The sequence below is a fragment of the Scyliorhinus canicula genome, chromosome 13, assembly GCF_902713615.1.
Source record: "Scyliorhinus canicula chromosome 13, sScyCan1.1, whole genome shotgun sequence".
Taxonomy (NCBI): Eukaryota; Metazoa; Chordata; class Chondrichthyes; order Carcharhiniformes; family Scyliorhinidae; genus Scyliorhinus; species Scyliorhinus canicula.
Window position 1 is genome coordinate 156106931 of NC_052158.1, and position 144179 is coordinate 156251109.

General features: G+C 51.5%; 3 protein-coding genes across 3 annotated transcripts; all 3 read left to right on the top strand.

Annotated features, from left to right (window-relative positions):
- Positions 1-468: 468 nt before the first annotated feature.
- LOC119976563 (tumor necrosis factor ligand superfamily member 10-like) lies at positions 469-49805 on the top strand. The gene is given in 6 exon segments (XM_038817152.1): positions 469-735; positions 30857-31033; positions 31262-31307; positions 43397-43516; positions 49216-49631; positions 49633-49805. Coding segments are annotated over 6 exon segments (909 nt in total). The 5' UTR covers positions 469-612; the 3' UTR covers positions 49660-49805.
- Positions 49806-76336: 26531 nt separating this feature from the next.
- Positions 76337-114031, top strand: ghsra (growth hormone secretagogue receptor a). The gene is made up of 2 exons (XM_038816278.1): positions 76337-77117; positions 113403-114031. The coding sequence occupies exons 1-2, from the start codon at positions 76337-76339 to the stop codon at positions 113705-113707; spliced, it is 1086 nt and encodes a 361-aa protein (XP_038672206.1). The 3' UTR covers positions 113708-114031.
- Positions 114032-114327: 296 nt separating this feature from the next.
- Positions 114328-116846, top strand: LOC119975670 (extensin-like). Its single transcript, XM_038815452.1, has 2 exons — positions 114328-114352; positions 116119-116846. Exons 1-2 carry the CDS (start codon positions 114328-114330, stop codon positions 116844-116846), a joined length of 753 nt encoding a protein of 250 aa, XP_038671380.1.
- Positions 116847-144179: the final 27333 nt, after the last annotated feature.

Below are 144179 nucleotides of genomic sequence, written 5' to 3' on the forward strand. Positions count from 1 at the left end.
ATATATAGCAACAAGCTTTTTCCCAGAGTGGGGGGCTCATTTACTAGGGGTCACGAGTTCAAGGTGAGAGGGGAAAAGTTTAAGGGAGATATATGGGGAAAGTTCTTTACCCAGAGGGTGGTGGGTGCGTGGAACGCATTGCCGTCGGAGGTAGTAGAGGCGGGCACGATAGCGTCATTTAAGATGCATCTAGACAGATACGTAAATGGGCAGGGAGCAGAGGGATACAGATCCTTAGAAAAGAGGTGACAGTTTTAGACAGAGGATCTGGATCGGCGCAGGCTGGGAGGGCCGAAGGGCCTGTTCCTGTGCTATAATTATTCTTTGCTCTTCTTTGATTGGCCAGTGTTGAATTCAATAGTAATATTTGACTATGTCTATTGAGGTTTGAAATGCGAACTCCTGATCCGAGGCTCCACTGATAAACTGCTTCAACAGACCAACTCATAGCGAAACTGAAAGGGGAGGTTTGTTTTTCTCCGGTTAGAAAATCAAAAGGGATTTTTTTTTTACAGTTCGCTGTAACTCCTCCTCCGCATTCTGCAGCTCAACAAAAACTCCGCTCCTCAGCTCAAAACATTTGCCTTAAACTTACAGCGAGCGTCATTCAGGATGGGGACCAGCAGCAATTCGATTACTGCCCAGAGATTGGGCTTTGCCCTGAGCTCTGTCCTCCTGCTACAGTGTGTGTGCATGACCCTGACCTTCTTGTACTTTCACAGCGAGTTAAAACAGGTAGGCTGCAGACAGGTTTCTATTCCTCCCCCTCTGGTGGGTTCAGTGCAAAATTGGGGGTGGGGGAGCAATTCAGCTGGGCGTCTATTTAATCTCAGTGTCATGAATTGCAGTGCACGAATAAATACATCGCTGCAGTTTTATTGCACGAGGGCTTCAGATTCGAAATGCAAAAACAAAATAATAATTGTGCACAGGCTTTGCCACTGCAAACTGAACCAAAAAAAACATTTTGCAAACTTCATGAGAAAATGGGAAACTGTGATTGAGAATGGAATGTGTGATTGTAACTCTGCCTTGCGTTGTCGGTGTTGAGAGGAAATGTCAGTGCATGGCTATTAAACATCTCTGTGTGCATTTCAGAAGTTGTGCGGGGCATTTAAGGGGTTAAATAAAACTCGGACAAAGTTGTTGACTCTGAGCCATAAATGGCTCAGTTCCCCGCCCTTCAGATTTAAAAGAAAAACAAGCCCATCGCCAAAATCTTACATGAAATAAAAATCGCTTATTGTCACAAGTAGGCTTCAAATGAAGTTACTGTGAAAAGCCCCTAGTTGCCACATTCCGGCGCCTGTTTGGGGAGGCTGGTAGGGAATTGAACCGTGCTGCAGGCCTGCCTTGGTCTGCTTTCAAAGCCAGCGATTTAGCCCAGTGTGCTAAACCGGTCACATTGTTACTTGAAAAGAGGCCAACTATTTTTCAAACAAAACACAGCAGGCAGGGCATCTTTTTTTTATACCATTTTGCTCTGGTTGATCCAGTTTTCGAACAACAAAACAAATTGATTCTCAGGGCATCAGAGCACACTGCCAGTTTAATACCCGTCAGGAGGAGCAGCTTGTTTTTTTTGGAAGCCTATGAATAGATTTTCCCTGCAGTCAGGGACGTCTCTTTCTGTTGGATTAAGTTTTGTTTTGAGTATTTGTGGAGGTAGGCTCTGTGCCAGGTAGGCTCTGTGCCAAGTAGGCTCTGGGCCAGGTAAGCTCTTGGGCCAGGTAAGCTCTGGGCCAGGTAAGCTCTTGGGCCAGGTATGCTCTGGGCCAGGTAGGCTCTTGGCCAGGTAAGCTCTTGGCCAGGTAAGCTCTGTGCCAGATAAACTCTTGGCCAGGTAAGCTTGGGCCAGGTAAACTCTGGGCCAGGTAAGCTCTGGGCCAGGTAAGCTCTAGGCCAGGTACGCTCTTGGGCCAGGTAAGCTCTTGGGCTAGGTAAGCTCTTGGCCAGGTAAGCTCTGTGCCAGATAAGCTCTTGTCCAGGTAAGCTCTTGGGCCAGGTAAGCTATTGGGCTAGGTAAGCTCTTGGCCAGGTAAGCTCTGTACCAGATAAGCTCTTGGCCAGGTAAGCTCTGGGCCAGGTAAGCTCTGAGCCAGGTAAACTCTGGGCCAGGTAAACTCTGGGCCAGATAATCTCTGGGCCAGATAATCTCTGGGCCAGGTAAACTCTGGGCCAGGTAAGCTCTGGGCCAGGTAAACTCTTGGCCAGGTAAACTCTGGGCCAGGTAAGCTCTGGGCCAGGTAAGCTCTTGGCCAGGTAAGCTCTGGGCCAGGTACGCTCTTGGGCCAGGTAAGCTCTTGGGCCAGGTAAGCTCTTGGGCCAGGTAAGCTCTGGGCCAGGTAAGGTCTTTGGTAGGTGCTTTGTCTACTGTTAACTTGCTTGTGCAACATCTCACGAAGGGGGGTGCAAGTGTCAACAGCTCTTGATGCCAGGTGGAGAACTGCCGGTCACGCCGTTCACCACCTCAGCCGAGCTCTGAACTAAGGAAGTACCTAGCCAGCCAATTGGTGCACAGTAAGATCCCACAAGTAGCGCTGGAGTAAGGGCCAGATAATATTCTGTTTTTGTGAGGTCGCATGAGGGATAAATATTGGCCAACATCACCGAGGGTAAGCTGAAGTCAAGTGCCGACAGCGAAAGGACAGCGTAGCACCCCAGGTACCCCACCCACCTGCCACTCCAACCATCCTCTGCCCCACCTGTGGCAGGGGCTGCAGATCACGCGGTCGTCTGAGAACCCATTTTTTAGTGTGGACTTTGTAAGAAGAGAGAAGAAATATCGGCCAGACGCTGGGGGAGAACTCCCAAGTTCTTTTTCAAAACACGACCATGCCACCTTTCACGTCATCCCAGCAGGCAGATGGGAGGGGCTCATTTCATCTGAAGGATGACATCTGACAGTGCAGCACTCCCTCAACACTGACCCTCTGACAGTGCGGCACTCCCTCAACACTGACCCTCTGACAGTGCAGCGCTCCCTCAGTACTGACCCTCTGACAGTGCGGCACTCCCTCAGTACTGACCCTCTGACAGTGCGGCACTCCCTCAGTACACCCTCTGACAGTGCAGCACTCCCTCAGTACTGACCCTCTGACAGTGCGGCACTCCCTCAGTACTGACCCTCTGACAGTGCAGCACTCCCTCAGTACTGACCCTCTGACAGTGCGGCACTCCCTCAGAACTGACCCTCTGACAGTGCAGCACTCCCTCAGTACTGACCCTCTGACAGTGCAGCGCTCCCTCAGTACTGACCCTCTGACAGTGCAGCACTCCCTCAGTACTGACCCTCTGACAGTGCAGCACTCTCTCAGTACTGACCTCTGACAGTGCAGCACTCCCTCAGTACTGACCCTCTGACAGTGCGGCACTCCCTCAGTACTGACCCTCTGACAGTGCAGCACTCTCTCAGTACTGACCCTCTGACAGTGCAGCACTCCCTGAGCACTGACCCTGTGACAGTGCTGCACTCCCCAGTACTGACCCTCTGACAGTGCAGCACTCCCTGAGCACTGACCCTGTGACAGTGCTGCACTCCCCCAGTACTGACCCTCTGACAGTGCAGCACTCCCTCAGTACTGACCCTCTGACAGTGCAGCACTCCCTGAGCACTGACCCTGTGACAGTGCTGCACTCCCCCAGTACTGCGCTGGAGTGCCAGTCTTTACTTTTGTGCTCAAGTCCTGGGGTGCGCCTTGAGCCCAGAATCTTGTCACTCTGCTGCATAATGAGTTACTTGGTCATTATTTGCCTGCGAGATCCCGGTGTGTGCAGATTGGATGTTGTATTTTCTGACAATAGAACAGTGATCTACACTTCAAACCATTGGCTGGAACGAGTTTTTGAATGGCATGAGGATGTGAAAGGTGCTTCGTAAATGCAGGTTAATTTGCTTTTTGTGAGCACCAGGGTTCAGCGGATAGAAGCAACGACCTGGTTCTTTAACCTGTTTAGCATTTGTTTTGTCCAGGTTTGATCTGGTTAATAGGTGTGGAGTCTTCGCGTGGGAATAACTACAAAGGTATTTGGCAACCAGGGAGTGCTGTTCACTGCAGGGGGTCAGTTGGAGAGTTTCTCTCCATGTTTTCTTTAATTCCCTCCCTAAACCTCTCCGTCTCTCTTTCTTTGCCTTGTACAATGGTGTAAACAGCTGCAAAGTGCAGGGAAAAAAACTTGAATTCTGGCCAACTTATTCTAATGACAAGGAAAGGCAGTAAACTTTTTACATCCTGCTCTCATTTAAGGAGCCGGGTTGACTGAAGGTCAGAGATCTCCTCTGACCTCTGACCTTATTCAGCTGGGGCTGTCCACAGCAGGGAAACCCAAATTTGATTGGAAACTGGGACCCCCAATTATAGGAATTTTCAGGACACCGCTGCTGTGATCAAATCCCGGAAAAATAAAAGCCAGAAGGGCTTCAAAAGAAATGTTTTCTTTTCATTGTGTATGAACACTTTCCTTTGTTCAGTTTGACAAAGGTGTCAGATTTGAGCAAAGGGCAGTTTGACTGAGTCATCGATCACTCGATTGGATAACAGAGTCTATTCACTTCCCAATTGGTCGGGTAGGCAGGGGACTGTCTCGATTGGCCTGTCGAGTGACCAATGGCGAGAGAGGGGGATCACTTCAAGGTGCGAGGCCTTGTGATGACTGCTCCAGCAATGTGTTCAACCAAGGTTGACAACAGTACTTGGGCTATGGAGGGCAACATTGACAAGGGTTTCCACTTTGCCTTGTTACTGAATTGTCCTTATTCTCAGAGTGCCCATGTGTAAATCAGACTGAGGGCAGGATTGTGGTTCGATTAATTTACACCCCCCGCAGTTACAATGCTTTACACTCGCTGGCAAAATTGGCTATTTGGACGAGTCACTGGAGGCTGGGGTGGGAATGTGGGGGAGAAAATTTAATAAATGATAGCCTCTGGGAAGGGATCAGGGATGGGAATCCAGGCTGATCTTAGCCCTGAGACCCAGACTCATGGAGGTGAATCACACTATCAATCTCACTGCCATGGGAATTCCAGAAAGAACCTCGGAATTCACAAAGGGACCATTAAGAGTGATCGATGAGTGTCTTTTATTTACTTTGATCTTGGTATCTGAACGTTGTCTCGGGGCTGGCAATTCTTTTTGGCCATTCCGACCTGCCCTTTGAGCAGATGGTTATCAATGTTCCCATCTCTTAACCTGCACTGTGCGTAGCCCATTTGTTGCACTTCCAGTCACTTTAAGATTGTCGCCTTATCGCAGCGCATCTTTAAAGGGACCACGTCTTGTGCACGGCCTGTTCTGGACTGTTGAGTGGCTGTGTACCTCAGGCAACCCAGGGGCAACATTAATGCTGAGCTGCCTTCTTGAACCGCTACGGCCCATCTGGTGTAAGTACACCTTTGACGCTGACACAGCAGCAGAAATGACCGCTACAGACAGAGAGGGACTGACACATGGCCTGGAGCATTTCAGATATGAGGAGAGGCTGGCTAGGATGAGGCTGTTTTCTTTGGAGCAGAGAAGGACAAGGGGGACTGGGCTGAGGTGTATGAAATGATGGGGGGTGGGGGGGGGGGGGGTGCGTAGATGGGGTAGATAGGCAGAAACTGGTATTCTTTGTAAAGGGGTCAATAACCAGGGGACATAGATTTAAGGTAAGGAAAAGGAGATTTAGTGGAGTTTTGAGGAAAATCCTTTTCACCCAGATGGTGGTGGGAATCTGGAACTCGCTGCCTGAAGGGGAGGAAGAGGCGGGAACGTTCACAGCATTTCAGAAGCAATGAGATGAACACTTGAAATACCACGGACCAAGAGCTGGGAAACGGGTTCAGAATAGTTAGGGAGTTGATGGCTGGCACAGACACGATGGCCCGAATGACCTCTTTCTGTGCTGTAAAACCCTGTGACTCTTAAGATCACTGACCTGCACGTTTTAATAATAATAATCTTTAGTGTCACAAGTAGGCTGACATTATCACTGCAATGAAGTTACTGTGAAAAGCCCCTAGTCACCACACTCCGGCACCTGTTCGGGTACACAGAGGGAGAATTCAGAATGTCCAATTCACCTAACAGCACGTCTTTTGGGACTTGTGGGAAGAAACCGGAGCGCCCGGAGGAAACCCACGCAGACACGGGGAGACCGTGCAGACTCCGCACAGACAGTGACCCAAGCCGGGGAATCGAACCCGGGACCCTGGCGCTATGAAGCGACAGTGCTAACCACGGTGCTACCGTTCCACTCCAACTCACAGAGCAGCCTGATCACAGCAGGGGGTTAGTTGATGGGCTGTGTCTTCTTTTAGTTCTATTCCTCAGCCTCTCTGTTTTTCGCTTTTAACTACCTTGTACAAGGAAATAAACAATGGCGAAGTGAAGAAATAAAACTTGAATGCAGGCCAATTCATTCACACGAAATGGAAAGGCAGTAAAGGTTTTATAGCCTGCCCTCCTTTAAGGAGCCAATTTGACTGATTGTCAGAAACACTCACCTGGTTGTTCACTCAATGAGGAAACAAGCCTGCACTCGTTCGAAGTCAGGATGGTGTGTGGTTTGGTGGGGTTACCATGTGTCTGCAGCTCTTGTTCTTCTAGGTGGTAGAGATCATGGGCAGGATTCTCAGTGAGCTGGCGGGGCGGGCAACTCCGGCGCAAAGAAGTGGCATGAACCACTCCAGCGTGGGCTGCCCTGAAGGTGTGGAATCCTCTGCACCTTCAGGGGCTAGGCCGGCGCCGGAGTGGTTTGCGCGCGCCAGCCGGCGCCGAAGGGGCTTGGCACCACGCCAACCGGCTCCGAAGGGCCTCCGCCGGCTGGCGCGAGTTGGCGCATGTGTGGGAGCACCAGCGTGTGCTGGCGTCATCCCAGCGCATGCACAGGGGGGTTCATAGCCACGTCGGCCATCGCGGACTGCTACAGCGGCCGACGCGGACGAATAGATCGCGGGCCAGGCCACCGTGGGGGCACGTCCCGGGGCCAGATCCCCCTGCGCCCCCCCCAAGAACCCCGGAGGTCGCCCGCCGAGCCAGGTCCCCCCGGTAAGTACCTGTTGTAATTTACGCCGGCGGGACCGGCCGTAAACGGGCCCCGGCCGGTGCGGCGCGATTCCCGCCCCCGCCAAATCCCTGGTGCCGGTGAATTTGGCAGCCGCCGGGGACGGGATTCACGCCGCCCTCCGGCCATTCTATAGTGTGGGTATTGATAGCTTTTCGTCCCAATTTCTTTCATCCTCTCGTTTGGCAGCGTGTTTACCAACCGCAGGGAAATGGGTATTTGAACAGGCCATGGGCATTCACAGTGAGAGAGTAAAGCATTGCCAATGTTGGCAAGAATTGGTCAGAATAAGTGACATCAGCTGCCAGGGTACTCAAAAGAAAGATTGGTGTCAGGAAGTAGGACGTGAAATGAAAATGCAATGAAAATCGCTTATTGTCACGAGTAGGCTTCAATGAAGTTACTGTGAAAAGCCCCTAGTCGCCACATTCCGCCGCCTGTCCGGGGAGGCTGGTACGGGAATTGAACCCGCGCTGCTGGCCTGCTTTCAAAGCCAGCTTTTAGCCCTGTGCTAAACCAGCCCCTAAGTTGACTTCATTTTGGCATGTAAATCTGTCCCGGGTCCCTTACTGCGAGTGTGAACCCTTAGTTAAGTTTGGACCAGTTACTAACCAATAACAACGTCCTAATTAGCACCTTTAATGTTCTAAACTAACCCAAGGGATTTTAGAGGAGAGATTGGCAGAAAACCAGGATACTAGGTCAGGTGATTTGAAAAGCTTGATCAGGGAGGTAGGTTTTAATGAGCATCTGAAATGGGGAGAGAGTTGTGGAGAAGTTTAGGGATAAAATTCTAGGGTTCAAGGCCCAAGCAGCTGAAGACATGGCCACCCACTGGGGCGATGAAACTTGAGGATCCGCGAGTGGCCGGGAGCGGACGATTGCAGATACCTCAATGGGATCTGGAGGAGATTACAGAGATGGGAAGGTCAAAGGCCATGGAAGTGTTTGAAAACAAGAATGAGAATTTTAAAATGGAAGTGTGACTGGACTAGGCGCTAATGAAGGTCAGGGAGCTCAGGGGGTGATGGGTGAACCAGGCTTGGCCTGAGTTAGGCCACCTGCAGCAGAGCTTTGAACAAGCTGAAGGTTATGGACAGTATGAGGTGGGCGCATGGCCAGGGGAGTGTTGGAAAAAATGGCACACTACCACAAGAAATGTGGAACAGAAAGTTAAATCTGCTTTCGTGAATTTGCATAGCCATGAATAGACCCTGTAACAGCTGGAAAGCTGCGATTGACTTCCTCGAACAGTTTCGTGCACAGTGGATTTTTCAGTTTTGAGCATGTTTGACGGGGTTAACCATTAGCTCATCATCTGGGTTCTCTACGCAAATTTGGACTTTGATCATTGTTCCCTATAAAGTCTGCAAACGTTGTTAGTAGGTACAAAGATTGGACAGATTTTAAGAGCCAGCAGGCAGAAAGCAGGAAATCAGACTTTAAATGAGTTGGATGAAAGGACCGAACATGAAGTTTGCCGATGACATCAAGCCAGGTAGGAAAGTAAGTTGTGAAGAGGAGGTAGAGAGTCTGTAAAGGGATATAGAGAGGTTATGTGAGTAGGCAAAAAATTGACAGATATAGGACATAGAACATACAGTGCAGAAGGAGGCCATTCAGCCCATCGAGTCTGCACCGACCCACTTTAGCCCTCACTTCCCCCCTCTCCCCGTAATCCAATAACCCCTCCTGACCTTTTCGGTCACTAAAGGCAATTTAGCATGGCCAATCCACCTAACCTGCACGTCTTTGGACTGTGGGAGGAAACCGGAGCACCCGGAGGAAACCCATACAGACAGGGGGAGAACGTGCAGACTCCGCACAGACAGTGACCCAGCGGGGAATCGAACCTGGGACCCAGGAGCTGTGAAGCCACAGTGCTATCCACTTGTGCTACCGTGCTGTCCAAATTAGATGAAGTAAAATTTGAGAAACGGTGAACTTGTCCATTTTGGCAGGAAGAATAAAGAAGCAGAACATGACTTAAATAGAAGGTCATGGAGAGCAGACAGGAAAGTGGAACAGAGACCAGAACAGCAATGAACTTATTCAATGGTGGAGCAGGGTTGAAGGGCCAAATGGCCACTGCTCCCATGTCCCTGTGTACAGAGTCTCCAGATGGGCCAAACGCTCAGCAGAAGGTTGAATGTTCCATCCTTATTCCTTGTTTGTTCACCAGGGCTGTTGAACCCAGTGTTTGTATGCAGTGATGTAAATCTGACTGTCGTGCAAACTCCTACTCATCAATCAAAATCCTTCAGCTGCTAAGGTGCCTTGCACAACCCCAGGATAGCCCAAAGCATTTCACGCTGCTACACGTCTGAAAGACATCACGGTTACAACTTAGGAAAATAGGCTCCCAAAATATGAAAGTTGCCATCGGCTGTTTTCCCCTCTGACAGAGAGCTGACTGGCGGTGGGGCGTGATCTACCGACCGTGTCCAGCCGGACCTGGAGCAGGACGGGGCAGGTTGATCCCAGGAGAGGCCCCCCCCCCCCCCAGGGTTCCCGCCGCCGTTACACCTCGTAAGATTGAACCCGATCTTGGAAAACGTCGCGATCTGGGTCCCACTCACAATGGGCAGGACCCAGCCTTGCACGGCTAAGTGAATTTAAGAACCCATTTAGCATTGCTGCTGCCGATCGAACGGCATCGACCGGCCTCGCTGAGGAGGCCCCAGCCAGGCGCCCTTCACTACTGGTCCCCACAAACAGGAACCACGTGGAACGGTACCTGGGGAGTTCTCAGCTACCAGGGGATCGGAGGCTCCTGGGTGGTTGGCCTCCCAGCAGGGTGGCACCGCATGCTGGCAATGCCATCTTGGCACACTGGCAGTGCCACCTGGGTGCCAGGCTGGCATGTTGCCAGCGCCAAGATCGAGTGTGGGGGTGCCCTTGTGTGGGGTGGGATGAGGGGGGGGGGGGGGGGAGCTTGGGGATGCTGCCAAAAGTGAGTTGGGTGTTGGAGGGGGGTGGGTCCACGGATCGCATCGGGGGGGGGGGGGGGGGGGGGTGGTTCAAGAGAATGGGGCGCTATTTAAAAATGGCGTCCTGATCTCTTTCTGCATGGAGGAGCTCCACTTGTCGAAGCCCCTCTGCGCTGGAAATGCCGCTGAGTGTGGCTTTGGGGGGGCATTCCCCATCGGGCCCCCCAAAAAACCCAGAGTGCTGTTAAATAGTGGGGTTGTTCCTAATGCTGGATGGACTCCATTGTTTCCCTAGTTTGATCACGTCCGTGGTGGGGCCTTCATGTATAATCTCGGCTGGTACAGGAATTGAACTCACGCTGTTGCCGTCGCTCCACATCACAAGCCAGCCCTCCAACGAACCGAGCTAAACCGACCCAGTGTGATAAATGAGCAGATAATCATTTTTTTTGTGATGTTTTGTTATGCTCTTGACGTAGCATAAGCTGCTTCCTTGATGTACACTCTGACAAAGGGAGGTTCAGACTTGGAGATAGCTTTAACACATTTATTAAACTGTTAACGATTCTCCTACTTGGATTCGACTTTCCTGTTAATCCTGCTGTAGCTACTCAGACTGACTAACCAGCCTGCTACAATCCATGTGATGGGTGTGATGTGTTTCAGTCAACCCTGTGTACTCACTGAGTGTCTCCACTGGAAAGAGGAAGATCATGTGTGCTGTGTCCTTTTATATGGGTTGGTGTAATTCCTTCGGGTGGTAGCGTCACCTCTGTGTGTGTCTTGAATGCCCATTGGTCGTGTCCTATCTTACTGACCAATTGGTTGAATGTCTGTGTGCCATGTCTCTGGTGCTCCCTCTAGTGTCTAGCTAGTCTACGTGTATTTACATTAACCCCTTGTGTATTTACAGTGAAGCATATCACCACAGTTGGCTGAGGGATAAATAGGACACTGGGAGGCGGCTTCTGGTGCTTTTCAGAATAGTAGCAATGGGGTCTTTTTCTTGGGAGACTTGGCCTCAGTTCAATGCCTCACCTGAAAGAGATGAAGAGTATCGGCCTGGATTTTGTGTTCCAGTCTCCGGAGTGGGACTTGAACTCCCGACTTACTGCCTTGTTATTCAGAGAACATCCAACTCCCTCGCACTGTACAAATGACAGACAATCTGTTGTATGGATGAATCTGAGATACCTCCCTTCAGAGAACAGAAACATTCCTGCTGAATAGACTGAAGAAAGTGTGTTACTGATTGAAGCTATTCTTTATTTCCCAGCAGCACAATAGAGGGAAGTTTTATGCCCATATCATTTACGCTTTCTTACAACTTATATTTTCAACCCTGGAATTATGTTAACTTTTGTGTTGGTGGTACAAAAGGACAGCCTGTTCCAAATACATTTGTGACTGATTAGTACCTCAAATTTCAGAGAAAGTTTTGGGCTGAGGATGGGCAGACTGGGATTGCACGGTGGAGCAACAAAGCAGCGACAAGATGTGATGCAGCAAAGTCACCAGGGCACCTTCCACAGCACCTTCCAAAACCTGAGACCTCTCTGCCATCTATAAAAACAAAGGCAGCAGAGGCATGGGAACACGGTCCTTGTTCAAATTCCCCTCCAAGCCGCGCACCGTCCTGACTTGGAAATATGTCGTTGTTCCTTCACTGTCACTTCATCAAAAATCCAGGGACTCCCTCCCTAACAGCACTGGGGGTGTACCCACGCCGCATGGGGTGCAGTGGCTCGAGAAGGAAGCTCACCATCGTCCATGTTAACCATGGGGTAATTAATAAATGCAGAAAGGGTATATTGACCTTGATGGGGTCATTGTAAATTCACCAGAATAGTACTGGAGCTAAAAGGGTTCGAACACGAGGGCAAGTTCCATAGGCAAGGCAGGTATACCTGGCTGATCTAATCAAGGTGTTTTAAATGATACAGTGATTTGATTGGCTAGGTGAAGAGGAAGAGGGGTGAATTCAGAACAAGGGGCACATTCCTAAAGTTAGAGCCAGGCTGTTCAGAGATGCTCTCAGGAAGCTCTCCTTACACAAAGGGAGTGGAGAAAAAACGTTTTCACCCAAAGGGCGGTTCAAGCCTGGAAGGAGCGGCCTGGAAGTGTGGAGGAGGCAAGTTCAACCGAGGCATTCAAGAGGGCGTTAGATGTTTGCTAAGCAATGTGCAGGGCAACGGGGGCAAAAGGCAGGGGAATTGCACTCATGATGTTCATTTGGAGAGCCGGTGCAGACACGATGGGCCGAATGGTCTCCTTTTGCACCGTAACAAATTCTGTGAAGTTTGGGACTCTTTCCCCAAAATGCTGTTCAGACTGGGGAGGGAGGGGGGCAACTGTAACTTTCAGGGGGAGGGTATCGAGGGATATGGAGTAAAGGAGGGTAAATGGAATTGAGGTGCAGGCGGACCATCATCAAACCGAATCACGAGCAGGCTAAAAGGGCTGAATGGCCTCCTTCTGCCCCTGTGGAAACAGGTGGACGCAGGGATTTGAACCTGAAGCATTGACAGGCAGCTGGGCTTGGCGACAGCGCTGTGGGGCTGCCCTTATCCAGATGCACAGCTGCGCGCTTGTGGCTTCAAAGAACTGAAGCTACAGACTGGTGGGAGTACACAAGCATGTTATTGCAACATGAAGCTGATGTGGCCAGACGGTGCAGAGGGTGGGAGGAGGCGGCAGGGTATGTGTCTCAATGGGACGCAGCTGGGGAAAAGTTGTCTCCATTTGAGGGGAAGACTTGGCAACATTCAATCCTTGTGGTTGAACGTTGTTGGAATCTGACGAGTCCGCGATTGAATGTGTTGCTTCAGACTGCATTCCATTCTCAAACATTATGGATCAACATGAGGATTTGGGCAGCATAATGGTTAGGTTATGGCGTTAGTGATCTGGATTGATACCCTTGAGACGCGACTTCAGACCCCCACCAGGGCTGCTGGACAGCTTTGATTGAATTATCCCAATAAATCAATCAGAATTTAAAAGCTGTCGTCAGTAACGGTGTCCATGAAACTACTGAATAATTATTAAAAACCCATATCGTTCACTAATGACCCTCAGAGAAGGAAATCTGCCACCTTTACCTGGCCAGGCCTACATGTGACTCCAGACCCCCAGTGAAATAACCCAGCAAACCACTCAACTGTATTCAAGAAGTCGGTGCACCATCACCATCTCCAGGAATCAGGGAGTGCACAATCCAATGCTGCCCCGCCTAGCGGGCACTGACACAGGGCTGCGCTGTTGGAAGCGACATCGTTAAACCGAGACCCGATGTTTCCAAATGATCTTGTAGCAATTATTTGAATTAAAACAGAGGAGATACCTACTCACCCTACCCACCCCCACCCAATCTCTGCCCCATGCCCTCCCCACTCCCTCCCCCCACTCTTAAACCCCGTGCCCTCCCCACCCCACTCCCTCCCCACGCCCTCACCATGCCCTCACCATTCCCTCCCCATTCCCTCTCCCACTCCCTCCTCATTCCCTCCCTATGACCTCCCCACCCTTCCCCCACTCCCTCCCCCGCGCCCTCCCCATTCCCTCCCCATTCCCTCCCCATGCCCTCTCCCACCCTCCACATGCCCTCCCCATACCCTCCCGCACTCCCTCCCCCACTCCCTCCTCCGCTCCCTCCCTCGCTCCCTTCCCATGCCCTCCACTGCTCCCTCCACCGCTCCATCCCAACGCCCCCATTCCCTCCCGCACTCCCTCCCCTACTCCCTCCCCCACTCCCTCCCCCACTCCCTCCCCACTCCCTCCCCCACTCCCTCCCCACTCCCTCCCCCACTCCCTCCCCACTCCCTCCCCCATTCCCGCCACCCCTCCCTCATTCCCTCCCCCACTCCCTCCCCACTCCCTCCCCTACTCCCTCCCCCACTCCATCCCTCCCACTCCTTCCCCCTCTCCCTCCCCACTCCATCCCTCCCTCCCTCCCCCTCTCCCTCCCCTCTCCCTCCCCCACTCCCTCCCCATTCCCTCCCCCACCCCCTCTCCACTCCCTCCCCCAGTCCCTCCCCACTCCATCCCTCCCCATTCCATCCCTCCCTCCTTCCCAAATCCCTCCCCCACTCCCTCCCCATTCCCTCCCCCACCCCCTCCCCACTCCCCCCACGCCCTCCCCACTCCCTCCCCCACTCCCTCACACTCCCTCCCCCTCCCCACTCCCTTCCTCTCCCTCCCCCACTCTTTCCCACACTCCCTCCCCCACTCCCTCCCCCAATCCCTCCCCCACTCCCTCCCCACTCCCTCCCCATTCCCTCCCCCACTCCCTCCCCACTCCTCCCCCATTCCCTCCCCACCCCCTCTCCACTCCCTCCCCATTCCCTCCCCCACCCCCTCTCCACTCCCTCCCCCACACCATCCCTCCCCACTCCCTCCCTCTCCCTCCCCCACTCCCTCCCCCTCTCCCTCTCCCTCCCCCACCCTTCCCCCATACCCTCCCCATTCCCTCCCCATTCCCTCCCCCATTCCCTCCCCCACTCCCTCCCCCACTCCCTTCCCCACTCCCTCCCCCATTCCCTCCCCCATACCCTCCCCATTTCCTCCCCATTCCCTCCCCCATTCCCTCCCCCACTCCCTCCCCTACTCCCTCCTCCATTCCCTCCTCCATTCTCTCCCCCTCTCCCTCCCCACTCCCTCCCCTCCCCCTCTCCCTCCCCCACCCTTCCCCACTCCCTCCCCCACTCCCTCCCCACTCCCTCCCCCATTCCCCCCTCTCCCAACTCACTCCCTCCCCCACCCTTCCCCCACTCCCTCCCCACTCCCTCCCCCTCCCCCTCTCCCACACCTTCCCCCACTCCCTCCCCACTCCCTCACACTCCCTCCCCCACTCCCTCCCTCCCTCTCCCTCCCCCACTCCTTGCCCCACTCCCTCCCCCACTCCTTCCCCCTCTCCCTCCCCCACTCCTTCCCCCTCTCCCTCCCCCACTCCCTCCCCCTCTCCCTCCCCCACTCCCTCCCCATTCCTTCCCCCACTCCCTCCCCCACTCCCTCCTCCTCTCCCTCCCCCACCCTTCCCCACTCCCTCCCCCACTCCCTCCCCCTCTCCCTCCCCCACCCTTCCCCACTCCCTCCCCCATTCCCTCCCCCACTCCCTCCCCCACTCCCTCCCCCACTCCCTCCCCCATTCCCAGATCCCTCTGTATCTCAGTGCTCTGCAATCTCTCATCATTTTCTATTCTACCTTGCCGAAATGGACAGTTTCACATTTTCCGCATTATACTCCATTTTCCAGATCTTTGCCACTCACTTACCCTTCTATATCTCATGTTGCCTCCTTGTGTCCTCGTCACAATTTACTTTGCTCCCTATCTTTATGTCATCAGAACATTTGGCAACTATCCCTCCAACCCCCTCATCCAAGTCGTTTATCTAATCTCTGTAGCACACCATTTCTTACAGCTTGTCAACCTGAAAAAGGCCTATTTATGCCTCCTCTATACTTCCTGTCAGTCAGCCAATCTTCTACCCATGTTCTAGCCATGCCAATATGTTACCCGCTACACCATGAGCTTTTATTTCCCGCAATAACCTTTGATGTGGCACTTTAGCAAATATCGTATGGAAATCTGAATACAGTACATCCACCAGTTCCCCTTTATCCATTGCGTAGGTTCCTTCCTCAACGAACTTCAATAAGTTGGTTAAACATGATTTCCCTTTCACAAAACCATGTTGACTCTGCCTGATTACCTTGAACTTATCGAAGAGTGCTGCTATAAATTATTTTACAATAGCTTCTAACGATTTCCCCATGACCGTGCTAACAGACCAGTAGTTTCCTGCTTTCTGTCTCCCTTCTGGTCATATTACTGTTGGGATCTTGCTGTGTGAAAATTATCTGTGGCATTTCCTATGTTACAACAGTGACATTTCCAAAAGTACGCCATTGGATGCGGTGCACTTTGGGATGCCCTGAAGTCGTGACAGGCGCTATATAAATGCAAGTCTTTACTTTCCCCCCTCCCAACGTTGTCTTCTGTTCTGTAAATACCCAGGCACTTTTCATTGTGGGAAAGCAATATTTAAATGCCGCCTTGTAAAAGAATCTGCTCGGCCATATTCGGGGTGTGGGACCAGCCGGGGTTGGAAACGGGTGCGGAGGCAGATGTTGTAGCCTTCGCCTCGTTGATCGCCCGAAGGTGGATCCTGATGGGATGGAGACCAACCTCACCACCCTGTGCCCTGGCGTGGTGGGGGGGACCTGTTGGAATACTTGACTCTTGAGAAGGTTAAGTTTGAACTGAGGGGAAGGATGGAGGGGTTCTACAATTCATGGGCATTACTCATTATGCATTTTCAAGAACTGGATAACATTGAACATTAGTTGGGAGGGGTGGGTGGGTGAGAGGGTTGGGGGGAGGAGGTGTTAATGGTGACGATGGGTGATTCCTGATTCCTTTTTGTTATTTGTTTATGTGAACATGCGGGCTAATGTTTGGGGTTTGGTGGGAGGATGGGATCGTTGTTATTGATATGAGGATTGATATATTTGTTACTGATTATCGCGTGTTGTTGGTGGGTGTAAATTTGGGAGAAATTGTGAAAAAGAAGAATAAAAATATTTTTTTTTTTTAAATGTGGTCATTGTTTTCGATATTCCTCTGAGAGTTGGGTTATAGTCTTGTGCCAAGATGGTAAAGAAAAACAGCCTTTCAAATCCAGCTATTTGTTCTGTAAGCCATTGTTTGGAATGTTGTGAGAATCTGTCTGCCGGGTGAGGTTTGAAGAGGCAAGTTTGTTCTGCTAATTGAGTCTGAGTTTTCGGTTGCTTGCTGTTGCTCCAGTCCAGAGGGTCGGAGGTTTTTTGTAGAGCCGACACTTATTGTCAAAAATGTTAGCCAGGCATCAGAGCTGAGTGTTATTCGGAGGGTCCTTCCTCAGATCCCCTGTGCTGTTTAATTAGATTTTTTAAAGTGGAGGGATGGACTGTAATGGCCAGGAAGCGGAGTGGGAACGGGATTGGGCGACAGCCAACTTGCTCTGCCATTCAATAATGAACTTCTGCATCAACTCCGCATTCCCACCCTATCCTCAAGTGGGGCGGCATGGTAGCATAGTTGTTAGCTCTGCTGCCTCACAGTGTCAAGGACCCAGGTTTAATTCCAGCCTTGGGTGACTGTGTGGAGTTTGCACGTTCTCCCCGTGGGTTTCCTCCAGGTGCTCCGGTTTCCTTCCACAGTCCAAAGATGTGCCGGTTAGTTGGAGTTATGTAGACAGGGCAGGGCAATGAGCCTGGGTTGGGTGCTCTTTCAGAGGTTGGTGCAGACTCAATGGGCCACATGGCCTCCTTCTGCATCGTAGGGATTCTATACCTGTAACTCAGTGTAGCAGGACAGGCTCCGATTGAAGGGTTAATGAACCAATAAAGACTTGAAAAGAAAGTCTTACATTTCTGTAGAATTTACAGTGCAGAAGGAGGCTATTCGGCCCATCAAGTCTGCACCGGCTCCTGGAACGAGCACCCTACCCAAGGTTAACACCTCCACCCTATCCCCATAACCCGGTAACCCCACCCAACACTAAGGGCAATTTTGGATACTAAGGACAATTTATCATGGCCAATCCACCTAACCTGCACATCTTTGGACTGTGGGAGGAAACCGGAGCACCCGGAGGAAACCCACACACACACGGGGAGGATGTGCAGACTCCGCACAGACAGTGACCCAAGCCGGAATCGAACCTGGGACCCTGGAGCTGTGAAGCAATTGTGCTAACCACTGTGTTGCCAATCTGCCCTTCGGCCATCCCAAAGTTCATTCGAGCCACTGAAGTCCTCTTGAAATGTAACACCATATTAACGTGGGAAAAGCACCAGCCACGCTTTGCATAGCTCGATCCTGCAAACCAACAATGTGATAACAACCCAATAATTCATTTCAGTGATGTTGATGGATAAATATTAGCCATGACACCGGGGAGAACTCTCCTGCCCTTCTTCAAAATAATGCCATGAGATATTTTACCCTCACTTTCATAGAATGTACAGTGCAGAAGGAGGCCATTCAGCCCATCGAGTCTGTACCGGCTCTTGGAAAGAGCACTCTACCCAACCGCACACCTCCACCCTATCCCCATAACCCAGTAACCCCACCCACCACTAAGGGCAATTTTGGACACTAAGGGCAATTTATCATGGCCAATCCACCTAACCTGCACATCTTTGGACTGTGGGAGGAAACCGGAGCACCCGGAGGAAACCCACGCAGACACGGGGAGAACGTACAGACTCCGCACAGGCAGTGACCCAAGCCGGAAATCGAACCTGGGACTGTGTCTCAAAGAACAAGCGCTGTGAAGCAATTGTGCTAATCACTATGCTACCGTGCTGCCCTGCCACTTGAGAGGGTAGATTAGGCCTGATCCGAAAAGCAGCACCAATGGCAGTATTTCCTTGCTGTTGCTTATGTTCAAGCTTGAGTGGGACCCAGAACCACTTGAGTGAAAGGTAAGACCTCTGCCAACTGTACAATGGCTAACAAATCATGAAGGTTAGGGAAAGTTAACAGCAGGATGGGCTTTTTTGTCTTTAACCTGTCTTTTATATTATTTTGTAAAGGACATTCCTGTATATTACACACCAAATGAGGCACAGACTTGTGTGCGATCCCAGACATTTGAATATTGCCTGTAGCAAAAGCAGCCCCACCCTGTTCTGTTGAAAAGGACAGTAAGAAGTTTTACAACACCAGGTTAAAGTCCAACAGGTTTGTTTCAAACACGAGCTTTCGGAGCGCGGCTCCTTCCTCAGGTGAATGGCGAGGTATACCTCGCCATTCACCTGAGGAAGGAGCCGCGCTCCGAAAGCTCGTGTTTGAAACAAACCTGTTGGACTTTAACCTGGTGTTGTAAGACTTCTTACTGTGCTCACCCCAGTCCAACGCCGGCATCTCCACATTATTGAAAAGGAAATTAGGCTGTTCAAATGTTGATCAGGTTTGGTCTCGAGCCTGTAAACGCCCTTGGAACAGAACTGTTGCCTGGGGTCATACTGCCTCATTTAACATCATCGGTGTGGCTCCAGCAGTGTGCGATTTGAAAGATTCTGGTTTGCATGTACATATGGTCGGGGTTTCTAATTTGTCCGACACCTCATTCAGGCCTGCCTGGAAATGGAGGTAGGATAACAGTCTGCAGGAAATGTGCGTTATATTTAATTCAGCAGAAATAAAAAAAAGCTCACAGGAGCTCGGAGCAAGGAAATGAAGTTTACATCAACAAAACCCTCCCTGCTTCTTGCTTTGATAGTGCTTGTTGATGTGGAATAATTAATCTAAATGGATAATCTCCACGGTAATTATTTCATTGTTTAGATTCATAGAATTTACCGTGCAGAAGGAGGCCCAGCACGTCTGCACCAGTCCTTGTAAAGAGCACCCCACTTAAGCCCACGCCTTCACCCCATCCCCGTAAACCAGTAACCCCACCTGACCTTTAGACACTAAGGGTAATTGATCATGGTCAATCCACCTAACCTGCACATCTTTGGACTGTGGGAGGAAACCGGAGCACCCGGAGGAAACTCACGCAGACACGGGGAGAACGTGCAGGCTCCGCACAGACAGTGACCCAAGCCGGGAATCGAACCTGGGACCCTGGAGCTGTGAAGCAATTGTGCTAACCGCTGTGATGCACAAGTGTTGTCATTCTTAATGTCATTCTTGTGCTTTCATCTTGCTTCGTTGGGTTTCAAAGTGTTAAACTGTAGACTTGCTGCACAGGGAGTATAGAATATTAAGAGGTGGTATGGTTGAGAGGTTTTGGGTGATAAAAGGAATTGATGGAGTTGCTCGAATGAAACTATTTCCTCTGATGGGGGAAACCCAGAACACGGGGGCAAAACTTTAAAATTATAATAATAATCGTTATTATTGTTACAAGCAGGCTTACATTAACACTGCAATGAAGTTACTGTGAAAAGCCCCTAGTCGCCACATTCCGGCGCCTGTTTGGGTACACAGAGGGAGAATTCAGAAGGTCCAATTCACCTAGCAGGCACGCCTTTCTGGATTTGTGGGAGGAAACCGGAGCACCCGGGGGAAATCCACGCAGACACGGGGGGAACGTACAGACTCCACACAGACTGTGACCCAAGCCGGGAATCGAACCCGGGACCCTGGCGCTCTAAAGCAGCAGTGCTAACCGCTCTGCTACCGTGCCGCCCTATTTAAGTGTTAATTAGTGCAAGGCCATTCTGGGGTGGTTTCAGGAAGCAGAGGAGGCAGTGGCTTGGTGTTATTGTGACTGGACTAGTAATCCAGGGCAAGATCTGGGGGGACCCGAGTTCGGATCCCACTACGGCAGGTGGCAAAATTTGAATTCAACAAAAATCTGGAATTAAAATGTCTAACGGTCGTCATAAAAATGTCTTTAGTTCGCTGATGCCTATGTGTGTGACTCCAGACCCACAGCAAATGGGTGGACTTCCTCTGAGGGCAATAAATGCTGTCCCAGCCGACAACGGCCACATCCTGAAAAAGGAATTGACAAACACAAATGGGAGTCAAAATCTGGAAATCTGTCACCCCCCCCCCCCCCCCCCCCCCCCCCCCCCCGCCCCCACCCCCGCCCAAATAAAACCCTTGAGGTTGGAGATCAAAGGTGAAAGAGGTGGGTAAAAAGATATGGATTTTAAAAAATTAATTCATGGGATTTGATAATTGCGGACTGCTGGACCAAAATCTATCGCTCGTCCGCTGAACTGAGTGGTTTGCCATTTCCGACGGTACATTTCCTCCCCTGAAGGATATTAATGGACCAGATGGGTTTTCATGACAATCTGGCAATAGGTGCGTGGCCATCATTAGACTTTTAATTCTATATTTCTATTGAATTCAAATTGCACCATCTGCCGTGTTGGGATTCGAACCTGCGCCCCCAGAGCATTACCCTGGGCCGCTGGATTACTGGTCCAGCGATATTGCCACTCTGTCACCGCCTCACCCGAAGCTTAAGGAACAGAATAGTCTGCTGTTGTTGTTGGAAAGTTCAGGGGTGTGGGGTGGTGTGTTTCAGCTCACTCCCATTTCCGCGCATGTTGCTGTCAGGAGCTATGGGTAGCGATGGGAGAGATGCCAACATTCTTTCCATCACACGGATGATGTATCGGCTATCCTTGGCTTGTTTTGGAAGGATTTTCAGGTTGACGCACTCAGCCTGACTGACTGCGTTATTAACGCCTTCCTTCGTCATCAAGTCCGGGGGTGGGATTCGAACACAGAACGTCCCGCTCAGAGGCAGGATCGCTGCACAATGCCCCACAGGACTTCTACAATTGGGGCCGTGATATTTCGAGATTGGATTTCGAGGTTGCTATGGCCACGATTTTGAAGAGGCGCTGGGAAAAATGCAAGCCTTTCCTTTTTTTTTAAATGTATTTTATTCCAAAAAGAATATTGATGCACAATCAATGGACCCGAAATGAAGGAGTAGTCCGAAGCGAATGCTTTAATCAGCAAGAAGTGTGCCCAGCAGCAGGAGTACAGAAATGACCTGGCTGCTGGGGAACACGGGTTCTTATACCCCGCCTCGTAGGCGGAGTTACCTTCCTCTCAACCAATAAGAATACAGAGGACACGATTCTTGGGCCAATGGGCAGTGAGCCCTCTGCACCAATGGCAGCAGACTCCCAGGTACGGTAATACCCCTAGTCATACTACCACAAATATAAAAGGTTATAAACCATAAACAATTCAGGGAACAAACACACCAACACACAACTATACAGTTTGTATAAATTTTCCCTTATTTCACTCCCCCCCCCACTATCCTTGTTAGCGCCTTGAACACTCCCGCCCAAAACTTTTCGCAGCGCCAGAACATATGAACATGATTGGCTGGTCCTCGCCCATACTTCTCACACTTGTCTGTCACTCCCTGGAAGAACCCACTCATTCTTCCCCGAGACATGTATACCCTGTGCACGACCTTGAACTGTATCAGGCTCATCCTTGCGCACGAGGAGGTCGCATTTACCCTTCGTAGTGGGTCACTCCATAATCCTGTTTATCTCCTCTCCCAGCTTCCCTCCCACTTCTCCTTAATCTTTACCATCTGCTCACCCCCATGCTCTCCCAGCCACCCATATATGTTTCCAATTCTGCCCTCCCCTTCCACATCCGGAAGCAGCAGTCGCTCCAGCAAGGTGTACCTCGGCAACCTGGGGAAATCTTTCCAAACCTTCAGTGCAAAGTCCATTACCTGCAGGTACGTAAACTCACTTCCACTCGGGAGCTCTACCCTCTCCTTCAGTTCCTCTATACTAGTAAACCCTTCTTCCAGGTACAAATCCCTCACCTTAACCAGCCCCATTTCTCTCCACTTCCTACACGTGCCACCCGTCATCTCCGGCTCAAAACCGTGGTTTTCGCACAATGGCATTAATACCAACATCCCCGCTATCCTAAAGTGCCTCCTCAGCTGCTTCCAGACTTTCACCGTGGAGTTCACCACAGGGCACTCCGAGTGTTTCCTTGATGCAATTGGCAATGTCGCCGTCACCATAGCCCTCAAGCTGGACCCCCTACTGGGTTCTTCCTCCATGCTAAATTATTATGCCCCTTCTCCTTCCCACCATCGCCCCACCTCCACATTCGCCGGCCAGTAATAATGTAGCAGCTTCGGCAACGCCAATCCTCCCTTCTGCCTCTGTCTCTGTAACAGGGTCCTCTTAACCGTATTTGTCCCCGCCCATACAAAATCTGAAATAATCTGATCCAGTTTTTTTGCAAAGAGGGCCTTTGGTACAAAGATCGTGAGTGTCTGGAATATAAACAGGAACCTCAGCAGCACGTCCCACCTCTTCAGATCCTCCCTCACTTCCTCCACCAGCTTTGTTAAATTCCATTTGTGCGAATTTGCCCAATCCCGCGCTACGTGAATCCTCAGGTATCTAAACCTGTCTCTGGCCACCTTAAATGGCAACCCCCCCCCCACACACACACACGCGCAGATTGGCTCGCTGACCCAGCTCGTTCCCCGGGAACACTTCCCTTGTGAGTGATGACCCATCACATTGCCTCCCAGCACGGTGGCATTACGCCAGCACAGATGATTGATGGGGAAAAGTCCAAATTATATCAGTGATGATGATCCCACAGTGAGCAGGAAGTTAGAAACTGGGTGACTGATGCACTATCGATGACCACAAAGACGAGAGTAGTGGAATAATCGAGGCTTTATTGAGCAAAGATGTTGTGCGACATCTGTAGCTGGAACCAGAATGGCTGCAGCATAGGAGAGCGCACACATTTATACTCCGCCTACTGGGCGGAGCCAGCAGGCAGGGATTTACCCTTGTACCTCTACTATACGGGCAGTGCAGTAATACATGTAATATATTACTAGTGGTGACTACCACAGTGACCTCACCCAGTGAGTTTCCTTATTACAGTTACAGTGTTGACTGGGAGGGAAGATGAAGTAGGCATCAGCTGGAGAATATGTCAGCTTGTTATCTGCTTCAGTGAGCTCAGCTCCAAAGCCCTGGTTTGCAGTGGTTTAATTTCACAACAGCTCAGCGGCCAGAGGACCAAGTCAGGACCAGACAAGTTAATTCTGCTCTCAGTCATTGTGGTGATATGCATCACTGTAAATACACAAGGGGTTAATGTAGATACACGAGGAATGAGTAAACACTAGAGGGAGCACCAGAGACATCATAACACACAGACATTCAACCAATAGGTCAGTAAGATAGGACACGACCAATGGGCAGTCAAGACACCCAGAGGTGACACTACCACAAGGGGGCTACCCATATAAAAGGACACGGCACACATGCTCTTTCTCTTTCCATAGATGACACTCAGAGAGAAGGGCAGGGGCAGATCAGGGAGGCATCACACCCACCGCATGGCTTAGAGCAGACTGGTTAGTTAGACTGAGTTACTATAGCAAGATCAGCTGGAGAGTCGAACCCAAGTAGGAGAATTGTTAACTGTTCAATAAATATGTTAAACCTATCTCCAAGTCTGAACCTTCTTCTGTCAGAGCATACGTCAAGGAAGTAGCTTATGCTACATGAAGAGGCATAACACAACAGTCATCAACAAATCCCTCCTACATCACTGCAGGTTGTGCAGAGGCCTGTGAGAGACAGGACTCCGATTGAAAGCACATTGCCAACTTGCTGAACAGTGTGGTTATTTTGACAAACAAAACACTGTTGGATGTTTATCACATTTTAAGGATGAGTCACTGACAAAGCACGACTGCCCTTAATCATAACCACAAATCCATTCCTGTTTGCCACAGGGAATCTCTGGACTGGTTAATTTAGGAGGACAGGGATTGGGATGAAATCAAAGACAAGGGGCTGGATTTTCCCGAAAATTAGCAAAGGCCGATGGTGGGCGGAAAGCGGCATTGAGGCCGGGGACAGCAACAGTGGCTTTCTCCACCACATAATCCCGGGTTTCGGAAACAAACAGCGAGGGTCAGGCCCCACGACATGTTGCTTGCGGTGCGGCCTCTGATTCACCCGCCATGCCAGCAACATGGTCTCCCGGGGATCGGGCCTCCATTTTTAGAGGCTGCTTCAGCGCAAAAGAGTTCACCCTGGAACTCCCCCCCCCCCCCCCCCCCCCCCCGGTCACGGAACTCCCCCCCCCCTCATGGAACCCGCCCCCATCACGGAATTCCTCCCCGAGACGGAACGCCCCCCCCCCCCAGAACCCGCCCCCATCACGGAACTCCCCCCCCCCCCCTCATGGAACCCGCCCCCATCGCGGAATTCCTCCCCGAGACGGAACTCCACCCCCTCACAGAACCTGCCCCCATCACGGAACTCCCCCCCCCCCCCCCCCCCCCCCCCCGGTCACGGAACTCACTCCCACCCCCGACACGGAACCCACCCCCATCACCGGTCCCGTCCCCATCACTGATACTGCCCCCGCCACCCAGCCCGCCCGACACGATTGGGAGCAACCATCCCGACCAAAGGGCGGCTGTTCAGCTGGGTAGTATCGATACACCCTTTTCAATGGCCTCAAGGATTTGCCTGTGTCCCTGACTCACCTCCTCCCTTTACCGAGATGGTTATCGCACTGTAAACACACATTACTGTCCTTCCCTACTGGGGTAAATGTCATGATTTATACTTTAGCACATGATGGAATCACAGGTATGTTGGCAAACAACCGTCACCTTCATCGCTATTGGCCGACAGAGCCATTCTCAGGCATGCACAGTGATTGGTCCAGATTTGACTCATACCCGAGGTGGAGGGGGGGGAGGGGGTGACACATCCAAACTCTAGATCTGAGGTCCCTATCCCCAGACACTGAGCTGGATGCTGGAAACACCACAGCAAGCAAGACTTGTGGTTAAGGCAAATGGGCTTGTTTTTAGATTTAGAGAGAGTGGTGAGGGAGAGAGAGAGGGAGAGAGTGCAGAGGGAGAGAGTGCAGGGGGAGAGTGTGCAGCGGGAGAGTGTGCAGCGGGAGAGTGTGCAGGGGAAGAGTGTGCAGGGGTAGAGTGTGCAGGGGAAGAGTGTGCAGGGGGAGAGTGTGCAGGGGGAGAGTGTGCAGGGGAAGAGAGTGCAGGGGGAGAGTGCGCAGGGGGAGAGTGCGCAGGGGGAGAGTGCGCAGGGGGAGAGTGCGCAGGGGGAGAGGGTGCAGGGGGAGAGGGTGCAGGGGGAGAGTGCAGGGGGAGAGTGCGCAGGGGGAGAGTGTGCACGGAGAGTGCAGAGGGAGAGTGTGCAGGGGGAGAGGGTGCAGGGGAAGAGAGTGCAGGGGGAGAGAGTGAAGAGGTTTAGGGTAGCACCTCATTCTCTATAAAGCACTTTGAGACATCCTAAAAGTGCTGAATAAATTCCCCTTTTATATTTTCTTGATTTCTCCATTGCAAAGCTTGATATGAAATCTGATCTCTGGTGTACATCCCCTGTTGGGACCTGCTCAGCCAGTCTCACTTGAAAATTGACATTACTGCTGTTCAAGGTTGGCAGTCACAATAACAGCTAAAAGGCAGGCGAGAACTTGCATTTCTATCGACCTTTCGCAATCTCATCACACTCCAGAACCTTCATAGCCAATTAATTGTTGTCACTATTGTAATGAATTTGAATCTTAGATTGGGGTTAGAGCTCAGAAAGAGGCCATTCGGCCCATTGCGTCTGTGCTGGTTCTCTGAAAGAACAATTCAACGGGCGGCCAATGCTCTTTCTGTATACTCTGAAAATTCTCTCCTTCCCCAGAGTTCAACCGTGTTTCTGTGACAGAACGCGATCGGAGTGACGGGGCACTGCGGGTGGCTCAGCTCCACAAGGGGGGGGGGGGGGGGGGGGGTGGAATAAGAGTGGAAACACATTAGTGGTAGGAGGCACGATAGTGCGGGGTGCAGACAGGGGTTTTTGCAGCTGTAGACGTGACTCCAGTGTGGGTGTTGCCTCCCTGGTGCCGGGGTCAAGGACATCACTGAATGGCTGCAGAGTATTCTGAAGGGAGAGGGTGAACAGTCAGAGGTCGTGGTTCACATTGGTACCAATGACATTGGGGGAAAGGGGGGTGAGGTCCTGCAGCAGGAGTTCAGGGAGGGAGGTGGCAGATTGGAAAGGAGTACCTCAATGGCTTTACTCCCCGTGTCACGTGCCAGTGAGTACGGGGAGAGGAGGGGAGAGCAGATTAATGCTGAAGAGATGATGCAGGAGGGAGGGCTTTAGATTCCAGGGCCAGGATTCTCCTCTACCCGGCGGGGCAGGGGGGGTCCCGGCGTAGCGGAGTGGCGCCAACCACTCCGGCGTCGGGCCTCCCCAAAGGTACGGATCCGCACCTTTAGGGGCAAGGCCCGTGCCGGAGTGGTTTCCGCTCCACCGATGGCGCGAAAACCGGCGCCAATGGCCTTTGGTGCTGCGCCGGCCGGCGTCGGGGCTGGCCAAAAGGCCTTTGCCGGTCTGCGCATGCGCTGGTGCCCGCGATGGCCCGAAGTCCCGCCCGCCAATTGGTGGGCCCTGATCGCGGGCCAGGCCACCGTGGGGGCACCCCCCGGGGTCCGATCGGCCCGCGCCCCCCTCAGGACCCCGGGGGCCCTCTCGCGCTGCCAATCCCGCCGGCACCAGAGGTGGTTTAAACCACGTCGGCGGGATTGGCCTCTCAGCGGCGGGATCGCTGAGTTCGGCCCATCGCGGGCCGGAGAATCTCCGCGGGGGGCCCGCCGATCGCCGGGGCGTGATTCCCGCTCCCGCCGATTCTCGGGTGGTGGAGAATTCCGGCCATGGCGGGGGCGGGATTTGCGCCGGACCCGGGCGATTCTCCGACCCTGCCGGGGGGGCCGGGGGGGTCCCAGATCACTGAACCAGAATAGGACCAACATCCTCGTGGGGAGTTTTGCTGTTGGGGGAGAGGGGGGGGGGGGGGTTAAACTAATTTGGCGTTTAACTAATGTATTCATCAAGGTCCCGCTTTCTCAACCTTGCCCCTTGCCTGAGGTGTGGGGACCCACAGGTTAAATCACCACCAGTCAGCTCTCTCCCCTCAAAGGGGAAAGCAGCCTGTGGTCATCTGGGACTGTGGTAACTTTTTAAACTAATTTAGCAGGGGTGTGGGTCACAGTGCTGCGATACAGTGGGAGGGGGGGGGGGGGGGGGTGGGAGAGGGAGGGGGGGGGGGTGATGCACAGCTGAATATAGAAGAAGGCAGAGCAACCTGTTAAGGAACAGGGAATATGGCCAGACTGAATGGCATTTACTTTAACGATGTGGAGATGCCGGCGTTGGACTGGGGTGGGCTCAGTAAGAAGTCTGACAACACCAGGTTAAAGTCCGACAGGTTTGTTTCGAATCACTAGCTTTCGGAGCACAGCTCCTTCCTCAGGTGAATTATTTTTAATGCTAGGGTAAGAGTTGAGGGTGTTGTTTAACACATGGGAGTGTGATATTGTTGCTATCGCAGCGACTCAGCCAAGAGAGAGGGGCAGGGCTGACAGCTCAGTATTCCGGGGTATAGAGTCTTCGGGCGAGACGGGGCTGTGTAAAAGAAGGAGAGGGTGTCACAATATTGATCGAGGAGCCAATTACTGCAGTGGGGGGGGGGGGTGATATCTTAGCCGGCTCCTTAACTGAGGCTGAAAAAAAGGGGCAATCACATTGCTGGGAGTTTGCTACCGGCCTCCAAACAGTCAGGAAGAGATAGAAGAGCAGATATGTAGATAAATCTCAGGCAAGTGTAAAAATAATACGGTAATAATAGCGGAGGATTCTAATTCCCCCAATATTAATTTGGATAGGAAACGGGAATGGCTCAGAAGGGGCAGAATTCTTAAAATACATTCAGGAGAGCTTCTTGAACCAGCACGCAGAAAGTCCCACAAGAGGGGGGGCAGTAATTAATCTAATTTTAGGGAATGAAACTGGGCAGGTGGCAGCAGTGTCAGTGGGGGAGCATTTCGGTGATAGTGACCATAACTCGGTAAGATTTAAGGTAGTGATAGAAAAGGGGCAAAGATGGACTGGAAACTAGGGCCGGGATTCTCCCCCAACCGAATCCTCCGCACTTCTGGGGCTAGGTCAGCGCTGGAGCGGTTGGCGCCGTGCCAACTGGCACTGAAGGGCCTCCGCCGGCAGTGCGGGTTGGCGCATGCTCGGGAGCGGCAGCGTGTTCTGGCAGAACCGCTGGCGTGATCCCTGCGCAGGCGGAGGGGGTTTCTTCGCCGTGCTGGCCGTGGCGGAGCTTTAGACAGGCTGGCGCGGAGGAAGAGAGTGCCCCCACAGCACAGGCCCACCCGCAGATTGATGGGCCCCGATCGCGGCCAGGCTACCGTGGGGGGTCTCACCCCCTGGGGCTGGATCCCCGCGCCACCTCGAGGACTCCGCAGGCCGCCCTCAGAGCCAGGTACTGCCGGTATGGACCATGTCCATTTCACGCCAGCGGGACCAGCCGAAAATGGGCGGCCGCTCGGCCCATCGGGGCCGGAGAATCGCCGGGGGAGGGGGAACACGGCCAACGGCCCCCGACCGACTCGACGCGATCCCCCCCGCCATAAAAACGGGGCCCAGAGAATTCGGGCAGACGGTCGGAGTGGCGGGGCGGGATTCACGCCGCTCCCCGTCGATTCTCCGACCCGGCGGTGGGTCGGAGAATCCCGCCCTAGGTTTCTGAACCAGGGCAAGCCGGCTTTGATGGACGTTTACAGCATGGAAACAGGCCCTTCAGCCCAGATTGTCCATGCCGTGGGATAAGACAGGATCTGGCCAAAGACAACTGGGAGCAGCTACTTGTGGGAAGATCCTGATCAGAGCAGTGGGAGTTATTCTAAAAGGAAACAGAGAGATTACAGGGCCAATATGTTCCTGTAAGGGTAAAAGGTGGAACTAACAAATCCGGAGAACGTGTGATGTCAAAGGATATACAGCATTGGATAAGGAAAAAAGGGAGAATTATTGCAGATTCAGGGGGTTGAAAACAGTGGATACCCTCAAGGAGAGTAGAAACTGCCGGGGGGGGTTACTGAGAAAAGAAAGTCGGGGAGCGAAGAGGGAGCATGAACAAACACTGGTGGGTAAAATAAAGGCAAATCCAAAGGTGTTTTATAAATACATTAAGGGCAAGAGGGTAACCAGGAAAAGAGTACGGCCCATTAGGGGTCAAAGTGGTAACCTCTGTGTGGAGCTGAAAGACAATGGTGAGGTATTACATGAGTATTTAGCATCTGTGTTCACTATGGAGAAGGATGGTGTAGGTGTAGAAAGCAGGGAGGGTGGGGGGGGGTGGGTGGGTGCTGCACTCCAGTGTTAGTCTGGGTTTTGTGCTCAAATATCTGGGGTGGGATTTGAACCCACAACCTTCTGACTCCGGGAAGAGTGCTACCCAACAGAGCGAAAGCTGACACACTGTGGGAAGTGTGGCAGCCAATGGGGGCACAGGAAGCTCTCACAGGCAGCAATACCTGATCAGGTCACAGATGTTGGTTCAGGGATAAAATTGGATTGCACCGGGTGGGAGAATCGCTTTGCTCTCTCCGGCCTATCAAATATTCTAATCGTCTGAAACACCGCAATTAGACCATCTCTTAATCTTCTCTCCCTCTTGAGGCTGAGCAGCATGCCTTCATCATTTAACCCTTTCAGCCACCCTCCAGGTGGCGGTGTTCCCGTACGCCTGCTGCTTTTGTCCTCGTCGGTGGTAGAGGTCCTGGGCTTTGGAAGGCTGTTGGAAGGAGCCTTGATGAGTTGCTTCAGTGCATCCTGTAGACGGTACAGCTGCCACTGTGTACTTGTGGTGGAGGGAGTGAATGTTTAAACTGAAATGAAAATGAAATGAAAATGGCTTATTGTCACGAGTAGACTTCAATGAAGTTACTGTGAAAAGCCCCTAGTCGCCACATTCCGACGCCTGTTCGGGGAGGCTGTTACGGGGATGGTGGATGGGGTGCCAATCAAGCAGGTTGCTTTGCCCTGGATGGGCGTTGACGTATTGGCCTGCGATAAAGGCCGCAGTGGGGCCTATAGAACATCAGTCCCAGCCTGGACTACCGACCATGACGGTCCCAATCTGGGCCGGCTTTGTTAGGCCTCTGCCCCTCAGCGGGGGAGTTTGTATTCCACCAGCCCCATGAGGAGGTTCATTGGGCCATTCTCATGGGTTTTGGTGAGGGTTATTACAAACCCGTTTCAGCCTGTTCCTCTTTAGATTCGCACAGGTGAGTCCTCAGTTCACAGCTGGCATCTGTATCTAATGGATGCACAATGAACAGAACACACGGACATGTGAGATGATTGAAATCTAAAACATTGCTCGTTATAAGGAGCGGCTTGATAACCCCTGTGAGGAAGAAGTAATTGGATGGATATGGGCGATGGGAAGAGGTCATTAGATGCACAATACCCTACTTCACCGTGTGTTTTTCGTGCCGCATTCCAGGTACAGGAGTCCTTCTCCAAGAACAACATGGCCTGCCTGACGGAGGACATTCTGCATCTTCACGCTGGCCCCAAGGGAGATGAGGAATTCTACGTCGATCCCACCGGGGAGAAAACGGAAAGGAATGAGGATCTCTGCTGGAAATTCCGAGCACAGATCCAGCAGCTGATAGAAAAGGTACATCAACTGCATTAACCTCCATTTGTATAGTGCCTTTAAGGTTGAAAATCGTCCCAAGGGGCTTCATAAGACGGTTATCAAACTCTGTCCGAGGGCAGGTGACCAGAAGCTTGGTCAGTGAGGTTCCTCCTGAGAAATGTATTAAATGTGGAGAGAGAGGTGACGAGATTATTTTGGAAAAATGTATATTTTTAAACTTATTTTTGTTGTTAAATCCTTTTGCAGACTATTTCCAATCAATATGAACAGGACATGTCTGTAATTGTAAAAGGTAAGTACATTTTGACTGTCTGGATTGATATCTTCTCAAAGAAATGTTTTAGATTTGATAGATTTGCTTGCGTTTTAATGGGTGAATTTGAAAGTAGGTTTTATCTGTCAAGACAGACAGAGGCTCCAGTCCTTGTCCGTGTTCGAGAAGAGGTTCGGAGCCAGGAGTCAATCAGGTACAGCAGGGGTGGGCAAATGGGGGGGGGGGGGGGGGGGCTGTTGGGTTACTTACTGGTATAGGGTGCATACGTTGACTTGAGTAGGGTGATCATTGCTCGGCAAAACATTGAGGGCCGAAGGGCCTGTTCTGTGCTGTACTGTTCTATGTTCTATATGAGGCGCCCAGAATCATAACCGGGTGAAGTAATTATTTTACTTAATATACTATGCGGCCCTTTAAAATTGTGAATTTCTGAATGTGGCCCTTGCACGGAAAAGTTTGCCCACCCCTGAGGTACAGGTTTATCTGCCAGCAGTGTCTCATTGGGGAGCATTCCTTCCTCTGAGGTTCGAAGACCATGGGGGCGATCTACCCCTCAGCCCCTCGACCAGAAAGCATCGCGCTGCGGCAGAACGTGGCTGGGGAATGACGGGAGACACCGCTCCCGGGATCTCCCCGGCTCGCCGCGCCTCGCCAGACCTGACGCATTTTCGCGAGATGTCAACCGATGTGAAGCCTGCCCATTGTGGGCGGGATCTCTTGTTTGGCAATTCTGCATATTGAAGCGAAACAGCGAGTCTCACTTTAATAAGCAGCGAGGTAACCGAGACGTTGGGATCTTTCCGCTTTGCCTTGGAGACCTCGGGCGAGAGTCATTCAGTGCTGCTCTCCACAAAGGGGAACCAGACGGAACGCCACTGATGGGGGTCTCCCAGGAGATTGGAGGCCCCCAGGTGCATGCCCCGTGGTCAGAGCGGTACTCTGGCACTCTTAGACTGGCACCCTGGCAGTGCCACTTAGGTTCCAGTCTGGCATTGCTAAGGTGCCCAGGAGGCACTACCAAGGTGCAAAGCTGGCAATTCTGGCGTAGTGGTGATCAGGCGGGGTGCGGGGGGGGGGGGGGGGGGGGCTGGGGGCTGCCCTGTATGGATGTGTGGGGAAGGATGTGGAGGGACCTGGGGTCCTCCTTACAGTGAGTTGGTGTGGGGGCGATTCGAGGGTCGCATTGGGGGTTTGAGAGATTAGGATGCCATTTGCAAATGGCGTCCCGATCGCTGCCTGCACTGAGGGGCTTCGGAGAGCAGGGATCGCAGTGCAGGAAACGGGGCTAAGTGCAGTCTCGGCCATGCGCTCCCTGCTGAGGCCCCGTATCCAACCCGAGTCAAGTTAGATAGCATTGTGTCTCTTGGCGCTGTGAGTGCCGGGGAACAGGCAGTCGACGAACTTGCTATGGGACATTCTTTCTGTTTGCTTAAATTGCGGCCCGTGTCTTCAAAACCCACTCTCAGAAACCTGAGCAATCGGTCCAGGCTGACACCTCTAACGGAGAACCGAGAGAGTGCGGCACTGCCAGAGTTATCCCAACGGAGAACCGAGAGAGTGCGGCACTGCCAGGGATATCCCATCGGAGTACCGAGAGAGTGCGGCACTGCCAGAGATATCCCAACGGAATACCGAGAGAGTGCGGCACTGCCAGAGATATCCCATTGGAGTACCGAGAGAGGGCGGCACTGCCAGGTATATCCCAACGGAGAACCGAGACAGTGCGGCACTGCCAGAGATATCCCAATGGAATACCGAGAGAGTGCGGCACTGCCAGAGATATCCCAATGGAATACCGAGAGAGTGCGGCACTGCCAGAGATATCCCAACGGAATACCGAGAGAGTGCGGCACTGCCAGAGATATCCCAATGGAATACCGAGAGAGTGCGGCACTGCCAGAGATATCCCAATGGAATACCGAGAGAGTGCGGCACTGCCAGATATATCCCAATAGAATACCGAGAGAGTGCGGCGCTGCCAGAGATATCCCAATGGAATACCGAGAGAGTGCGGCACTGCCAGATATATCCCAATGGAATACCGAGAGAGTGCGGCACTGCCAGATATATCCCAAAGGAATACCGAGAGAGTGCGGCACTGCCAGAGATATCCCAATGGAATACCGAGAGAGTGCGGCACTGCCAGATATATCCCAATGGAATACCGAGAGAGTGCGGCACTGCCAGATATATCCCAATAGAATACCGAGACAGTGTGGCACTGCCAGAGATATCCCAATGGAATACCGAGAGAGTGCGGCACTGCCAGGGATATCCCAACGGAGAACCGAGAGAGTGCGGCACTGCCAGAGATATCCCAATGGAATACCGAGAGAGTGCGGCACTGCCAGAGATATCCCAATGGAATACCGAGAGAGTGCGGCACTGCCAGATATATCCCAATAGAATACCGAGAGAGTGCGGCGCTGCCAGAGATATCCCAATGGAATACCGAGAGAGTGCGGCACTGCCAGATATATCCCAATGGAATACCGAGAGAGTGCGGCACTGCCAGATATATCCCAATGGAATACCGAGAGAGTGCGGCACTGCCAGAGATATCCCAATGGAATACCGAGAGAGTGCGGCACTGCCAGAGATATCCCAACGGAATACCGAGAGAGTGCGGCACTGCCAGGGATATCCCAACGGAGAACCGAGAGAGTGCGGCACTGCCAGAGTTATCCCAACGGAGAACCGAGAGAGTGCGGCACTGCCAGAGTTATCCCAACGGAGAACCGAGAGAGTGCGGCACTGCCAGAGATATCCCAATGGAATACCGAGAGAGTGCGGCACTGCCAGATATATCCCAATGGAGTACTGAGAGAGTGCGGCACTGCCAGAGATATCCCAACGGAATACCAAGAGAGTGTAGCACTGCCAGATATATCCCAACGGAATACCGAGAGAGTGCGGCACTGCCAGAGATATCCCAACGGTATACCGAGACAGTGTGGCACTGCCAGAGATATCCCATTGGAGTACCGAGACAGTGTGGCACTGCCAGAGATATCCCAATGGAATACCGAGAGAGTGCGGCACTGCCAGAGATATCCCAACGGAATACCGAGAGAGTGCGGCCTGCCAGAGATATCCCAACGGAATACCGAGACAGTGTGGCACTGCCAGAGATATCCCAATGGAATACCGAGAGAGTGCGGCACTGCCAGAGATATCCCAACGGAATACCGAGACAGTGCAGCACTGCCAGATATATCCCATTGGAGTACCGAGAGAGTGCGGCACTGCCAGAGATATCCCATCGGAGTACCGAGAGAGTGCGGCACTGCCAGAGATATCCCATCGGAATACCGAGCGAGTGCGGCACTGCCACAGATATCCCAATGGAATACCGAGAGAGTGCGGCACTGCCAGAGATATCCCAACGGAATACCGAGACAGTGCGGCACTGCCAGAGATATCCCAACGGAATACCGAGAGAGTGCGGCACTGCCAGAGATATCCCAACGGTATACCGAGAGAGTGCGGCACTGCCAGAGATATCCCAATGGAGTACCGAGACAGTGCGGCACTGCCAGAGATATCCCAAAGGAATACCGAGACAGTGCAGCACTGCCAGATATATCCCATTGGAGTACCGAGAGAGTGCGGCACTGCCAGAGATATCCCATCGGAGTACCGAGAGAGTGCGGCACTGCCAGAGATATCCCATCGGAATACCGAGCGAGTGCGGCACTGCCAGAGATATCCCAACGGAATACCGAGAGAGTGCGGCACTGCCAGAGATATCCCAATGGAGTACCGAGACAGTGTGGCACTGCCAGAGATATCCCAATGGAATACCGAGAGAGTGCGGCACTGCCAGATATATCCCAATGGAATGCCGAGAGAGTGCAGCACTGCCAGATATATCCCAATGGAATACCGAGACAGTGTGGCACTGCCAGATATATCCCAATGGAATACCGAGAGAGTGCAGCACTGCCAGAGATATCCCAATGGAATACCGAGACAGTGTGGCACTGCCAGAGATATCCCAATGGAATACCGAGAGAGTGCGGCACTGCCAGAGATATCCCATCGGAGTACCGAGAGAGTGCGGCACTGCCAGAGATATCCCATCGGAGTACCGAGAGAGTGCGGCACTGCCAGAGATATCCCAATGGAATACCGAGAGAGTGCGGCACTGCCAGGGATATCCCAATGGAATACCGAGAGAGTGCGGCACTGCCAGATATATCCCAATGGAATACCGAGAGAGTGCGGCACTGCCAGAGATATCCCAACGGAATACCGAGAGAGTGCGGCACTGCCAGAGATATCCCAATGGAGTAAAGCGAGAGTGCGGCACTGCCAGGGATATTCCAATGGAGTACCGAGAGAGTGCGGCACTGCCAGAGATATCCCAATGGAATACCGAGAGAGTGCGGCACTGCCAGAGATATCCCAATGGAATACCGAGAGAGTGTGGCACTGCCAGAGATATCCCAATGGAATACCGAGAGAGTGCGGCACTGCCAGGGATATCCCAACGGAATACCGAGAGAGTGCGGCACTGCCAGAGATATCCCAATGGAATACCGAGAGAGTGCGGCACTGCCAGAGATATCCCATCGGAGTACCGAGAGAGTGCGGCACTGCCAGAGATATCCCAACGGAATACCGAGAGAGTGCGGCACTGCCAGAGATATCCCAACGGAGTAAAGCGAGAGTGCGGCACTGCCAGGGATATTCCAATGGAATACTGAGAGAGTGCGGCACTGCCAGAGATATCCCAATGGAATACCGAGAGAGTGCGGCACTGCCAGAGATATCCCAATGGAATACCGAGAGAGTGCGGCACTGCCAGAGATATCCCAATGGAATACCGAGAGAGTGTGGCACTGCCAGAGATATCCCAATGGAATACCGAGAGAGTGCGTCACTGCCAGGGATATCCCAACGGAATAACGAGAGAGTGCGGCACTGCCAGAGATATCCCAATGGAATACCGAGAGAGTGCGGCACTGCCAGAGATATCCCATCGGAGTACCGAGAGAGTGCGGCACTGCCAGAGATATCCCAACGGAATACCGAGAGAGTGCGGCACTGCCAGAGATATCCCAACGGAATACCGAGAGAGTGCGGCACTGCCAGAGATATCCCAACGGAATACCGAGACAGTGTGGCACTGCCAGAGATATCCCAATGGAATACCGAGAGAGTGCGGCACTGCCAGAGATATCCCAACGGAATACCGAGACAGTGCAGCACTGCCAGATATATCCCATTGGAGTACCGAGAGAGTGCGGCACTGCCAGAGATATCCCATCGGAGTACCGAGAGAGTGCGGCACTGCCAGAGATATCCCATCGGAATACCGAGCGAGTGCGGCACTGCCAGAGATATCCCAATGGAATACCGAGAGAGTGCGGCACTGCCAGAGATATCCCAACGGAATACCGAGACAGTGCGGCACTGCCAGAGATATCCCAACGGAATACCGAGAGAGTGCGGCACTGCCAGAGATATCCCAACGGTATACCGAGAGAGTGCGGCACTGCCAGAGATATCCCAATGGAGTACCGAGACAGTGCGGCACTGCCAGAGATATCCCAAAGGAATACCGAGACAGTGCAGCACTGCCAGATATATCCCATTGGAGTACCGAGAGAGTGCGGCACTGCCAGAGATATCCCATCGGAGTACCGAGAGAGTGCGGCACTGCCAGAGATATCCCATCGGAATACCGAGCGAGTGCGGCACTGCCAGAGATATCCCAACGGAATACCGAGAGAGTGCGGCACTGCCAGAGATATCCCAATGGAGTACCGAGACAGTGTGGCACTGCCAGAGATATCCCAATGGAATACCGAGAGAGTGCGGCACTGCCAGATATATCCCAATGGAATACCGAGAGAGTGCAGCACTGCCAGAGATATCCCAATGGAATACCGAGACAGTGTGGCACTGCCAGAGATATCCCAATGGAATACCGAGAGAGTGCGGCACTGCCAGAGATATCCCATCGGAGTACCGAGAGAGTGCGGCACTGCCAGAGATATCCCATCGGAGTACCGAGAGAGTGCGGCACTGCCAGAGATATCCCAATGGAATACCGAGAGAGTGCGGCACTGCCAGGGATATCCCAATGGAATACCGAGACAGTGCGGCACTGCCAGAGATATCCCAACGGACTAAAGAGAGAGCGCGGCACTGCCAGAGATATCCCAACGGAATACCGAGAGAGTGCGGCACTGCCAGATATATCCCAATGGAATACCGAGAGAGTGCGGCACTGCCAGAGATATCCCAACGGAATACCGAGAGAGTGCGGCACTGCCAGAGATATCCCAATGGAGTAAAGCGAGAGTGCGGCACTGCCAGGGATATTCCAATGGAGTACCGAGAGAGTGCGGCACTGCCAGAGATATCCCAATGGAATACCGAGAGAGTGCGGCACTGCCAGAGATATCCCAATGGAATACCGAGAGAGTGTGGCACTGCCAGAGATATCCCAATGGAATACCGAGAGAGTGCGGCACTGCCAGGGATATCCCAACGGAATACCGAGAGAGTGCGGCACTGCCAGAGATATCCCAATGGAATACCGAGAGAGTGCGGCACTGCCAGAGATATCCTATCGGAGTACCGAGAGAGTGCGGCACTGCCAGAGATATCCCAACGGAATACCGAGAGAGTGCGGCACTGCCAGAGATATCCCAACGGAGTAAAGCGAGAGTGCGGCACTGCCAGGGATATTCCAATGGAATACTGAGAGGGTGCGGCACTGCCAGAGATATCCCAATGGAATACCGAGAGAGTGCGGCACTGCCAGAGATATCCCAATGGAATACCGAGAGAGTGCGGCACTGCCAGAGATATCCCAATGGAATACCGAGAGAGTGTGGCACTGCCAGAGATATCCCAATGGAATACCGAGAGAGTGCGGCACTGCCAGGGATATCCCAACGGAATACCGAGAGAGTGCGGCACTGCCAGAGATATCCCAATGGAATACCGAGAGAGTGCGGCACTGCCAGAGATATCCCATCGGAGTACCGAGAGAGTGCGGCACTGCCAGAGATATCCCAACGGAATACCGAGAGAGTGCGGCACTGCCAGAGATATCCCAACGGAGTAAAGCGAGAGTGCGGCACTGCCAGGGATATTCCAACGGAATTCCGAGAGAGTGCGGCACTGCCAGAGATATCCCAATGGAATACCGAGAGAGTGCGGCACTGCCAGAGATATCCCAATGGAATACCGAGACAGCGCGGCACTGCCAGAGATATCCCAATGGAATACCGAGAGAGTGCGGCACTGCCAGAGATATCCCATTGGAATACCGAGAGAGTGCGGCACTGCCAGAGATATCCCAATGGAATACCGAGACAGTGCTGCACTGCCAGAGATATCCCAATGGAATACCGAGAGAGTGCGGCACTGCCAGAGATATCCCAATGGAATACCGAGAGAGTGCGGCACTGCCAGGGATATCCGAATGGAATACCGAGAGAGTGCGGCACTGCCAGGGATATCCCAATGGAATACCGAGAGAGTGCGGCACTGCCAGAGATATCCCAACGGAATACCGAGAGAGTGCGGCACTGCCAGAGATATCCCAATGGAGTAAAGAGAAAGCGCGGCACTGCCAGAGATATCCCAATGGAATACCGAGAGAGTGCGGCACTGCCAGGGATATCCCAACGGAATACCGAGAGAGTGCGGCACTGCCAGATATATCCCAATGGAATACCGAGAGAGTGCGGCACTGCCAGAGATATCCCATCGGAGTACCGAGAGAGTGCGGCACTGCCAGAGATATCCCAATGGAATACCGAGAGAGTGCGGCACTGCCAGAGATATCCCATCGGAGTACCGAGAGAGTGCGGCACTGCCAGAGATATCCCAACGGAATACCGAGAGAGTGCGGCACTGCCAGAGATATCCCAACGGAATACCGAGAGAGTGCGGCACTGCCAGAGATATCCCAACGGAATTCCGAGAGAGTGCGGCACTGCCAGAGATATCCCAATGGAATACCGAGAGAGTGCGGCACTGCCAGAGATATCCCAATGGAATACCGAGACAGTGCGGCACTGCCAGAGATATCCCAATGGAATACCGAGAGAGTGCGGCACTGCCAGAGATATCCCATTGGAATACCGAGAGAGTGCGGCACTGCCAGAGATATCCCAATGGAATACCGAGACAGTGCTGCACTGCCAGAGATATCCCAATGGAATACCGAGAGAGTGCGGCACTGCCAGAGATATCCCATTGGAATACCGAGAGAGTGCGGCACTGCCAGAGATATCCCATTGGAATACCGAGAGAGTGCGGCACTGCCAGAGATATCCCATCGGAGTACCGAGAGAGTGCGGCACTGCCAGAGATATCCCATCGGAGTACCGAGAGAGTGCGGCACTGCCAGAGATATCCGAATGGAACACCGAGAGAGTGCGGCACTGCCAGAGATATCCCAATGGAGTAAAGAGAGAGCGTGGCACTGCCAGAGATATCCCAATGGAATACCGAGAGAGTGCGGCACTGCCAGATATATCCCAATGGAGTAAAGCGAGAGTGCGGCACTGCCAGATATATCCCAATGGAATACCGAGAGAGTGCGGCACTGCCAGAGATATCCCAACGGAATACCGAGACTGTGCTGCACTGCTAAAGATATCCCAATGGAATACCGAGAGAGTGCGGCACTGCCAGATATGTCCCAATGGAATACCGAGAGAGTGCGGCACTGCCAGAGATATCCCAATGGAATACCAAGAGCGTGCGGCACTGCCAGAGATATCCCAATGGAATACCGGGAGAGTGCGGCACTGCCAGAGATATCCCAACGGAATACCGAGAGAGTGCGGCACTGCCAGAGATATCCCAATGGAATACCGAGACAGTGCTGCACTGCCAGAGATATTCCAACGGAATACCGGGAGAGTGCGGCACTGCCAGAAGTACCGTCTTCCAGATAAAATGTTGAACAGAGCTCCACCTTCCCTCTCAAGTGGATATAAGAAGATCCCATGGCACCATTTTGAAGAAAGGCTAGGAGGGTGCCCCCTGTGTACCTTACCCAATATCACTAAAAATGATAAAAACAGAAGATGCTGGAAAAGTCCATCAGATCTGGCAGCTTCTTGCGGACAGAGAAACTGAGTTAATGTTTTTCATACGGATGATTCATCTCAGAGCTTAACTTACAGGATTCTCTGACTATTATCACGTAGAATAATACAAGACAGAAGGAGGTCATTCATCATTACATGGATCTGACCCCTGTTACCAAGGGCTACAAAGTATAAGACAAACCGTATAGGAGCCGGGATTCTCCTTTCCGGGGACTGAGTCCCTACGCTGGCGGGAGAACCGGTGCCAACCACTCCGGCATCAACAGCCCCCGAAAGTGAGGAATTGGCACCGCCCCAACCGGCGGCAAAGGGTCGGCGTGATCTCGCGCATGCTTGGAACCGCCGTGAATACGGCAGCTGGCGTCGGGGCGGATTTCACGCTGCCCCCCCTCCCCCCGGGATTCTCCGACCCGGCGGGGGGTCGGAGAATCCCGCTGAAGATGTCGTCCTTTCTTGCACCCAAAAAACCATCGGCATGATTCTCCGACCCCCCCCCCCCCTCCGGGTCGAAGAATCGCGGGGGGGGGGGGGGGGGGCGGCGCAAATCCCACCCCGATGCTCCGACGCCGGCTGCCGAATTCTCCGGCGCCGGTTTTTTGTCAGGGTCAGGAATCACGTCGCGCCGGTCGGGGGCCGTTGGCAGTGGCCTTCACCCCCCCCCCCCCCCCACCGATGATTCTCCGGGTCCCGACGGGCCGAGCGGGCGCCAGTTTTCGGCCGGTCCTGCCGAATACACACGGTCCACACCGGCGGGACCTGGCTCTGAGGGCGGCCTGCGGTGTCCTCGGGGGGGGGGGGGGGGGTGGGGGGGGGGGCGCGGGGGGATCCGGCCCCGGGGGGGGGGGGGGGGCACGGTGACCTGGCCTGCGAAAGGGGCCCAGCGATCTGCAGGCAGGTATGTGCCATGGGGGCACTCTTTCCCTCCACACCGGCCTCTGTGAAGCTCCGCCATGGCTGGCACGGAGAAGAATCCCCCTGCCCACGCGGCAGACGCTGGCGCTCCTGCTCATGCGCTGACCGGCGGAGGCCCTTTGGCGGCAATTGGCGCAGCTCCAACCACTCCAGCGCCGGCCAAGCCCACGGAAGTGCGGAGGATTCCCCAACTTCCGGGCGGCCCGACACCGGAGTGATTCACGCCGCTCTTTGGCGCCGGTACGGCCCAGCCCGCCGGTTGGGGGAGAATCCCGGCCCATGTTTTGGCGCGTCCTGAGTGTGTGAGTTGACTTCTCCTTTTCAACCTCATAATTTCACCCCACAAATAAATACTTTACCCATTTGGGTGCAAGGGCTCAAGCAGCTGATGTGTGCCGTGTTGCACAGATGTGTGGGACTTTAGGACACGCCAAAATGGAGAGGACCCCACGTGGCAAACGGCAAAGATGGCGCCCACCCACACTCACACTGGCAGTTCACTTTTATACTCAGTGTATAAGTCCACACTCAGTTTATTGGGGTCTTCTTTTATGCTTCAAAGGTCGATTTATGCACTGACATCTCTGTTTAATCCCCCTCCAGCCTTCTCTGCTGCAACTTCAATTCCTCTAGCTTCCACTCGTAACTGAAGTCCCTTCTGCCCGCTACCGTCCTAGTAAATCCTCTCCACGGCCGTGGCACATGTGAAATACTGGCAGGAATAGGCCATTCGGCCCCTCAGAAATACCCTGCATTTCTATTTCTCCTCCTAAGTGGATAACTTTGCAATTCTCCTCATTACACTCCATCTGTCCGGTTCCTGCCCACTCACTAAACCTGTCCATATCTCTCGGCAGCCTCTTTGCATCTTTCTCACCGTTCCCTTTCTCAGTAATTGCGGAAACGTTACACCCAGTGCCCATCATTAAAATTATCGTCTGTTGACCAATTCTCAACCATGCTAGTATATTGACATCCTTCCTAAAATATTTGCCAGTTAAGGCATGACCAGTATTTTGTAAAGGTTTATCAGACCTTCTGGATTTTCGTACTCTGTATGATAATAATAATAATCTTTATTATTGTCACAAGTATTAACACTGCAATGAAGTTACTGTGAAAAGCCCCTAGTCGCCACGTTCTGGCGACTGTTCGGGTGCACAGAGGGAGAATTCAGAATGTCCAATTCATCTAAGAACACGTCTTTCGGGACTTGTGGGAGGAAACCGGAGCACCCGGAGGAAACCCACACAGACACGGGGGAGAAGGTGCAGACTCCGCACAGATAGTGACGCAAGTGGGAATCGAACCCGGGACCCTGGCGCTGTGAAGCACCAGTGCTAACCACTGTGCTACCGTGCCACCCTATGAAGCCAAGATCCCAGTCATATGGTTCTTTTTTTAACAGCCTTCTCATATTATCGTGCCGCCTTCAAAGGTTTGTGTGCGTACGCCTCCAGAACTCTCTTGTGTCTGGTCCTCAGCTCTGTCATGGGTTTATCATGTGGTACTATTTAATTTACATTGTGACCCCTCATTCTTCCCACCAAAAGGTGCCACTTTGCTCTTCTCAGCAATAAATTCCATCTACCATGTTCCTGCCCATTTACCAGCCTGAGCCTTCCTGGGGTCTGTTGCCGTCCTCAGCGTTTACGGCATAACGTTTTGTGTTGTCTGCAAACTCCCAAAGTCTGCCTTGTACACCCAGCTCCATTAATGTCATGTGCCTCACAGTAGTCCGATATCTCCTACATTGTCAAACGCCTTTTGAAAGTCCATATCTACCACTGTACAAGCACCGGGGGGTTGAGGTATGATGGTACATGTTGCTGAATAGTCTGCTGACACTCTGAGCCGGGTTTATCAGCCCCGCCTGGTCAGATTCTCCACCCCCCCCCGGCGACGATTCCCATGGCGGTTGGGATTGGAAAATCCCGCCCTCTGTGAATGATGATTGTGACCCAACGTCTCCATGAGAGAAGTTGGGGGTGGAAATGGGAGGAACGAAAAGGCAGGGAGAAGAGAGAGAGGGAGGGAGGGATAGAGATAAATTAGGCACTGCGTCCATCCCTGAGGTGATGTATGAACTCTTTGTTCTGCTTCTTTCAGGTGAGGTGTCTCGTTTACTCCCATCCCTGACGCAGTCAGAATCAGGTGCACGGCTAACTGTACAAAAAATTGCTGCTCATTTGACTGGGAACTACAAGACCAGGTCTACCCCACTGGCAGGTGAGTTATGGCCCCTCAGAGCTCCTTCACTACTGTAGTAACTTTGGCAGCTTCTTTAATGTTGGCTACTTCGATAACATCTGCAGATTTTAATATGGAGTTCCCTTGTTCTCACCATAAATGTAAATTGTGAATAATTGTGGTCCGATCGCTGGCCTTTGCAATACTCCTCCTATCTGAATAACTATCCCTTACCTCCGCTCCCTGACTATTTTTAGCCAATTTGCTATCAGTTGAGCTATTTGGTGCCTGACACCCCGCCCCGCGCCCCCCCCTCCGCCAATTCTCCGGGCCCCAATGGACAGAGCGGCCGTCGGTTTCTGGGCAGTCCCGCCGGAGTGAAATGGACATGGGCCCACACAGCGGGACCTGGCTGTTAGGCCGGCTGGTGTGGTCCTCGGGGGAGGGGGGTGGGGATCCGGGCCCCCACAGTGGCCTGGCCCGCGATGGGGGCCGACCGGTCTGCGGGTGGGCCTGTGCCGTGCAGGCACGCCTTCCTTCCGCGCCGGCCTCTGTAGGGCTCCTCCATGGCCGGCGTGGAGATGAAACCCCCTGCGCGTGCCAGAATACGCCGGTCGGTCTGCGCATGCACAGTACACACCGGCGGTACGGCGCATGCGCTAACTCACGCCGGCCCTTCGGGGGGGAAAAAAGAAAGATTTGCATTTATATAGCACCGTTCAACATGGCTCAATGGCCAGTATCAACACCCTGGGGTTACCATTGGCCACAGACTGAATTGACTAGCTATATTTATACTGTGGCTACCGAGGCAGGCCAAAGGTTTGGAATCCTGTGAGTAACTCACCTCCTGACCCCCCCCAAAGCCTGTCCACCATCTACAAGGCACAAGTCAGGAGTGTGATGGAATACTCTCCACTTGCCTGGATGACTGAAGCTCCAACAACACTCAAGAAGCTCGACACCATACAGGACAAAGCAGCCCCGCTTGATTGCTCCCCCCTTCCACAAACATTCACTCGCTCCACCACCGATGCACAGTGGCAGCCGTGTGTACCATCCACAAGATGCACTGCAGCAACTCACCAAAGCTCCTTAGGCAGCACCTTCCAAACCCACCACCACTACCATCTAGAAGGACAAGAGCAGCAGATAGCTGGGAACCCCACCGCCTGGAGGTTCCCCTTCCAAGTCACTCACCACCCTGACTGGGAAATATATCGGCCGTTCCTTCACTGTCGCTGGAACAAAATCCTGGAACTCCCTCCCTAACAGCACAGTAGGTGTACCTGCACCACACATGTTAGATGAATTGGACATTCTGAATTCTCCCTCTGTGTACCCGGACAGGTGCCAGAGTGTGGTGACTTCACAGTAACTTCATTAGAGTGTTAATGTAAGCCTACTTGTGACACTAATAAAGATGATTATTATGGACTCCAACGGTTCAAGAAGGCCACTCACCACCACCTTCGCAAGGGAAATTAGGGATGTGGAACAAATGCTTGTCCAGCCAGTGATGCCCACATTCCATAACAACCTTCCTGGTCCACCCACGGCAACACTACAACCAAGAAAGCACAACAGCGCCTGTACTTCCTCAGGAAACTAAGGAAATTTGGCATGTCCACATTGACACACCAATTTTTGTGGATGCACCACAGAAAGCACCCTATCTGGCTACATCACAGCCTGGTATGGCAACTGTCAGCCCAAGACTGTAACAAACTAGAGAGTCGTGAACACAGCCCAGTCTATCACACAAACCTGCCTCCCATCCATTGACTCCATCTACACCTCCCGCTGCCTGGGGAAAGCGGGCAGCATAATCAAAGACCCCTCCCACCCGGGTTACTCACTCTTCCAACTTCTTCCATCGGGCAGGAGATACAGAAGTCTGAGAACACGCACGAACAGACTCAAAAATAGCTTCTTCTCCATTGTTACCGGACTCCTAAACGACCCTCTTATGGACTAAACTGATCTCTTCACACATCTTCTCTACTGAGTAGTACCACACTCCATGGACGCAATTCTCCGCACTCACGACGGTGCGGAGAATAGCGGGGTTCGTAAATTTTTACGGCCACGCTAGTCCGACGCCCTCCCGCTATTCTCCCCCCCCCCCCCCCACCCCCGACTCCCGATACGAATCGCTGCCGCCGTTTTTTTACGGCGAGCAGCGATTCTCAGCTGGCCGATGGACCGAGTTCCCAGCCCTTTACGGCCGTTTTTACGAACGGCAAACACACCTGGTCTGGCCGTTCGTAAAAACGGCCATAAAGTCCCGATCTTGCCAACCATGGCACCGATTGGCACGGCAGTACCACGGCCGTGCCAAGGGTGCCATGGGCCCGCGATCGGTGGGCATCGATCGCGGGCAGCGGGTCCGATTCCCGCACACTCTTTGTCCTTCCGCCGCCCCGCTGTATCACTTCGCGGGGCGGCTGAGGGGCATCCCGGCCCGCGCATGCGCGGGTTTCGCGCAAATGCGCGATGACGTCATGTGACGCGTCAGCCGGCGCAAACTCTGGCAAGCGGGCTTAACGAAATTCGTTAAGCCCGCGATGCCGGAGTTCACGGCCGCGGCATACTAGCCCCGACCGGGGACCAGAATCGGGGAGGGGGAGGCTGGCGTCAAACCCGCCCGGATTTGACGCCAGCCTTACGATTTCTCCCTGTCTGGGAGAATCGCGCCCCATATGCTTCACCCAATGACTGTGTCTATGTATCAACATTCTGTATTTGCATGTCCTATGGTTTTTCATGTGTGGCACGATCTGTCTGGACTGTATACAGAACAATACTTTTCACTGTGCATCGGTACATGTGACAATAAATCAAATCAATCAAAGTCAATAAAAAAGACATTAGGCTGTCCTAAAGTGTTTTCTAGCCAATGAAGTACATTCGAAGCACAGTCACTGTGGCAGTGTAGCAGCCAATTTACATGCAGTGAGCTCCTGTAAGCAGTGGTGAGGTATTCATAGATTATCATAGAATTTACAGTGCAGAAGGAGGCCACTCGGCCCATCGAGTCTGCACCGGCTCTTGGAAAGATCACCCTACCCGAGGTCAACACCTCCACCCTATCCCCATAACCCAGTATCCCCACCCAACACTAAGGGCAATTTTGGTCACGAAGGGCAATTTAGCATGGCCAATCCACCTAACCTGCACATCTTTGGACTGTGGGAGGAAACCGGAGCACCCGGAGGAAACCCACGAACACACGGGGAGGATGTGCAGACTCCGCACAGACAGTGACCCAAGCCGGGAATCGAACCTGGGACCCTGGAACTGTAAAGCAATTGTGCTATCCACAATGCTACCGTGCTGCCCTATTGATCAATCTGTTGGTTCAAAGGGTTTTGTGCCTTGATTGTCCCCTCACCAAGGGCCTTGAGCCTTTCAGCCTGGTTTGCTGACCTTGCTGGAGAGGGGATTGAACTCATGGCCTGCTGATCAAGAGCTGAGAACAGTGGGCCACGGCTAACAGACGTTTACAATGGATTAACAACACCCCATAAAATAGACGTGGGGTTAATTTAATGTGAGCACAGCATGGATTGATTTGTTGTTAAAAACAAAATTCGAAATAAAAACAGAAAATTGTGGAAAAGCTCAGCAGGTCAGGCAGCATCTGTGGAGAGAGAAGCAGAGTTAACGCTGTGAGTCCATATGACTCTACTACAGAGCTGTGATCTGTTGATGTTGCCAGCAGCACCCCCCAGGTTGAGATAGGTTTCATGACGGAGGTTGAAGACCAGAGGTGGGATAAGGATTGACTCTTAGATAAGGAAATTTATGCCCCATCTTAAGGGCAATTAGGGATGGGCAATAAATGCTGACGTTGCCCAGAACCTGTATTGTCTTGCAGATAAGGGCGGGATTCTCCGACCCCCCCTGCCGGGTCGGAGAATCGGCTGGGGCGGCGGGGGGGAGGGGGGGGGGGGGGGTGGGTGGGAGGGTGGGGCGGGGGGGGGGGGGGGCGGGGGGGGGGGGTGGTGGCGTGAATCCCGTCCCCGCCGGCTGCCGAATTCTCCGGTGCCGGGGTTTTGGCGGGGGCGGGAATCGCGCCGTGCCGGTCAGGGGCCGTTGGCAGCGGGCCCCTCCGGTGATTCTCCGGCCCGCGATGCACGTTTTTGATCTGTCCCGCCGGCGTGAATCACAACAGGTCCTTACCGGCGGGACCTGGCTCCACCGGCGGCCTGCAGAGTCCGCGGGGGGTGGGGGGATCTGGCCCCGGGGGGTGCCTGGCCCACGATCAGGGCCCACCGATCCACAGTCGGGCCTCTGCCTTTCCCTCCGCACCGGCCGCTATCAACCTCTGCCATGGCTGGTGCGGAGAAGAACCCACCCCCTGTGCATGCGCTGGGATGATGCCAGCACACGCTGGTGCTCCCGCGCTGGCTGGCGGGGCGCCAAACACTCCGGCGCCAGCCTAGCCCCTGAAGGTGCGGAGGGTTCTGCACCTTCGGGGTGGCCCGACGCCGGAGTGGTTCACGCCACTCCTCGGCGCCACCGGGTAGGAATCCTGCCCAAGGTCTACTAACCAGTCTGAGTGGTTAAACCGAGGTGGTGTTGCATACCCTCAATTTTCATTAAAGGTGTTGATAATTTGTGTCGAGAGGAATTATTCCTTCTGACAGGGAGAGTCCAGAACAAAAGGGCAGTCCGTTAAAATAAGAGCCAGGTTGTTCAGGAGTGATATCAGGAAGTTCTCCCTCACACAAAGGGAAGAGGGAATCTCCCGGCAAAGCTGTTGTTGCTGGAGGTCAGTTGAAAATGTCAATACTGAGAGTAGTAGATTTTTGTTACTTATGGGCACTGCGGCTTTCAGGAATGAGGTGGGTAGAGGAAATTAAGTTGCAGATGAGCTGTGATCTAACGGCACAGTGGAATGTTCCTGAAGGACTGAATGGCCTCCTCCTGTCCCTGTGGGTGGAATCCCAATGGAAAAACCTCAGGCTTCGGGACGGCTCAGAAACACGTCATCAGGATCTTCAATGAGGTGGTCAGTTAACAAAGTGGCCTACCTCAGTATCCACTGTCCCGGTGCCGAATCGATGGGCCGAATGCCCTCCTTCTGCACTGTAAATTCTCTGATTCTGGGGGGGAGAGGGTAAGGTCGGGGGCATTCCTGGGAGCTTTCTGCACTGAATGGAGGACAGTCCCATTGGGGGAGGCGTCGCTGATGGGGTAGGGAGGAAAACATGAGAACCCTTCAAAAAGCTTCATCTCCCCTTACCTGCCTCTGCTGCCTTGGGAAGGTTCCACTCTAAAAGAGATAGGAGCAGGTGCAGACCATTCGGCCCATCAAGCCTGCTGCTCCAACCAATGCCATCACGGCTGATCTTTTGCCTCAACCTCACGCTCCAGGCCACTTTTTTAGCCAGGCCAAAGATCTGCCCATCCCCACCTGAAATGCACCTGAAATGCACGCGACCATCCTCAACCCACTAGGGTTGAGTGAAGAAACTTCTCATCTCAATCTGAAATGATTGACCCCCCCCCCCCCATCCTGAGACCGGGCGCACCCCCTGTGTTTCAGGTTGCCCAGCCATTAGAAACTACCTCCCAGAATCCACCCTATCAGCCTCCTTCACTCCGTCTCAATGACTTTGCCTCCCCTTCTTCTAACCTCTCGCGATTATGTGCTGCGCTCGCCGTTGCCGGTAGATCTTTGGCCTACTCGAGCCTGTTGTCACTCAGCTTTTACTGTGTTAATGTCGCAGGTCCAGCGTCAAGAAAGCTTCAGGGGCAGAAAATCCGCAACTGGGAGCCCCAGAGAGGGCTGGCGTTCCTGCACAGTGTGGAATACAAAGATGGAGAGCTGATCGTCCCGAAAACTGGACTCTATTACATCTACGGCCAGACCTACTTCCGATATTGGGAAGCTGCAGACTCCAGCCCAGCTGACTCGCTGTCAGTTGCCAGAAACGCTCAGATGGTGCAGTATATCTACAAGAATACTGCCTACCCTGAACCCATTCTCTTAATGAAAAACACCCGGACAATATGCTGGGCGAAGAACAGGGAATATGAGTTGCATTCCATTTACCAGGGCGGAGTGTTTCAACTCAACTATCGCGACAGAATATTTGTGACTGTCAGCAACGTCAGCTGGGTTGATATGGCTGCAGGGTCCAGTTTTTTTTGGAGCATTCCTGGTCAGTTAGACGGCTGGGGAAGGGAAGTATCACAAATCCCCATTGTCCATTGGGCTAATTTCACTCTTCTCTTGGTCACGGCAGAACTTGTGGGAGACTGCGTGAAGATCAACTCGACAAGTTGTCAGTCACAGCTTGAAGACCACGAATCATAATTGTATTATCAAGCGGTTCCTTAGTCCTTGAGAGTGCTGAGGACCACGGGCCCAGCTGTGAATCCTCATGGGGGACTGGATCAGAGAGTCAGTGCTCTTGTCTCCCTGCGACCTGGGTCCTGTTTCAACTCTTCCTGCTGGCTACAGTGGTCCAGTAGGCAATGAGCTTGAGTGGTCAAGACCCAGAGTTCAAAGTGGACGTTGGACCCACAGTAGTAAAGTACCCTCGCATAGACACTATGGTGACAGGTAATGGTGACAGGAAATGCAAACTGTCGGGTTGTTGATCTGAACAGACCAGAGCGAGAGCTTTACTTTGCATCTACCCTGTGCAGTACCTCACCTGTGAGTGCTGAGTGTCATCAGTAAGTTTCCAAAGGTCTTCCATGCCCCAATACTGACATTCCTCACTTTAACAAAGGAACATTGAGGGGTAATTTCATGAGCCCTTGCTGTGATCCATAGCTGGAGTCAGAGGCTCATAAACTACCCCCCTCTCCCCACCTTTCCCCTTGCTTATTGACATGAAGATGCCGAAGGGTGTCTGACTTCCCACAGGCTAGCATGGGTTCACCCCAGGACTGCTCCAAATTACTGTCGCTCCCTCAGACCGTTTCATACAGTAGCCATAGAAGTGAAGAGGCTGCATAGGAAGTCTGGCATCGCTGTCCACCACTTTCCGACTGTGAGGAGTGTAACTGATAAAAATGTACAGTCCGAGCATGTAGCGGTTGGTGGGGTCAGTGCGCACTTCATCTAATAGGTGAGGGCACACAGTGAAAAAAGGAGCAATATATATTCTTCTGCTGTGCAAAGAACAAAGCGAACTCTGACTATCCACTCTGTCCATGCCCCTCGTAATTTTGTAGAATTAATTTTGAAGGAGAAAGTCATCCTGTATGAAATAATATGTATATGTATATATGTGTATGTATATATGTATATATGTGTATGTATATATGTATATATGTATATATGTGTATGTATGTATATGTGTATATGTATATATATATATGTGTATATGTATATATGTATATGTATATATGTATATGTATATATGTACAGACACTTTTTACTTTGCAAGCCATGGCATTCTATAAGAATAATTTTTATTAGTGTCACAAGTAGGCTTACATTAACACTGCAATGAAGTTACTGTGAAAAAGCCCCTAGTTGCAACATTTCGGCACCTGTTCAGGTACACAGAGGGAGAATTCAGAATGTCCAAATTCGCCTAGCAAGCACGTCTTCCGGGACTTGTGGGAGGAAACCGGAGCACCCGGAGGAAACCCACACAGACACGGGGAGAAGGTGCAGATTCCGCACAGTGAGCCAAGCCGGGAATCAAACCTGGGACCCTGGCGCTGTGAAGCAACAGTGCTAACCACTGTGCTACCCTCTATTCATTCAATGATTGCCAGGTATTCTTGGTGCCGTTGAATCAGTGAATTCAGGAATGAAATCTGGGTGATGATAGAGTGCATGCCTGTGAGAGAGCCACTCAACATTTAGTTTAATGGCTGGAAGGAGTTCCGTGAGAATCTGTAACCTTTGCTCCCTCTCCCTGTAACTGCACCCAGAGCATTCAGTTTTCCCAAGTGCAAGGAAATGTCTTCCCAGTTTTCTTTCAAGCCTGTCTCCCAGCTGAAAGGGTGGGACAGACAGTCATAAAGGATCCCATGTTATGAGCACTGCTCACCATAAGTGTGAGGATAAGTCTACACAGGGTGGTGGGAGGGGTTTTGATAGCTTCTCGTCTGCCACAGACACAAGGTGTGGCTTTACCTACACTGTATAAGACAGCCAGTGCCCAGGAGGCTGTGGTTGGTTGATTCTGACTGTTACTGAGATTGATGAAGAGTCAGGTCAACCCTCACTCCAAGCATCAAACTCAGGAGCTCCTCACCATTATCACCTCTGTCACTCCTCTTCCTGTCTTCACACCCAGCCTCTGCCTTGTGTCTGTACCTCACTTTTAAACCCCCACCTCAACCAGGCCACTGTAGCAATGCCCCACATACTAGAGGAAATGACACTGGGCCATCATGGGAAGTGGCTTGAATACTGTCAGATGGAGCTTATCACAACCTCTTCTGTAAATATTAGTGTTCTATGTGTCAATGTGAATGTCATAAATGTACATACGATTAAATTTGATTTTATCTTTTCTCTGTGGATCTATTATTAGTCTTAATGATTTGGAGTACTGATGAGCCATCAATTGCACGAGAGACGAGTTGCTTTACAAAAGTTAGGCTTTAATAAGCTAGAACTTAGCCCTGCGGTTGTCTACAATAAAATGGACGACCACCGGGCGTTTGACTATTTATACCTCGGCAAGGAGGCGTGGTTAATTCAGCCTCTCGACCAATTGGAGAGCTGTCACATGACTGGTCTCAACCAATCGGTCGAGAGGCATATGACCGACCAGGGCCAATGGCAAGCCGGTGTTCTGCCCCAATGGCAGACAGCTATGCAAATCATATCACCACAAGTACAAGACAGATAAACTGTTTCCGTAATGCCTTCAGTCTATAGAATTGATGTATAACCATCTTCAGCTGCTTCAGCAATGACCTTCCTTCCATCATAAGGTCAGAAATGGGGATGTTCGCAGATGATTGATCAATGTTCAGCACCGTTAGCGACTCCTCAGACACTGAAGCAGTCCATGTCCAAATGAAGTGAGACATTCAGGCTCGGGCTGACAAGGGGCAAGTTACATTCACGCCACACAAGTGCCAGGCAATGACCATCTCCAACATGAAAGAATCTAGGCATCTCCCATTGCCATTCAATGGCATTGCCATCACTGAATTCCCCACTAGCAACATCCTGGGGGTTACCATTGACCAGAAACTGAACAGGACGAATCTTGGGTGCAATTCTCCCAAAGGGAGACAAACAGCCGACGCCGGAGTGAAACCCGGAGTGTTTCACTCCGGCATCAGAGGCCGCTCCTCGCTCCATATTCTCCCCCCCCCCCCCCCCCCACCCACCCAGGGAGCTAGGAGCGGCGGGGCGTGAATCTCGGGTGCCGGGCCTTGACGCTTGCGTCAAAGCGGCGCGCCGGGAATGACGCGGCCGGCGGCGCCTAAGTGACGTCAGCCGTGCATGCGCAGGTTGCCGTCTTCCCCTCCGCTGCCCCGCAAGACATGGCGGCTTGAACTTGCGGGGCGGCGGAGGGAAAAGAGTGCGTCTTTTAGAGAAGCTGGCCCGATGATCAGTGGGCACCGATCGCGGGCCAGACACCTCCTGAGCACGCCCCTGGTGCTCGATCCTCCCTCCGCCCTCCACAGGCCCCAAACACAGAGGGCGCTCGCTGTTCACGCCGGCAGCGACCAGGTGTGGTTGGCGCCGGCGTGAACCGGTTGGGTTCAGCAGGCCGTTTGGCCCATCCGGTCCGGAGAATCACCGGTCGCCGTTAGAAACGGTGAGCTGCGATTCTCCGAGCGGCCTGTTGCAAAACGTGACACGCCATTTTTGGGGGGGGTGGGAGAATCGCGGGGGGTGCCAGGGCGACGTGGCGTGATTCGCCCGGCCCTCCCGCGATTCTCCCACCCGGCATGGGGGTCGGAGAATCGCGCCCCTTATAAATACTGCGGCTACCAGAGCAGGTCAGAGGCTGGGAATTCTGCAGTGAGTAACTCACCTCCTGACCCCCCCCAAAGCCTGTCCACCATCTACAAGGCACAAGTCAGGAGTGTGAAGGAATACTCTCCACTTGCAAGAAGCCTGGTACCATCCAAGACAAAGCAGCCAATTTATCACTAATTTAGACATTCAGTTCCTCCCCCTTCCCCCCCCCCCCCCCCACCCCCACCCCCACCACCGCTGACTCACAGCGGCAACAATGTCGTTACATCTACAAGATGTGCTGCAGCAACTCACCAAGGTTCCTTTGACAGCACTTTCCAAAGCCATGGCCTCTGCCACCTGGAACGGAAAAGGCAATAGACGCATGGGAATGCCACCAGCTTCATGCAGTCACCTCCCAGTCACACAGCATCCCGTGCTGAGCTGAGCACAGATCAGTGTTCCTTCCTCATTGTTGGATCAAAATCCTGAACGATGGAACAATCGAGGATCTATTTCCATGTCAGGATGGTGCGTGGCTTGGAGGGGAACTTGCAGCTTGTGGCATTCCCATGACGCACCTAGACCTCGTAAGCTGCAGGGGTTTAAGAAAGTAGCTCACCACGATCTTCTCGAGGGCAATTTGGAATGGATAATAATTGCTCGCGTTGAAATTGATTCCAAACCTAGAGAATGAGAAAATGTTGACGGTATAACTTTGAACCTGGAGAATATGTATCTGCGTGTGAATATCCCATAACTGGCTGCCCTTGACCTCTTAGGTGGTAGAGGTCACAGTTTTGACTTGGTCCTCACCTCAATAGCTTCTCTGCCTTGTGACTCTATTACCTGTTTACTCAATCTGAATTTGAAGCTGTGGGAAGCCAGGTCCACTCCTCACTGCACTTGGCGTTCACACAGGCAGTGTCACAGACTGACAAGGTGAGGCCACACCTGGAATATTGTGTGCAGTTTTGGTCTCCTTATCTGAGGAAGGATGTTCTTGTTATAGAGGGAGGGCAGCAAAGGTTTACCAGACTGATTCCTGGGATGGCGGGACTGATGATGAGGAGAGACTGAATCGGTTAGGATTGTATTCGCTGGAGTTCAGAAGAATGAGGGCGGCTCTCGTAGAAACCTACAAAATTCTAACAGGACTGGACAGGGTAGATGCAGGAAGGATGTTCCTGAGGGTGGGTGTGTCCAGGACCAGGGTTCACAGTCTGAGGATACGGGTTCGACCACTTAGGACAGAAATGAGGAGAAATCCCTTCACCCAGAGAGCGGTGAGCCTGTGGAATTCATTACCACAGGAAGTAGTTGAGGCCAAAACATGTTTTGAAGCAGCAGTTAGACATAGCACTCAGGATGAAAGGGTTCAAAGAATATGGGGGAAAAGCTGGATTAGGCTGCTGAGTTGGATGATCAGCCAGGATCATAATGAATTGAAGGGCTGAGTGGCCTCCTCCTGCCCCTATTTTCTATGTTTCTATGACAATGTCACACACAGACAACATGTCAGACACGGGCTGATGGTGCCATGCACACAGTCTCACACAAAAGTGGATGATTGATAGTGACACACACAGGCTGACAGTGTCACACACACACACACAGGCTGACAGTGTCACACACACACAGGCTGACAGTGTCACACACACACACAGGCTGACAGTGTCACACACACACAGGCTGACAGTGTCACACACACACACAGGCTGACAGTGTCACACACACACAGGCTGACAGTGTCACACACACACACACACAGGCTGACAGTGTCACACACACACACACACAGGCTGACAGTGTCACCCACATACACAGGCTGACAGTGTCACGCACACACAGGCTGACAGTGTCACGCACACACAGGCTGACAGTGTCACCCACATACACAGGCTGACAGTGTCACGCACACACAGGCTGACAGTGTCACACACACACAGGCTGACAGTGTCACACACACAGGCTGACAGTGTCACACACACACACAGGCTGACAGTGTCACACACACAGGCTGACAGTGTCACACACACACAGGCTGACAGTGTCACACACACAGGCTGACAGTGTCACACACACACACAGGCTGACAGTGTCACACACACACAGGCTGACAGTGTCACACACACAGGCTGACAGTGTCACACACACACACAGGCTGACAGTGTCACACACACACAGGCTGACAGTGTCACACACACAGGCTGACAGTGTCACACACACACACACAGGCTGACAGTGTCACACACACACAGGCTGACAGTGTCACACACACAGGCTGACAGTGACACACACACACACACAGGCTGACAGCGACACACACAAAGGCTGACACTGTCACACACACACACAGGCTGACAGTGACACACACACAGGCTGACAGTGTCACACACACACACAGGCTGACAGTGTCACACACACAGGCTGACAGTGTCACACACACACACACAGGCTGACAGTGTCACACACACACACAGGCTGACAGTGTCACACACACAGGCTGACAGTGTCACACACACACACACAGGCTGACAGTGTCACACACACACAGGCTGACAGTGACACACACACACACACACAGGCTGACAGTGTCACACACACACACAGGCTGACAGTGTCACACACACAGGCTGACAGTGTCACACACACACACACAGGCTGACAGTGTCACACACACAGGCTGACAGTGTCACACACACGCACACACAGGCTGACAGTGACACACACACGCACACACAGGCTGACAGTGTCACACACACGCACACACAGGCTGACAGTGTCACACACACACAGGCTGACAGTGCCACACACACACAGGCTGACAGTGACACACACACACAGGCTGACAGTGTCACACACAAAGGCTGACAGTGTCACACACACACAGGCTGACAGTGCCACACACACACAGGCTGACAGTGTCACACACAAAGGCTGACAGTGTCACACAAACACAGGCTGACAGTGACACACACACAGGCTGACAGTGTGACACACACACAGGCTGACAGTGTGACACACACACAGGCTGACAGTGTCACACACACACAGGCTGACAGTGTCACACACAGGCTGACAGTGTCACACACACAGGCTGACAGTGTCACACACACACAGGCTGACAGTGTCACACACACAGGCTGACAGTGTCACACACACACAGGCTGACAGTGACACACACACAGGCTGACAGTGTCACACACACACAGGCTGACAGTGTCACACACACACAGGCTGACAGTGTGACACACACACAGGCTGACAGTGTCACACACACACAGGCTGACAGTGTCACACACAGGCTGACAGTGTCACACACACAGGCTGACAGTGTCACACACACACAGGCTGACAGTGACACACACACAGGCTGACAGTGTCACACACACAGACAGGCTGACAGTGACACACACACACACACAGGCTGACAGTGTCACACACACACAGGCTGACAGTGTCACACACATACACAGGCTGACAGTGACACACGCACACACAGGCTGACAGTGTCACACACACACACAGGCTGACAGTGTCACACACACAGGCTGACAGTGACACACGCACACACAGGCTGACAGTGTCACACGCACACAGGCTGACAGCGACACACACACAGGCTGACAGTGTCACACACACACACACAGGCTGACAGTGTCACACACACAGGCTGACAGTGACACACACACACAGGCTGACAGTGTCACACACACACACAGGCTGACAGTGTCACACACACACAGGCTGACAGTGTCACACACACACAGGCTGACAGTGTCACACACACACACAGGCTGACAGTGTCACACACACACACACAGGCTGACAGTGTCACACACACAGGCTGACAGTGACACACACACACAGGCTGACAGTGTCACACACACAGGCTGACAGTGTCACACACACACAGGCTGACAGCGACACGCACACACAGGCTGACAGCGACACACACACACAGGCTGACAGCGACACGCACACAGGCTGACAGCGACACGCACACAGGCTGACAGTGACACACACACACACTCAGGCTGACAGCGACACGCACATACAGGCTGACAGTGTCACACACAAAGGCTGACAGTGTCACACACACACTCAGGCTGACAGCGACACACACACACACAGGCTGACAGTGACACACACACACAGGCTGACTGTCACAGACACACACACAGGCTGACAGTGTCACACACACACAGGCTGACAGCGACACGCACACAGGCTGACAGTGACACACACACACACTCAGGCTGACAGCGACACGCACATACAGGCTGACAGTGTCACACACAAAGGCTGACAGTGTCACACACACACTCAGGCTGACAGTGTCACACACACACTCAGGCTGACAGCGACACACACACAGGCTGACAGCGACACACGCACACAGGCTGACAGCGACACGCACATACAGGCTGACAGTGTCACACACAAAGGCTGACAGTGTCACACACACACTCAGGCTGACAGTGTCACACACACACTCAGGCTGACAGCGACACACACACAGGCTGACAGCGACACACGCACACAGGCTGACAGCGACACGCACATACAGGCTGACAGTGTCACACACAAAGGCTGACAGTGTCACACACACACTCAGGCTGACAGTGTCACACACACACTCAGGCTGACAGTGTCACACACACACACAGGCTGACAGCGACACACACACACACACACAGGCTGACAGTGTCACACACAGGCTGACAGTGACACACACACACAGGCTGACAGCGACACGCACACTCAGGCTGACAGTGTCACACACACACAGGCTGACAGTGTCACATAGCCGCCAGTAAGTGGCAGTCTAAACCAAAAAATATTCTAACATTCTTGTGGAACCAGTCCTCAGGAGCCAATTTAAAACGAGAAGACTGAAACCGACCAGGAAAGCAATATTTTGGAAAATCGGAAATCATACATTAAATATCCCTCAACCACCAAGCCGCTGGTGTTCTTGGACAGGCTGTTCTTTATTTGATCTGATTTCTATCTGCTCCTGTAACAGCCAGCTTGTCACAAGGTTGAATGTCCCAAGGGGCGACGAGGGAGTCCTCCGGCTGGCGGGGTGCGAATGTAGTGTTGGATTGATTTAGGACACGGTGCTGCTTCTTAGTGCATTGATCTGGATGGAAAGGGAATCGAACACAGGCCAGTCACTGATTAACCAATATCGAATGTGTGCCCTTACCCAAACAATTTCACCCTTCGCAACTCTTAAATCAATGCAAGAGTAGTCATCCAAAATTTGACCTCTTCTTAAAATCAGTTTTTTCAACGCCATTATCAAGAAAGTCCTGCATTTCTATAGCACCTTTCACAGCTGCAGGATGCCCCAAGGTGCTTTACAGCCAACTTTTTGAAGCGCAGCCACTGTTCTAATGTAGGATACACAGCATGATCCCAGAAACAGCAATGTGACAAACGACCAGATAATCTTTTATTTCCCCCCAAATGATGTTGGCTGGGGGATAAATAATGGCCAGGGCCCCGGAGACAACACCACACCGCCTCTTCCAATGGGGCTGTGGGAACTATACATTCATCTGAGAGGGCAGGTGGGCATTGATTCAACATCCCACCCAATAGATATCATTCCCTTAGTACCACACAGCGATTGTCTGCATAGAATTTTAATTCCCTGGAGTGGGGTTTGAACCCACAGCCTTCAAACAAAGTAGAAGAGATGCTGCCCATTGATCCGGAACTGGCATGCACAAGAATAGGCCAACTGACGGGCTTTCTTGCTCCTGTGCATATTAGAAAGAGAGTGAGCATCAGTGATTGACTGGGAATTTCCCTGTCCCTTGTTTGAAAGCATGCTGACTCTCAGAGGGGTAAAATCAGTTTAGGGCAGTGGAGTAAAACTGATGATTATTGAGCAGGATGATTGTACACTCTGCAGGATTTTCTGCCACTTGTACAGAGTATGGAACTGCGGCTGATTCATTCTCACCCTATTTACACTCTTACCCACAGGCCCAGCATTGACACCCAGTATTCCACAACCTTTATCGGGGTTAGAGTTCCAGATTTTCACCAATATTTGTGCAAAGACACTTTGGCTCTGGGTAATCCGACACGATATCAGGATGAAGCATTCATTATCTCCATCCAACAATCACAGCTGGGTTTTTAAAGAATTGAGTAGAAATCTCACTCAAAGGCCAAACATGTCACACTTGTACAGTAGGACTTGGCATTTCCTAATGTTGGAGCTTTAAATGTTCGTGCAGCATGGGGTAAAATACAGAGTAAAGCTCCCTCTACACTGTCCCCGTCAAACACTCCCAGGACAGGTACAGCACGGGGTAAAATACAGAGTAAAGCTCCCTCCACACTGTCTCCATCAAACACTCCCAGGACAGGTACAGCACGGGGTAAAATAGAGAGTAAAACTCCCTCCACACTGTCCCCATCAAACACTCCCAGGACAGGTACAGCACGGGGTTAGATACAGAGTAAAGCTCCCTCTACACTGTCCCCATCAAACATTCCCAGGACAGGTACAGCAGGGGGTTAGATACAGAGTAAAGCTCCCTCTACACTGTCCCCATCAAACACTCCCAGGACAGGTACAGCACGGGGTTAGATACAGAGTAAAGCTCCCTCTACACTGTCCCCATCAAACATTCCCAGGACAGGTACAGCAGGGGGTTAGATACAGAGTAAAGCTCCCTCTACACTGTCGCCATCAAACACTCCCAGGACAGGTACAGCACGGGGTTAGATACAGAGTAAAGCTCCCTCTACACTGTCCCCATCAAACATTCCCAGGACAGGTACAGCACGGGGTTAGATACAGAGTAAAGCTCCCTCTACACTGTCCCCATCAAACACTCCCAGGACAGGTACAGCACGGGGTTAGATACAGAGTAAAGCTCCCTCTACACTGTCCCCCATCAAACATTCCCAGGACAGGTACAGCAGGGGGTTAGATACAGAGTAAAGCTCCCTCTACACTGTCGCCATCAAACACTCCCAGGACAGGTACAGCACGGGGTTAGATACAGAGTAAAGCTCCCTCTACACTGTCCCCATCAAACACTCCCAGGACAGGTACAGCACGGGGATAGATACAGAGTAAAGCTCCCGCTACACTGTCCCCATCAAACACTCCCAGGACAGGTACAGCACGGGGTTAGATACAGAGTAAAGCTCCCTCTACACTGTCCCCATCAACACCATCAGTTAAAATACAAGGTTTACAATCAAGCAATTTTAAATTTCCCATCCTTGTTTTCAAATCCCTCCATGGCCTCACCTGCTCCTCGCTCTGTAACCTTACCAGCCCTGGGCGTCCCAAGAACTCTGTGCTCCCCCAATTCTGGCCTTGTGCATCCTCACTTGTTTCATACAGCCAGGGAAGGCCATGTCTCCAGCTGCCTGGGTCGGAAGCTCGATAATCCCCCCACTAAACCTCTCCATCTCTCTGCCCCTCTCTCCTCCTTGATGATACTCCTTACTAACTACTTCTTTGAAGACGTTTTTCATGACTTGACCATGTGTTAGTTTTTTTCTTGTCTGATTGAATTCCTTGGATCAGTTTCCGCATCAAAGGTGCCCCATAGATTCCAACTTTAGATTGTCCATCGATACACGTCGTTGTATTTATGATCAAACCGCTGCATTTAAATGCAACTTGTTGTATACGGATGCCAGATTTTGTTCGATATAACTATTTAAATGAAAGTTGCTGTTGTACATGAATGAGAGTTGTTGGTGCTAAGACCCCAGCTATTCACAATATATATTAATGATTTAGATGAGGGGACTGTGGCGCTAACAATTATACTCAAAGCCGAGAGACTAGTACAATAGAGGCTTTATTGCTGTACGATGTTGTCCCTCCATCCGCAACTGTAGACTGAGGGTCTGAGCAGCTCTCATACATATTTATACACAAGCTCCCTGTGGGCGGAGCTAGCCGGCAGGGGCTGACCGGAGGAACCTGTATTACAGGTACAAGCATACATCCCCCTACTGCAGTACACATAACTACAGTGGTTATCTCACCACAGGGACAAAATGTAATATCTCCAAATTTGCTCATGATGTAAACTTGGGTGGGGAGGGTGAGCTGTGAGGAGAATACAGAGAGGCTTCAATGTGATTTGGACAGGCTGAGTGAGTGGGTACGTGCATGGCAGATGCTGCACAATGTGGATTAATGTGAGATTTGGTAGCAAAAAAAAAAGGCAGATTATTATCTGAATGGCTATAATTGGGAGAACAGAATGTACAATGAAACCTGGGTGTCCTCACACACCATTCTCTGAAACTAAGCGTGCAGGTGCAGCAGGCGGTAAAGAAGCAGATAGTTGGTTGGACATCATAGCGAGAAGGTTCAAGTGTAGGAGCAGGGTGCAATTATACAGGGCCTTGGTGAGGCCAGACCTGGAATATTGTGTGCCGTTTTGATTTCCTTATCTGAGGAAGGATGTTCTTGCTCTGGAGGGAGTGCAGCAAAGCTTCACTAAACTGATTCCTTGGATGGCGGGACTGACTATTGAGGAGAGTTTGAGTCAGTTAGGGTTGTATCGCTGGACTTCAGGAAAATGAGTGGAGATCTTCTGGAATACTATACAATTCTAACAGGACGAGACATGGAAGTCGCAGAAACGATGTTCCTGATGGTCGGGCTGTCCAGAACCAGGAGTTAAAGTCTGAGGAAATGGGACAGACCGTTTAAGACTGAGGTGAGGAGGAAATTCTTGACCCAGTGAGTGGCAAGCCCGTGGAATTCACTACTACAGAAAGTAGTTGAGGCCAAAATATTGTACGTTTTCAAGATGGAGTTAGATACAGGTCTTGGGGGTTAAAGGGATCAAAGGACATGGGTGGAAAGCAGGAGCAGGCTATTGAGTTGGATGATCAACCGTGATCATAATGAATGGCGGAGTGGGCTAGAAGCGCCGAATGGCCACCTCCTGCTCCTATTTTCTATGTTTCTATGTTGTGGCATATGATTGTGAATTGTTGTTGTATATGAATGTGAATTTTGTATATGCATGTAGAGAGGTTGCGGAAGAGATTTACCAGGATGTTCCCTGGTATGGAGGGCATTGGCTATGAGGAGAGGTTGAATGAACCTGATTTGTTCTCCCTGGAAAGAAAGGAGGTTGAGGGGCGACCTGATAGAGGTCTACAAAATTATGAGGGGCATAGACAGAGTGGATAGCCAGAGACTTTTTCCCAGGGTAGAGGGGTCAATTACCAGGGGGCATAGGTTTAAGGTGCGAGGGGCAAGGTTTAGATGAGATGTACGAGGGAAGCAAAGGCCAGAATGTCTGCCTCTTTCTCCTCCTGGATTCCCGGATCCTCCGACACTCCGAAAATCACCACCTCTGGACTCAGTGCCACCCTTGTTTTTAACACCGTGGACATGACATCTGCAAACCCCTGCCAAAATCCCCTAAACATCGGACATGCCCAGAACATGTGGACATGGTTCGCTGGCCCTCCCGCACATTTTGCACCCCAAAGAATCTGCTCATCCGGGCCACTGTCATGTGAGCCCGATGAACGACCTTAAATTGTATCAGGCTGAGCCTAGCACATGTTGCGGACGCGTTGACTCTACTCAACGTGTCAGCCAATAGACCATCCTCTAACTCTCCTCCCAGCTCCTCCTCCTACTTGTGCTTCAGCTCCTCGGTCTGCGTCTCCTCTGACCCCCCCATAAGTTACTTGTAAATGTCCGAGACGGTCCCTTCTCCTACCCACCCTCTGGAAACTACCCTGTCCTGAATCCCCCTTGGCTGTAGGAGCGGGAAGGTTGACAGCTGTTTACGTAGGAAGTCCCGCACCTGCAGATACCTGAATTTGTTTCCCCTCGCCAACCCAAACTTCTCCTCCAGCGCCCTCATACTCGGAAAGCTCCCCTCTATAAACATGTCCCCCATCCTCTCAATCCCTGCTCTCCACCATATCCGGAACCCCCCATCCATACTTCCCAGGGCAAACCGGTGATTATTACAGATTGGGGACCAGACCGATGCTCCCTCTGCTCCCACATGTCTCCTCCATTGCCCCCAGACTCTCAGGGCGGCCACCAACACGGGGCTGGTGGAGTACCGTGCCGGAGGGAACGGCAGAGGCGCAGTTACCAATACCCCCAAACTGGTGCCCTTGCATGAAGCCGCCTCTATACGCTCCCATGCCGACCTCTCCCCACCACCCACTTCCGGATCATGGCTATATTCGCCGCCCAGTAATAGTTACTAAAATTTGGCAGTGCCAGCCCGCCCTCTTCCCGACTCCGCTCAAGCATTACCTTCCTTACTCGCGGGGTCTTGCCCGCCCAAACAAAGCCAGTGGGCACTTTGTTGACCCGTTTAAAAAAGGACCGTAGTATAAAGATGGGGAGACACTGAAATACAAACAGGGATCTCGGGAAGACCATCATCTTCACCGTCTGCACCCTCCCAGGCAGTAACAACGGGAGCGCGTCCCATCTCCGAAAATCATCCTTCATTTGGTCTCTAGCCGGGCCAGATTTAATTTATGCAGCCGGTCCCATTCCCGCGCCACCACAATGCCGAGATACCTGAACCTAAACGGCAGCTCCCCCAATCGCCTCTCCTGCCCCCTCGCCTGGACCACAATCATCTCACTTTTCCCCGTATATAGCTTAGACCCCGAAAACTGGCCAAATTCCCCGAGAATTCACATGATTTCTTCCATCCCCTCTATTGGGTCCGATACATACAGAAGCAGGTCGTCTGCATTAGCCACCAACTGTCTACCCTGAACAAACCCCGTCTGGTCCTCCCTAATAACGCCTGGTCCTCCCTAATAACGTCCAGAACACAATCCTCAATCCTGGAGGGCAAAATTTTGGCCAGCAGTTTGGCGTCCACATTCAACAGGGATATCGGCCTGTAGGACCCACACAGCTCCGGGTTCTTGTCCCACTTCAGGATCAGCAAAATCGTGGCCTGTGACATCGTCGGGGGCAGCACCCCTCACTCCCTTGCCTGATTGAACATCCTCATCAACACCGGCCCTAATATCCCAGAGAACTTTCTCTAAAACTCCACAGGGTACTCGTCCGGCCCCGGGGCTTTACCTGCCTGCATGGCCTTCAGACCCTCCACTATCTCATCCAACCCGATCGGAGCCCCCGGCCCTTCTACCAGCTCCCCGTCCACCTTTGGGAAATTCAGTCCCCCCAAGAAGTGCCTCATCCCCTCCAGCCCCGTAGGGGTTCCGACCTATACAGCCTACTGTAGAAATCCCTAAACGCCTTATTCACCCCTGCTGAATCTCCAACCAGGTTCCCATCTCCGTCATTTACTTTCCCTATCTCCCTGGCTGCCTCCCTCTTTCTAAGCTGCTGTGCAAGCATTCTGCTGGCCTTCTCTCCATGCTCATAGATCGCCCCCCTCACCTTTCTCAGCTGCTCCACCACCCTCCCTGTAGTTAACAAGCCGAACTCCGCCTGTAGCCTCCGCCGTTCCCTTAAAAGCCCTGCCTCTGGGGTCTCCGCAAACCTCCTATCGAGTATGTGTGGTGAACGTATTGCAGTAACCATTCACCATGTATGTAACTGTATCACGCTGTTGCCCATGAGGGCTCCACCTATGGACCAGTGTAAGGTATTACCTGTGATGTATCATATTGGTGCCTTTGTGGGCTCTGCCCCTGGCTCCGCCCCCTTGAGGGGAGATATAAAGAGCAGTAGCCCTGTAGGCGGCTCTCAGTAGCAGAGCAGTCGCAGGCAGGCACTGTTCTAGTTGATTAAAGTTTACATCTACTCTCTGTCTCGCATGAATTGATGGTCGCATCAATTTAATCAACTACAACACCACAATGGAATCTGCCCTCAAACCTGACCGACTGGAACTCGACCCACAGGCCTGCAGATCCCGCAGTGTTGCAGCTTGCCTGCCGGCTCCACCTCTGGACGCGTCATCAGCCTCATGTTGTCCGTGGGGGCAGCCATCTCGAAACCCGCAAAACAGGTGCGACTCATGGGGGCCGCCATCTTGGCCATCCTCGCCAACGCGGCCGCCATGTGCGACCCGTGGGGACCGCCATCTTGGACGCCATCTTCCTTGCCGCCCGACACGTGCGACCGACGGGGGCAGCCATCTTGGGACCACCCCAGCACCTCTGACCACGCTGGCTACCTGCAACCCGGCGCGGTCACCCTGGACCAGTCACGACCCAAACACCTCCGGAGCTCCATGATGACCGTCCGGGTAAATGGACACAAAACACCCTGCCTGTTCGACTCCGGGAGCACGGAGAGCTTTATTCATCCAGACACGGTAAGATGCTGCTCGCTCCCAATCTTCCCGGCACACCAAACCATCTCCCTCGCTTCCGGGTCGCACTCGGTGTAGATCCAAGGGTGCACTACCACAACCCTAGCAATACAGGGCGCCGAGTACGCCGATTTTAAGCTGTATGTACTCCCCAACCTCGGCGCTCCTCTCCTGTTGGGACTGGATTTCCAGTGCAACCTCAAGAGCTTAACTCTGAAATTCGGCGGGGCCTACCCCAACTCACCGTATGTAGCCTCGCGACCCTGAAGGTCGACCCTCCCCCGCTCTTCGCAAACCTCACCGCCGACTGAAAGCCAGTCGCTACCAGAAGCAGGCGGTATAGCATTCAGGACAGGACTTTTATCAGGTCCGAGGTCCAGCGACTCTTGCGGGAGGGAATCATCGAGGCCAGCAATAGCCCCTGGAGAGCTCAGGTGGTGGTCATCAGGAACGGGGAAAAGAACCGGATGGTTCTAGATTACAGCCAAACCATAAACCGGTACACGCAACTCGATGCGTACCCCCCTCCCCCGGATCGCAGACATGGTTAATCAGATCGCACACTACCGGGTATTATCCACGGTGGATCTGAAGTCTGCGTACCACCAGCTCCCAATCCGCCCGGAGGACCGTCACTACACGGCCTTTGAGGCAGGCGGCCACCTCTTCCACTTCCTCCGGGTCCCCTTCGGCGTTACAGACGGGGTCTCGGTCTTTCAAAGAACCATGGACCGAATAGTGGACCAGTACGGGCTGCGGGCCACATTTCCGTACTTGGACAACGTCACCATTTGGTGATCAGCAGGACCACGACGCCAACCTCCAGAGATTTCTCCAAACCGCCCAAACCCTAAACTTCACTTACAACAAGGAGAAATGCGTTTTCCGCACAACCAGACTAGCCATCCTCGGCTACGTAGTGGAAAACAGGGTTCTAGGACCCAACCCTGTATGCGCCCCTCCTGCAACTTCCCCTCCCCCACTGCCCCAAGGCCCTAAAAAGGTGCCTCAGGTTCTTTTCCTATTACGCACAGTGGGTCCCCAACTCTGCGTTCAAAGCCCGCCCACTAATCAAGGCCACTATCTTCCCACTGGCGGCCGAGGCCCGCCAGGCCCTCAGCTGCATCAAGGCGGACATCACCAAAGCCGCGATGCGTGCGGTGGACGAGTCCGCCCCCTTCCAGGTGGAGAGCGATGCGTCAGAGGTCGCCCTCTCTGCTACCATCAATCAGGCTGGCAGGCCAGTAGGCATTTTTTTCACAAACCCTCACCACCTCCGAAATTCGACACTCTTCAGTCGAAAAGGAGGCCCAAGCCATCGTGGAAGCCGTACGGCACTGGAGGCACTACCTCGCTGGTAGGAGGTTTACCCTCGTCACCAACCAACGATCGGTAGCCTTCATGTTCGATAATATGCAGCGGGGCAAAATCAAGAATGATAAGATCTTGAGGTGGAGGATCGAACTCTCCATCCATAATTACAATATAGTGTATCGTCCCGGGGAGCTCAACGAGCCCCAAGAGGCTCTGTCCCGCTGCACGTGCGCTAACGCACAAGATGACCGACTCCAGGCAATCCACAACGACCTCTGCCACCCGGGGGTCACCCGGCTTCTCCACTACATCAAGGCCCGCAACCTGCCCTACTCCACTGAGGAGGTCAGGGCCATGACCAGGGACTTCCCGATCTGCGCGGAGTGTAAGCCGCACTTCTATCGACCGGATAAGGCCCACCTGGTAAAGGCATCCCGGCCCTTTGAGCGCCTTAGTATCGATTTCAAAGGGCCCCTCCCCTCCACCAACTGCAACACGTATTTCCTCAACGTCATTGACGAGTTCTCCCACTTCCCCTTTGCAATCCCCTGCCCTGACATGACCGCTGCCACCGTCATTAAAGCCCTACATAGTGTCTTCACCCTGTTTGGTTTCTCCATGTACGTTCACAGTGACCGGGGCTCGTCGTTCATGAGCGACGAACTGCGTCAGTACCTGCTCAGCAAGGGCATCGCCTCGAGCAGGACTACCAGTTATAACCCCAGGGGAAACGGGCAGGTGGAGAGGGAGAACGCGACGGTCTGGAAGGCCCGTCCTGCTGGCCCTACGGGTTAGGAATCTCCCCATTTCCCACGGGCAGGAAGTCCTCCCCGACTCACTCCACTCTATTAGGTCCCTCCTTTGCACGGCCACAGACGAGACCCCTCATGACCGCCTGTTTGTTTACCCCAGGAAACTCACCTCCGGGGTCTCGCTTCCGTCCTGGCTGAAGACACCGGGACCCATCCTACTCTGCAAACACGTCAGGAGCCATAAGCCCGACCCCCTGATCGAGAGGGTCCAGCTCCTTCACACCAACGCCCAGTACGCATACATAGAACACCCCGACGGCCGACAGGATACGGTTTCCCTCCGGGACCCAGCGCCCGCAGGTTCCACTACCACCACCACCCCAACCTACGCCGCCCAACTATGCTGACCAGTGCCCCTGCCCCTACATGACCCCCGCACCCCCTCCTGCCCCCTTTACCCCTTCACTGACCCACAGGAACGAAGCTCCAGAATGTCCGTGCCCGTACCGGCAATTTCACAACCCATGCCTGCACGGATGAGTTCGACACCCGGGCCAGCTGCGATACCAGAGCTCCGGCGATCACAGCGCACGATCCGGGCGCCAGACAGGCTGAACTTGTGAACCCTTCACCCCCGCCGCGCTTCTTTTTTTTAACAGGGGGTGAATGTGGTGAACGTATTGCAGTAACCATTCACCATGTATGTAACTGTATTACGCTGTTGGCCATGTGGGCTCCACCTATGGACCATTGTAAGGTATTACCTATGATGTATCGTGGTGGTGCCTTTGTGGGCTCCGCCCCTGGCTCCTCCCCTTGAGGGGTGGTATAAAGAGCAGTAGCCCTGTAGGCGGCTCTCAATAGCAGAGCAGTCGCAGGCAGGCACTGTTCTAGTCGATTAAAGCCACAGTTTACATCTACTCTCTGTTTCGCGTGAATTGATTGTCGCATCAGTATGTGGTATCTCCTTTCTCAGTCGGTCCGTCTCTGCCCTGTCCGCCTTCTCCCTATGGGCCTGTATCGAGACCAGATCCCCACTGACCACCGCCTTCAGTGCTTCCCAGACCATCACTGCTGAAATTTCCCCCGTGACGTTGACCTGCAGGTAGTTCTGAATACATTTCCCCAGCCGCTCGCACACCCCTTCGTCAGCCAAAAGTCCCACATCTAACCTCCAGTGCGGGCGCTGGTTCCTGTCTTTACTAACCTGCAGGTCAACCCAGTGCGGAGCATGGTCTGAGATTGTGATTGCCGAGTACCCCGTGTCTTCCAACCCTGCTAGTAAGGCCCTGCTCAAAATAAAGAAATCAATCCGGGTGTACACTTTATGCATGTGTGAGTCGAAGGAGAACTCCTTCACCCTCGGCTGCCCAAACATCCATGATCCCCCCCCCCCCCCCCCCCCCCCCCCCCCCCCCCCCCGCCTCATCTGCACCATGAACCCTTTTAGTTCCTTTGCCATTGCTGGCACCCACCCATTTCTGAGCTTTACTGGTCTAAACCAGGGTCAATAACTGTGTTGAAGTCCCCTCCCATGACCAACCTGTGTGAGTCCAGGTCCGGTATCTTCCCCAGCATCCTCTTTATAAACTCCACATCATCCCAATTTGGCGCAGACACATTGACTAATACCACCTGCCCCCCCTCCAGTTTCCCACTGACCATAATATACCGACCTCCCACATCTACCTGCCTCAAACAGCACCCGCTTATTGATCAGGATCACAACCCCTCTAGTCTTTGACTCTGGTCCCGAGTGAAAGACCTGACTGACCCAGCCTTTCCTCAGTCTAATCTGCTCAGTTACTCTAAGGTGCGTCTCCTGCGACATTACAAAGTCCGCCTTCAGTCCCCTAAGATGCACGAACACACGTGCCCTCTTGACCGGCCCATTTAACCCTCGAACATTCCAGGTGATCTGCCTAGTTGGGGGGCTCATTGCCCCCCCCCCTTCGCCGATCAGCCATCCCCTTATTTGGACCCGTCTCCAGCCCATACTCCGCGCCTCCACCGGTCCGCCCCAAGCAGCCTCCACCCCCAACCTCCTCTCTGTCCCTCAGCCCAAGTCCCTCCCTCATCAGCAGAACATTCCCCCCCCCCCCCCCCCCCCCCCCCCCCCCCCCCCCAGTAACAACACTCTGTAACCCAACCCCTTTAATAAATCGGACATATGCACACCCCCCACTGCGCTTCCGTGAGCTAGCCCACCCAGCTAGCTTGGTGGGCCCCATCCCTGGTGCCGGATAGTCTCCCACCTATTGTTCACTCTCCACCCTCCCACCCGCTCATACAAACATACAAACATACTCCAACATCAAACAATCCTCACACAATTGCCCGACAGAAAAACACCAAGATCTAAACAAGCACACCCCATCCCAAAAAACGAAAATGAATTTGAGCTGTTGTTGTATATGAATTTGAATTGTTGTATATGCAAGTGAGTCGTATATGAATGTGAGTTGTATATGAAAGTGAGTTGTTAATATGAATGTGAGTTGTTGTTGTAGTATATGAATATGAGTGGTAACTGTATGTGAAAGTGAGTGGTTGTATATGAATGTGAGATGCTGTATATGCTGCTTATGTAATGATGAGCCGTGAAGGTTCAGTTGCGTCGCTTGAGAGTTACAAGTTAGCTAGGAAGGCTCTAAAGAGAGAGCTAAGAAAAGCCAAGCGAGGACATGAGAAGTCTTTGGCAGTTAGGATCAAGGATAACCCTAAAGCTTTCTATAGATATGTCACGAATAAAAGAATGCCTAGGGTAAGAGTAGGGCCAGTCAAGGTCAGTAGTGGGAAGTTGTGCGTGGAGTCCGAGGAGATAGGAGAGGTGCTAAATGAGTATTTTTCGTCAGTATTCACACAGGAAAAAGACAATGTTGTCGAGGAGAATACTGAGATTCAGGCTACTAGACTAAAAGGGCTTGAGGTACATAAGGAGGAGGTGTTAGCAATTCTGGAAAGTGTTAAAATAGATAAATCCCCTGGGCCGGATGGGATTTATCCTAGGATTCTCTGGGAAGCTAGGGAGGAGATTGCTGAGCCTTTGGCTTTGATCTTTAAGTCATCTTTGTCTGCAGGAATAGTGCCAGAAGACTGGAGGATAGCAAATGTTGTCCCCTTGTTCAAGAAGGGGAGTAGAGACAACCCCGATAACTATAGACCAGTGAGCCTTACTTCTGTTGTGGGCAAAGTCTTGGAAAGGTTTATAAGAGATCAGATGTATAATCATCTGGAAAGGAATAATTTGATCAGAGATAGTCAACACGGTTTTGTGAAGGGTACGTCGTGCCTCACAAACCTTATTGAGTTCTTTGAGAAGGTGACCAAACAGATGGATGAGGGTAAAGCAGTTGATGTGGTGTATATGGATTTCAGTAAAGCGTTTGATAAGGTTCCCCATGGTAGGCTATTGCAGAAAATACGGAGGCATGGGATTCAGGGTGATTTAGCAGTTTGGATCAGAAATTGGCTAGCTGGAAGAAGACAAAGGGTGGTGGTTGATGGGAAATGTTCAGACTGGAGTCCAGTTACTAGTGGTGTACCACAAGGATCTGTTTTGGGGCCACTTCTGTTTGTCATTTTTATAAATGACCTGGAGGAGGGTGTAGAAGTATGGGTGAGTAAATTTGCAGATGACACTAATGTTGGTGGAGTTGTGGACAGTGCAGAAGGATGTTACAAGTTACAGAGGGACATAGATAAGCTGTAGAGCTGGGCTGACAGGTGGCAAATGGAGTTTAATGCAGAAAAGTGTGAGCTGATTCATTTTGGAAGGAATAACAGGAAGACAGAGTACTGGGCTAATGGTAAGATTCTTGGTAGTGTGGATGAACAGAGCGATCTCGGTGTCCATGTACATAGATTCCTGAAAGTTGCCACCCAGGTTGAGAGGGTTGTTAAGAAGGCGTACAGTGTGTTAGCTTTTATTGGTAGAGGAATTGAGTTTCGGAGCCATGAGGTCATGTTGCAGTTGTACAAAACTCTGGTGTGGCCGCATTTGGAGTATTGCATGCAGTTCTGGTCGCCGCATTATAGGAAGGATGTAGTAGCATTGGAAAGGGTGCAGAGAAGATTTACCAGGATGTTGCCTGGTATGGAGGGAAGAATTTATGAGGAAAGGCTGAGGGACTTGAGGCTGTTTTCGTTAGAGAGTAGAAGGTTAAGAGGTGACTTAATTGAGGCATACAAGATGATCAGAGGATTGGATAGGGTGGACAGTGATAGCCTTTTTCCTTGGATGGTGATGTCCAGCACGAGGGGACATAGCTTTAAATTGAGGGGAGATAGATACAGGACATATGTCAGAGGTAGGTTCTTTACTCGGAGAGTAGTAAGGGCATGGAATGCCCTGCCTGCAACAGTAATGGACTCGGCAACACTAAACGCATTCAAATGGTCATTGGATAGGCATATGGACGATAAGGGAATAGTGTAGATGGGCTTTAGAGTGGTTTCACAGGTCGGCGCAACATCGAGGGCCGAAGGGCCTGTACTGTACTGTAATGTTCTATGTTCTATGTTCTATGAATGTGAGTGATTGTATATGAATGTGAGTGATTGTTGTATATGAAAGTAAATTGTTGTATATGAAAGTGAGTTGTTGTATATGAAAGTGAATTGTTGTATATGAAAGTGAGTTGTTGTATATGAAAGTGCTTTGTTGTTTATGAAAGTGAGTTGTTGTAGACAGCAGCCTGTCTGTTTCAATCATAACCAGGGATTGGATTCTTAATTTGAGGAATGGCAGGAAAGTTTCTGCAATGATAGAATGGAAATCTAATGTCCTTTTTGTAAGCTGCCCTGCTCTGAAGGACTCACCCAGTCACACGGACATTCAGATGCAACCTTACTCTGAAGATCTTGGCAAATTCATTTGTCAGACTGGCACCGATCAATGTGGATCGGGAGCTATGAGGTCGAGGAAGGTTATCTCTGTAAATTTTCATTTTGTTCTTTAATAAGCTATTTACACGTTATTGAGCAGAGCAGCTGGCTCTGTTCTCATTTGTACCAACTGCTCTCTGTATTGTTTAGTGCAGTGTTAATACTCTGCATTTCTGTAGCACCTATCAACACCCAAAGTGTGTTGTAACGTAGAAAACATGGCAGCCAATCCGCACACAGCAAGATCCCACGAACAGCAATGTGACCAGGTAATCAGTTGGGGAGAACTCACCTGTGCTGATTTGAAATAATGACTGTCAGATCTTTTTCCTCCACCTGGCAGGGCCTCACTTTAACATTTCTCTGTAGGAAGGTATCTCCAACAATATCAGGAAAGTAAGTAAAGTCCCCATAGTCCCAGATGACCATCGGCTGCTTTGCCCTTTGAGGGGGAGAGCTGACTGGTGGTGATTTAGCCTGAAGGTCACCACACCTCAGGCGAGGGGCGAGGTTGAGAGGGTGAGGCCTTTATGGGTAAACCCAGCCGGGACGGGGATCGAACCCACGCTGCTGGCCTCGCTCTGCATCACCAACCAGCTGTCCAGCCCACTGAGCTAAACCAGCCCCCCTAGCTTCAATGCTGCCACTGGGACTGTCAGCCTATACACTTTGCAAAGCCTGTCTGGGACTGTATCTAACTCATCGAATAGAATCCCTACCGTGCAGAAGGAGACCATTCGGCCCATCAAGCCTGCACCGACCCTTGCAAAGAGCGCCCTACTTAAGGCCCCGCCTCCACCGTATACCAGTAATCCCATCTGACCTTTTCGATACGAAGGAGCTCAAAGCATTAACTCTGTTTTACTCTCTCCATATCGACTGTCAGGCCTGCTGGGTATTTCCAGCACTTCCTGTTTTTATTCCAGCATTCACAGCATTTTGCTTTTATTTTAGAATCGGGAGGCGGCTCAATGGGGTCCGGATTGCCATCTGCAGTAACTTTATGGCTTTCCGACCAACCCTGTATAAAACTCAGCAGAATTCATCAGTCAATCCCCATGTTATTCCTCCATTTGTAACTTTTATTTCTCCACTAAGGGCAACTCTATTGAACAGCTTGTCTCCCTCCGCCTTCCTCAAACCTGCTACCCAGGATTTATAACTAGACACTATAACCTTCACACACACTGCATTTTCTCGCTCAGTCTGTCTCTCTCTCCTGCTCTCTCTCCTCTCCATAATTGTGTGCGAGTTAGCAGGATATCTATCAGTCCGGAACTGCTACCTCCCCAGTCGGCTGTAGCAGACGGGTGCTCTATGTTTCTCTGTTAGGGGGATGGTGTGAGACTGGGATCTGCTTCATGCACCTTCCCCTGTGATTTTTGTACATGTGTTAATTTCACATGAAACAGCAGCACAGTTTGGTGTTTTAGTGGATTAATGTTCAGATTCAGAGTTGATGCAGAAAAGTGGACCAACTATTTAAAATCTGGATAACAGGTAAGAGAAACCTTTTGCTGCTCAGAATACAGGCTGATTTCTTCAACTCAGATAATCTGAGGGATTTTCTACTTCATTGTCTCTGGTTTGTTACTTTATCAATCTTCAGTTTTAACTGGCCGATAATTCCCTCAATGGATTAATGACTTCACTCACTATTTTTTTGTTTATTACAATAATTCTGTTGATGTTCGATTATTCTTATGAGTTTTATTATTATTGCCTGGTTAATGTTTCCGTTTGTTTATTTTAGGTTTGAGCTTTGTAGTAACTGTCTGTCTCTGTCTCTCTCCCAATGTCAGCCTCTTTTTCTGTCTAACTGTCTCAGCCTCTTTGTCCTCCTCCGCTGTCTGTCCGTGTCTCAGCCTCTGTTTGTCTGAATTTGTCGGTCTATTTCTGTCTGTGTTCCTGTCTCAGCCTCTCCATCTGTCTGTGTCAGCCGTCCTGTACTATTTGCTTTTTATCTATGTCTTGAACTTGAATATTTTCCTGAGCTTCTCTCTCAATCTTTGTCCTTGCCCCTGAGAAATAACCGACTTGATACGTTGAAAATTTCTATTCATTCCAGGATCTGACTTTGTTTTGTGAATATGTGGTTGCTCTGAGATCTGAAGGTTTTTTTTTATTCATTCCAGCCCGGTTAAAATCCCAAACAGGATTTGAACTCCCACACCGGACAGGGAGCAGGTCTGGGACAGAGATTGGGTCTGGGTTAGGAGGGGGGGGTGTCAGAGACAAGGAGAACGTCCGAGACAGGGAGCGGATCTGGGGCAAAGATCTGCAGAGGGACAGGTAGTATTGAGGAAGCAGGGGGACTGCAGAAGGATTTGGACGAGCTAGGAGAGTGGGCAATGAAGTGGCAGAAGGAATACAATGTGGAAAAGTGTGAGGTTATGTACTTTGCAAGGAGGAATTTAGGCATAGACTATTTTCTAAATGGGGAAATGCTTAGGAAATCAGAAGCACAAAGAGACTTGTGAGTCCTTGCTCAAATTTCTCAAGGTTAACGTGTAGGTTCAGTCGGCAATTAGGAAGGCAAATGTAATGACAGTATTCATGTCGAGAGGGCTAGAGTACAAGAGCAGGGATGTACTTCTGTGGTTGTAAAAGGCTCTGGTCAGACCCCATTTGGTGTATTGTGAGCAGTTTTGGACTCCGTATCTAAGGAAGGATGCGCTGGCCTTGGAAATGGTCCAGAGGAGGTTCACAAGAATGATCCCTGGAATGGAGAGTTTGTCGTATGAGGAACGGTTGAAGACTCTGGGTCTGTACTCGTTAGAGTTTAGAAGGATGAGGGTGGATCCTATTGAAACTTACAGGATACTGTGAGGCCTCGGGGATAGAGTGGATGTGAAGAGGATGTTTCCACTTGTAGGAAAATCTAGAAGCAGAGGGCACAACCTCAGACTAAAGCGATGATCCTTTAAAACAGAGATAAGGAGGAGTTTCTTCAGCCGGAGGGTGGTGAATCTGTGGAACTCATTACCGCAGAAGGCTGTGGAGGCCAAATCACTGAGTGTCTTTTAGTCAGAGATAGATAGGCTCCTGATTAATAAGGGGATCAGGGGTTATGGGGAGAAGGCAGGAGAATGGGGAAGAGAAAAATATCAGCCATGATTGAATGGCGGAGCAGACTTGATGGGCCGAGTGACCATGTTTTATGGTCTTAGGGAGCGGGTCTGAGGCAGGGCGCGAGTACGGGACAGGGAGAATAAAGGCTAAAGAAGAGAAGAAGAGAAGGGAGATACAGAGAAGTGGAGATGGATAGATTGAATGATAGAGACAGATAGCGCAGTGACATGGACTTGCAGAGAAAAAGGAAAGAGAGCGAGAAAGAGAGAAAGACAGAAAGGGAATAAAAGTTGTCGAGAAAGAGAACAAGATAGACAATGAGATCTGGTGCTAAGACCTGATGACGGTTGGATTTGCACAATATTGGCTGCTAATGGTAATCTTCTCCCTCTTGTCCTTTGTAGATGGGATGTGACCAGAGGAACTTCCCGTCTCTAGGGTTTGGAAGTTTTGTCCACTTTCCCTGTGAAGTCTCCTGCGACGTCCTGTTTCCCCTTGGTCCAGGGATGGTGTGAGACCCGCCCAGCTATCTCCGCCATCATTACTGCGAGCCTTATACTGCAATCACAATCTCCACCCCCCCCCCCCCCCCCCCACCCCCAACTCTGACAGACCGACACCCCAGTGACACAGCATGGCCAACCAATCCAGCCAGCTGAACTGTAGCCACAACTGCAGCCTGGACAACATGGACTATGCTGAAGATTACTTTGATTATCCTGTTAACGTCTTCCCAATTCCAATCCTGACTGGCATCACCGTTACCTGCACTCTCTTGGCGTTGATTGGCATCAGCGGGAATGCCATGACGATCTTGGTTGTGCTGAAGTTCAAGGGTATGAGAACCACCACTAACTTCTATCTGTCCAGTATGGCATTCTCAGACCTATTCATTTTTGTCTGTATGCCTCTGGATTTGTACAGGATTTGGCAATACCGGCCCTGGAACTTTGGGAGCCTGCTCTGTAAGCTATTCCAGTTTGTCAGCGAGAGCTGCACTTACTCCACAATTCTCAACATCACTGCCCTGAGCGTGGAGAGATACTTTGCCATTTGCTTCCCGCTCAAGGCTAAAGTGGTCATCACGAAGGGCAGAGTCAAAGGGCTCATCTTTTTCCTGTGGTCAGTGGCGTTTGTCAGTGCTGGGCCCATCTTTGTGCTGGTTGGGGTCGAGCACATGAATAGAACCGACCCCTTGCTGACCAACGAGTGCAAGGCGACAGAGTACGCTGTCAAGTCAGGCCTCCTGAACATCATGGTGTGGGTGTCCAGCATCTTCTTCTTTCTGCCTGTCTTCTGCCTGTCGATACTCTACAGCCTAATTGGGAGAAAGCTGTGGCAACGGAAGAAGGAGAATATCAGACCCAGCGTCAGCAGCAGAGAGAAAAACAACAAACAGACTGTGAAAATGCTCGGTAAGTGGCGAGAGAAAGAACTTGCAATTCTTTTGCGTCTTTCACAACCTCAGGATATCCCGAAACCCTCTGCTGCCAATGAAGTACACTTGAAGTCTGATAACTGTTCTGATGTAGGAAAATGGCAGCCAATTTGTGCACAGCAAGCTCCCACAAACAGCAATGTGATAATGGTTGGGTTATTTGTGATTTTTAATGATGCTGGTTGAGGGAGAACCCTTATCTTTGCTCTCATACCATGGGATCATTGGCATCCACCTGAGCTAGCAAGCAGAGAGTTATTGTAATACTTTATACAAAGGATAGCTCCCACAACAGTGTTGCACACCCTTAGTTGGGTACAACAGCTGAGTACAACAATGCCGCACTCCCTCAGCACTGAACTGGGACAAGACATTCCCTTCGGGCTTGAAAGTAAGAATTGGAGCCAATCTTTACACACTTCAAAACATTTATTTACAGAGCTACACATCACAAGCATGCACCTCCTAAACCAACAACCACGCCTTCAGTCTGTTCCTATTCATAGGAACACAAATGAATCCCCAGTGAATGCCCACGAGGTACATAAACCCCCGTACACCTAACAGCGAGTGATAGCCCAGATTCCTTTGCTTACGTCTCTGACTGCAACTTGAACCCACCCTTCCATGAGTCAGGATTCAGAGTGCTACCCACCTACCTAGGCATAGAGACTGCATGCTCATCGCTATTGCTCTTCTTTTGACAGTGGAAAATATTTTTAGATGATTGCCTCAACGGGTACAGCTCCAACTATACTCAAGAAGCTCAACACTGTCCAGGACAAAACAACCTACTTGATTAGCACCCCATCCACCATCTTAAACATTCACTCCCTCCATTCACTGCTACACGGTAGCAGCCGTGTGTACCATCCACAAGATGCACAGCAGGAACTCACCAAGGCTCCTTCAACAGCACCTTCCAAACCTGCCACCTCCATCACCCGGCAGGACAAGGCTATTAGGCGCATGTGAACACCACCCCCTGCCCGTTCCTCTCCAAGTTATGCATCATGCTGGCTTGGAATCTTATTGCCGTCCCTTCACTAAGAGCACTGTGGGGGAACCCACAACAGATGAACTGCAACTGTTCAAGCGGGCAGCTCACCGCCATCTTCTCAGGGGCAATTAGGGATGGGTAACAAACGTTGGCATCGCCAGCGGCACCCACATCCCGTTGAAGAGAAAAGAAATCCAATAGATAGAACATCAAACAGTGCAACACCCCTCAGTACGTCAGCAGGGGTATTAGCCTAGTTTATGGGCTCAAGTTTCTGGAAAGATTTTTGAGCCCTCCACCTTCCAACTCAGAGGCAAGAATGCTATCCACTGAGCCACAGTTGACACCATAAATAAAGCTTTCCAGACATCAAATTTGTGCCTAATTCTACATAATTGTATTCTGAAATATGAACTGAGTGGACTGTTTATAATAAATGCTGTGTGACGACTAGAGTTAAATTGGCCTTGTCTCTGAATAAATGACTATGATTTAGTGGCCATTACTGAAACATGGTTAAAGGATGGTCACGACTGGGAGTTAAATATCCAAGGGTATCAAACTATTCGGAAGGACAGAGTGGATGGTAAGGGAGGTGGTGTAGCTCTGTTATTTAAGGATGACATCCGGGCAATAGTCAGGGATGACATCGGTGCTATGGAGGATAAGGTTGAATCCATTTGGGTGGAAAGCAGGAATAGTAAGGCGAAAAAGTCACTGATAGGAGTAGTCTATCGGCCACCAAATAGTAACGTTATGGTGGGGCAGGCAATAAACAAAGAAATAACTGATGCATGTAGAAATGGTACAGCAGTTATCATGGGGGATTTTAATCTACATGTCGATTGGTTTAACCAGGTCGGTCAAGGCAGCCATGAGGAGGAGTTTATAGAATGTATCTGCAATAGTTTCCTAGAACAGTATGTAATGGAACCTACGAGGGAACAAGTGGTCCTAGATCTGGTCCTGTGTAATGAGACAGGATTGATTAATGATCTCCTAGTTAGGGATCCTCTCGGAAGGAGCGATCACAATATGGTGGAATTTAAAATACAGTTGGAGGGTGAGAAGGTAAAATCAAACACTAGTGTTTTGTGCTAAACAAAGGAGATTACAATGGGATGAGAGAAGAACTAGCTAAGGTAGACTGGGAGCAAAGACTTTATGGTGAAACAGTTGAGTAACAGTGGAGAACCTTCCAAGTGATTTTGCACAGTGCTCAGCATAGGTCTATACCAACAAAAAGGAAGGACGGTAGAAAGAGGGAAAATCGACCGTGGATATCTAAGGAAATAAGGGAGAGTATCAAATTGAAGGAAAAAGCATATAAAGTGGCAAAGATTGGTGGGAGACTAGAGGACTGGGAAATCTTTAGGGGGCAACAGAAAGCTACTAAAAAAGCTATAAAGAAGAGGAAGATAGATTATGAGAGTAAACTTGCTCAGAATATAAAAACAGATAGTAAAAGTGTCTACAAATATATAAAGCAAAAAAGAGTGGCTAAGGTAAATATTGGTCCTTTAAGAGGATGAGAAGTGAGATTTAATAATGGGAGATGAGGAAATGGCTGAGGAACTGAACAGGTTTTTTGGGTCGGTCTTCACAGTGGAAGACACAAATAACATGCCAGCGACTGATAGAAATGAGGCTATGACAGGTGAGGACCTTGAGATAATTGTTATCACTAAGGAGGTAGTGATGGGCAAGCTAATGGGGCTAAAGGTAGACAAGTCTCCTGGCCCTGATGGAATGCATCCCAGAGTGCTAAAAGAGATGGCTAGGGAAATTGCAGATGCACTAGTGATAATTTACCAAAATTCACCAGACTCTGGGGTGGTCCCGGCGGATTGGTAATGAGCAAACGTGACACCACTGTTTAAAAAAGGAGGTAGGCAGAAAGCGGGTAATTATAGGCCAGTGAGTTTAACTTCGGTAATAGGGAAGATGCTGGAATCTATCATCAAGGAAGAAATTGCGAGGCATCTGGATCGAAATTGTCCCATTGGGCAGACGCAGCATGTGTTCATAAAGGGCAGGTTGTGCCTAACTAATTTAGTGGAATTTTTTGAGGACATTACCAGAGCGGTCGATAATGGGGAGCCAATGGATGTGGTATATCTGGATTTCCAGAAAGCCTTTGACAAGGTGCCACACAAAAGGTTGCTGCATAAGATAAAGATGCATGGCATTAAGGGTAAAGTAGTAGCATGGATAGAGGATTGGTTAATTAATAGAAAGCAAAGAGTGGGGATTAATGGGTGTTTCTCTGGTTGGCAATCAGTAGCTAGTGGTGTCCCTCAGGGATCAGTGTTGGGTCCACAATTGTTCACAATTTACATAGATGATTTGGAGTTGGGGACCAAGTGCAACAGGTGATTAAGAAAGCGAATGGAATTTTGTCCTTCATTGCTGGAGGGATGGAGTTTAAGACTAGGGAGGTTATGCTGCAATTGTATAAGGTGTAAGTGAGGCCACACCTGGAATATTGTGTGTCAGTATTGGTATCCTTACCTGAGAAAGGACGTACTGGTGCTGGAGGGTGTGCAGAGGAGATTCACTATGTTAATCCCAGAGCTGAAGGGGTTGGATTACAAGGAGAGGTTGAGTAGACTGGGACTGTACTCGTTGGAATTTAGAAGGATGAGGGGTTATCTTATACAAACATATAAAATTATGAAGGGAATAGATAGGATAGATGCGGGCAGGTTGTATCCACTGGCGGGTGAAAGCAGAACTAAGGGACATAGCCTCAAAATAAGGGGAAGTAGATTTAGGACTGCGTTTAGGAGGAAGTTCTTCACCCAAAGGGTTGTGAATCTATGGAATTCCTTGCCCAGTGAAGCAGTTGAGGCTCCTTCATTAAATGTTTTTAAGATAAAGATAGATAGTTTTTTGAAGAATAAAGGGATTAAGGGTTGTGGTGTTTGGGCCAGAAAGTGGAGCTGAGTCCACAAAAGATCACCCATGATCTCATTGAATGGCGGAGCAGGCTCGAGGGGCCAGATGGCCTACTCCTGCTCCTCGTTCTTATGTTCTTATTAAACCTCTGTCCTTGAGTATCTTGTTCATGACCTTTCCTCGATAATTCTCCGGGTGATTTGCTGAGGAAGGTGACAAGCTTCTAACTCAGGACAGAAGCAAATTCAACACAGGGGGTGGGATTTACCCGTCCTGCCCGCCCCAAGACCCAAAATCCCTGCCAGTGATCTGCGGACCTTTAAATGGTTCATCCCGCCTGTGACAATTCCCACAGTGGGCGGGACCTCAGAATTTAGACCCACAGTCTGTCTCCAACTTTAGGTGTGATTCACAATTGGACAGCACACACTGAACAACCCTAAGTGTTCTAAGATTTACACTGACAACCAATTTAAAATAAAAGCAAAATATTGTGGATGCTGCAAATCTGAAATAGAAAAACAGGAAATGTTGGAAACCCAGAAGGTCTGGTCGCATCTTTGGAGAGAATCAGATGTTTCATAACTCTGTTTCTCTCTGCACGGATGTTATCTGATGAGTGCAAAATGAAAAGCTTCGACAGGATGTCTCTTTTTTCAGCAAGATTCAGGGTTAGGAGTTGTTGGTGCAATTTGGAATGTCGGTGGAGTTAACGATCCGAAAGCAACATCACCATCATTGAAAACATTTAATGGCTGTTTTTCAAACAAATGTGTCTCTGGATGTAGGTAACACCGGTAAAAGCAGCATTTTCTACACGTGAGAAGGTGGTGGCGAGCTGTCTTCTTGAACCGCTGTAGTCCCTGAGGTTTAGGTAAACCCAGTTTGCTGTTAGGGAGGAAATTCTAAGAACTTGATCCAGCGACAGTGAAGGAACGACAATATATTTCCAAGTCAGGGCGGTCGGTGACTTGGAGGGGAACTTCCAGATGGTGGTGTTTCCAGGTATCCTCTGCCCTTGTCTATCCAGATGGCACTGTTCATGGGTGTGGCATGATCCTTCAAGGGAGCCTTGCTGTTGTGCGTCTGGTAGACAGTTCACACTGCAGCCCTGGTGCAGAGGTGCGGAAGCGAATTATGCAAATGTGATCTCTGGGCGGCAGGCATTTTAGCACAGTGGTTAGCACTTTTGCTTCCCAGCGTCAGGGTCCCGGGTTCGATTCCCGGCTTGGGTCACTGTCTGTGTGGAGTCTGCACGTTCTCCCCGTGTCCACGTGGGTTTCCTCCGGGTGCTCCGGTTTCCTCCCACATGTCCCGAAAGACGTGCTTGTTAGGTGAATTGGACATTCTGAATTCTCCCGCTGTGTACCTGAATAGGCGCCGGAATGTGGGGACTAGGGGCTTTTCACAGTAACTTCATTGCAGTGTTAATGTAAGCCTACGTGTGACACTAATAAAGATTATTATTATTATTATAGTGGCGAAGAAGGGAAGCATGTGGCACAATGGTTAGCACTGCTGCCTACGCCACTGAGGACCCGAGTTCGAATCCCGACCTTGGGTCACTGTCCGTGTGGAGTTTGCACATTCTCCCCGTGTCTGTGTGGGTTTCACCTCCAGAACCCAAAGATGTGCAGGGTAGGTGGATTAGCCGCGCTAAATTGCCCCTTCATTGGAAAAAAAATAATTGGGCACTCTAAATTTAGAAAACAAAACAAAACAAAAAAAATTATAGTGGCGAAGGTGCCGCATTGTCAGAGGGTCAGTGCTGAGGGAGTGCCGCACTGTCAGAGGGTCAGTACTGAGGGAGTGCTGCACTGTCAGAGGGTCAGTACTGAGGGAGTGCCGCACTGTCAGAGGGTCAGTACTGAGGGAGTGCTGCACTGTCAGAGGGTCAGTACTGAGGGAGTGCTGCACTGTCAGAGGGTCAGTACTGAGGGAGTGCTGCACTGTCAGAGGGTCAGTGCTGAGGGAGTGCTGCACTGTCAGAGGGTCAGTACGGAGGGAGTGCCGCACTGTCAGAGGGTCAGTACTGAGGGAGTGCCGCACTGTCAGAGGGTCAGTACTGAGGGAGTGCCGCACTGTCAGAGGGTCAGTACTGAGGGAGTGCTGCACTGTCAGAGGGTCAGTACTGAGGGAGTGCTGCACTGTCAGAGGGTCAGTACTGAGGGAGTGCTGCACTGTCAGAGGGTCAGTACTGAGGGAGTGCCGCACTGTCAGAGGGTCAGTACTGAGGGAGTGCTGCACTGTCAGAGGGTCAGTACTGAGGGAGTGCTGCACTGTCAGAGGGTCAGTACTGAGGGAGTGCTGCACTGTCAGAGGGTCAGTACTGAGGGAGTGCTGCACTGTCAGAGGGTCAGTACTGAGGGAGTGCTGCACTGTCAGAGGGTCAGTACTGAGGGAGTGCCGCACTGTCAGAGGGTCAGTACTGAGGGAGTGCTGCACTGTCAGAGGGTCAGTACTGAGGGAGTGCCGCACTGTCAGAGGGTCAGTACTGAGGGAGTGCCGCACTGTCAGAGGGTCAGTACTGAGGGAGTGCTGCACTGTCAGAGGGTCAGTGCTGAGGGAGTGCTGCACTGTCAGAGGGTCAGTACTGAGGGACGCTGCACTGTCAGAGGGTCAGTACTGAGGGAGTGCTGCACTGTCACAGGGTCAGTACTGAGGGAGTGCTGCACTGTCAGAGGGTCAGTACTGAGGGAGTGCTGCACTGTCAGAGGGTCAGTACTGAGGGAGTGCTGCACTGTCAGAGGGTCAGTACTGAGGGAGTGCCGCACTGTCAGAGGGTCAGTACTGAGGGAGTGCCGCACTGTCAGAGGGTCAGTACTGAGGGAGTGCCGCACTGTCAGAGGGTCAGTACTGAGGGAGTGCTGCACTGTCAGAGGGTCAGTACTGAGGGAGTGCTGCACTGTCAGAGGGTCAGTACTGAGGGAGTGCTGCACTGTTACAGGGTCAATGTTAAAATAAAAAATCCCAGGGTGGTATCTGAGGAATAATAGGGTTGCTACCATTGGTGGCGAGGTCAATGTTTATATCTCAACCGCCATCAGTTCTGTGGGAGCTTTCTGTGCACAAATTAACTGCTGTGTTTCCACATTATAACAGTGACTGCATTAGAAAAAATACTTCTTGTCTGTAACCGTGCAGTTGCTAAAGACATTGCGGAAAAGCAAGTGTTCTCTTTTTTCTGGTTGAACAATGGATTGTGGCAGTAAATATTATCATGCTGCTTTGTGCAAAGGAATATACAGATTGATGGCCCGGATCGTGAGCTTGTAATGATGGTGAATCTCTTAGTGTTTTCGGTCATTATTCTGTGAAACAGACAGCAACTCCTGGCATCTGCTCCTGTACAGATCACTGTGGAAAACCAGACTTGATCTCCCTGCTCGCTCCAGGATATATCAGTGGTGCCCGAGCGGAAGGAAATCTCAGAAATGATTCGCTTTGCTGTGCACTGACAGCTTTTACACCCTTTCAGAACCTTTTCAAATCCCTCCCATTATGATAAAAAAAGCAAAGATTTTTAATGTTTGCTGTTATATTTCAGCTTCATGTGTACATTGCAATTTTTCGTTTGCTCTCTGTGAAATGATGAAAAGATAGATAGATACAGAAAGATAGATAGATAGACGGATAGATAGATAGATGGATAGATAGATGGATAGATAGGTAGATTCATATATAGATAGATGGATAGATAGATAGGTGAATAGATGGATGGATAGATAGATAGATATATAGATTGATTCATATATAGATAGATAGATGGATAGATAGATAGATAGATTGATTCATATATAAATGGATAGATAGAGGTAAATACAGGAAGATAGATAGAGAGATACATGTGGATAGATTTAGATAAATAGATAGATAGTTAGATAGATAGAGGCAATCATTATGGTGGCATTTCAACATGCAATTAATTATAGAATAGAAATGATTGTACTGCGATCTGTATTTTGTATTTAAGTCCATAAGTCAAATGTTGTCAAATTGAGTCGATTAAATTCTCAAACATTTACACACCAGTTGTTAGTTTTATAACATAGGGGATTGCGCTGTCTTGTCGCCCTTCACTGGCTGAATAGTGGAATGGTGTCATTTTCTTAATTCCATCGCATGTTTACTTTTTCCTGTGGTTGTGGCAATGGGAGCTGGGATACAAGAATTTTGTACGTGAGGTTCTGAATGGCCTTGACAAGGTGGACGTGGAAAGGATGTTTCCTCTTGTGGGCGAGTCCAGAACGAAGGGGGCACTGTTTTAAAATGAGGGGTCGAGTTTGAGGGGCAGAGGTGAGGCGAATTCTTTTCTGTCAGAGGGATGTGTGACTTTGGAACTCCCTACCTCAGAAGGTGGTTGGTGAGGGGGGGGGGGGGGGGGGGGGGGGGGGGGAAGGGTCACTGGATATTTTTAAGGCGGTGGTAGACAGATTCTGTTCGGCAAGGGACTGAAAGGTTATCGAGGTAGATGGGAATGTGCATTCGAAACACAAACAGATCGGCCATGATCTCATCGAATGGCAGGGCAGGCTCGAGGGGCCGAATGGCCTATTGTGCTCCTAATTTGAACGTTCGTAATTTTCACCCAGAAGGTGAAAGATCAATCAGTACTTTATACTCACTGGTTTGCTGCCTGTGAGAATTCTTCCATGCGATTGGCTGATTAGCTTGCTTGCTGACACCATTGTTGCTGGAGGCCAGGGATCCACAATTTCCCATGCTGGAACTAAATGAATGTCAGGAAAGGTAACATCCTGACCACAGAGATCTCTGGATGTTAGTGGACAGTCTTCCTCAAGGTCATCAGTCAGCGCCAGCATTTCACTGGCGACCACAGAACCCGGGCCAATAATATTTGACCATTCACACCGGCAATTGCACTTTTTACAAAAAAATCTTTTTGGTATTTATCAACTCTCTCTGTCCTGCTCAAACCTTCATCCCTTCACTTAAGCAAGAGCCATTAGACAATGTGTTAGTACAAGAGACCAGACCTGAGCAGTTACTACCACCAGGAAAAATTGGAAAGGCTGGAAACGAAAAGGGGACGCTGATGGGTGGCTCTTTAAATTCTTTAAAATTATGAAAGGTTTTAATTGTGTAGATGTAGAGACGATGTTTTCACTTGCAGGTAGATCTGGGCTCAGAGGCCATAAATACAAGATTGATGTGAGTAAATCCCATAGGAATTCAGGAGAAACATCTTTACCCAGAGAATGGAGAGAATGTGGAAGTCACTCCTACAGGGAGTGGGTAGAAGGTGGGACTCGCTCCCATAGGGAGTGGGGAGAAGGTGGGACTCGCTCCCACAGGGAGTGGGGAGAAGCTGGGACTCGCTCCCAGAGGGAGTGGGGAGAAGGTGGGACTCATTCCCACAGGGAGTGGGGAGCAGATGGGACTCGTTCCCACAGGAAGTGGGGAGAAGGTGGGGCTCGTTCCCATAGGGAGTGGGGAGAAGGTGGAACTCGCTCCTACAGGGAGTGGGGTGAATGTGGCACTCGTTCCCACGGGGAGTGGGGAGAAGGTGGGACTCGTTCCCACGGGGGGTGGGGAGAAGGTGGGACTCGCTCCTACAGGGAGTGGGGAGAATGTGGAACTCGCTCCCACAGGGAGTGGGGAGAAGGTGGGACTCGCTCCTACAGGGAGTGGGGTGAATGTGGGACTCGCTCCCAAAAGGGAGTGGGGAGAAGGTGGGACTTGCTCCCACAGGGAGTGGAGAGAAGCTGGGACTCGCTCCCATAGGGAGTGGGGAGAAGTTGGGACTCGTTCCCACAGGGAGTGGGGAGCAGATGGGACACGCTCCCACAGGGAGTGGGGAGAAGGTGGGACTCGCTCCTACAGGGAGTTGGGTGAATGTGGGACTCGCTCCCAAAAGGGAGTGGGGAGAAGTTGGGACTCGCTCCCACAGGGAGTGGGGAGAATGTGGGATTCGCTCCCACAGGTTGTGAGAAGAATGTTGGACTCGCTCCCACAGGGAATGGGGTGAATGTGGGACTTGCTACACAGAAAGTGGGAGAAGGTGGGATCATTCCCACAGGGAGTGGGGAGAAGCTGGGGCTCACTCCCATAGGGAGTGGGGAGAAGGTGGGACTCGTTCCCCCAGGGAGTGGGGAGCAGATGGGACTCGCTCCCACAGGGAGTTGGGTGAATGTGGGACTCGCTCCCAAAAGGGAGTGGGGAGAAGTTGGGACTCGCTCCAACAGGGAGTGGGGAGAATGTGGGATTCGCTCCCACAGGGTGTGAGAAGAATGTGGGACTCGCTCCCACAGGGAATGGGGTGAATGTGGGACTTGCTACACAGAGAGTGGGGAGAAGGTGGGACTCGTTCCCAAAAGGGAGTGGGGAGAAGGTGGGACACGCTCCCACAGGGAGTGGAGAGAAGCTGGGACTCGCTCCCATAGGGAGTGGGGAGAAGGTCGGACACTTTCCCACAGGGAGTGGGGAGCAGATGGGACACGCTCCCACAGGGAGTGGGGAGAAGGTGGGACTCGCTCCTACAGGGAGTTGGGTGAATGTGGGACTCGCCCCCAAAAGGGAGTGGGGAGAAGTTGGGACTCGCTCCCACAGGGAGTGGGGAGAATGTGGGATTCGCTCCCACAGGGTGTGAGAAGAATGTGGGAATCGCTCCCACAGGGAATGGGGTGAATGTGGGACTCGCTCCGACAGGGAGTGGGGAGAATGTGGGACTCGCTCCCACAGGGGGCGAAATTCTCCGACCCCCAGCAGGGTCGGAGAATCGCCTGGGGGCGCCTAAAATCCTTCCCCCGCTGTGGCAGAGATTCTCCGCCACCCGGGAAGTGGCGGTGGCAGGAATCTCGCCACTCTGATCGGCAAGGCCCCTGCGGTGATTCTCCGGCCCGGATGGGCCGAAGTCCCGCCGCTGGGAGGCCTCTCCCACCGCCGAGGTTTGAACCACCTCTGTAACGGCGGGATCAGCGGCGCGAGCAGGCCCCCGGGGTCCTGGGGGGGGTGGGGGGCGATCGAACCCCGGGGGGTGCCCCCACGGTGGCACAGGCCCGCGATCGGGGACCCCCCTCAGAGTCCGGGCCAGTGCCCTGGCTGCACTAGTTTCTTCCGCATCCGCCACGGCCTCCACCATGGCGGAAGCGGAAGAGAACCCCACATCGCGCATGCACCGGTGGTGACGTCAGCGGCCAGCTGCCGCTGATGTCACTGCCGGCGCATGCGCGGACCGGCGAAAGCCTTTCGGCCAGCCCCGCTGCCGGGGGCGCCGGTTTTTTGCGCCGGTCTTCTGGTGGCAACCGCTCCGGCGCGGGGCTGGCCCCCAAAGGTGGGGAGAATTCCCCACCTTTGGGGAGGCGCGACCCCTGAGTGATTGGCGCCACTCCCCTACTCCGGGACCCTCCGTCACGCCGGATAGGGAAGAATGCCGCCCAGGGAGTGGGGAGAATGTGGAACTGGCTCCCACAGGGAGTGGGGAGAATGTGGGACTCGCTCCCACAGGGAGTGGGGAGAATGTGGGACTCGCTCCCACAGGGAGTGGTTGAGGCCAATGGTATCGATGCATTTGAGGGAAATGGAGCAGAAGGGTGTGCTGACAGGTGCATTGAAGCAGAATGAGAGAATGCAGAGGAGTTGGGCTGAATGGTTGTTTTGTGTCTAATGAAACCTTTCAGCGAAAACAGCTAGATATCATAATTAGACAATCCTTTGCCATAATGTGCAGAGTTGGTGACTTCAAATCATGTAGAAATAAATGTTAAACAGGTGGATTTACCAAAGAGAATTATTCAACAATATTCATTTGGCCAGCTGTTCTGGGGTTTTGTTCTTGTAAACCTTAAAAACACCTTTCTGTTGGGATTATCAGTCACTGATGTCAGTACTCAGTAATTTGAGGCACTCAGTCAGACATCAAACACGGGCAGCACGGTGGCGCAGTGGGTTAGCCCTGCTGCCTCACGGCGTCGAGGTCCCAGGTTCGATCCCGGCTCTGGGTCACTGTCCGTGTGGAGTTTGCACATTCTCCCCGTGTTTGCGTGGGTTTCGCCCCCACAACCCAAAGATGTGCAGGGTAGGTGAATGGTGCCGGGAGTGTGTGGCACTGAGGCCAACACTGCCAGCGTGGTGACCGCAGTGGAGAGCCTGGTGCATGATGTCAGCAGGATTAGTAACTGAGTCCAAGGCGTTGGTGTAGTCAGTGATGGCCATGCTTGAGGCCTTGGCAGAATGTCCGACTCGCTGGGTGATGGCCAGTGATGGCCATGCTTGAGGCCTTGGCAGAATGTCTGACTCGCTGGGTGACGTGACGCAGTACCAGGCTGACCTTAATGGGAATGGCTGAGGCATTGCTGACCAGTTGCTGGTGGGCATTGCCAAGACGCTGCAGAGCATGGCTCAATCATTGAGGAGCATCACCGAGGGTGTCATAGAATTTACAGTGCAGAAGGAGGCCATTCGGCTCATCGAGTCTGCACTGGCCCTTGGAAAGAGCACCCTACTTAAGTCCACACTCCCAACCTATCCCCGTAACCCAGTAACCCCACCTACCTTTTGGACACTAAGGGGCAATTTAGCATGGCCAATCCACCCAACCTGCACATCTCTGGGCTGTGGGAGGAAACCGGAGCACCCGGAGGAAACCCACGCAGACACGGGGAGAAAGTGCAGACTCCGCACAGACAGTGACCCAAGCCAGGAATTGAACCCGGGACCCTGCTGCTGTGAGGCAGCAATGCTAACCGCTATGCCACCGTGCCACCCTGTGTCAACACGATGGTGCAGACAATGGGGGACCGCTAGGACTGGCAGAGTAAGATGATGCAGTGGCAGCCGAGGTTCGAACCAGCTGCCCCTCCATCCCGAGGTTAGCCCCTGGGCTCTCTGGACACCGGGCGGGAGAAAGGGGCGCTGATTGCTAACCCGGACCCGCACCTTGGAGTGATGCCGGTGGCCACCAGCTCCCCTCTGATCAGGCCACGTCTCAGGGTGAGCAGATGGGACAGGGCGGCAAGGCTGTGCATGTGCTGCCGACAAGTGTGCCGGGGCCTCTGGCCCCAGAGGATGCCCGCCAGGGGCATCGAGGGCCACGTGACATGGCAAACAACTGGCTGCCTCCAGCTCCGATGTGCATCCTGGGAACACACCTAGACATAGCGGTAGAGCTAGGAAGGCTAAGCATGTGGAGGATGACGGAGGGCAACAATGATGACTGACCTCCGAACCCTTGGGCCATCTTTCCAGGCATCACCCCTTCCCCCCCCCCAGCACACTGTGGGCAGGTGATGGGTGTGAGCGAGCACTCAGCAGATGGGCAGGGGTCAGACTATGGCATAGATTGAGGGGTACTGGCGCTCAGCTCTCTGCGGGTTATCATCATGCCCCTGCCCCCGATAGTGACCCGCTCAGGGCGGGTTATCATCATGCCCCTGCCCCCGATAGTGACCCGCTGATGGTGTTGACACAGTGCCAGCACCCTGGAGTGATGTGAAACAGACCCAGGGAGGGTGGGGATGGGGGTGGGGGATGGGTAAGGTAGCGATGACAGACAAGGCCACGTCCTTGTGTGAATCGGGCGAGTATGAGGGCAGCTCAATCCGCGCCGCTGCTGCCTGTCCTCCAGCCTCCGGCTGCTCCACTAGTTCATCCCCAAGCTTACCATCTACCCCCGGCTGGACCATCTACCCCCGGCTGGTCCATCTACCCCCGGTTGGACCATCTACCCCCGGCTGGTCCATCTACCCCCGGCTGGACCATCTACCCCCGGCTGGACCATCAACCCCCGGCTGGACCATCTACCCCCGGCTGGACAATCTACCCCCGGCTGGTCCATCTACCCCCGGCTGGTCCATCTACCCCCGGCTGGTCCATCTACCCCCGGCTGGCCCATCTACCCCCGGCTGGACCATCTACCCCCGGGCTTACCATCTACCCCCGGCTGGACCATCTACCCCCGGCTGGACCATCTACCCACGGCTGGACCATCTACCCCTGGGTTTACCATCTACCCCCGGCTGGACCATCTACCCCCGGCTGGACCATCTACCCCCGGCTGGCCAATCTACCCCCGGCTGGTCCATCTACCCCGGCTGGTCCATCTACCCCCGGCTGGACCATCTACTCCCGGCTGGACCATCTACCCCCGGCTGGACCATCTACCCCCGGCTGGACCATCTACCCCCGGCTGGACCATCTACCCCCGGGCTTACCATCTACCCCCGGCTGGTCCATCTACCCCCGACTGGTCCATCTACCCCCGGCTGGTCCATTTACCCCCGGCTGGACCATCTACTCCCGGGCTTACCATCTACCCCCGGCTGGTCCATCTACCCCCGGCTGGCCCATCTACCCCCGGCTGGACCATCTACCCCCGGCTGGACCATCTACCCCCGGCTGGTCCATCTACCCCGACTGGTCCATCTACCCCCTGCTGGACCATCTACCCCCGGGTTTACCATCTACCCCCGGCTGGACCATCTACCCCCGGCTGGACCATCTACCCCCGGCTGGCCCATCTACCCCCGGCTGGTCCATCTACCCCCCGGCTGGACCATCTACCCCCGGCTGGACCATCTACCCCCGGCTGGACCATCTACTCCCGGCTTGTCCATCTACCCCCAGGCTTACCATCTACCCCCGGGCTTACCATCTACCCCCGGCTGGACCATCTACCCCCGGCTGGTCCATCTACCCCCGGCTGAACCATCTACCGTCGGCTGGTCCATCTACCCCCGGCTGGACCATCTACCCCCGGCTGGTCCATCTACCCCCAGGCTTACCATCTACCCCCGGGCTTACCATCTACCCCCGGGCTTACCATCTACCCCCGGCTGGACCATCTACCCCCGGCTGGTCCATCTACCCCCGGCTGGACCATCTACCCCCGGCTGGACCATCTACCCTCGGCTGGACCATCTACCCTCGGCTGGACCATCTACCCCCGGCTGGTCCATCTACCCCCAGGCTTACCATCTACCCCCGGGCTTACCATCTACCCCCGGCTGGACCATCTACCCCCGGCTGGTCCAACTACCCCCGGCTGGTCCATCTACCCCCGGCTGGTCCATCTACGCCCGGCTGGACCATCTACCCCCGGCTGGTCCATCTACCCCCGGCTGGTCCATCTACCCCCGGCTGGACCATCTACCCCCGGCTGGTCTATCTACCCCTGGCTGGTCCATCTACCCCTGGCTGGACCATCTACCCTCGGCTGGTCTATCTACCCCCGGCTGGTCCATCTACGCCTGGCTGGACCATCTACCCTCGGCTGGTCCATCTACCCCCGGCTGGTCCATCTACCCCCGGCTGGACCATCTACCCCCGGCTGGACCATCTACCCCCGGCTGGACCATCTACCCCCGGCTGGACCCTCTACCCCCGGCTGGTCCAACTACCCCCGGCTGGTCCATCTACCCCCGGCTGGTCCATCTACCCCCGGCTGGTCCATCTACCCCCGGCTGGACCATCTACCACCAGCTGGTCCATCTACCCCCAGGCTTACCATCTACCCCCGGGCTTACCATCTACCCCCGGGCTTACCACCTACCCTTCGGCTGGTCCATCTACCCCCGGCTGGACCATCTACCCCCGGCTGGTCCATCTACCCCCGGCTGGTCCATCTACCCCCGGCTGGTCCATTTACCCCCGGCTGGTCCATCTACCCCCGGCTGGTCTATCTACCCCCGGCTGGTCTATCTACCCCCGGGCTTACCATCTACCCCCGGGATTACCATCTACCCCCGGCTGGTCCATCTACCCCCGGCTGGTCTATCTACCCCCGGCTGGACCATCTACCCTCGGCTGGTCTATCTACCCCCGGCTGGTCCATCTACCCCCGGCTGGTCCATCTATCCCCAGCTGGACCATCTACCCCCGGCTGGTCCATCTACCCCCGGGCTTACCATCTACCCCCGGGATTACCATCTACCCCCGGCTGGTCCATCTACCCCCGGCTGGTCTATCTACCCCCGGCTGGACCATCTACCCTCGGCTGGTCTATCTACCCCCGGCTGGTCCATCTACCCCCGGCTGGTCCATCTATCCCCAGCTGGACCATCTACCCCCGGCTGGTCCATCTACCCCCGGCTGGACCATCTACCCCCGACTGGTCCATCTACCCCCGGCTGGACCATCTACCCCCGGCTGGACCATCTACCCTCGGCTGGTCCATCTACCCCCGGCTGACCATCTACTCCCGGCTGGTCCATCTACCCTGTCTGGTCTGGTGCCTCCTCATTATCCTCATCACCCTTAGAGGTGGGCACATGTTCCTCATTTCCAAATGCCCAACACCCCCTGACTCTTTGCCTGTGAGCAAAGATGGCAGCTCTGCTCTTCAGCTCCCCGCAGAATCCCATCCACCAGCTTCACGTTTTTCAAACGGAGCACTAATTGGTGCCAACGTGACCACTTGCTGGGGAGGCTGCTGAATGACGGGAGGCCGTTGGATATGGCGTGGCCCACATTAATTTTATGGAATTAGGGGTTAAGTGTGTGATGATATGCATCACTGTAAATACTCAAGGGGTTAATGTAAATACAAGTAGACTAGATAGACACTAGGGGGAGCACCAGAGACATGACACACAGCCATTCAACCAATAGGCCAGTAAGATAGGACACGGCCAATGGGCATTCACGATACACACAGAGGTGACATTACGACAGGGGGACATTACACCAACCCATATATAAGGACACAGCACACATGATCTTCCTCTTTCCAGTGGAGACACTCAGTGAGTACACAGGGTTTTTTTTTTTATAAATGTTTTTTATTCAGTTTTCATGATTTATATTGAACAAATTACAAATTGTTAGAGAGAGAAATAAAAAAAGAACACGCAAAAATTAACATATATATTTACAGGTGAGCATCTTCGTAGTAATAACTGTGGCCTCCCCCTCTTTGCCGGCATACACATTTTACATTCCCCAACATGTTTATTGGCATTTATTTAGTTTGGTTTTGGGCCTTAGCTAGCCATCAAACCCCCGTAACGAGCCCGTAGCCCCCCCCCCCTCCCCGCCGGCTACCTTCCCCCGACTATTCTTCCTCTTGTACGTTGGCCACAAACAGGTCCCGGAACAATTGCATGAATGGCTCCCACGTTCTGTGGAAGCCGTCGTCCGACCCTCGGATGGCGAATTTGATTTTCTCCATTTGGAGAGAATCCGAGAGGTCGGACAGCCAGTCTGCAGCTCTGGGCGGTGCTGCTGACCGCCAGCCAAACAGGATTCTACGGCGGGCGATCAGGGAGGCAAAGGCAAGGGCGTCCGCCCTCCTCCCCAGGAATAGATCTGGCTGGTCTGAAACCCCGAAGACCGCCACTATCGGGCATGGCTCCACCCTCACCCCCACCACTTTGGACATAGCCTCGAAGAAGGCTGTCCAGTACTCCACAAGTCTGGGGCAAGACCAGAACATGTGGGCGTGGTTGGCCGGGCCTCTTTGGCACCGCTCACATCTGTCCTCCACCTCCGGGAAGAACCTACTCATACGGTTTCTCGTTAAGTGGGCTCTATGTACCACTTTTAGTTGCGTCAGGCTGAGCCTTGCGCACGTGGAGGTGGAGTTGACCCTATGCAGTGCTTCGCTCCAGAGTCCCCACCCTATCTCTATCCCCAGGTCGTCCTCCCATTTCCTTCTTGTTGCGTCCAGTACGGTGTCGTCCCTATCTACCAGTCGGCCATACATGTCACTACAGTTCCCTTTCTCTAGGATACTTGCGTCCAGTATGTCTTCCAGTAGTGTCTGTCGTGGCGGTTGTGGGTACGTCCTTGTCTCCTTTCGTAGGAAGTTTTTGAGCTGCAGGTACCGTAGCTCGTTCCCCCCAGCTAGCTGAAATTTCTCTGTCAGTTCGTCCAGTGTTGCGATCCTGTCGTCCGTGTATAAGTCCCTGACTGTCAGTGTCCCCCCGTCCTGTCTCCACCTTTTGAAGGTGGCGTCAGTCAGTGCTGGTTTGAACCTATGGTTGTTGCAGATGGGAGCCTTGTCCGACATTTTGTACAGGCCAAATTGCTGCCGCAGTTGGTTCCAGGATTGGAGGGTGGCTGTCACCACTGGGCTGCTGGAGTGTTTTTTGGGTGGGGATGGGAGTGCTGCCGTGGCGAGGGCCCGGAGGGAGGTCCCCATGCAGGAGGCCTCCTCCGCACGCACCCACTCAGCTTCTGGCTCCTGGATCCATCCCCTTACTCGCTCGGCTGTTGCCGCCCAGTGGTAGAATTGTAGATTCGGGAGGGCTAGCCCCCCCCCTGGATTTTGTTTTCTGTAGGACCTTCTTTGGGATCCTAGCATTTTTACCCCCCCATACGAACGCCATGATAAGTTTGTCCAGCGCTATGAAGAAGGCCTTGGGGATGTAGATCGGAATGGATCTAAACAGGAAGAGGAACCTGGGCAATACGTTCATTTTGATCGTCTGAACTCTCCCCGCGAGGGAGAGTGGGAGTGTGTTCCATCTTTGCAGGTCCTTTTTTACTTCCTCCGCCAGGCTGGTGAGGTTCCATTTGTGGATCCCTTTCCAGTCATGGGCTATTTGGATCCCCAGGTAGCGGAATTTATGTCGGGCTTGTTTTAACGGCAGCCCCTTTAGTGCTGCCCCCCCCCCCCCCCCCCCCCCCCCTTGCTGGTGTACTGGGAAGATCTGTGAGTACACAGGGTTGATTGAACACATCACACCCACCACATGGATTGTAGCAGACTGGTTCGTCAGTCTGAGTAGCTATAGCAGGATTAACAGGAGAGTCAAATCCAAGTAGGAGAATCGTTAACAGTTTAATAAATGTGTTAAAGCTATCTCCAAGTCTGAACCTTCCTTTGTCAGAGTGCACATCAAGGAAGCAGCTGATGCTACGTCAAGAGCATAACACAACAAAGTGGTGATAATTGGTTTCCCGCCACATTGCAGCGAGATCCTGCTTTCGCCTACGGGAGTGCACCAGTTGCATTGCAACTGTTTGGAGCCTGGCATAGTTCTCGTTTTCAGCCTCTCCCGCTATTCACCGGCCCTCTTTCGCTCGAGCATGAGTGCAACGAGGCCAGAGACACACGCCTCTTGGGTCATCGAAACCCAACTTATTGACGAATAGCGGAAATCTGTCACCTCTGACTGGCCCCCGTCTCCAGTGACTCCAGTCGCAAAGGAACATGTTTGAATCTTAACTTCCCTCTGAAGCAGGTAGCAAACCATCGTATCAAACTATTACTCCCCGTTCAGAAAGTGACCACTCCATCTCGTCCACGGAGCAACTATGGACGGGGAACAAATGTCAGCTTTTGCCATGATGCCCTCGTCTCAAAGATACCATGAAGGTGTGAATGTGAGAAAGCTGGTCCACACATTGTGTGCATTTCCCTGGTTCTCTCCATATTGCAGACAGAATGCTCTGTAGGATTTGCCTACGGACAGTGGAGAAGAATGGTTTTGTAATGGTAATGGTATTTACAACATGGACTAAGTGACTGATATAAATTCCAATTCAATAAGTGTCAGTGTGTAATTTGTCTCAATAGTGAAGTACGTCGCTTTCTGACGGAACGTGTCCTTTTCTAGAAGGCAGCCTGACTGTCTCTCGAGCCAATTTAGACCCTTTGCTTCCAAGCACACTTATTGATACCCAGTGAAATTTTATTTTAAAATATTTTTATTCGCCATATTTTCATAATTTTTACCATACGAAAGAGAAACAAAAACAACCCCAACAATATCAAAAAAGCAACAATCCTCCCCCAAACCCCACCCCCCCTCCCCCAGAACAGTCAACAGCAACCAACTCACGAAAGTGCACAATAAACAAACCCCAGGAATTGTCGAAACGCCCTCCGCCCCCCTCAGCTTAAACTCCACCTTCTCCAGGGTCAGAAACTCCAGCAGGTGTCCCCCTGCCACGCAGAGGCACAGGGTGGAGTGACTGACCGCCACCCCACCAGGACCTGCCAGCGAGCGATCAGCGAGGCGAGGGCTAAAACATCCGCCCACACTCCCTCCTGCAGCTTGGGCTGGTCTGACACCCCGAACTTGGGCTTCTAGGGGACCGAGCTCCACACCCACGTGTAAGACCCCCCCGAGATGGTGCTGAACACCGCCCTCCAAAACCATTCCAGCTTCGGGCAGGACCAAAACATATGAACGAGGTTCATGAGGCCCCTCCCACAGCGCTCACAGACGCCCTCCACCCACTCAAACGGCCGGCTCATCCTTGCCTTTGTGGGATACACCCTATGCACGACTTTCAACTGTGTCAGCCCCAGGCTCGCACACAAAGTCAAGTCAAGGCATTCACCCTCCGCAGCACCTCGCACCACAATCCTTCTTCCATCACAACCCCCTCCCCCCCCACAGCTCCTCCTCCCATTTTGCTTTATCCCCTCCATGGACACCCTGTCCTCCTCCAGGACCCTGCCATGGATCACCGGAACAACCCCCCCCCTCCAGACATCCCACTGACAGCGCAGTCTCCAGCGACCAAGAGGCCGGCATTATCGGGAAGGTCGGGAAAACCCGCCATGTGAAATCTCGAACCTGCAACTACCTAAACCCTTCCCCCTGAGCCAACTCATACTTCTCTCCCAACTCCTCCACGCTCGCGAATCCCCCCCCCCCCCCCACCTCCGGCCACTCCCGGCTGGGTGACCATGAAATACTCGTGCCTAAATTCAATTTATACCCCGAGGACGTCCCGAATCTCTGGAGCAGCTCCATTATATTCCCCACTGACGTGCTCGGTTCTGAGATATACAATAGCAGATCATCGCCGTACCAGGACACCCTATGCCCCCCCCCCCCCCCGCCCACTCTACTCCCTTCCACAGCCCCGAGTCCCTTCCCACGATGGCCAAGGGCTTAATAGCCAATGCAAACAACAGGGGGGGCATGGGACACCCCTGCCTCGTACCCCGGTGAGTGCAATGTACCCCGAAGTTATACTATTAGTGAGAACACTCGGTACCAGCTTCTTGTCCAACAGCAGTACCCACGCAAACCTCGGCCCAATTCTAAACCTCTCCAATGCCACCATCAAGTAACCCCACACTCTACCCTTAAACACCTTCTCTGTGTCAAGTGCCACCACCATTTCCGCCTCCTTTCCCTCCCGGATCACATTCAGCAATCTCCTCTCATTCGAGAGCATCTGCCTTCCCTTCATGAACCCCGCCTGGTCCTCCCCAATCACCTTCAGAAGACATCTGTTCAATCTTGACACCAGAACCTTTGCCCATATCTTGGCACTTAGGACTATGGATCTCTACAACCCACATCCACTGGATCCTTATCCTTCTTCAGCAGCAGCAAAATCGAAGCCTGCCCCATCGCCTGTGGCAAGATATCCCAGCCTATCGCATCCTCAAACATTCCCAACATCAGTGGCGCCAACCTATCCTTACATTCATGGTAGAATTCAAATGCGAATCCATCAGGCCCCCGCCGCTCCCCTTCCCGAATCCTCCCAAATGCCTCCTTCACCTCCTGCTCGCCGATCAGCCCCTCCAACCCTACCCTGTCCTCCTCACCCAACCTCGGATACTCCAACTTGTCCAGGAACGCCCTCATCCCCCGCTCCTCTCCCGGTGGCTCCCACCTATGTAGCTTCTTATAAAACTCTTTGAATACTTTATTGATCTGCTCCGGGCCCTCCACCAGATTCCCCAACTTACCCCGCACCTGAACTATCTTCCTTGCCACCCTCTGCCTCTGGAGCTGGCCGGCCAGCATGCACTTTGCCTTCTCCCCGTGCTCATAGACCGCCCTCCTTCAGCCTTCTTAACTGGCGCACCGCTCTCCCTGTGGACAACTGGCCGAACTTCGCCGGAAGCTCCTTCCTCTTGGCCAAGCGGGCTGGGTCCGGGTCCCCTGTGTACCTCCCATCCACCTGCAGAATCTCCTCTATTAATTTTTGGTGCTCCGCTCTCTCCTCCTTGCCCAACTTAACTTTGAACGAGATCACCTCCCCCCTCACCACTGCCTTCAAAGCCTCCCAAACCACCGACTGCAAAACCTCCCCCGTGCAATTAAACCCCACATATCCTCAGTCACCTTCCCGATCTTATCCGGCCCACGAACAGCCCCACGTACATTCTCCATCCCGGTCTCTGGGCCATCCCCTTCTCCAAAACCTCATCCAACCAACGAGGAACATGGTCCGAAATCACTATTGCTGAATGCTCCGACCTCCTAACCCCAGCCAATAGCGCCTTCCCCACCATGGAAAAGTCTATCCTCGTGTACACCTTGTGTACTGGGGAGTAAAACAAATACTCCTGTTTCCTCGTGCAGGGAACTCAAATCTGGCACCCAGCACCCTCTTCACAAACCCCACATCATCCCAGTTGGGGCCATATACGCTCGCCAGTGCCACCAACCTCACCTCTAGTGCCCCCATCACTATCATATACCTGCTCCCCTGGTCCACCACCATTTTCTCCATCTGCAACCTCACCCTCTTGCCCACCAATATCTCTAACCACCCCCCCCCCCCCCCAAGCCCTGCTATCAAACGCCGAGTGGAAAACCAAACTCACCCAACCCTCCCTCAAGCCCCCCCCGATCCCTCACCCGCAGATGGATCGCCTGCAACATCACCATGTTGGCCTTTAAGCTCTTTAAGTGTGTAAAAACCCTCCATGTCGTCACCCGCGTCCCAACCCCCTCATGTTCCATGTCACTATTCTGAGTGGTGGTCTCTCACCCCCCCCCCGCCTCTCCCACCCGCCCCTCCTATCCACCATCATCATAACCCTGGGCCCTGAGCCCTGTCAATACCCAGTGAAATAGAGTCATAGAAACCTACATGTTCCCCTTAATACCTTGGAAAGGTCGATAAAATCATCCCTTCAACTTTTAAATTTCAGGGATGGCAAACCTGCAAATCTGAACTTCCCTTGAAAGTTGAGTCTCAGGAGAAGTTTCCTCCTTCTGCTGGTTTCGGAATACAGAAACAGAATGAGGCCACTCGGCCCGTCGTGCCTGTGTCGGATGTTGTCTTGGATCAACAGTAGCACAATGGTTAGCACTGTTGCTCCACAGCTCCAGGGTCCCAGGTTTAATTCCCGGCTTGGGTCACTGGCTGTGCGGAGTCAGCACGTTCTCCCCACGTCTGCGAGGGTTTCCTCCGGGTGCTCCGGTTTCCTCCCACCATCCAAGGTGAATTGGACATTCTGAATGCTCCCTCTGTGTACCCGAACAGGCGCCGGAATGTGGCGACTAGGGGCGTTTCACAGTAACTTTATTGCAGTGTTAATGTAAGCCTACTTGTGACAATAATAAAGATAATAATAATAATCAGAGTCGAACTACAACTGATTAACTTGCAGCCGACTACACAAATGTTTGAGTTGAATCCGATTACGGAGCAGAAACAAAAGTTACTTTGAATATGCTCTGCCATTAGCTTAATTCATTCATTGGGCGGAAAGAAATGGAGATAATTTGGGTATATGGTGTTGAAGAGCAGGTGAACCCTGATCTGTTTGAGCAATAGACCAGGCTGGAGGGGTGAATGGATTTGCTCCTCTTTCCAGGTTTTTCTGAGTACAGATCAGGTGGGTCCCATATTGTATTTGTATTGAGGTGGAGTGTCATCTCCAAGCGAAAGCAGGGTAAATAAGACAGGGTTCCATTAATGATCACTATCCAATGGCTTGCCTCCACTAACAGACTACAAGCTGGGCTGTGGACCGCATTGGGGTTAATGTCGTCATTCAACACACTCCTCATTGAATACACGCATGTGAATATAACTGCGTGGAATTGGAGAACAGACAGTATCTGTGTTGCAAAGGAGGGAGGGAAAAAATTGACAAGCAAAAGGAACAAAAACTGCTTGAAATTCTTCAGGAAGAAATCTTTATCCCTGCACTGCCCACCCCCAAATAAAGGTCATTCAAATCTACTGCAAACCTCTTGGAGTCAGAGAAGAAAAATCGAGAAAGAATTAAATCTCAAAAAATACGAAGGTACTTTGACCATTATGCTTAAGTCAAACGACTAATAGACTCTGCGTGCACAGAAGGAGAGAGACAGACTGAGCGAAAGGCATGTTGACCTTTTAATTAAGTCTTTCTCTTCGGTATTTGCAGTCAAACTACGCAGGATCTTCTCTCATCCAATAATTGAGCTGTCAGAGGATTCTTCAAAGAGTTGCAGAGCTGGAGAGATTTGCAGAGAAATAGTTATTGAAATGGTAAAACCTTAATGAGGACTCATAAAGGTGATTGTCTTTTCCAAGAAGCTCTTGTTTTTGTTTAACGATTGGATTTAACTCAACTATTTGTGTAGCTGTTTGTGAAAAAGCAAACAGAAAAAATGCAGTAACCTTCTGCCCAGACAACATCCGGTACAGGCATTGATGGGCCGAATGGTCACCTGCTGTTCCCATATTCCAGAACCAAGAGAAGGAGGAGAGCTCCTCTGGTACACAACTTGAAATAACGTTGGTTTTTAGCCTTGCCCGCAGAAATGGCTCATTTTCGCTAAAGAAAAAGACACACTGAAAAGGAAATCTTAAAAAGCAGAGGCCATTTGGCCCTTCTGTTCCCCACTGCTTGTCCACAAAGTTTTATTCTCCTCTTTTCTCCAAACTGATGTCATATTCCTGCTTCCTTGCCAGAATGTTTATACTTTTCTTGAGCTCAGTATCAATTTGACATTGATCTCACGCTCAGCAATCTCTTTGCGGGTGATTTTTATTCAAGTGGGATCCTGGCCTTGACTAATGCGAAGATCAGAAGCAATAACTTGTATTGATAATAGCACCTTTAACATGACAAAGTGTGCCAAGGTTCTCCACAGGAAATTTATAAGGCAAATTTTATCACCGAATTATGGCGGGGGGTGGGGGGGGGGGGGGGGGGGGAGGGTTTGATTGATTTATTGTCACATGTATTGAAGTACAGTGAAAAATATTATTCTGCGGCCAAGGGAACGTACACAGTAGGTAAAAAGAATAATCGGCAGAGAACATTGACAAATGGTACATCGACAAACAGTGATTGGTTACAGTGCGGAACAAGGGGCCAAACAAAGCAAATACATGAGCAACAGCAGCATAGGGCATCGTGAATAGTGGGCTGGATTCTCCGACCCCCCGCCGGGTTGGAGAATCACTGGGGGGGCGGCGTGAATCCCGCCCCCGCCGTCTCCCAAAGTCTCCGGCACCAGAGATTCGGCGGGGGTGGGAATCGTGCCGCGCCTGTCGGCGGGCCCCCCCCCGGCGATTCTCCACCCGCGATGGGCCGAAGTCCCGTTGCTGTCATGCCAGTCCCGCCGGCGGGAATCAAAACACCTCCCTTACCGGCGGGACTGGCGGCGCGGGTGGGCTCCGGGGGTCCTGGGGGGGGGGGGGGGGGCGCGGGGCGATGTGGCCCCGGGGGGGTGCCTCCACGGTGGCCTGGCCCACGATTGGGGCCCACTGATCGGCAGGCGGACCTGTGCCGTGGGGGCACTCTTTTCCTTCCGCTTTGGCCATAGCCTTCACGATGGCGGACGCGGGGATGACATCAGCAGCCACTGACGCTCCCGCCGGCCGGCGAAGTCTCTTCGGCCCCGGCTGACATGGCGCCAAAGGCCTTTCCCGCCGGCCGGCGAGGCGCCACCCACTCCGGCGCGGGCCTAGCCCCTCAATGTGAGGGCTTGGATCTAAAGGTGCGGAGATATCCGCACCTTTGGGGCGGCCCGACTCCGGAGTGGTTCACGCCACTCCATCCCGCCGGGACCCACCGCCCTGCCAGGTAGGGGAGAATCCTGGCCAGTGTTCTCACAGGAAACAGATCACACCGAGAGAGAGTCGTTGAGGAATCTAGTAGGGCAGGCGGACCAAACGCTTGGAAGGAGGAGGGAGACACTGAGATGTTTGGTGAGGGAATTGCGGAGCTTCGGGACCAGGCTGAAATCTGGAATGCACTGACTGAAAGTACTGTTCAAAAGGCAATTGGATAACAGCTCAGGGCCATCGTCAGGGTTATGGGGCAAAGGCAGGGCAGTGGGGCCAATTGGATAGGTCTTTTAGAGTGTCAACACTGACATGATGAGTCAAATGACGAATATCCCACACACAGTCACCACCATCCCTTAACATGTCCTGTCCCATCAACAGGATTGACCCACAGAGGTGGCGGGGAGGCACAGTGCTATACAGTCAGGAGCAGTGGTGGGCAACTTGCGGTCCAGGGGGCAAGATGTGGCCCATCAGTGTTCTGACTGCGGCCCCCAAGACATTTTGTTGACAGTTGCCCACGAGCAGGGTCGCCACATTCCGCTGATTTCCATCCGTGCAGTGTTTTCCCTCCCCGTCTGACTGAAACGATTCGCAAGTGAAGCGAGGAGTGTGCAGATTGCTCACAACATTGACTGTGAGAGCCGGCGCTCCCTCAAAGGGTAAACATTCAGATTGTTTTTAACATTTGAAGTTGATGGCAGTTCTATTAATATGTAAATGATGAACCATTTTCGATAACTCACTATGAAATATTCGGCGTGTATTAAATGTATTGAACCTTATGCACGGGGTCATGGTTCATGAACAAGCCCGATTTCAATCTTGCGCCCTACTCAGATGAAAGAGGACCACTCACCTGCCGAGGTTGCTTCCCATTGGCCAGGAGGAAGTTGCCCACTAATCCATAACATTGACTTTGGACCCCGTCATGTCTCGTGGAATCCGGTCAAGTATGAGCAAGGAAAACCCCTACAGCTTGCCACATAATGTGTGCCCTCTCCCTGGCCCTTCTCCACCCCTACCCCCCACCCCTACCTCAACTGATGAATCAGTCCTCCTCCATGTAGAGCATCAATTGGAAGAAGCACTGAGGGTGGCAATGGCACAGAATGTACTCCGCGTGGAGATGTCCATCATCAAGAATCACTCGGCAGTTCCACTACTGACCAAGTTGCCGTGTTCTGAGGAACATATCTGCCTTTGGCAGCTGATGCGGAAACTAACAAGTGAGAAAAACTGACCAGACATTGTCCTCACCAATCTACTTGCTTCAAGTGCATCTGTCCATCGTAGATAGGAGAGACCAGACACCGTACACCCCCTGAGGAGACATAGGGCGCAATCTCCCCAAAAGGGAACAAAGTCCCCTAGTGCGCTTGCTTAGCCGCAGTGCCGAGAAACACGTGGCTATTCAACGCTACTCATGTTGAATAAGGGGCCTAAATGGGAAATGCGCGGGTGAGGCAGCACACAGCCCCGTCTTTTTATAACGGGGAGCTCCGCTCACTCAAACTCTCCGTTGTAGCGAGAGATCGAGGCGCCATTTTTAAATGGTGTCCCAATCTCCGAAGCCCACAAAAAAAAAGAACCTCCCCCCAGCCCGAACGCAACATGGGAGGGTCCCTCGGCCCCCCCCCCTCGCTTCCCCCAACATCCACGGTGAGTAACCCCGGCTCAATCGTCCTTGGCAGTGCCAACCTGGCACCATGGCAGTGGCCCCTGCCAGTGCTACCTAGGCACCTTGGGAATGCCAGGCTTGCATCCAGGTGGCCAATTAAACAGCTCACTGGCGGAGGGGTCTCCACAATATCCCCATCCTCAGGAGCCCAGAATATCAGAACCAGAGATGAGACATTGTAACATTTGTAACATTCTTCAGCCAGAGTTGCCAAGTGAATGGTCAATCTCAGTGTCCTCTGGAGGCCCCCAACATCATTCAGCCAATACTATTCACCCCACTTGATATCAAGAAATGGCTGAAGGCACTGGATACTGCAAAAGCTACAGGCCATTACATTCTTTTAAAATCATTTGTTACGGGACGTGGGCGTCGCTGGATAGACCGACATTTGTTGCCCATCCCTAATTGCTCTTAAGAGGGTGCTGGTAATAATAATAATTATTATTATTATTATAATTGCTTATTGTCACAAGTAGGCTTCAATGAAGTTACTGTGAAAAGCCCCTAGTCGCCACATTCCGGCACCTGTTTGGGGAGGCTGGTACTGGTGAACTGCTTTCTTGCACAGCTCCAGTCCATGAGGTGCAGGTACACCCACTGTGCTGTTAGGGAGGGAGTTTTGACCCAGCGACAGTGAAGGAACGGCCGATATATTTCCAAGTCAGGACGGTGAGTGACTTGGAGGGGAACCTCCAGATGGTGGGGTTCTCATCTTTCTGCTGCTCTTGTCCTTCTAGATGGTGGTGGTCATGGGTTTGGAAGGTGCTGCCTAAGGAACCTTAGTGAGTTGCTGCAGTGCATCTTGTAGATGGTACACACGGCTGCCAATGTGCATCGATGGTACAAAGGGTGAATTTATTTGGAAGGGCTGCCAATCAAGGGGGCTTCTTTTGTCCTGGATGATGTCGAACTTCTTGAGTGTTGTTGGAGCTGCACGGCAGCACAGTGGTTAGCACAGTTGTTAGCACACTTGCTTTAGGGCTCCAGGGTCCCGGGTTCGATTCCCCGCTGGGTCACTGTCTGTGCGGAGTCTGCACGTTCTCCCCGTGTCTGCGTGGGTTTCCTCCCACAGTCCAAAGATGTGCAGGTTGGGTGGATTGGCCATGCTAAATTGCCCCTTAGTGTCCAAAAAGGTTAGGTAGAGTTGTAGGGATAGAGTGGAAGTGTGGGGTTAAGTAGGGTGCTCTTTCCAAGGGCCGGTGCAGACTCAATGGGCCAAGTGGGCCTCCTTCTACACTGTAAATTCTATGATCTATGATAATCCAAACAAGTGGAGAGTATTCCGTTACACTCCTGACTTGTGCCTTGTAGATGGATTGGGGAGTCAGGAGGTGAGTTACTCACCACAGGATTCCTAGCCTCTGACTTGCTCTGGTAGCCACAGTATTTATATGGCGAGTCCAGTTCAGTTTGTGGTAACTCCAGGATGTTGACAGTGGGAGATTCAGCGATGGTAATGCCATTGAATGTCAAGGAGTGATGGTTAGATTCTCTCTTATTCCATTACCATCACTGAATCTCCCAATATCAACGTCCTGGGTTTTAATATTGACCAGAAACTGAACTGGACCAGCCATATAAATACTATGGCTATAAGATAAGTTTGAAAACAATGTACTGAATCAAAAGCTCGGGTCGTAAATGGAAACAAAGGAAACTATGAAAATCTGAGGAGCCAGTTGGTTGTGGTGGATTGGGGAAATGCATTAAAATGTATGATGGTTGACCTGCAGGGCCTAGCATTTAAATAACTAACACGTGGTTGACAACAAATCTACATTCCTCTGAAGCACAAAACCCAACAGAAAAAGTAAGTGGGTAACAAAGGAAGTTAAAGATTGTATTAGTTCAGAGGGAAATGCTTATAAAATTGCCAACATAAATACAAAGCCTGTGAATTGGGAGCATTTTAGAATTTAGTAAAAGTGGCTCAAGAAAGCCAAATAAAATAGAAAATGAAAGTAAACTTGTGAGAAACATACAGATGGACTTTAAAAGCTTCTGCAGGTAAGTAAAAAAGGAAAAGATTAGCAAAGACAAATGTGGGTCCATTGCAGACAGAGGAGAATTTATAATGAGGAATAAGGAAATGGCAGAGAGGCGAAACAGTTAGTTTCTGTATGTCTTCATGGAAGAAGATGCAAGAAATCTCTCAGAAACAATAGCAAACCAAGGGATTATTGGGAATGAGGATCTGAAGGAAATCAGTATTGCTGAAAAGAGAGACATACCGTTGAAGCTTTTTGTTCTGCACGCATCAGGACAGTTCACAGGAATACCAAATCTCGAAGAGAACACAATTTGTACTGCATGAGAAGAGAGTGCTGATTGTTTGGTATGTGGGCTCTGATTGGCAGGGGCGTTGCCATGGAGAATGCACCAGGGAACAGTTAGTTAACTGCCAAGCTTTTGCGAAATTCAAATCAGGCAGGTTGCCTCTGATTGGTCCGGAGATTGCACTGGGGAATTTGCCGGAGATGTGTGGATTAAAGGAAATATTTCCAAGTTTGAGGATGGCACAGTGGGGATGTGAGTTGTGAAGAGGATGCAAAAGAGGCTTCAAGGGGTTTGGGCCGGCGTTCACTTTACTCACAGGAAAAACAGAAAGGCAGATTATTTTTTAAATGGTGCGAGATTGGGAATGATTGATCTCCAGTCGGACCTGGGTGGTCATTGAAAGCTGGAGTGCAGGTGCAGCAAGCCATTAGGAAGGTGAATGGTATGTGGGTCTTTATTGCAAGAGGATTTGAGTGCAGGAGGAAAGATGTCTTGCTGCTGTTCACCAAGACCCTTGGTGAGACCGTACGTGGTTTATTGTGGGAAGTTTTGGTTCCCTTCACTCAGGAAAGATGTACTTCGCAGAGAGGGAGTGCAGCAGAGGTTCCCCAGACTGATTCCCGGGAGGGTAGGACTATCCGCTGAGGAGAGATTGAGGAGACTGGGCCTATTTTGGAGAATTGAGAGATTATGGGCTGGATTGACCGACCACCCCGCCGTGTGTTTTTTAGCGGTGGAGTCGGCCGCCAGCGGGACCTACAGACCCCGCCGTTGTCAAGGGGATTCCCCGGTGACACCACCCCTCGTCGCCAGGAATCCCGTGCGCGGCGTGGGGCCAGAATTTTCCGTCGGTGTGAACAGTCGGTAAGTCCCGCCCTCTCTCATTGAGACGTGCAAAATTCTCAAAGGGCTGGGCAGGGTAGGTGCAGGGGGCAGGGTAGGTGCAGGGGGCAGGGTAGGTGCAGGGGGCAGGGTAGGTGCAGGGGGCAGGGTAGGTGCAGGGGGCAGGGTAGGTGCAGGGGGCAGGGTAGGTGCAGGGGGAAGGGTAGGTGCAGGGGGCAGGGTAGGTGCAGGGGGCAGGGTAGGTGCAGGGGGCAGGGTAGGTGCAGGGGGAAGGGTAGGTGCAGGGGGCAGGGTAGGTGCAGGGGGCAGGGTAGGTGCAGCGGGCAGGGTAGGTGCAGGGGGCAGGGTAGGTGCAGGGGGCAGGGTAGGTGCAGGGGGCAGGGTAGGTGCAGCGGGCAGGGTAGGTGCAGCGGGCAGGGTAGGTGCAGGGGGCAGGGTAGGTGCAGGGGGCAGGGTAGGTGCAGGGGGCAGGGTAGGTGCAGGGGGCAGGGTAGGTGCAGGGGGCAGGGTAGGTGCAGCGGGCAGGGTAGGTGCAGGGGGCAGGGTAGGTGCAGGGGGCAGGGTAGGTGCAGGGGGCAGGGTAGGTGCAGCGGGCAGGGTAGGTGCAGGGGGCAGGGTAGGTGCAGGGGGCAGGGTAGGTGCAGGGGGCAGGGTAGGTGCAGCGGGCAGGGTAGGTGCAGGGGGCAGGGTAGGTGCAGGAAGCACGCTCCCCCTGGCTGGAGGCGTCTGGGATCTGGCGCACGGCCTCAGAATAAGGCACATTTAGGATTGAGATGAGGAGGAATATCTTCACTCAGAGGGTGGTCAATCCTTGGAATTCTCCCCCCCAGAGGATGTGGAGGCTCCATCATTGAGCATGTTCAAGGTAGAGATTGACACATTTCTCGACAGTAAGACATCCAGGGATGTGGTGATAGTGTGGAAAAAGAATGGTGCGATAGATGATTAACCAAGATCCAGTTGGGAATGAAATGTCTGCTCCTGCTGCCTTGTTCCTCAGTGAATGGTTGATGTGTCAACACTTCTGAAAATGTGTGGGAAAATTAACTTTCTTAATTTGGATATTTATATTTGGAAATGTAAATAACTGAAGGCGTAAAGCCCAATGGGGCTGCTCTGGCAGCTCAGGGAGTCCAACAGAGGGTGTCTTCGGCAGGAGTACATCAGTGGCCGTTTAGACTTTGACCTTTCCTTATGCACCAGCCCGGGTGGTTGCATTCTTGTCTCTGAACCATTATATCGTGGGTTCAAGTCCCGCGCAGGGCTTGAGCACAACGATCTGTGCCGACAGTCCAGTATAGTACTGAGGGAGTCTGCGCTAGCATCAAAGAATAGTTAAAGCACAGAATGAGGTCAGTCAGCCTGTATGTCCTGGCTCGCTGCAAGTTTGTGCAACCCCCCCCCCCCCCCTCCCCCCCGCTTTTCCCAATGGAACCCTGAAAAACCTGATCCAATTCTCTTTCGAAAGCCCCGATTGAAGTTGCCTCCACCACAATGTCAGACAGGGAATTCCAGCAACTAACCGTTCTCTGTGTAATGACGTCTTTCGTGATAGTTTTTCATGCCTCCGTTAGTTCTTGTGCCAATCATCTTAAATCGGTGCCCTCTGGGTCCCGATCCTTCCATCAATGGGAACAGTTTCTCCCCATCTATTCTGCCCAGTGTTGGAACCAACAATTCTACGGACACGTGCTTGTAGGATTAGAATAGCGGTTTTAATATACTCACAACAGAGCCAGCCTATTAGCCATTGAACTTTCGGTGAACTGGCCGGCTGACCATGTGGCACTGATCTTTATACAGCAGCTCCAGGGGGAGAAATCCTGGGCGGAGCCAAGGGAGAAGCCCAGTACAATTCTCGAGCATTCCCAGAGCTCCTCCCCCTGGTGGTCAGGTAGTGCAATTGCACTTACGATATAGACACATGTATATACAGATTATAATCCGGTGTGAATCACATTCACCACACCCAGACCCCTCGCCATTTTGAAAATCTCCTCTCAACCTTCTTTCAGGAAAGAAACATAGAAACAGAGAAACATAGAAAAAATATCCTGAGGGAGGGGCTGCGCTCCGAAAGCTAGTGATTCGAAACAAACCTGTTGGACTTTAACCTGGTGTTGTAAGACCTCTTACTGTGCTTGCCCCAGTCCAACGCCGGCATCTCCACACCATAGAAAAATAGGAGCAGGGGGAGGATCAGCATTTATTGCCCATCCCTAGTTGCCCCTGAGGGGCCATGGAAGAGCCAACCACATTGACAATGGTTCCATGGTCAGACTCTTCACATTTTCTTTTCTTGAATTCAAACTTCAGAGTGAGGAATCCCAAACTGGGATTGGAACCCAGGCCCCTAGCTTACGGGTCCAGTGACAAAACTACTGCCTTACTGCCTCCCTCTACCACAATACCGACATTACTAAAGTGACTAGGCTGTGAGACATCTGGGGGTTGTGGAAAGCATGTCATTCTTCTTCACTCCCCACAGTGGAGTCAGCACAATCTGTGGAATTTCTACAGCTGCCTGCCACGTTCCCCAATGTTGTCAGTGCTGATTGGGGAAGTGGTCGGGAAGCAGGGAAGGAAAGTAGGACCAGTGTGTGGACCCATTGAAACTCCGTCCGGTCCCTCACTCTCCTTTCCTCCCGTTTTTTTGCAAGAGTCCTGAGCAGTCAGTGCCAATGTTGGAGATATTTTAAACAGGCCCGTCTGTACCATGTGGAAGATGTTTAATCAGGATTAGCCCTGTCACATACGACAGCTTGCAAAGGGTCAACTCAATTGAATGAAGCCCTAGTTTATGCAGAACTGAAACCCTATTTATCACCATCTGTGTTCTGGCAGGCTACAATTATAAAACTTCCAGGGCCTGAGCTATGGAGTGATTTTTAATTAACCTAATTTGCAAATGTACTAAAATGAATATAACTCACAAATAGGTATTGGCTAAATAGTTATCCTCGAACTTTCACAAATGGTTACACAGAAAGATTTGTGACAGTGAGAAGTATTTTGGGCTGACACACTCACGCACTCGCACAAATACACTCGCTCACACTCACACACCTGCACGCATACACTCGCTCACACTCACACACCCGCACACATACACTCGCTCACACTCACACACCTGCATGAATACACTCGCTCACACTCACACACCCGCACACATACACTCGCTCACACTCACACACCTGCATGCATACACTCGCTCACACACACACACCCGCACACATACACTCGCTCACACTCACACACCTGCATGCATACACTCGCTCACACACACACACCCGCACACATACACTCGCTCACACTCACACACCTGCATGCATACACTCGCTCACACTCACACACCCGCACACATACACTCGCTCACACTCACACACCCGCACACATACACTCGCTCACACTCACACACCTGCATGCATACACTCGCTCACACTCACACACCCGCACACATACACTCGCTCACACTCACACACCTGCATGCATACACTCGCTCACACTCACACACCCGCACACATACACTCGCTCACACTCACACACCTGCATGCATACACTCGCTCACACTCACACACCCGCACACATACACTCGCTCACACTCACACACCTGCATGCATACACTCGCTCACACTCACACACCCGTACACATACACTCGCTCACACTCACACACCTGCATGCATACACTCGCTCACACTCACACACCTGCATGCATACACTCACTCACACTCACACACCCGTACACATACACTCGCTCACACTCACACATCTGCACGCATACACTCGCTCACACTCACACACCTGCACGCATACACTCGCTCACACTCACACACCCGCACACATACACTTGCTCACACTCATGCACCCACACACATACACTCGCTCACACTCACACACCCACACACATACACTCATTCACACTCTCACACTCGCACGCATACACTCGCTCACACTCACACACCCACACAAATACACTTGCTCACACTCACACACCTGCACACATACACTCGTTCACACTCACCCATCCGCACACATACACTCGCTCACACTTACATACCTGCATGCACACACTCGCTCACACTCACGCACACAAGAACTCGCTCACACTCACACACCCGCCGCATACACTCGCTCACACTCACACATCTGCACACATGCACTCACTCACACACCTGCACGCATACACTCGCTCACACTCACACACCCACACACATACACTCGCTCACACTCACACACCTGCACGCATACACTCGCTCACACTCCCACACACCTACACTCACTCACACATCAACACACATACACTCGCTCACACTCACACATCCGTACACACACACTCGCTCACACTCACACATCCACACACATACACTCGCTGACACTCACACACCTACAGTGTCTCCTTTAAGATCAGCATTTGTTACCCATCCCTAATTGAGCTTTGGACTGAGGGGCTTACTCGGCCTTTTCTGATGGGAGTTAAGAGTCCATCACCTTGCTGTGTATCTGAGACAGGAGGTTGCCGCCCCAGTTGCTGTGTCTCTCCCATCACCTTGCTGTGTATCTGAGACAGGAGGTTGCCGCCCCAGTTGCTGTGTCTCTCCCACCATCTTGCTGTGTATCTGAGACAGGAGGTTGCCGCCCCAGTTGCTGTGTCTCTCCCACCAGCTGATGTGGCGGGCTATTTAAATTCCCGTTTACTTGGGTAACATCCTGCCAGGGTGGGAAGGGCCATTCGTTTCCCCATGTAGGCCAGACTTGGTAAGGACGCCAGATATCCTTCCCCAAAGGACATCCGATGGGTTTATTCACCAAGCGACCATGATTTCATGGTCACCATTTCTGAGGCTAAGTTTTTAAATTCCAGATTAATAAATTTATTTTAAATTCCACCAGCTGCTGTGGTGGGATTTGAACCCGCGTCCCCCGAGCATTAACCTGGGCCTCTGGATTACGTGTCCAGTCGGCCAAACCTTCCTCACAATGAACAAGAGGTCCAAATTGGCGGAATGCAGAGAGCTCGGAGGGTTTCAAACATTTTGCAAAATTAATTTTTACGGGATGCGGGGGCATCGCCGGTTAGGCCCAGCATTTATTGCCCATCTCAAGTTGCCCTTCAGAAGGTGGGGGTGAGCTGCCTTCTTGAACCGTTGCAGTCCCTGAGGTGTAGGTACACCCACAGTGCTGGGTGAAGATGGCAGAGATAGGGAGATGCAGGGAAATGGAGGGATTTGAGGGGCCTGCGGACCGGGAACCCCTGCCGGTTGGTTGAAAACAGGGAAAGCAGGTAAAACCTGGAGCAGCCACGTCGGGATGAGCTGAGCTTTATGCAGGATACAGGCCGGCCAGCAGATGGAGCAGTTGAGTTCAGAGGCAACAGAGGCACGGGTGAGGGTTTCAGCAGCAGGAGAGCTGAGGGGGGTGTGGGGTGTGGGGTGTGGGGTGGGGGGGGGGGGGGGGGGAGACGGAGCAGTGTTGGGGGGGGGGGGGGCGGTGGATATGGGCACAGCAAATGTGGCTGGAGGCAGTCTTGGTAATGGTGAGGTTACGAGTTGGAAATTCAGCTCAGGGTCATCAAAGTTGTGATCAAACTGGGCCAACCTGGACGAGAAGAAGGTAGACTTTGATGAAAGGTCATGGAGTGCTGACCCACAATCGCCATGTCAGAACACATTTCCTTTATCTAGCAGCCTGTCTTGGTTTACAGCCAGAGCTGTACGTCTGAAATATATTCATTGTTATAATGTGGGACCTTGTGGTGGTCACTCTCTTTGTGCCAGTGTATGCCTGTCACAAAGTCATGTTTCTTGAAGCCATTTTCACCAGTTTCAGGAAGGTTCAGCCTTTGCAATGCCTGACTAACCTCTGCTCCCTCCTCCCTCTCTTCCAGCCGTTGTGGTGTTTGCTTTCGTGCTGTGCTGGCTGCCGTTCCATTTGGGCCGCTACCTCTTCACCAAATCCTCGGAGATCGGCTCCTATGAGATGCTCCAGATCAGCCAGTACTGCAGCCTGGTCTCTTTCGTCCTCTTCTACCTGAGCGCTGCCATCAACCCCATCCTTTACAACATCATGTCCAAGAAATACCGGGTGGCCGCCCTCAAGCTGTTCCACGTCAAGCAGGCTCCAAGGAGAACCTCGTCGACTGCCAAGAACGCCAACTGTTCCACCTGGACAGAGACCATTGTGAGCACTTGACCACGGCAGAGCTGCCAAGAGTTAGGGTTTGTTCGTAGCCCAAGTGCAAACTGCAGGCGGGCTTGGCCTATTGGACAAAGAATGTATTCGCCCCGTGAGCTGGAAGGGGTGTTACCCAGTGGAGGGGAGGACGAAACAGCCACAGTTTTGGCAACCGCGGTAACTATAAAAGAACCCACATGATTCCGACATATTTGGTGCCCCTTTCACCTTCCCTGTCTGCTCTGTAGATCAGATCATCCAAAATATTAGGCTGCATATTTGATGTCAGCATATTAATATTTCACCTGATGCCCTAAAACAAGTAAATTTATGTTGGTGACCAGTCAACTGGTTAATTGAAGTCACTGTGCGATAATGAACGGGATGCTGTGGTAAGATAGCCAGAACGCTGTAAATTATTTTTGATTTCATGCCCTGCATTGTGTGGTGAGAGAGTTTCCAAAGACAATACTTCCTTCTTTATAATGAGATAAACAAAGTCAAGGCAGCCACAGATTCAGACAGGAGAACGTTGAAACCGCACCACAGTCAAAGGTCAAGGTGCGTCTAAATTGCCTGCTACCAGCCCGCTGGTCACTCACTACAGTAATAATGGATTTATCAACGACTTTCTACCAATGAGTCGAGGAGAGACCCAGGAAGGTGAGGGAAATGCCTCGTGATGGAGAGCATTGGCAACTAGTGGTCCATCAAACCCACTTGCTCCAATATTTCCATAGTTCATTTTTAATAATCCGGATTCCCATTTGTTGACCGGAACTTGATGAAGTCCATTAAGTTTCTTGGTGCCTCTCAATGTGACAGTAATCGGATCCACTTATCATTCTTTCAGGATACAATGTTTGCCCAGTAATTTTAATTTTCTCTTGTTCTTTGCATATTGGATGATACGTAATAGACAGCATTATTAACATAGAATCTTGGAAATGTGGGCGCACAATATCACAGACTGATACTTTATCTCTGTACAGCAGCAAAACCATTCAGCACAAAATCACTCAGCTCTGAAACCTCAATGCCAAATCTCCAGCACCTACAAACTTGTATCAAATTGACCAATGCTGGATTACCCAGTCCCAAACTCCCCAATGCTGCATTACCCAGTGCCAAACTCCCCAGTGCTGTATTACCCAGTGCCAAACTCCCCAGTGCTGGATTATCCAGTGCCAAACTCCCCAATGCTGTATTACCCAGTCCCAAACTCCCCAGTGCTGGATTACCCAGTGCCAAACTCCCCAGTGCTGGATTACCCAGTGCCAAATCCCCAGTGCTGGATTACCCAGTGCCAAACTCCCCAGTGCTGGATTACCCAGTGCCAAATCCCCACTGCTGTATTACCCAGTGCCAAATCCCCAGTGCTGCATTACCCAGTGTCAAATCCCCAGTGCTGCATTACCCAGTGTCAAATCCCCAGTGCTGCATTCGCAGTGCCAAATCCCCAGTGCCGCATTACCCAGTGCCAAATCCCAAGTGCTGCATTACCCAGTGCCAAATCCCCAGTGCTGCATTCGCAGTACCAAATCCCCAGTGCTGGATTACCCAGTGCCAAACTCCCCAGTGCTGCATTACCCAGCACCAAATCCCCAGTGCTGCATTCGCAGTGCCAAATCCCCAGTGCTGGATTACCCAGTGCCAAACTCCCCAGTGCTGCATTACCCAGTGCCAAATCCCCAGTGCTGCATTACCCAGTGCCAAACTCCCCAATGCTGCATTACCCAGTGCCAAATCCTCAGTGCCGCATTGCCCAGTGCCAAACTCCCCAGTGCTGCATTGCCCAGTACCAAACTCCCCAGTGCTGGATTACCCAGTGCCAAATCCCCAGTGCTGCATTACCCAGTGCCAAACTCCCCAGTGCTGCATTACCCAGTGCCAAATCCCCAGTGCTGGATTACGCAGTGCCAAACTCCCCAGTGCTGCATTACCCAGTGCCAAATCCCCAGTGCTGCATTAGCAGTGCCAAATCCCCAGTACTGCATTACACAGTGCCAAACTCCCCAGTGCTGCATTACCCAGTGCCAAACTCCCCAGTGCTGTATTACTCAGTGCCAAACTCCCCAGTGCTGGATTACAAGTACTAAACCCCCCAGTGCTGCATTACCCAGTGCCAAACTCCCCAGTGCTGCATTACAAGTACCAAACTCCCCAGTGCTGCATTACCCTGTGCCAATCTCCCCAGTGCTGCATTACCCAGTACCAAACTCCCCAATGCTGCATTACCCAGTGCCAAACTCCCCAGTGCTGCATTACCCTGTGCCAATCTCCCCAGTGCTGCATTACCCTGTGCCAATCTCCCCAGTGCTGCATTACCCAGTGCCAAACTCCCCAGTGCTGCATTACCCAGTGCCAAACTCCCCAGTGCTGCATTACCCTGTGCCAAACCCCCCAGTGATGCATTACCAAATCACCAGGCACCAAATCACCAGGCACCAAATCACCGGGCACCAAACCACCGGGCACCAAATCTCCGGGCACCAAATCACCGAGCACCAAATCACCGAGAACCAAATCACCGGGCACCAAATCACTGAGCACCAAATCACTGTGTACTAAACCACCGGGCACCAAATCACCGAGCACCAAATCACTGTGTACCAAATCACCGGGCACCAAATCACCGAGCACCAAATCACCGGGCACCAAATCACCAGGCACCAAATCACCGAGCACCAAATCACTGTGTACCAAATCACTGGGCACCAAATCACCGAGCACCAAATCACCGGGCACTAAATCACCGAGCACCAAATCACCGGGCACCAAATCACCGGGCACCAAATCACCGAGCACCAAATCACCGGGCACCAAATCACCGAGCACCAAATCACCGGGCACCAAATCACAGGGCAACAAATCACCGGGCACCAAATCACCAGGCACCAAATCACCGAGTACTAAATTACTGAGCACGAAATCACCGGGCACCAAATCACCGAGCACCAAATCACCAGGCACCAAATCACCGAGTACTAAATTACTGAGCACCAAATCACCGGGCACCAAATCACCGGGCACCAAATCACCAAGCACCAAATCACCGAGCACCAAATCACCGGGCACCAAATCACCGAGCACCAGCCCCCGCCCCCCCAAGCAGTTTAATTGCAGTGAATCAGCTGATCCGCAGTGTTTGCAATAATGGAGGATAAATAATGGCCTCAGGGGAGAAGTCTCCTACTCTTCCATGGAATAGCGCCTGGGATCATTTACACCCAGCCGTGAGGGCGGGCAAGGCCTCGGTTCAATGCCTCACCCAATAGGAAGGCACCACCAACAGTGCTGCAGTCCCTCAGTGCTAGACTGAGAGTGTCACCCTAGATCAGGTGCTCGGGGACTTGAACCCACGACTTCCGCTGTCTCTGGATCAAAATCCTGCAACTCCCTCCCTAACAGCACTGTGACCCTGCCCATACCACATGGACTGCAGCTCACCCACCACCTTGTCAAGGGCAATTAGGGGGGTTGGGCAATAAGAATGTTAGCTCAGCCAGCAACACCCACATCCTGCACAACAATAAAAACAGAGAAAAGGCCATTGTGGAAATCTCCAAACATTATGTGCTGTGTTGCTGTGAGTGTTGGTGCTGTTAAACAATTGTGAGTTATTAGTGCTTTGGAGTGCAATCTTACAGGTGAGACAGCCTGTTTATTGGACAGGAGTAACAGATCATGCCACAGGCTTTAAACACACTCAAGGGAGTTGAATAGATTAGAGGGAGTGTGATCGCACTCTCAAACCACTCAGAAATACCACATACTTTACTGGAGAGTAAAATGCAAACCTAAGCCACAGCTGAGACTGAGGGGTGAAGGGGAGGGGGGGGGGGGGGGGGTGGAGGTGGTGAGGGGGAATGAGGAGCAATAACAAAACTAGGGATCAGAATAGTGGATCACATATCGAGCCTTCCCCACAAGGAAACTTCTGGAAACTTCTGCAAAAGCGTCGGTGACGAATTACAATGGACAGAGCCCTCCTACCGCTGGTTTGCTTTGATGCATACGAACTCCGCACTCACCAGCACTCCACCAATTACATTTTGCTATCAGGTAGGTTAATGATGACAAACAAAAATCATCAAGATGGTAAACCAGAAATGGAAAATGATGAAAACATTTAGCAAATCAGGCAGCACCTTCGGTAAGAGAAAACACAGCATCATCCTTGACTGGGCCAGCACTCTCACCCACAAAAGCAGGATAGGGGCGGCACGGTAGCATAATGGTTAGCACTGTTGCTACACAGCTCCAGGGTCCCAGGTTCGATTCCCGGCTTGGGTCACTGTCTGTGTGGAGTCTGCACATCCTCCCCGTGTCTGCGTGGGTTTCCTCCGGGTGCTCCGGTTTCCTCCCACAAGCCCCGAAAGACGTGCTTGTGATGTGAATTGGACATTCTGAATTCTCCCTCAGTGTACCCGAACAGGGTATGTGTCGGAATGTGTTGACTTCATTGCAGTGTTAATTTAAGCCTACTTGTGACACCAATAAAGATTACCATTAATTGCCACTACTGATAAACGCTGGTGGAACTGTGTCGTACTGAAGGAGTGCTGCACTTTCCGAGGTTCTATTTTTCAGAGGAGTTATTTAATCGGGCGCACCCTGACAGGTAAAGGAGGCAACTAGAGATCAGAGTAGATTGGGAGGTAGACAAATGGGGAGAAACTGTTACCGCTCATGAAAAGACTGAGAATGAGAGGGCACAGGTTTAAGGGAATTGGATGATTATTTGCAGAGTAACAATGTGCAGGGTTCTGGGGAGAAGGTGGGGGAATGGCCTTCGGTGAGTTGGTGCAGACACGATGGGCTGAATGGCATCCATCTGCACTGTAACAATCCTGTCATTCTGTAAACAACTGGCAGATCCTCCTCTCAGCTTCCAAGACGCTGGTCTCCCTGGTGTCTTCGGCCAATATGTATCCCGTAATCGACACAGCGATAAACAGGTTTTCTGATCATCATCATGTGACTGTTTCTGAGATTCTGCTGTGTACAAATTGGCTGATGCCGTTTTTTCCATTGCTGAAATGGCTTTACTGTGGAGGATATTCTACCTGTTGCCAGGGGCCTTGAGACATCCTGAGTTTGTGACAGATACCAAAGAGCAGTGCCCGCTTAATGGTTCGATTCGATTGCATTCAGGCAACAGGCCACCCAGCTGTAAACTCTGCTCTCTCACTCTCTCTAAGTTTGTCTGTCCTGTGTTTCCAGTGGTTTCTGTTTTCAGTTTTGATTTTCAACAGTTGCCGTGTTTTTCTCTTTGCATCATTATCACGGCGCTCACTTCTGAAGGAATGCGCTGTCGATGTTTCATGGGCTTTTTCTTTGAACCAGACAATCCCCATTTTATCTGAGGCAAATCTCAAATTGGACAATTGTTAAACAAAGGGTCAGCAAGATGTACGGTTGCATTTTAAAATCTCTCCAATGTAAATAGAGCATCCAAATGTGTTTCACCAAGGGTTTTAAAAATTATTTCACGGGATGGCGGCGCCGCTGGTTAGACCAGCATTTATTGCCCATTGCTAGTTGCCCTGGAGAAGGTGGTGGCGAGCTGCCTTCTTGAGCCGCTGCAGTCCATGAGGTGCAGGTACACCCACTGTGCTGATAGGGAGGGAGATCCAGGATTTTGACCCATCCACAACGAAGGAACGGCGATATATTTCTGAGCCAAAATGGTGTGTGGTTTGAAGGGGAGCTTGCAGGTGGTGGTGTTCCCATGTGTCTGCTGCCCTTGTCCTCCTGGGTGGCAGAGGTGGTGAGTTTGGAAGGTACTGTCCCAAGGTTGAGGTAACTCGGACCATGATCCAGGAAAGTGATCAGGAGATGTGACCAAACATTGGGCTGAAGTGGAGTTGGTTTATTCGGGGAGTGCAGTACTGGTTGTCCCAGCATTGAAGTTAGATTTCCAATGCACCCCCAACCTGGAACAGGAAGATTGTGTTCCTTTTATTAGATGAGCAGGTGATGGTTCTGTTCCATCATTCAATGAGATCTTGGCTGATCTGCACACTCACTGCATCCACCAACCTTGGCTCCATATCCATTATTCTTGGTTTAAAATAAAGCCCGTCTATCTCAGATTTAAAATCATGAATTGAGATCCCAGCGCCTTTTCGTAGGAGGGAGACCCACTCTTTGTGTGAAGAAATATTTCCTAACTTACCTCCTGAATGGCCTGGCTCTGACTTCATCATTATGTCCCTTTGCCCTCAAGTCCCGCATCAATGGAAACAAGTTTCTTTGTATCTCTCTCAAATCTCTATCAAGTTGCCCCTTATCTCTGCATATTCCAGGCAACATAAGGTTAATCCAATGTAATCACTCCTCATGATCTAACCCATAATCTTCGGGTGATGGAGGCAGGTTCGATGGCGGTATTCAGTTCAATTCCGACCTGAAAAGAGATAATGTGCAAGGTTCCGGGCATGATGCTGAGGAGTGGGACCATGTAGAATGTTCTTTCAGAGAACCCGTGTCTACACGGTGGACCGAATAGACCATAAGATATAGGAGCAGAATTAGGCCACTCGGCCCATTGAGTCTGCTCCGCCATTCAATCATGGCTGATATTTTTCTCATCCCCATTATCCTGCCTTCTCCCCATAACCCCTGATCCCCTTATTGATCAAAAACCTATCTATCTCTGTCTTAAAGACACTCAGTTCCACAGACTCACCACCCTCTGGCTGAAGAAATTCCTCCTCATCTCTGTTTTAAAGGATCGTGCCTTTAGTCTGAGATTGTGTCCTCTGGTTCTAGTTTTTCCTACAAGTGGAAACATTCTCTCCACGTCCACTCTATCCGGGCCTCGCAGTATCCTGTAAATTTCAATAAGATCCACCCTCATCCTTCTAAACTCCAACGAGTACAGTCCCAGAGACTTCAACCGTTCCTCATACGATAAGCTCTTCATTCCAGGGATCATTCTTGTGAACCTCCTCTGGACCCTTTCCAAGGCCAGCACATCCTTCCTTAGATACGGGGCCCAAAACTGCTCACAATACTGCAAATGGGGTCTGACCAGAGCCTTATACAGCCTCAGAAGTACATTCCTGGTCTTGTATTCTAGCCCTCTCGACATTAATGCTAACATTGCATTTGCCTTCCTAACTGCCAACTGAACCTGCACGTTAACCTTAAGAGAATCGTGAACAAGGACTCCCAGGTCTCTTTGTGTTTCTGATTTCCTAAGTATCTCCCCATTTAGAAAATAGTCTATGCCTCCATTCCTCCTTCCAAAGTGCATAACCTCACACTTTTCCACATTGTATTCCATCAGCCACTTCATTGCCCACTCTCCTAGCCTGTCCAAGTCCTTCTGCAGCCCCCCTGCTTCCTCAATACTACCTGTCCCTCTACAGATCTTTGTATCATCTGCAAACTTAGCAACCGTGCTTTCAGCTCCTTCCTCCAGATCATTAATGGCCTGCATGATAAGGTTCTGCAACTCTCTGAACCCTTGTAGTCCAGTAATATAACACCATTCTTCAGGAGTGCAGGCCAGGGGTGTATATGTGCATGAGTCATTTAAGGTAGCAAAACTGGTTGAGAGAGCAGTTTATTAATAAAGCGTACAGGAACAAGACAGCGCAGATTTAAGGTGATTGGCAAGAGAAGCAGTGATGAGACGGGGAAAATAGTTTCCATACAGCAAGTGGTTAGCATCTGGAATGTGAGAGTGTGGTGGAGGCAGATTCAACTGAGACATTCAAAGGGGAAATGGATTAATATGTGAAGAGCAAGTGTGTGCAGGGTTGTGGGGAGAAGGTGAGGGAGTGAGTGGCACTGGGGTGAATTGCTCCTTCGGAGGGTCAGTGCAGGCGTGAATGGGCCGAATGGCCTCCTGTGCTGTAACCATTCTCTGATTCTGCGATAATGACGACAATACACTCGATTGTTCAATGACAGTTGTATAGGACTTTGGTTAGGCCACATTTGGAATACTGCGTGCAGTTCTGGTCGCCACATTACCAGAAGGATGTGGATGCTTTGGAGAGGGTGCAGAGGAGGTTCACCAGGATGTTGCCTGGTATGGAGGGTGCTAGCTATGAAGAAAGGTTGAGTAGATTAGGATTGTTTTCGTTGGAAAGACGGAGGTTGAGGGGGGACCTGGTTGAGGTCTACAAAATTATGAGAGGGATGGACAGGGTGGATAGCAACAAGCTTTTTCCAAGAGTGGGGCTGTCAGTTACAAGGGGTCACGATTTCAAGGTGAGAGGGGGAAAGTTTAAGGGAGATGTGCGTGGAAAGTTTTTTACACAGGGTGGTGGGTGCCTGGAACGCTTTGCCAGTGGAGGTGGTAGAGGCGGGCACGATAGCAACATTTAAGATGCATCTGGACAGATATATGAACGGGCGGGGAACAGAGGGAAGTAGATCCTTGGAAAATAGGTGACAGGTTTTGATAAAGGATCTGGATCGACGCAAGCTGGGAGGGCCGAAGGGCCTGTTCCTGTGCTGTAATTTTCTTTGTTCTTTGTTCTTTGTTTGACATCCAGAGAATCACCAAAGAAGGCCACTCGGCCAATCCTGCCTGTGCTGGCTCTTTGAAACAGCAATGCACTCTGTGGAGATTTAAGGGCAACACAGCAGAGTAAAGGTCACCTGGTCTGGGTGACCAATCGGGACTCAGAATGGGGACGCACCCCAGGGGGAGGAGTTCTCCGAGGGGGGTGTGTTTGAGAATTAGCTGCAAACACATTGCTGCTCTTGAAAATCACTTCTTTATAAATAAATCCTTTATTGTTCACTAATGAACATCTCTCAAAGTGCACATTACACATTCTAGCCTCACAGCCCTGCAACATTTCTTCCCCTCCATGCAGATATTTGTAGTTAAACATTTGAATACTGATGAATGCGTGAAACATTTGACAGCATTGAGCTTTGATTTGTGGGCTATTTGCTGGGTTACTGGTCAGAAAGCAGAACTCCTTCCAATGCACCCTCAATCTCTCAGTACCAAACTCGCTTTTCCCATTCCGATGCTGGGATTGGACTGTACAAAGTGGAAATGTCTGTGTATAAATGACCTTGATGTAAAAAATAATGTAATTTATCGATGTACAATTTTCAGCGACATGTATTTATTCCTTGTTGTGGGCTCCGAAATGTGAACGTCGGTGTAAATTTTATTAAAAGGTGTTCGGAGAGAGCTGGTCTGCGGATGTGAGTTGTTCTTTTTTTTATAAATTTAGATTACCCAATTATTTTTTCCAATTAAGGGGCAATTTAGCGTGGCCAATCCACCTACCCTGCACATCGTTGGGTTGTGGGGGCGACACTCACGCAAACACGGGGAGAATGTGCAAACTCCACACGAACAGTGACCCAGAGCCGGGATCGAACCTGGGACCTCAGCGCCGTGAGGTGGTTGTGCTAACCACTAGGCCACCGTGCTGCCCTGTGAGTTGTTCTTTTAACTCCCAAATCGCAGACATGGTGAAGAGGGACCCTCACTTAAGTTAGACCACACATACCTGCATCGCACTGCCTGCCATTCTGAGCAACATACATGAGCAAGGTCAGGCCCTTTTGGGGGTGTGATGAAGGGGGGAGGGGGCGGAGGGGAGGGGGGTGGGTGGGGGGTTGGGGGTTGGGGGGAGGGCGGGGGAGTTCAGCACAGGTTTATGAGACTGAATTCTGGACACCAAGGGCAGAATGCTACGCTCCCCTTCAGGGAGGTTCTGAGGAGAAGGGGAAGGGCTTCTTCATGTACTGTTCCAGGTGGAGTGGTATTGTCACATTGTGAGTAATCCAGAGGCTCAGGCCAACGCTCTGGCGGACATGGGTTCAAATCCCACCACGGCCGCTGGTGGAATTTAAGTTCAATCAATAAAGCTGGACTATAAAGTCACCATGAATGTCTATCTGGTAGGGGACGAAGTCTGCCGACATGTCCAGTCCCACAGCAATGTGATTGACTCTTAGTTTCTCCCTGAAATCAGTTCAAGGGCAAGTAGGGGCCCGTCCCTTAAATACAGGGAACCGATGGGAAGGGAGATGTTTCTGGTGTTTGGATCATTTCTTCACCAAACAAATGCCGAGTCAAAGGAGGAAGTTCACTGGGTCAATGACTCACACACTTCGCCAAAACACAGGACGAAGACGCAAAGCTGGGTCTTGGAAACAGTGAGAAGTTAAACAAATTTATGTCATGCCATTCATGACCTCAACAGCAACTAAATAACATTGTGGGTGGCACGGGGTCCCAGGTTCGATTCCCCACTGGGTCACTGTCAGTGCGGAGTCTTCACGTTCTCCCCGTGTCTGCGTGGGTTTCCTCCGGGTGCTCCGGTTTCCTCCCACAGGCAAAGTTGTGCAGGTTAGGTGGATTGGCCGTGTTAAATTGCTCCTTGGTTTCCAAAAAGGGGTTACTGGGTTATGGGGATAGGGTGGAGGTGTGGGTTAAAGTAGGGTGCTCTTTCCAAGGCCCGGTGCAGACCCGATGGGCCGAATGGCCTCCTTCTGCACGCATCACAGGGTTTCTATTACCCATGAAGCAAGTGACATCAAAACAGCATTTCCGAGTTTCTGAAATGGAGAATCCCACCTTCGGTCTCCGGCGGGAAACCAGGTGTGATTCCCGCTGGATAGTTTGGCACGATCCAGATCACAATCCACCCACATGTTTTTGGAGGGGGGGCGAGTTTTGCGCCCACGCTAGGAGGGGCAAAACATGGCAATAGGTCCGGCTTCAGAGATTGGAAGTTCTCGTGTAGTTCACCCCCACCCCCACCCCCCAACACCGCACATGGGCAGCATCTGGGCTTCAGTCCCACCTTGCCCCTCTGCCCCTTTCTCCCCTCCCCTCCCTCCTGCTTCAAGGATTGCTGGTATCGGAGCCCTCCTGATGGACACTCCTTCAGACCCCCCAACACGCCCGTTCTCACTGACATCAGACCCCCCCCCCCACCAAATCCCGCAATCGCTGGTACAAGTAGCCCCTCCCCTCCCTCCCAGCTGAGCAGCCCCCTTCTATGGGCTCCCCAAATGCCTCCCTTCCGGTCCTGCTCCTTTCAGACCCCATCCCTTGGCTGTGCCAAACCGCCGGCAGTGCTCTCCGTGCCCCGCTGTGTGTTTCGTGGTGGCGAAGGCCGTCTATCAGCGGCCGATGGCAGGATCCCAGGTGCTGACGTTCTCTTATTAAATTTTTTAAAATAAATTTAGCGTACCCAATTCTTTTTATTTCCAATTAAGCGGTAATTTAGCGTAACCAATCCACCTAACCTGTACATCTTTGGGTTTGGGGGGGGCGAAACCCATGCAGACACGGGGAGAATGTGCAAACTCCACACGGACAGTGACCCAGAGCCGGGATCAAACCCGGGTCTTCGGTGCCGTGAGGAAGCAGTGCTAACCACTGCGCCGCCATGCCGCCCCTTAAACATGAAAGTGATGCTTCATTTGGACAGTGTTATGGGCCAGGGTTTAGAAAACTCCAAAGTATATCATGGAGTTCACCTGACCTACAACTGTTTATTGATTGTGGTTACGATGAGCGCAAGAGGCTGCTTTTCAGGTGTTATTCAATAGAGTTCTTAGGCGCTTTTAATCAAAAACAAGCTTTATTCTACGAATTTAGTTAGCATTTTTATAAACACACACACGATACAAAGATAAATACCCCACACAGCTACAGTAATCTATGCATAACCCTTAATAAATTCCCCCCTTTAACTGTTCCAATTTAATAACAAGATCCCATAAACCAGAAACCCCTTTTCAAAGGTATGGTCCAGCACACAGCACTCAACACTTGGTTTAGATTCTCCTTTCCAAAACAGCAGGTTTGAATTACTTCCAGATAACAGTTGTTATCACTTTTAAGTTATCAAGTAATCCGGAAACAACTTTTAAGACTGAAGACAGACAGGCTCAGATACTTCTCTTTCTGAGTACAGCAGCCACATGTGAAAATGAAAGCAAAAACTCAGAGCCGCAAACCAGAGTACAGTAGCCACATGTGAAAATGAAAGCAAAAACTCAGAGCCGCAAACCAGCCCCAAAGCAAAGTGAAAGTAAAACCAACTCCCAGAGCCACAGCCCAGCTCCACCCACACAATGACATCGCTGAAGCCGTGTGATAAGACAAAAACAGTTCTTAAAGGGACACTTCCATGACAACAGACTCAAATGGCTGACTTAATGTAAAGGGGTTGGTTTAGCTCACTGGGCTAAATTGCTGGCTTTTAAAGCAGACCAAGCAGGCCAGCAGCACAGTTCGATTCCTGTACCAGCCTCCCCGGACAGGCGCCGGAATGTGGCGACTAGGGGCTTTTCACAGTGACTTCATTGAAGCCTACTCGTGACAATAAGCGATTTTCATTTCATTTCATTTCAATGCCTCTTGGTTCCTATTACACCCAGCCTGCATGGGGCATTCAAAGGATGCTATCTTTTCAACATGAAACTACTGTGAGAAAATGATCTTTCACTGAGGTGGCATTTGGCAAATCTATGAAGTGGTTTATCACTTGGCAATTTTGATTGAAGATGTAACCTGCACAAGGCACGGTACCACAGTGATTAACATTGCTGTCTCACACCACTAGGGACCGAGTTCAATTCCGGCCTCAGGTGACTGTCTGTGCGGAGTCTGCACGTTCTCCCCGTGTCTGTGTGGGATTCCTCCGTGTGTTCCGGTTTCCTCCCACAGTCCAAAGATGTGCAGGTTAAGTGGGATTACAGGGATAGTGTGCGGGAGTGGGCCTAGGTAGGGTGCTCTTTCAGAGGTCAGTGCAAACTTGATGGGCCAAATGGCCTCCTTCTGCACTGTGGGGATTCTATGATTGGCTCATTGCTGGGAGTTTGGTTCATGAATGAATATGCCAGTGGGCTAAACCACCACGTGTCTGGGGGCCGAACACCCTCTGAGTTCATCTGAAACTTTAGCCTGGTGCATTGAGGGTCCAGTTTCCCTGTGTCAAGCAGAGCACTGGCCAATGGAGTGGTTGTGTCCTGATAGGGAGAGATTGACACATTTGGGACTCCTCAATCTAATCTCATAGTCTATTCCCAACCCCCTGAAACTTATAAAATTCTAATAGGACTAGACAGGGTAGATGCAGGGAAGATGTTACCAATGATGGGTGTGTTCAGAACCAGGGGTCACAGTCTGAGGATTCAGGGTAAACCATTTTGGACAGAGATAAGGAGACATTTCTTCACCCAAAGAGCGGTGAGCCTGTGGAATTCACTACCACAGGAAGTAGTTGATGCTAAAACATTGGATATATTCAAGAGGTGGCTGGATACAGCACTTGGGGAGAATGGGATCAAAGGCTGTGGGGAGAAAGCAGGATTAGGCTATTGAGTTGGATGATCAGCCATAATCGTGCTGAATGGCGGAGCAGGCTCGAAGGGCCAAAAGGCCTCCTCCTGCTCCTATCTTCTAGATATGCATCTATGTATGATCTCATTTTCTGGATCAGTCTTTTATGCAGCGCTTTCTGGGAGACTAGGTATACCACATCCACAGGTTCCCCATTATCCACCTTGCTGGTTATGTCCTCAAAGAACTCAAACAAATTTGTCAAGCACGACTTACCCTTCATAAAACCATGCTAACAGTGGTGGATTGAGTTTTGTCTTTCCAAATGTTCAGCCATCTCCTGCTTAATGATTGATTCCAGTAACTTCCCCATCACAGTGGTCAAGCTAACCGGTCTATAGTTTCCTACTTTTTGCCTCTCCCTCTTTTTGAATAGGTGCGTCACATTAGTTTCCAATTCACCGGGACCCTTCCAGAATCCAGAATTCTGAAATATCATAACCAATGCATCCACGATCTCTGCTGCCAACTCCCTTAATATCCTCAGGTGCAGGCCATCAGGTTCCGGAGACTTATCTGCCCTTAATCCCATCAATTTATTCAATATCGTTTCCCTAGTGATAGGTTATTGCACCACGTTCTTCTGCATTGGGTCATTTTTGGAAACGTTTTATTGTCTTCTACTGTGAAGAGAGGCAAAATATTGTTTCAGTGCCTCCGCCATCTCTGTGTTCCCCATTATCACTTCGTCAGTATTGTCCTCTAAAGGGCCAACATTTACTTTATCTATTCTCTTCCTCTTTATATACTTATGGAAGCTTTTGACATCAGGAATAGAGGGATACGGACCCCGGAAGTGCAGACGGTTTTAGTTTAGACGGGCATCGTGATCGGCACAGGTTTAGAGGGCCGAAGGGCCTGTTCCTGTGCTGTACTGTTCTTTGTTCTTTGTTAATACCACGGTGCCTCTGCCTCCCTCTTGAAGCATCCTTCATCACGGCTGGAGTCAGTAATCTTCAGGAAGGACCAATTGTAAAATTGGGAAGGGTCTCTTTATTAATATCTCTGTTGAACATTACCAAGTAAATCTCAAACTGTTCAGTTCTGAAGGCTTCCGTTTAAAAAGCTACCTTCAAGAAATGATCACATTAATATGAAAGGACTCTCGGGGCTATAACTAACTAGAACATTCTGTTGCTCAAGTTAGTAAGTGAAGAATTTCTCACCCAGCACCCATTAAATTTTACTCCCGTTGGAGGAAGCAATGCATGAAGATCATTTGGATCCTTAAACTAATCCTGAAAATAATGGCTGTAAGAAAAACGCTTCATTAAATGTCAACAGTGCAAAAATGCAAAACAGAATTTCCAGTGTGCGAATCCAATTCTGTCAGAGGTCCCGCAGGGCCAGAGGCTCACAGTCTGAGTAAGTGTGACAGATTGAAAGGAAGATGGTGGGGGCTGAGATTGCTGTTGAAGGGGTGAATCAGCAGCTCGTCTGACAAGTCACACAATGTTCCTTTTCACTGATGACGAAAACTAGACCCTGCGCGAAATGGGCCACCCACTTGCCATCTCACACACTTTGCGCTGCTCTGTTAAGACCAATTTCACTCACGCATGGGTTGGATACTTTGTAGCCTTAGAGACTCAACTTTGAGTTTGGTAACTGCAAATTATGATCTTTCTCCTCAACCCTTTTAAAAAAATATACCATGCATGTATTACCTGAATGCAAACCGTTCCCCCTCCATCTCCCACACCAGGCCTTTGCTCCTCAAGTTGCTACTTTTTCTTGCAGATTCAACAGCTCAAATACTTTCTCCCTCCTTTCAGTTCTGATGAAGGGCCAAAGATCTCGAAACGTTAACTCTGCTTTCGTTGTCCTTCTAACTGCTGGCCAACCTGCGGAGATTTTACAGCATCCTCTTGTTTCACCAGCGCACACCAGTTTCTGGCTGGTAGTATTTGATGGAACCATCAATTCAACGAACACGTGTAGTTGGATCTGAACAGAGGCTTTAATATACTTACAATAGAGCCAGCCTATTCGTCATTGAACTTCAGGTGAACTGGCAGGCTGGCTCTAAGGCACTGATCTTTATACATCAGTCCCAGGGGGAGGAGTCCTGGGCGGAGCCAAGGGAGGAGCCCAGTACAAACTCTCGCGTACTCCCAGAGCGACTCCCCCCTGGTGGTCGGATAGTGCAACTGCACTTACAATGGGTTGATAACGAACATATATACATGGAGTGGTATTGGCAACTATATATAGTGTGAATCACATTCACCACAGCATTGTCAACTCGTTCGCTGGTAAGATGTGACAAATGATCTCTTTCTGTGTTGTAAGATCATGTGGCTGCACCCACGTAGAGGCACGATAATTTGGTGATTAACATTCAATTCAAGATGAGCATCAGAATCCTATGATAAATCAAACCTGTTTCAATGAGAAATAAATTGACATTTTCTAACACCTTATCACTTCCTCAACATGTTTCAAATAATTTCACAGACAAATTGCAAAACGTAATGATGCCTCTTGTAGGAAAACATGGAACCTTTTTTTAATGCAAAATGGCCTAGTATTTATTTCCCTTGAGAAGGTGGTGTGTGAGACATCCTTCTTGAACAGCTGCAGTTTATGTGGTGTAGGTCCACCCACAGTGCTGTTAGGGAGGGTGTTCCAGGATTTTGACCCAGTGACAGTGAAGGATATATTTCCAAGTCAGGATGGTGTGTGAATTGGTGGGTCAACTCCAGGTTGTGATGTTCCCAAGTGCCTGCCACCCTTGTCCTTCGAGAACCATAGGATCGCTAAAGTGCGGAAGGAGGTCAATTGGCCCATTGCATCTCCGAAAGAGCACTCTACCTAGGTCCACTCCCCCGCCCTAACCCCGTAACGTCAAACCTGTACATCTTTGGACTGTGGGAGGAAATCAGAGAACCCAGAAGAAACCCACCCAGACATGGGGAGTATGCGTAAACTCCACACAGACTCAACTCCACACAAACTCCCAAGGCCGAATTCAAACCCAGGTCCCTGGTGCTGTGAGGCCGCAGTGCTAGCCTCCAGGTGGTTGAAATCATGAATTTGGAAGGTGCTGTCGAAGGAGTTTGCAGCATTGCACTTGTGTGGTAGACATGGCTCCCACTGTTTGTTGGTGGTGGACAGAGTAAATGTTTTTTGGATGGGGTGCTAATAAAGTAGGCTGCTTAATCCTGGATGGTTTTGAGCATCTTGAGTGTTGTTGGAGCTGCTTTCACCCAGGCAAGTGGAGAGTATTCCATCACACTCCTGACTTGTGCCTTGTAGATGGTGGACAGGCTTAGGGGAGTCTGGAGGTAAGTTATTTTCCACAGGATTTCCAGCCACTGACCTGCTCTTGTAACTCTTTCTCAAAGGGTCATCCAGACTTGAAACCTTAGCTCCCTTCTCTCTCCACAGACGCTGTCAGGCCTGCTGAGATTGTCCAGTATTATCCGTTTCTGTTTCAGATCCCAGCATCCGCAGTCATTTGCTTTCAGTCTGCAGAAAGGTCAGTGGAAAATCATTGGGCCGAATGGTCACCTTCTGTGTTGGACTGTTCCCTAGGTTTATGATTCTGTGTTCTGCGGTCACGATTATATACTCAACCTCTGAGATGAATTTGAAGTCACAACTTTTTAATTCAGAGGTGACTGAGGCAATGGAATTCTGGTGCCTGTGTTTAATAGGGGCATTATTCATTGTGTTTCAATTAAATCTGATGTTAAGCTAAATGATTTATAAATTCGAAGACTGATTCACTCTCAGTCAAGGGCAATGCAGAGCTGCGTCCTCAAATATTATCACAGTAGATCATCAAAAAATATTCGAAAAAGGAATCAAACTTCTTTAAGTTTGTTGGAGATGTTTTACATTTATTTGAAAGTCACGTACATATAGCGTGGGCTTTCTATTCTCTTCCCACGTGAGATACTGATTCATACTGAGCAGCACGGTAGCACAGTGGTTAGCACTGTGGTTTCACAGATCCAGGGTCCCAGGTTCGGTTCCCGGCTTGGGTCACTGTCTGTGCGGAGTCTGCACGTTCCTCCCCGTGTCTGCGTGGGCTCCCTCCGGACGATCCGCTTTCCTCCCACAGTCCAAAGAGGTGCAGGTTGGGTGGATTGGCCACGCTAAATTGTCCCCGAGTGTCCAAAAGGATTGGGTGGGGTTCTGGGTTGTGGGGATAGGGTGGAGGTGTTGACTTGGGTAGGGTGCTCTTTCCAAGGGCCAGTGCAGACTTGATGGGCCGAATGGCCTCCCTCTGCACTGCAAATTTTAAGATTCTATGATTCCATTAGGACATAGGAAACAGGAGCAGGACAAAATATGGCCCCTCAAATATGCTCTGTCATTCAATATCGTCATTGTTGATGCTGTAGCGTGGCTCCTTTAAGGGGGCCGGCCTGGTGGGACACGTGACCGGTTAGAGGCCAATTGTGCGAGAGTGCGTGAACCCTGGACAATAGCGCGTCAGTGTGGGGCCCTGGCAGCAGAGGCCTAGTCAGTGTGGCCCCCGGATCTGGAGAGACACGACCCACCCTATTGTGTTCTGTGCCTGTACATATACCAGCCTTTGCCATTCATTAGTAACCCCCTTTGTTACCACTGGAATGTCTCGAACCGCCACATCGCCGATGTGATGAAAACTTTGATCGCAGCCGGCAGTACGTTGTCATTCGTGGGGGGAAGGAAGGCGAATGTGAATGAAAGAAAGACAATTGAGAGTTGGGAACATCAAAAAGTCAGTGAAAATGCCCATTTTTGGTAAGCTAGACCCGTTTGACCAATGGGCTGAAGATTGGGGCCAATACATCGAATGACTCCGCTATTTCTTCACCATGAATAAGATCACAGGGAAGACAAGCAGAAGGTGATAATGCTGACAGCTTGTGGGCCCCAAACTTATAATTTGATAAGGAACCTCATGTCTCGGGAGGAACCCAACTCAAAGACCAGATAGTCAAATTGGTCACGGAACATTTTAACCCCAGCCCCTCGATCATCCTCCAGCGGTAAAGATTCAATTCTGGTGTCAGAGACCCTGAAGAGTGGGTCTCAGCCTCCATACCCAGGCTTGGAAAGCTCGCTGACCACTGCGAGTTCGGGGCCGCACTTACTGACATGCTGCGTGACCGGCTAGTTTGAGGAATCCCATGACCTCAATATCCAAAAGAAATTCCTGGCTGAAACTTCCATAACATTGGGAGAAGCGATCGAGATAGCTCAGCTGACAGAGTGCACAGAAATAGGAGTCACTGAACTCAATGGCGTGGCTGAAGGGGAGGTCGCTCAGGTTTGGGGCAATATGGCTGCAAGGTGCGCGGCAGGATCGGCAGGAACAGCAGCGAACCAGACACGGTCCTCGAAACTGGACCAGAGTCAAAGGATGTGGATGGGGTACAGTGTGTATGTGAGGGTGGGGAGTTGGATGGGGTACAGTGTGTGTGTGAGGGTGGGGAGTGGGATGGGGTACAGTGTGTGTGTGAGGGGGGGAGTTGGATGGGGTACAGTGTGTGTGAGAGTGCGGAGTGGGATGGGGTACAGTGTGTGTGAGGGTGGGGAGTGGGATGGGGTACAGTGTGTGTGAGGGTGGGGAGTGGGATGGGGTACAGTGTGTGTGAGGGTGGGGAGTTGGATGGGGTACAGTGTGTGTGAGGGTGGGGAGTGGGATGGGGTACAGTGTGTGTGTGACGGTTGGGAGTTGGATGGGGTACAGTGTGTGTGTGAGGGTGGGGGGTGGGATGGGGTACAGTGTGTGTGTGAGGGTGGGGTGTGGGATGGGGTACGGTGTGTGTGTGAGGGTGGGGAGTGGGATGGGGTACAGTGAGTGTGAGAGGGTGGGGAGTGGGATGGGGTACAGTGTGTGTGAGGGTGGGGAGTGGGATGGGTTACAGTGTGTGTGTGAGGGTGGGGAGTGGGATGGGGTACAGTGTGTGTGAGGGTGGGGAGTGGGATGGGGTACAGTGTGTGTGAGGGTGGGGAGTGGGATGGGGTACAGTGTGTGAGAGAGGGCGGGGAGTTGGATGGGGTACAGTATGTGTGTGAGGGTGGGGAGTGAGATGGGGTACAGTGTGCGTGTGAGGGTGGGGAGTTGGATGGGGTACAGTGTATGTGAGGGTGGGGAGTGGGATGGGGTACAGTGTGTGTGTGAGGGTGGGGAGTGGGATGGGGTACAGTGTGTGTGTGAGGGTGGGGAGTGGGATGGGGTACAGTGTGTGTGTGAGGGTGGGGAGTGGGATGGGGTACTGTGTGCGTGTGAGGGTGGGGAGTTGGATGGGGTACATTGAGTGTGTGAGGGTGGGGATTTGGATGGGTTACAGTGTGTGTGTGAGGGTGGGGAGTTGGATGGGGTACAATGTGTGTGAGGGTGGGAAGTTGGATGGGGTACAGTGTGTGTGTGAGGCGGGGGAGTTGGATGGGGTACAGTGTTTGTGTGAGGGTGGGGAGTGGGATGGGGTACAGTGTGTGTGAGGGTGGGGAGTGGGATGGGGTACAGTGTGTGTGTGAGGGTGGGGAGTGGGATGGGGTACAGTGTGTGTGAGGGTGGGGATTTGGATGGGGTACAGTGTGTGTGAGGGTGGGGAGTTGGATGGGGTACAGTGTGTGTGTGTGAGGGTGGGGAGTGGGATGGGGCACAGTGTGTGTGTGTGAGGGTGGGGAGTGGGATGGGGTACAGTGTGTGTGTGAGGGTGGGGAGTGGGATGGGGTACAGTGTGTGTGTGAGGGTGGGGAGTGGGATGGGGTACAGTGTGTGTGTGAGGGTGGGGAGTGGAATGGGGTACAGTGTTTGTGTGAGGGTGGGGAGTGGGATGGGGTACAGTGTTTGTGTGAGGGTGGGGAGTGGGATGGGGTACAGTGTGTGTGTGAGGGTGGGGAGTGGGATGGGGTACAGTGTGTGTGAGGGTGGGGAGTGGGATGGGGTACAGTGAGTGTGTGAGGGTGGGGAGTGGGATGGGGTACAGTGTGTGTGAGGGTGGGGTGTTGGATGGGGTAAAGTGTGTGTGAGGGTGGGGAGTGGGATGGGGTACAGTGTATGTGAGGGTGGGGAGTGGGATGGGGTACAGTGTGTGTGTGAGGGTGGGGAGTGGGATGGGGTACAGTGTGTGTGAGGGTGGGGAGTGGGATGGGGTACAGTGTGTGTGTGAGGGTGGGGAGTGGGATGGGGTACAGTGTGTGTGTGAGGGTGGGGAGTGGGATGGGGTACAGTGTGTGTGTGAGGGTGGGGAGTGGGATGGGGTACAGTGAGTGTGTGAGGGTGGGGAGTGGGATGGGGTACAGTGTGTGTGTGAGGGTGGGGAGTGGGATGGGGCACAGTGTGTGTGTGTGAGGGTGGGGAGTGGGATGGGGTACAGTGTGTGTGTGAGGGTGGCGAGTGGGATGGGGTACAGTGTGTGTGTGAGGGTGGGGAGTGGGATGGGGTACAGTGTGTGTGTGAGGGTGGGGAGTGGAATGGGGTACAGTGTGTGTGTGAGGGTGGGGAGTGGGATGGGGTACAGTGTTTGTGTGAGGGTGGGGAGTGGGATGGGGTACAGTGTGTGTGTGAGGGTGGGGAGTGGGATGGGGTACAGTGTGTGTGAGGGTGGGGAGTGGGATGGGGTACAGTGAGTGTGTGAGGGTGGGGAGTGGGATGGGGTACAGTGTGTGTGTGAGGGTGGGGAGTTGGATGGGGTACAGTGTGTGTGTGAGGGTGGGGAGTTGGATGGGGTACAGTGTGTGTGAGTGTGGAGAGTGGGATGGGGTACAGTGTGTGTGTGAGGGTGGGGAGTTGGATGGGGTACAGTGTGTGTGAGAGGGTGGGGAGTGGGATGGGGTACAGTGTGTGTGTGAGGGTGGGGAGTGGGATGGGGTACAGTGTATGTGAGGGTGGGGAGTGGGATGGGGTACAGTGTGTGTGTGAGGGTGGGGAGTGGGATGGGGTACAGTGTGTGTGTGAGGGTGGGGAGCTGGATGGGGTACAGTGTGTGTGTGAGGGTGGGGAGTGGGATGGGGTACAGTGTGTGTGTGAGGGTGGGGAGTGGGATGGGGTACAGTGTGTGTGTGAGGGTGGGGAGTGGGATGGGGTACAGTGTGTGTGAGGGTGGGGAGTGGGATGGGGTACAGTGTGTGTGTGAGGGTGGGGAGTGGGATGGGGTACAGTGTATGTGAGGGTGGGGAGTGGGATGGGGTACAGTGTGTGTGTGAGGGTGGGGAGTGGGATGGGGTACAGTGTGTGTGTGAGGGTGGGGAGTTGGATGGGGTACAGTGTGTGTGTGAGAGTGGGGAGTGGGATGGGGTACAGTGTGTGTGTGAGGGTGGGGAGTGGGATGGGGTACAGTGTGTGTGTGTGAGGGTGGGGAGTTGGATGGGGTACAGTGTGTGTGTGTGAGGGTGGGGAGTTGGATGGGGCACAGTGTGTGTGTGAGGGTGGGGAGTTGGATGGGGTACAGTGTGTGTGTGTGAGGGTGGGGAGTTGGATGGGGCACAGTGTGTGTGTGAGGGTGGGGAGTTGGATGGGGTACAGTGTGTGTGTGAGGGTGGGGAGTGGGATGGGGTACAGTGTGTGTGTGAGGGTGGGGAGTGGGATGGGGTACAGTGTGTGTGTGAGGGTGGGGAGTGGGATGGGGTACAGTGTGTGTGTGAGGGTGGGGAGTTGGATGGGGTACAGTGTGTATGTGAGGTTGGGGAGTGGGATGGGGTACAGTGTGTGTGTGAGGGTGGGGATTTTGATGGGACAAATTTGAAAGATTGATATTATTAATTGTTAATCTGAAAAATAAATGAGAATGCTTTATCCTTAATACTAGCTGTGTTATTATTTTACCCGTGGAACACATCCTGTTTTTCCCAGTTGAACCTTGGCGGAGAATATGTATTTTCACTGTGCAGTTCCTGTTGGCTGGAGGTTCATTTCATGGAATGGTGAGTACAACCCCAGTCCCTCATTCTACACAAATATTTGTCTTTGCCTATCGGGGATGTTTTTCAACTGTAAGCTTTTCAAGAACATTTTAGGCAGCCTTTGCTGGATTTTGCCACTTTGGTGCATCTGGAGGAGTGGACTGATCGATCATAATTCACTCTGTGTCTGAGCGTATCTTAGTGCTTTAGTGAACCAAATCACTGAGATTCGGAACCAGAGGCGTAAATTTGAAAAGCAAAGAAACCTCCTGTTTGTAACATCATTTTGACCACTCTCGGAGGGTATTTCTAGTCTTCATCCTCTAGGGGCTTTTCACAGTAACTTCATTTGAAGCCTACTGGTGACAATTAGCGATTTTCAATTTTCATTTTCTTCTATTGAGGATATGGAAGCACGGGAGAAGTGCAAGGTTAGATGGGCTGGGAGTGTACCAAGGCTGAGAGGTTCTGACTATCAGGAAGCATTTGTGGGCAGCAAGACAGCATTGTGGATAGCATAATTGCTTCACAGCTCCAGGGTCCCAGGTTCGATTCCCGACTTGGGTCACTGTCTGTACGGAGTCTGCACATCCTCCCTGTGTCTGCGTGGGTTTCCTCCAGGTGCTCCGGTTTCCTCCCACAGTCCAAAGATGTGCAGGTTAGGTGCATTGGCCATGATAAATTGCCCTTAGTGACCAAAATTGGCCTTAGTGTTGGGTGGGGTTACTGGGTTATGGGGATAGGGTGGAGGTGTTGACCTTGGGTAGGGTGCTCTTTCCAAGAGCCGTAGCAGATTTGATGGGCCGAATGGCCTCCTTCTGCACTGTAAGTTCTATGTAAGTTTCTATATAACTAGCTCCAGCTCTTTCCTCCAGCAATGAGAGGCTGTGACAGTGGTCTCATCAAGGTCTTTGAAGTTACGAGAGGGTTTGATGGGGTGTGTGTGGAGGATATGGATGGTTGTGGAGGACATATGGTTGTAAAATCCTGACCAACTCATGTTGGAAGACCTGAAGTGTGCTGGATAAATACATGCGGGCGAAGGCGATAGGGCGACGGTGGCGTCAGATAGCGAGGAGTTGGAGGAGGCGCATGGGAATCATAAACATTGGTGCAGAATGTTGGCCCAAATGGTCCATTTCTGAGCTGTGCACTTGACATAATTCAGGAAAGGGAAAGATGAAGATGGTGGTGGAATGTGGAGAATTTCAAAACAATGATGAAAAGCAGGAAAAGTATGTTAAACACCATTAGAGGGAACATTAATGCCTGATCTACTCAGTTTAGAAAGCTGGGTTGTGCGGACCATGTGAACGGTATTTCAGGAATGTTTTATCATTCGTTAGAAATGAGAATATTTGAGTGTCTGCATAGACTTAAGATGTGAAGATACGAAGATGCAATTTTCTGGATCAGTCAGAATCCACCTGATTCGTGGTGTGAGAGTGGGGGCAGGCCAGACAATCAGATTCGACTCTGCCGGACTGGCTGCTTTCACCCTAGTCACGTTCACCCCTGCGCCTCAGTGAGTCAACAATCTGCCGTCCGGGGTAATCAGGCCGTCCGACATTGCCACGTCTTCAGGTTCACCTCCACTGAATTCTCTGGTGTGCCCCAGTCCAAGCCTTTCTTTCCCCACCCCTCACTCAGGGCCGGCTCAAGGCACCGGCAACTCGGGCAGTCGCCCGGGGCGCCATGTGCTCGGGGGCGCCAGAGACTCGGGACCCGCGCATGCGCAGTTGGGCCGGTGCCAACCAGCGCATGCGCGGTGGCCGCCCGCCCCCAGGGCGGCCCCCCAGCTCGGTCCGCCCCCCCGCTCAGTCCCCCCGCCCCCCTTTGGGTCCGCCCCCCCGCCCCGCCCTCGGGTCCGCCCCCCCCCGCCCGCCCCGCCCTCGGGTCCGCCCCCCCGCCCCCCCGCCCCGCCCTCGGGTCCGCCCCCCCTTCGGGTCCGCCCCCCCGCGTGTCCGCCCCCCCCCCGCGTCCGCCCCCCCGCGTGTCCGCCCCCCTCACGGGTCCGCCCCCCCGCCCCGCCCTCGGGTCCGCCCCCCCCCCCCCCCGGCCCCGCACCCCCCCCCCTTCGGCCCCGCCCCCCCCTCGCCCCCCCCCCCCCCCCCAAGGGCGCCGAAGATCAGCTTGCCCGGGGCGCCAGCAACCCCAGAGCCGGCGCTGCCCTCACTGAGCCGACATTGATTGTCAATTGTGCCCTTTACCATATGGTTGACTGCCGGGATTCAGAGTGTGGTGCTCTTGATACTGGGGCGGACCAGAGACTTGAGTCTAGCCTGACCCTCACAGTGCAGCTCTGAGAGAGTGCTGCACTGTTCGAAGTGCTATCTTTCAGATGAGATATTGAAGTAAACCTTCACCTGTCCTCTCACATAGATAGAAAAGGTGACACAGCTATGATTTTGATTAGAGTAGAGCAGTTAAATATCTACCCCTCCCTCAACCAACTTCACTAAGGGTTCGAATCACATTGCTGTTTGTGGGATATTGCTGTGTTAGTCTCACTGTTTTAAAAAAAATTTAGAATACCCAATTCTTTTATTTTCCAATTTAGCGTGCCCAATCCACCTACCCTGCACATCTTTGGGTTGTGAAGGTGACACCCAAGCAGACACAGGGGAGAATGTGCAAACTCCACACGGACAGTGACCCGGGGGCCGGGATCGAACCCAGCTTCTCAGCGCCGTGAGACAGCAGTGCTAACCATTGCGCCACCGTGCTGCCCTAGTCTCATTGTTGATTGTTCCCATTCCAGCCTTTGGTGCACCGGGCAGACAGAAGATTGTGGGCTCACAGACTGCTCCATATAATCCTGGCCGACACTCCCAGCAGAGTACCAAGGGAGCACTCCCCCCTCAATGGTGACATATTGAAGTATGGGCATTTATAGACGTTCCCTTATTGCCAATGTTCCTTTGTAGTTTGAACACATAATCTAAGGACAGTCCCTTGACAGTCACTGTCTGATAATCAATTAGAAGTGGGTCTGGGCCATGGTGCCTCACATTACATGGAATTTATTCACAAAGAATGTTCAATGTTGCGAAGTTCTGTTTCTTTTCAAACTTTTTCATTAAACTTGAATTACCAGGGGGGATGTGAAGCAAGTGTAAAAACACATTTCTTTCAATCTGTCTGGTGGTTCAGGTGCACGATAACGATTTTCAAAGATCGGGTACTGCGGTCCTCTGTAACCAACACCGAAAAATCTGTCGGAAAGGGGTTGCATTTATATAGCGCCCTCCAAGTCCACAGGATGCCACAAACCACTTCGCAATCAATGATGTGCCTCCTTGTGACGTAGCAATCACGGCAGCCAAATTCATGCACAGCGGGATCCCACAAGCAGCAACGTGACAATAAATGAGTCGTGTGTTTCAGCGATGTTGGTTGGAGGGTAAATATTGACCCCAGGGAGAACTCCCTTTCTCTTCTACCCCACAGTGTGCCCGTGAGATGGCTCACATCCACCTTAGAGTGCAGACAGCATTTGATGCTGCAGCACCCCTCAATATTTGCCCTGGGAGTATCAAACTGGATTATATACTCATGTCTCTGGATTGTGACTCACAACCAAGTGTGACTCCAAGGCAAGGGCACCATCCGGCTAAGCAGAAGTTGTCAATTTGGAGAATTTTTCCTGTGTAGAAAATGATTGTTGCTGTTACCCAAGTAGTAAGGCAAAGTCTCCATAGTCCCAGATGACCAAAGGCTGCTTTCCCCTTTCAGGTGGGGGGGGTGGGGAGAGCTGACTGATGGTGATTTAACCTGAGGATTACCAGGGTGGCAGTACCAGTACGACTAGGTGGCGCTGCCAGGGTGCCAAGATGTCAGTGCCAAGGTGCTGGGGTATCAGAGGGTGTGCTGGGAGGACCACACTGCCACGTCCCCTGAGGGTCTCCAATGGCCTGCGAGACCCCCTGAGGTGCCGTTACGTCTGGTCCACGTTAGGTCCCCCAGGCACGGCCGTTGAGATCCGGGAGCTGGATGAATCCGGCTTCCGGGTATTCGAGTTATTTAAATATTCTGATCTGGATCTCGCCCTGCGCGGGTGAGATCCAGATCGTGGGAGGAGGAGCGAGTCAGGTGCCCAGTGCCGAGCCCAAAGTGGGGCTCATGCGCAATCCCCCTGTTGCGCCGAGATCCGTGCGGCCATTTAAGGTAATTGGCAAAAGAAGCAGCGGGGTAGATAAGTGATATTTTTACTTAGTGAGTTACGGTGCTCTGGGATTTGCTGTCTGAACCTGTGGTGGAAGCCAATTGAATTGGAGCTTTCTCAAGGGAGTTGGATGAATACTAGACGGGGTTGAAAATTTGCAATGCACCATTGGAAGGTCAAAGGGACTGGCTAGCTCATTCTGAGAGACTGCGTAGGCAGAATGGACCAAATAGATTCATTCTGTGCTGGAAGATTCTATGATGTCTGATAGCTGCAAAAGAGGTGAAAGAATCTAACTTGGAGGCACTGTCAGTATCAATCCAGCATCTAAACAACAGCCCGTAACTCAACCTAATCGAATGTAATCTCCCTCAGGCAGCTATGACAGACGGTGTTGGAAATGATGGATTTCTATGGGTTATGTGTATACATTCAGAAGAATGGCAGATTCTGCCAAGCTAATACTAAGTCACTTGGATAAGCAGTGTATGTGCCTCCTGGGTTACGATCCTGATGTTACTGCTCTAAAACATTGGGGAGAAGATCGGGAACAAAAAGGGATAGAATTTTTGAAACATGCCTGAAATCGCGCCCTGAGTTTCCGATAAAGTTAATCTGTTCCAGAAACAGAATTGTTACGGGTGCGGAGGGAGCTCCATCATTGTCTCCGCAGGCTTTCCAAATGAGCAACTAATCTGGTACCATTCCCCCACTTCTCCCTGTAACCGTGCACATTCTTCTTTTTCAGATAACGTGCTTTAGTCCAACCTGCCTTCAGCACACTCACAGACAGAACATTCCAAACCTTAACCGCTGGCTGCGGGAAAACTTTTCCTCCATTGCTTCTTTTACCAAATGCTTTAAATCTGTGCCCTCTCATTCCTGAAACTTTCATGAGGTGGGAACAGTTTGTCCCTATTTGCTCTGTCTAGACCCCCCGTGATTTTGGAAAACGTCAATCAAATCTCCTCTCTGCCTTCTCCTCTCCAAGGAAAACAACCCTAATTTCTCTGACCCACACCTGTAAAAATCTTCCATTCCCCATGGCAGCGTTGGGCGGCAAGGTGGCGCAGTGGTTAACACTGCTGCCTCCGGCGCTGAGGACCAGGGTTTGATCCCGGCTCTGGGACACTGTCCGTGTGGAGTTTGCACATTCTCCCCGTGTTTGCGTGGGTCTCACCCCCACAACCCAAAGATGTGAAGGGTTGGTGGATTGGCCACGCTAAATTGCCCCTTAATTGGAAAAAAATAATTTGGTACTCTAAATTTAAAAAAAACAGCAGCAGATAACAAAATGTCATCGCTCCTTCTTTTTGCATTGCATTTAAAAGCATTCCTTGTGTGTTAACATGGATTTATCAGAAAAATAAGCATTTTTAACCAGGCAGCCCAATTCTCCGCCTGTGAGTAACTCTGATTTAAAAACATTACAATTTAATACATGGGTGTTTTCCCTGGTCTCCTGGCAGAGATTTCTCCCACAATCCAACAGCGCAAAAAAAAATCCAGATTAGCTGGTCATGATGGCGTGGTTGTGTGTGGGATCTTGCTGTGTGCGGGTGTGTTGCTGTCTTTCCCATACTGCAGCAATGGCAGCAATTGTCTGAGTGCTTTGGAAAGTTCTGGTGATGTGAATCATAGAATCTTCTCACACAGGAGACCATTCAGCTCCGGGATGGATGGAAGAAATTGTTACAGATTATATTTGATATTGTTATGGGTCAGGGTTGAGAGAACCCCAAAGTGTATCACGGAGTTCACCTGACCCACAACTTTTAATAGATTGTGGTTATGGGGAGCACACGGCCCACTCTACAGGTGTGGTAGAGTAGAAATGGAAAAGTATTTTTTAAAACAAAACATTGTTTATTCTATGAACTCAAGTTAACCTTTTTAAAGCATACAGTGAACATCTTAGCAAGCATTAATTCAAATACAACCCCCAAAGAGTACAACACTAAGTAATGCATACGCTGTCCTTTTAACATCCAGAAGACCTACAAAAAATGTAACCATTAACAGAAGCACATCAGGTTAAAGTCAGAACTGAAAACGTTTATAATTCTGAATTCACCAAATGATAGTCTTTTCATGGCAGAGAGATCAACATTACACCTGCCCTTTCTGGCTTCAGCTCCAACACTGAAAACGAAACTAAAACACACTTCTGCAGCAAACAGCCTAAAATGAAAGTAAAAAGCTGACAGACAGCCCAGCTCCACCCACTCTCTGACATCACTGACGTAGTAAACACCCATTTCTTAAAGGTACTCTCACTACAGATATTTATATACACACCCATTTATAAACACCCATTTCGTAAAGGTACTCACGAGGGGCCAGATGGCCTACTCCTGCTCCTAGTTCTTATGTTATGTTCTTATGACAATATTCTGTTGTAGTAAAGCTATGAAAATCCCTGATTCAAATACATACAGGCAGTATGTCTAGTAAAGCTGTGATCAGAGTGTCGTAAAAGTGAGAAAATCATTGATTCTAACTATTCACTTGTTTCCATATAGATAGCTAATGGAATATTGTTAATGTTTTTGGAGGTTCCCTGGGGTCCAGATAATGAATGAGGGATCGTGCTTATTTTAGAAGGTAAAATTTGAATGCTGAATACAGGGTTAAAGGCAGGATTCTTGGAAGTGTGGAGGAACAGAGGGATCTTGGGGTCCACGTACATAGATCCCTCAAAGTTGCCACCCAGGATGATAGGGTGGTTAAGAAGGCATATGGTGTGTTGGCTTTCATTGACAGGGGGATTGAGTTTAAGAGCCATTGGATTTTGCTGCAGCTTTATAAAACCCAGGTTAGACCACACTTCTAATATTGTGTCCAGTCCTGGTCGCCTCATTATAGGAAGGATGTGGATGCTTTGGAGAGGGTACAGAGGAGATTTACCAGGATGCTGCCTGGACTGGAGGGCATGGCTTATGAAGAAAGTTTGAGGGAGCTAGGGCTTTTCTCACTGGAGCGAAGAAGGCAGAGAGGTGACTTGATAGAGGTGTACAAGGTGATGAGAGGCATGGATAGAGTGGATAGCCAGAGACTCTTCCCCAGGGCGGAAATGACTGCCACAAGGGGACATCATGTTAAGGTGATTGGAGGAAGGTAGAGGAGAGATGACAGAGGTAGGTTCTTTACACAGAGAATGGTGGGTGTGTGGAATGCAATGCCAGCAGAGGTGGTGGAGTCAGAGTCATTAGGGACATTTAAGCGACTCTTAGACAGGCACATGGACAGCAGTAAATTGAAGGGGTGTAGGTTAGGTTGATCTTAGATTTGGATAAATGGTCGGCACAACATCGTGGGCTGAAGGGCCTGTACTGTGCTCTACTGTTCTATGTTCTATACCCATTGGCCAGAATCATCACTCTGGGGTGAAGTATCCTTTCCTAACAAATTGCAAATTGTTTGGGGTTTCCCATCCAGTGTCCAAACAAAAACTGGGGGTCTGGTCCGATATCCTAACAGCTCACTGTGCCTTTTTAAAAAAATATTTCCCAGGGTGTGGGCAATGCTGGCTGGGTCAGCATTTATTGCCCATTCTTAACTGCCCTTCAGAAGGTGGTGGGTGAGCTGCCTTAGAACATAGAACATAGAACATTACAGCGCAGTACAGGCCCTTCGGCCCTCGATATTGCGCCGACCTGTGAAACCCCTCTAAAGCCCATCTACACTATTCCCTCATCGTCCATATGACCATTTGAATGCCCTTAGTGTTGGCGAATCCACTACTGTTGCAGGCAGGGCATTCCACGCCCTTACTACTCTCTGAGTAAAGAACCTACCTCTGACATCTGTCCTATATCTATCTCCCCTCAATTTAAAGTTATGTCCCTTCGTGCTAGACATCACCATCCGAGGAAAAAGCCTCTCACTGTCCACCCTATCTAACCCTCTGATCATCTTGTATGCCTCAATTAAGTCACCTCTTAACCTTCTTCTCTCTAACGAAAACAGCCTCAATTCCCTCAGCCTTTCCTTATAAGATCTTCCCTCCATACCAGGCAACATTCTGGTAAATCCCCTCTGCACCCTTTCCAAAGCTTCCACATCCTTCCTATAATGTGGCGACCAGAATTGCACGCAATACTCCAAATGCAGCCGCACCAGAG

Bases quoted from the DNA above. Each gene is read 5' to 3' on its own strand.
- ghsra (XM_038816278.1), top strand. From the start codon at position 76,337: ATGGCCAACCAATCCAGCCAGCTGAACTGTAGCCACAACTGCAGCCTG. The intron at 77,118-113,402 runs GTAAGTGGCGAG...CCTCTCTTCCAG, and splicing joins ACAGACTGTGAAAATGCTCG to CCGTTGTGGTGTTTGCTTTC.
- LOC119975670 (XM_038815452.1), top strand. From the start codon at position 114,328: ATGAGTCGAGGAGAGACCCAGGAAG. The intron at 114,353-116,118 runs GTGAGGGAAATG...CCAAATCACCAG, and splicing joins TCGAGGAGAGACCCAGGAAG to GCACCAAATCACCAGGCACC.